Genomic DNA, 144,179 nt, shown 5'->3' on the forward strand with positions numbered 1-144,179 from the left:
GATTGATCTCAGTCTCTCCTTAAGTAAAGCCATTAAACTTTGCTACATGCTATTATGATTCATGTTCTTGTTTGTGTTGAATGTCACACAGTGTAAGAGAGCGTTGTCTGGAAGAACAAAGGAGACGGAGGCAACGAGCAACAAAGAAAATAAGTACCTTTATTGGCACTTTTATACTTTGCTTTGCACCTTATGTAATTACAAGGTAAGTGTGAACCTCCCTACTGAAACAAACTCTAACTTGGAAAAGTAGGGCACTGCGAATCAGAAACAGATCGCTAAGCCTCGAGTCCCCTGTAAAACTTCTGTCCGACATTTCCTTCCACTCCTATAACAAAGAGTGCATTTACTGAACTAACAGAACTATACATATTTCATGGTACTTATTCAATACAGTTCTGATGTAGTCTGTGGGCAAAATTTTGGTCCGCAGAGGCTAGGGAATCAGATTTTTAGTCCTTTTTCAGGCCAGATAGTCAGCTGCTCCTCAGACTGCCTCCCCAAATCAGGGGGATGATCTCTAGAGTAAGACAGTAGTTGGAACAAATCAGACGATAATAATCTGGTCAAACAAGATCAGACTGAGGTGAGTATATGACCCACAGGCTTAAAGGGGAATTTTGTCTAACTGGATAGACTTCTTAGTCATAAACAGAATATCAAAGCTGTTCTGGCTTATAGCTAAAAAATTCTTGTGATTTATGGTCAGATGTCCTCATCTATCTTAAGCTTATCTCTAGCTTATCTTTGAAAATGGTTCCTGTGGGAAACACAAAATTACCCCTATGAGAAAAAAGTATTAAAAAGTGAGTATATCTAGATAAGAGCTATCAAGTTATTGTAAGGAAATTTACAGCTAGCATTCATTATTAAAAGATTTTGGAAAAAAATGAAATGCTGCTGTTTTATGCAGAGCAGAGAGGAAAACGAAGGATTTTTAAAGTACCATCTACTCCAGTTTTATCAAACAGAAATTATTGGGGCTGACTTCAGTCAAACTCAGATCCACCATAAAAATAAATAATTGGAGAGATAATTAGCTGAATTAAGTCTCAGTATAAGTGGTCACATAGCAAAAAACAGGTTTTTCCAATGTGGTATAATATTCTGAATTTCCATTTCTAACAAAATAACTTATAAGAGTGTCTTGTAGTCTCTTGTTACAAAGGGAAACCTACATGCAACATTAATTTTATGTTCATGATAACAATAACTAATTAATTCATGCTGTTTATTTGTAAAAGAATGTTGCAAATACATTTGTAACAGTGTTACCATATTTATCTTCACTTCAACTTAATAGCTGCAATAAGACACTCCACGCCACACACTCTAACCAGGTGTGACACATTATGTAAGCATGGTCATTTAGTCCTCAGTCTCAGGCTATAAAATATCAGAGTATTTGTCTGACTGCAAATGGTTAAATTTCACTTTGTCTTGGGTCGCTGAACTTAATAAAAATCATCGCAGTCGTAGTCATAATAGCTTGAGGCTCAGTCCTGATCACCACTGACTGTGCTAACCAGACTGCTAGACTATTTTTGTGCTTCTCTATAGGCATCTCAGGCCAACATGTAGGCACTACCTCCACAATTGCCCTTTGTCTGTAGCACTCTCATTTGCGTCTGGACAGCATATACAAAGCTTTGATATCATCCCCAGCTAATGAGCTGTTTAAGCCCTCATTTAATCCCCTGCTTCGGGGCCAAAGCAGATTTCTCAGCCAGCCATTCCTCTGCCATGAGCAGACCCTAATCCTCTGGGAATGTGTTTAGCCCTCACTGGGCTCTTTACTTTTCATACTACTCTTTGAGGTAGCATTTGGAAGTCCTAAGATACAGAAGAGCGGTTAGAAAAACCTGGTCCTTCTCAATTTAGTTTGCGTGAGAATCACTTAAATATTCATCCAATATGGAATAGCTCTAATAGGAGAGAGATTCCCCACAGAAAATCTGCTCTGATCCTGATCCGAGCAGGGCATTCCCTTTGGATATGAGAAACCGAGATTAAAGCTCAGATAAAGCAGATCTGGGCTTTGAACATCTGTCTTCAGTCTGTCGAGGACTAATGGCTTTTCCACAGAGAGTGGCTATAAGTAGAGTCAAAATTTAGAGTCCTAAATTCGCAAGATACTTGCCCAAGCAGGGGTGGGGTGGTGCGCTAGCCAGGCATGCCAGCCTGGCAATAAAGGCTGCCTCTTTCCCAGCATTTTCTGACACGTCTGAAGGGATCTATGCACAACAGGCTGAAGGGAATTCCTCTTTTGGCTTCTTTAATCCCCCCTCGAGACTTTGCTGGGCATGACAACGCATGGAGGAGAATCCCAGGATGGGTATCATATACCCAGGAGACTATGCTTCCCTGTGCCTGAATCGGAAAGGGCTTACCCGTATGAGCAAGTGTTGAAGTGAAGGGGATTATCAGGGTTTTGAGATCAAGTATATAAATAAGTATGATTTTCTGGACTAGGTCTAGGGTGCTATGCACAGGATAGAGGCATCCCTCCTCAAGGCAGTGAATAGCAGATAACCAGTGAAGTGTACCTCTCATTTGGACAGCCAGCTCGAACCAGAAATACTCTTAAATTAAACACGGTCCTAAGTACTTTGGGAACTGAGGCCTCAGAATGGGAAATTGCAAGGCTTATTTAATAACATGTTTCTGCTTCCACACTAAAAACAAATAGTTTCCCCCAGCAACTCTGTGAGTCAGTAAAAGGGTTGTGCTTATAATCCCGGTCAGATAAATTCTCTGGTAAACCAAAGTTTCTTTCAGATTACATTAAAGCAAGATTAGATTAGTTACCCCTTTTATCAGGAAAATGCCCTTTTAATTAGTTCATTGGCTGGCCTTATGTAATATATAGTAGTATGCTCTGATTCTGCTTGATTTAGCTTTCCTACAGTATGACAGAAGTATTACATTATATTTTCCTAGACATAGCTAGTTTCTTGGTTTGTAATAGTGCTGTTAGTACACATCTCTCTCCTTTTGCTGTGTTTATTATTATGTGACTAAATAACATTATTCAAAACCTATTTTCTCCAAGGAACTTTTTCATAAAATAGATTAAAATACACCATACCAATTTCTAATATTTATTTCCAACTGCAGGCCTTTCGCACCAAAATGCAGAATTTTGTTTATGTAAGTTAATAATTGCTGTCAATATGAGAGGAAATTTGCCTTTAATTAAAAAACCTGAAGTTATATCAGAAAGAAGTTCACAGTCCCAGGCCCTCAGGGAAAAGGGGAGGATGGTGGAACAGGCAGAAGAAGATTTAAATTCTCTTATATCATCCCTGGAGGACACTGGATAAACAAACCATGTTTTTAAACAGATTGACTGCCTTCTGCACACAGATCCTGCTTCGATCTGGACACGCAGGTTCAGAATTCCTGTCTGAGTTTTGCTCTTGCCTGTCTGTGCATATAAATGCCTGATTTCCCTGTGCAATTTTAGTTTGTCAGATTGGAAGAATGTGGCTTTCTAGTCTCCATCAAAAGCCTCAGCTGATGTGAGATCGAGATACTTTCCTCCTGCATGGAAAGTCTCGTAGTACAAGCTGGCCAGTGCTGCTCTCTGTCATCACACCTTTGTGCCGACAGGTAGTTCCTGCAGCTCGGGGGAACAGCAATGGTTAACAGCAAAGGTCTGCAAGACTTGCGGGTCCTGTTATAGGAGTTCACAAGTCACGCTGCTTCCTTACAGAATCTGGCCAGTTGTAATATAGGCATCACTTACGAAGCAAAACTGACTAACAATAAATCAGCTAACAATCACCGAGATGTCTTTAATTAGTGAAGTAATTATTAAAAAAAGGGCTCTGTCACAAGCAAGATATCATACAAAAGATACACTTTACCAAGTAATAAAGTGAAATATAGTAAAATTAACATAAAAACCAACATAAAACCCATGGATAACTTACTGGTATCGTTAATACAACAGAAAGCACTAAGGTCAAACTCTGATAAAATCAGAATTAGGCACAAATGGAAACACCAGGAATTTAAGTTAAAAATTGGATCCAAATTCTTGGAGAAAGGACTGAATTTCTTCTTGTGAGAATAACATCATCTACCATCTCCAAAATGCAATGCCTGTTTTGCTTCACTGCTGAATCTTAAGACATTTTAGCCTGCTTGAGACTCTTGGGTCTACTCAGAATTTTCTCCATAACTCAGTAAAGTTCTCAAGTTTAAGCAGTGCACAACAAATATGTTGCCATTATACTAGCCTTTGAGCTGCTCCTATACATTTTCAGTAAAATATTTTGCTAAAATTATTAACTATATATGTATATGTAAAGAATTTTCAGTGTCTATTATATACAAAAAAAGATCAAGGCAACATTCTCACTTGTTTACTGAAAATGCAGGGAAGTAATTGGAGAGCCACTTGACACCATTGCTCTAGAAAATTATAAGTTTCTAAAATATTAAGAAAGTATCACAGCGGAACATTTTATAGCTTTGAAGTAAAAAGGTATTTGAAGATCAGATGGTAGAAGAGTGACTTATGAAAGCAAGCAACAGAATTATGTAGCTTAGCCAGAGAATTTAATTTACAGGTAGCACTGAAATATTAATGCTCCTTCCCTGAAAATGTCTTCTTTTTGGCTGAAATGTTTTATGAAAATTGAAGCTATGCATATAATTTCCCTCATCAACGAGAGAAAAAAACCCTCTTTCAACGGCAATAAGGTATATTATATGCCTTGAATGACTGAGATCAAATTCTTTGTACATTAAGTGGAATTGCATGGCTTGGTGTTTGTGCACATTTCTGTACTTTTTGCTTGATAACTAGAAGTGTAATTTGCTATCAAAAACAACACACAAGAATCATAAAACATGTAAGGATTTTTAAGGCAACATGATTAAACAAAATATTAAAAATTCTCTTGGTAAAAATGTAGGTTTTTAAATTGATCAGTCACTGAAAGCAAAATTAGCCAGTCTAGGCTTCCAGCCTCCCAGTGTCTATTCAACGTGCTTTTAAAGAAGATTGTTATCAGTACATGGAGCTGACTGACAGAGACCGAGACACAAGTTTGTCATACCTTGGTCATTAAAAGCATCCACTGATGTTAATCAAGCTTAATCAAATTCATATCTGTAAAGTGTTCTGCAAAAGTAAGTCAACGAGATGAAATTCAACAAGATGAAATTTCAAAATGCAAAGAAGGTGACATCAAATATGTGAACTAGAGAATAACAAGTTAGGAAGAAGCATGGCTGATGGTAGATTACAAAGTAAATACGAGTCAGAAGATGATTAGTTTCTATATAGTCAGCTCTCATTTTAGAGCATATTAACGTGGGTGTTATAAGCTGCCTTTTATTAAACAAGAGAGAACATTCCAGCTGGGACCCCCACAGCTTGAGTAGAAGACAATTATGTCTGAATTTGGTTCCTACTTTGTAAGAAAGATGCCGAACATGCCCTGCAAGGAAAGGTTGAAGGAACAGCATTTGTTTAGTCAAGAAGAAAGAGAAGAGCGACAGATGGCCATTCTCTGGTATCTAAACGCTGCGTGCAAGGGCATGGTGATCAGCTGGCTCACACGGCACCAGTGGAGCAACATGAGTGATTCTCTTCAGTACTTTCATAAAATGAAACCTGTTCACCTCAAGATACTGAGGTACACTTCTTTGAGATTTTTTAAGAGAAGCTGGAAGCTCTGGCAGACCTGCCAGTTCACAGGTGTGCTTGAGCCTGCTTCAGCTCAGGGAGCTGAGCTAGGTAGCCTCTCCCAGCCTGACGCACCTGGGAGCCCGCAGCTCAGTACTCACCGGAGATCTTCTCCTTTCACGTGCAATCCTTTCCGCTCTTGTCCCCGCCGGGTGCACCTGCCCTCCCTGGAGGCAGCACGTGCTCAGCCACAGAATACTCCTGGAGTGGCCATCCAGCCCAATAAAAGAAACAAAGAGCCCAAAATTAGTTTGTTCATTGGTAATAGGGCGGATTCACATAAAGCGAGTATTCGTGACAGAAAGATACTCCTGTCTGAAATATGACCGTTATCAATGACTGATATTTAATTATTTGAAAGTGAAGTTAAGAAGGCATAAAATGAATTGCCAGACCTTGATTTCAGTCAGTTCCCTTGTGTAACGATTCCACTGAATTGCTCGTTTAACATAGCTTAGCTTACACTGCGTGGTGTTGAAGTGCATGCAAACAGATACCAAGAGGTGCTCAGACACCATTTCAAAATGAATCAGAAGAGCTCCTTGCTGGTAAGAATTTGCAAGAGCAGAGGTTTTTACAGCAATGCCAAACTAAATGTCCCTATGTACTGGCATGTTTTGAGTACTACTGACATCCTGAAATGAAAGGTTTGCTTTGCGGAGTTCATTTAGCCTAGAAATTACATTGCTTGACTTTCTGCCTCAGAGTGTGCCACTTAATGCAACATGTAAGAGCACTTTGGTTTATATTACCACCCCTAAAAACATCACTGGACAAATGTACCAAACTTCTAGTGGAAATGATAACAAAAATGACATAATTACTAGGCCAAAGTGCGCAAAACTATTCTCAGTTTTAGTATCACTGGCACTGTGATGGTGGACAAAGTCCAAACAGTGACTGCAGACCCAATGTGCTAAGCACAATGCAAAAACTGAAGAAACAACATTTTGCCAAGGAGTCTGCAGTCTAGAAAAGACAGAATGATGGAGAAAGGGAAGCTCAGAAACACCGAAGCTTGTAGTCAGTGCTATAACCAATTAAGGCTCCTTAGTCCCAAACTCATGCTCTAATGATTGGACCATGCCATCTGCCAGCACTATTTTAAACAACAAGATGTAGTGAAAGTTTATGGAATGTGAATAAAACAACCAAGGAAAGAAAAGTCTTCATCCCTTAGCTGCTTGAAATACTAACACCGTCATCATTGCTGCTGCAGAAACCATGCTTCGAAATGCTCTTTGAAAATGGTTCCTTTGCCTGGAGAAACATTAGCAATTAAACTACTTTCCAGGCAGATTTATGAACACCTGCTGCTGAAGACAGTTTTCAGCAAAGATTTTATTTGCCGTTGCGTATCAGGGCTCTCTAGCAGCACACACATCCTCTGAAATCGTCCTGCTCTAGAAAAATCAATAGTTTTTCAACAGCTGTAGAGACATATTGAACAGAACTGTCCTTCAGTGCTTCTCAAAGACATGTGAGAAGAAAACCTTGTGGAGTTAGCAACGCTGTGCTATCAGACATGCTGGAAGTCTCAGAACAAAGTGAACTATCTGTGTAGCGTAGGTTTGAGGAGCGTGTAATGCTCTTCCCTTCCCCCACCTGATGACTTAAAATTTTGCCTTGTTGATTTTATTGCAAATGTATACCATTGGCCTTTAAAATAACCATTTTTTAAATTTAAAATACATACTTGCCTTCAGACATGCAAATAGGGTGATTTTAGCTCACTTCAGTTATCTGTGTCTCAAAGATCTAGGCTTCTGCCATAGGTGAAGGGCAGAGAAAGGTAGAGAGCAATTTTTTCCAGCCTCAGACAGCTGGAGACTTGCGCTGGAAGTACTTGTCTCTTTCCACGGACCTTTGATGGGACCTAGACAATGAATTCAGACTAGATGCTAGATTAGTGGATAACTAACGTAACAGTAGGGATATGATTCCTGTTAGACCAAGTAATGACAGTGTGTGTCTCAGTCTCAAACTTTAATATACAAAATATGGCTTCGTGAAAATATTTAGAAAAAAAGACACTTGGCTATGTAGATTTTTTTTTTTTTTTTTTTTTTTTTTTTTTTTTGCAATACCTGTGGAGGAATTTATTGTGTGTGATGATGCAAAGCTGGTGGTAAGCATGAAAGTCAGCAGGAAATGTACTTGGGGACGTTCTATTCCCTTCACTCCCCTTAGGGTAATATAAAGTCTGTGTTGAACTTCAGCTGTCAGAAACATGATCTTGTAACATGCACTGTTATACAAATGCACACAACATCGTTAAATGAAGAAAGCTGAATATAAACTGAGCAGCTTTGCTCTCTAATAAAAGATATTACCGGGATTGAAAACCCAGAGTAATCAGAGAAAGTAACACATACTGTCCATATGGATACGGTTTGGCATGGAGACTAGAAGTGTAATGGCTGAGGGTGTGTTATGTAGAAAATGATCATGTAAGTGGATGCTGCATGATGTTTTTCATGAAGAGTAAATTTTCTGGAAAGTGTGGCCCTGCTTACCTCAGAGTATTTATGATCCCATACATAGTATCCACTAGAGAGGAAAAATAATCAGGGCTAGGTTACAGTACTCTAGAGACGGTGGTGCCCCTTTATCAAATATCTCCATGACCTGAGTGAGCCAGATGAGTTCAGACCTGACTCTCCATCAAAGATATTTCAACTTTGAGCTTTTAGACTCCCAAAGGTGTATTCTAGTAACAAATAAATAGGTTTTTTGAAGTAAGACTGCCTCATATCCTGCTGGAACTGTTCCGTTTTGCACACAATTCTTCCGCAGTTACTGAGGCAAAGATCAAGAGAGTGTTTTAGGAGACACACACCCAGAGCCTGCTCCCAGCCTCAGTAAATGCACAGCTAAATATACTAAGTCAAGGATATCTTGAAGTTTGGAGGTTATGACACTTCAATAGGAGATGTGTAATCCCATCCTTGGGAAGCACACCTCAGACTTACATATGCAGTCACAAACAGGCATAAGGGGAGCACTGCATTCACATTTTCATGTTTTTTTTTCCTTATGTTTTCTTGCAAGTGCAAGAATAAGTTGGGGGGTTTTGCTTTGTTTGGAGGGGAGAAGCTGTGAGAGGACGTGGGGTTCATTCCAAGGAGAAAAGCCAGGAACGGTTACATCGGTTCATCCGCTTACAATTGTGCTGTTGCTCCAAGTCTTTCTCACTAACCTTCACTCTTTCCACCTCCTCTCTTCACAGACTGATTGAATTATCCTCTGTGGTCCCCATTAGTTCCCACTGGGGAATCGTTTGCAAGTGCTTGGCTTACAGCAAGGTTGTTTCAGACCCTTTTGTGTACTCTTTGCTCCGACACCAGTACAAGAAGACATGGAAAGACATCATAAACAGGATTCTCAAACGAAGCTCCATCAATTCCTCCGCCCTGACGAGCGAGCCCCAAAATCGCAATATTCTGCAGCTGAATGAATGACGAGGCCGGTATGGGATCGTCCGGAAATGTAAAACAATATATGGTAAAACAAAAGTACCTGGCCTATCCCCAGCAGCTCTGCTCAGCTGACGGGGCTTCGGACGCAGGCTCCAAGGCGGATTGAAGCCCAGCCTGCCTCTCTGCGGCAGCCCACGTGACAACCAGCGAGGCAGGCTGCCCCGCGCGTCCTTCCTCCAGCAAAAGCGTGCTCTTGCTGTGTGCTCCTGCAGGCTTCACGAGTACACATCTCCCACTGATACCCAGCAGCAGCCACACTTACACAGAGGGTGAAAGCTGCTCCTCGGCAGGACTCAGAAAAGTCCTGGGAGCAGAAAGGTGCCACCATAAGGTTGCTCTGGAAAGCCGCACGGGGCACTTGGTGCTGTGCTTTTCACTGGCTCCCACCAGCGGGGCTTCCACCTGGCTTTACAAAAATAACCCCAATCTGTCTGCTGGAGAAAAACCTCCAAAGAAATTAGTAGCAAAATCTTTACCTGGATATCCATACAGTGTCCAGCACAGTGTTCAACCTCTTCTGACAGATGATTTTTTGAACCATTCTGTAGAGCTGAAAGTAGAGATAATCCTTTCTCTAGTATGCTACAGACTGGATTCAGCCCAACCTACTATACATTTTCTAAGTAATTTCCATGCAATCCTATTAGTTTTCTCCCTGTTAAATTCCAGAGGGTCTTTCATCTAAAAATGGTAGAGAGGATGGAAAGGTCAGGATGCCTATTGCATTCAAACCCCTTTCCTGTAAGTCTGAGCTATAAGGAAATGCATTTTGCCCAAGGGCTGCAGAGCAAGGTCTTGAGCCCAGAAGACAAAACAAAACATATAATATATGTTCCTTTTACTGAGATTTCATTAATCATGATTTTTATGCCTATAGACATACTATTTAAAGGAAAGATGAGAGCCCAAAGCTGTTTAAAGGTACTATTTCCAAAGCATTTGGGGCAAAAATAATGGACCCCAACCCTCCTCACCACAGAAGTGTGGCCAGTAATCTGGACCCACATCTGACCACCCCGACACTTCAGGAGGTTTGGATTTGGATCCTTACAGCACTTGATTGTAGCTGCAGACTCCAGTGACTATGCTGGTTCACGGGTGTCTCTAGCTCTACTCAGTGAGGTTATTAACATTTACCACGCATTCAGTTCAGCCTGCAGCTAACACAGGCCTACATACCTGTAAAATATCCAGAGTCTGGACAATCTTACATGTGACACTTCCTGAGAGACCTATATAGTATATATATATTTTTAACATTATTTAGTTCATCGTATTCCTCTAAGTACAACAACAATTGGTAGATGGCTTTGTAATTAAGTGTCATGTAGACATCAGATGCTAAAGCCATCATTCAGTGATTCACGAAAAATTACTTCCTGTTTTCAGTGACTTCTCTCTCAATTCAGTGAAAATGCACTATGAAGTGAGACAGTTTTTTCAGTGTTTTCTTATTAACTAAGATGTAGAATATCAAGAGCAATAATTAATCAGCTGTCATTTCTGTTGCTATGATTTTTTAGGAATAATCAGTTTCTGAAACAGATTATGTCAGAAAGAGTCCTCCTCATAATCTCTTAAAATTAATTTCAGGTAAAGAGCTATTGGATTTGAATGTTCAATTTATATGTTAATTGGCAAAAGACTTGCTACCAGCTCCGACCTTAATTCTGTGCACATTTATCTCCAGAAGGTGACTTCAAGTCCATACCACAAAGGCCAATTAACATCAGGAGTGAAATTAACTTTTGCCAAGTAGATCTAGAAAGCTTCTGTCCAGTGGCCATGAAGAACATAACTATTTTGGTGAGGATAAAATAGTAGATACATGCCCAGACTACAAATAGTCTCGGACAATTAGGCTTCACGCATGCAATGGCAGCTTAAATAACAGCTGATCTAGTTGGCTCTGTTGACACCTATCCTTACTCGTATTCTGCTTGCAGATACAGAAGCCAGGATCATTACATTTTTTTAGGAAATGCTTATGAGTTGCCGCCCCCTCGGTCCCCCAAGCAAGGGGTGCTGTATTGGGGGTGTGGAGAGCAGCCGCCACGGCTGTCGTGATACCGTGGCTGCAAGGGTAGACGTTAACGTACAAACTCACATTGTCACGTGCTTCAGGAATGGGACAGGTACCATAAGAGAGATCAACAGCTACCATATGAGTAAAACCCCTCAGCTTAACCACTCATTTTAGTTATAAAACTGTAGCATAACTACATTAAAATACACACACATGGTTAGTCACAGAATTTAACTAAGTTTTTTCCAACACTGCATTCAAAATTAGCCCTGAACCAGCTTAAATTGTCTACCTCATCTTAATCATTTGACTTACTAGGTGTAACATAATCTTCTCAGGTGCAATAGATAAAAACAGCCGGTTCAGTATTTGTTTCTTGAGAAATCCAAGTCATTTTGATGACTTGATTGTATTCTGAATGGAAATAAGGTTGATTATTACTAAGTTTAAAAAGATAAAATGCTCTGTTATCAGATTGTTACATGTTTCACTAAGATCACTTTTACTTAAGTAACTTGAAACGGGCTGATTGCTAAAGTTCACAACTGTTGTCAATTTATATGTGGGGCTGCTGCCAAAGTCAATGGGAGGTTTGCATGCTGATAAACCTAGCCCCAGCGAGATTTCAAATTTTCAGTCCATCCTTCAAGTATAGTAAGACAATTTCCAGAAAAATTTTATGATACTGTTAGGATGACTAGTAAAAGATGGAGAAGGATATAGCATTGGACTTGTCTCATTACACGTGTGTATCACAATCAGTCATTGGTCGATTTACGTGTCACCATGAGCAATAAATCTCTCCCCTTGTATGTGTTTAAAAATTTGTCTTTCTTTCATGGTGCCTTTTTTCTAGAATTAATCTTACAACAGAGAATAAATATAATTTCCCCTTACTTACATCAGCTCTCTGACACATTGTCATATTTCTACTGTCTGAAGCAAGCGATAGTTGTAAATGCTGGTGCTTGATAAACTGACTCAATATACAGAATAAAAGTAATACCCTAACATTTCCTGGCGATATTTTATAAGACACTAGAAATATGATACTGTGGCTCGTTAAGTGCTAGATATTCAGCTGACTTCTTATAGACAACCGGCAAAATTTTCTAAAATGTATGTCTAAGTGATGAATGTAAATATGAGTAATTATGTGTCTGCTGAGTATTATATATATAGTATGTAACACTTTCACTCCAGTGCGTTAGAATAATGATGGCAAATGTAATGCAACAATACTTTATTATCTCTGACCACGAAGCGGAACTGTTCTCTTGTCAAACACAAATGTGTGTGTGTGTGTGTGTGTGTGCGTGTGTGTCGGGGTGGGGGATTTTTACAGCTGTTATTTAAATGTTTTTGAAAAAGTTTGTAAAGTACGGCTACAATGTGTGCCCAAAATATCGAACTGCATGTGCAAAAATTGTGCAGCTGCTTAGGCAATATGCAGTTTTCTATTTGTTGGTATCTGCAATCCATATGCAATATCTATTCCTCACATGCATGCTCAATTAACGTTTGCTTCATATTTTGTAAATTTGGCAGGCAGAACATTGGCAGACAATTAAGAAAATTTAGTCCACTAGGCCATTTTGTAGATGCTGATTTTTTTTTTCCTCTGTTCATTTTACGGTTCCATATTATTTGTTTACTCTCACAGCCCTAACTGTCAACTGGGATCCCAGTTTATGTTATGTTTTTGAGCCAGTTTGAATGTGAAGACTTGGGTAACTTCATCGTGCAAAAGCTATGAGAGACTGATACGAATTTATTGAGCAAATAATTAGCACCAGACCCTCTCCTGACACAAACCAGCATAATAGTTGGTTGTCTCACCTGAGGATCCAGTCCCTTTAGATAAATATATCCACAGGTTTTATTGAACTATGTTTTAAATATGCAGGGCCATGTTTTCAAAGGTATTTGCACATGAAAGAGTGTAAAGAGATCTTCATCTGTGTAAGTGCCTCTTTGCATCTCCAGGCCTGTCCTATTGCCTGTAAGACCTCAACAACCTGTTTTCAGGTTCTGAATCGGACTTCTTAGACCCTCTCAAGTTTTTTCTCAGAAATGACCAAGTCTAGCTGCTCGAAGTCCCAGACAGCCCCTTCGGGAGGCTCTGGGCTCTGCAGCGGTGGCCGCTCACGGCAGTGCCCCTTGCTGCGGTTACCAGCTGTTTTGCCAATGCATCTGTTTGCTCTGGGACAGTGCTGGGAAATGATCCTACTTCACGTCAGATCAACAACAAAATCTTCCTGGAAATGATTTTTTTTTTCCTTTTGACTAGCCTGGCTTAGACTTGACTGCAAAAACAGCTGCATCAGCATGACTTGAGAGGCCACTGAACTGGGGCAGAAACGGATGGGAATGAGAGACTGAGGGCCAGGAAGGCTCCTACTGCTAAGTGAAGGAGGCTCCCAAGGCTCTGAACAAGGTTCTGTATATTTTTACATGTGCCTGAATGCCTTTGAAACAACCCTTTGGAAACTGCTTGCTTTCCACTACCATTAGAACCATCTTCTCCCCAAATAAATGCAGATCATTTGTTCTTGTGATCAAACATTGCAAAACCTCACATGTATGTCAGCTCACTGCTAATCCACCCTAGCAATCACTAAATATTACAGCACATCCTGTCTAGCAGAGAAAGCGCAGCTAGGTCCTGATCCTATGATCACTATGCATTTGCTTTAAGAGGAGGCCCTAGGTCAGTGATGCGAAGCAGAGGCTTAAGTGTTTGCAGAATCAGGGACTGTGTCTTTGTAACCTACTCAAGCCTGAAGAGGGGAGACAATGATAACATTTTAGCCTTAAATCTATTTTTTTATTTGCTTTCTATGCTTTAATTCAGAGCACTAAGTATATCTTGAAATCTTTCATGCATGAACTTTCTGTATGAAAAGCATCCTGCTCAAAAAGACAGCTGTCCCTGTTGGGGGTACAAAAGTTTACATGGGGAAAAGAGCTGCTGCAGTCTTTATCAGATGTCTACTTCTTACCTGTAGTCCTGCTGTGTATCATGTAAATATATATTTAGGATTATTGCTTTTTAAACAAATGCTGATCTAAGGAATTAGAAAGGTTGTTATGGTTTATCATATATATGTCTATATTTATAACAGAGATGGTTAGCCCTGTAGTCTGTAAGTGCACTTCAGAAATGTGTGTGTTGAGAAGCAAATGTTTCAAGTGTATGACAGCATGCATGTGCAGTAATTTGTGTAGAACAAATATTAATTTTTGTTGAAGAAATATTATTGCACATGGTTTCAATGTACCCAAAGGCACGAGTACACATGATTGATTAATAATCTACAAATGTGTAGCTGGAAGTCGAATCTCCATTTGGCATCATTACTGAATACTGGGAAACTGTTGAAACTGTTTTCTAGTCACTTGTAGTTATATAAATACATCTTTAAAACAACCAATTTTTAAAAAAAATATGCAAAAAAAATAGTTAAAAGAAAATTGTGAGCCCCCTCCTTCTTGGGATTGAATGAGCGAGAGTTCCCAAGGAAAAAGAAAAGCAGCACTTCAGAGGGCGAACACCAATGCGTGCTCGTGGGGTACTAGTGGGAATGCCGCACGGCCCAGTTGCAAACTTGGGTATATCCTTCCTGCCGGTCCCATCACAGACAGACCCATTCAGTAATTTTGCATTTATGCTATCCAGAGTTCTTGAACACAAGCAAAAAACCATGCTGGATTTCTGACCGTGAAATCCTTATGTAAAGATAAGGTAATTTCTACTCCTCCTGCTTTGTTAATGTGCTCAATGAGCTACAGAGAAAAAAGAAAAACCCTTGAAATGAATGACCATTATTAAAACAAAAAGCCAGTAAAAAATTGCAGTGTCCTCAGGGTCACACAGCACCTGTGTGTCGAGGCTGGGGACAAGCTCTCCGTACCCTGCCGTCCGGCTCAAACGCATGCCAGTAAAAGAGAGCTACCTGCATCTAGCCGCAGTGTACAACGAGTCTTTAATAACAGATACTATTGGGCTTCCCAGACGAGATGTTTGAAAAATCACTATCACAGATTGCCTTGGAAAATAGAAATAGATAACTAAAAGGTGCCTTGATTTACCTTTGTTTATACGCGGGGCAGTTTTCTAAGTCTTGGAATTTTTCGCAATGATTTTATTTTCTTACAATCATTTTATGATTAAAAAGTCCCATGTACTTGGCAATCACAAATCAGTCCCGTCTGAATTCTTATAGGAATGTAACATATTACTAGTCTTTCCAGACAGAGTTAGATAAAAACCTTTTCCTCCAGATTAGATGGTTAGATGATTATTTGTTTAAAAAGAAAAAGGGGACTGGTTTTACAAACACTTACTGTTAGTACAGTGTGTCTGCTTGAGTGAGGAAGGACCATCCATATGACACGACTTTTAAAAGGTCCAGCCTGTGTATTTTAACCTTTCTTTTTGCAAATAATAAAAAATGAGTTTCTGATTTCTAAAAACACCTAGCCAGTCTGAAGAAATGTAGTTCTGAAATACCATTAATAATAGCTGCTGTAGATAGGGCATGTTTTGATTATTTTGGTGTAAGTACACCATTAGAATTTATTGCATTTTACTTTCGTGTTTAACAATAGAATGCAATTGCAGGGGCTATTTATTTAGGGAGAGGAAAAAAAAAAAGGCAATCCACAAAACCTCTCTCAATCCCATGGAGACAGAGATGCACAAACCAGTTTCTAATGAAAAAATGCCCAAGAGTGCCATGAGTTAGTATGGACTATGGGACTGTAGGGTCCCACACAACCTAAATTGTTTAGGTACACTAGATTGTAATAGACTCCCAATATATGTTTCAGAGTTTCAGGTTCATTCATGTAAAGACAGATACATAAAATTCTGCTACATTAGTACCTTCATTTTAAAGAAATACAACAAAACTGATAAATTTTAACCTGAGTACAGATTTTTGAATAAGAGGCCTGTGCTACCTGTTCTGTTTACAATGGCTTGTGCTTTGTGAATACATATCAAATGTTGTAATATATTTTTATGATATAGAGTTAATGGTTAATACAAAGTAACATATATAAAGAAATACTATATATGTATGTTGTGATTTTGTTAAATTTACTGTTCCTGAAATGTGATTATGATTAAATGACTTTGTGTGAGCTATTTTTTAATATAAAAGTTTACATTTTAAAAAGTCTGTTTCACTTCCTTGTTGCAAAAGTCAAGCTTGTAATGTCGCTGCAAAGAGGGGCACCAAGCAGTTCTGCTTCACTTTTGGGAAACAGCCACAAAGCAAACCACAATAGAATATTATTTAACAGCAGTTATGAGCATCGCAAGTGAAATATCTAGAGGACCTTAATGCATAATTTATGTCTAGTCTTAATACGTATAGTCCTACTTAAGGGGGAATAGCTGGTCGTCCTCACTCAGAAGCCATCTTTTATTCTCTGTGTGAAGTCCAGACTGTTGATCCCCAAATCTATTCATCTGATGACCTGCAGGGTTTCATCACTACCTGTACTTTATCAACAGCACCAGAACTTCAACGCTTATACTTAGGTAAGCATTTATTGAAATCAGCACAAATTTATCCAGTCTCCCTGCTGTGAACTCTAGGCAGCAAATTGAGCTGAAGATTAAATTCCACTCTGATGGACAGATGAGGCCTCCGAAGGGCTCTTTTGCTTCCCTTAAATCTCCATGTGTTAAATCTCCATTGTAGAAAAGCAGAAGAGACCCCAAAATAGCTGACAGTTCTCAGACATCTATTAATTTTTGATTTAACCAACATAAATTTATGTCACTGGCTCCCATACCACCCCTCTATTTTAAACAGCTTAGCAGAAGAGTTTCTGTCTTTCACCCTTCCGTGTGCATGTCCCTTCTCCACCCACCCGTTTTGGGCTCCAGACTCCAACAAATTCCCGCGGAAACCTGCCGACAGAGTGAGCGGTCCTGGGAGGCTCTTTCTGAGTCCGTGGGAGGGTTTATTTTGCTCTGGTCTCCATTATGTGATGCTTTTCATCCCTTAAGAAGGACCTAAATATTGCCTTTCATATTACAAAGGCTCATGCAAAGGAATATTAATTCCTGGAAAGTTTTGCCTGGAGATTTAGCAGAGATGGAATAATTATCCCAGAAAAGCGCCTCTCATGCCAAAGGGCCTGCCATCCAGATGGTTATAAAACTTCAGTCCTTTGCCAGTGTCCTGCTAGAACACAGTTAAAAGCTCAGTGCCAGCTTCTGCTACCTGGGACTTTGGATAAAACTGTCTGTAATGCCAGCAGCACTGTGTACATATTTCCAGTGTTGGACCACAATGCCAGCAAAAACAGTCCTTATTCACTCTTTTGTATTTAGTGGCACGTACAATGTAGAAAAAATGGCCACAGTTGTAGGAGCCCTAGTGCAAAATAAACAGACCATTCACCCCTACAGACTAACCCATGCCCTGAGCGGGTCCAGTCCCTGCCACGCACCCCCTCCGGAGCAGGGCACTTCGTAGGTAAATCCCAGCCCATGCCCAGCGAGGCTGGCGCTCCAGCCTTGAGGCCTTGCTCCTGCAAGGTGGCTCGGGATCAGCCGTGGTCCATTAGATGCCCCTCTCCGAAGGATCAAGGTTGAGAGCCATTCAGTGCTTCATGGGCCATTAGGCAACAACAGGCTGTCCTAAACCAATATATGGCTGGTCCTACACGTGGACCATTTGCCAAGAGGTGCATTCAGCTGTGGCGTGGAGATACTGTAGAAACATCTGTATCAGTGCTGGGCACTCTGCTCTTTTACGTTAGCGTCTCTCCCAATGTAGTCACAATTTGCTTGACAGAAAGACTCTAATGAAAGGTAAAATTAGATAGCAAATCAAAGGGGATTATCTGGCAGTAAATAAATGGTTTTTCATGTTTAGCTTTGTGTCAACAGAAAGAAAAAGCTTTCCAGAGGAAGAGAAGACTAAACTATTGCCTTTCAACATAGGATAAGCACTTTTGGAAGGAAGTCTACCTCAGGAGATGCTTCTCCAATTAAGCAAGAGAGAAGAACAAGCAGCAGTGGCTCCAGCCATCCCTGTACTGCAAATTTTGGGGCCAGCGGATACCCGGCAGCCAGCGCCCACAGGGGTGCACAGCCCCTTGCCGACAGCAGCTGCCTCGCTGGGAGCTGACCTTGCTCCTGCAGTAGGGAACCACACTTTTGCACCATACTCTACCAGCTCAGATCATTGGGAGCACGGCATTTTCCAGGCAATTACTCGTACTAATCCTTAAGCCCTGTATTTAAATATACATATGCTAAATCATTAACTTTGATAATTAGGTTCTGTTATCTTGGATGGTAATTTCAAGCAAGTGCAGAGGCTTCAGCAGGCTCCAGGAGGAAACGCTGCATATCAGTCTAAGCTTAAACAGTCCAAATAATTGTGTTTTCTGGACACTGCTGGCGCTGTTTGTCTTTGGGTTTTGGTAGGGAGTATTGTCTCTTTAAACCGAAAATATTTCTCCCCAGATTTTTGAGGACCTTCCTGAAAGCGCTTTAGTGAATGCATTTCCAAGATGACAAGAGATATTCTGACAGGTTTCCTAATGATTTCATCATTACATCCGACTTAATCATTTAAAAATTAATGCTGTACCCTCTCTGTACAGGTAATATGTTTAATTCATATTTCATTAACTGAAGTTACATAGCATTTTCCTATATCTGCCTATACTTGATGTCACTATTGCTTTCATTACTTCTGTAAGCTTCTTAAACTGTAAAATAAATGATGATATCCTTTTTTCTATGCAGTAGTAATTTCTGGTGCTATGTATTAAACATCCTGACTTCCACGTCATATGGGAAGAAATAATGCTGGCTTGATGTATTTTGTATGAATTCTGTTTCCGAAATAGTTTGCTTCGACCTAATACTCCCAAAATCTTACATTTACCTTCTGTCCAAATTGACCATCACAGGATTTCACTGACATCTTCAGATAAATCTTTCATTCTGCTGTTGCCTGAGAAAAGAATACACTGGGGCAGGATCCAGCCAAAAATGCTTGCATTAGTATCTTATGGTTCTTGCTTCTTTTTACTTTAAAGCCTCTACTCTTCACGGGCAAACTGTCAAATTCATATTGTTTCACTTAAAAGCAGGTTTCATTGGAATTTGTATAACTTGATATTGCTCATAATAAATGTGTTGTGAACAGCCATTCCAATGCAGTAATAGCTTACCAGCTCCCAACCTTTTAGATAAACCACACTTAAATTACTTCATTTTAGAAAGGGAATCTGTATTTCCTCCCTTCAGGCTCTCAACTGCCCTCAGTGCTCACTCGTTCTCCAGCCTCTCTCTGGGACCCATCTTGTTATGGCCACAGTCACAGGCTCTCTCTAGAGCAAAATCACTGTGTCTAAGCAAGGACCCGGCATTTGGGATGCCTGTGGAAATCTGTGCTCCAGGTTAGAAGTCTCCCCTGACCTCTTGGTTTCCATAGGGAAGCTTTCTCTGCATTATCACATATGGCATTCAGTCCTTGAGCCACCACTCTGAAGTTTTCCTTCCTCACGTCCATTTGGATTATGGCAAATCTATTAAATGCATTTTCATTTTCTTGTTCTGTGTAAGAGTTGTGATTAATCATAAACTTATTGCAGATACTTTTAGGAAATCCAGTACCTTGATAATCAAGGAAGATGGTTTTCTTCCTACCTTCAGGAAATCCAATACTTATTAATAACTTAATGCAACCTGTTCTGCTGAGCATGCACTTGCATGAGAGCCTTCACTGCTGTTTGGAGGAGTCATTAAGATAAAGTCTGGCTTTCCGCAGCGAGCTCGGCTTCCCTGGTTCATTGCTGGGTACGTATTCAGGCAGCCAGGCAATATGCCTGCATGCCTAGGCATCCTTCCCCGGTCCATGGAGAGAGGCATTGCCGGAGGGCAGCTCAGAAACCCCAGGCTGGACACAGCGAGGCACCTGCTTTACATGATATGACTTGACCTTCAGTGTCTCATCTTCCACTACATTTGCTGAAAACCTTTCCTCTGAAATTTGTGTACCAGCACTAAAACCCTACTATATGGATCCAGCACACAGTTCGCTTTTACTTCTATTATAAATGCTACTAATACTGAACAGCTGAAATTGTTATAGGTCCATTACAACGTATTTAAAATAAAGCGTGACAGCAAATGATAGCAGGAAGTCCTTAAGAAGTAGCCTGAAAGACCCTCACTGAAAGACCATCGCTGAGAATTTCCCCTGAGTCCAGTGAGCCTTTGAGTAAAGTCCCAAATCTGAAAGAGCTGGTCTATTGAATTCCCTGTTTGCAATCCAGACAGCATAAACATCAGATTTACAATCACAGCCAATCTGCCATGTGCACAGCAACAAAATCACTTCCAGCTGCAATGCTTTGGAGTGGAGCAGAAGAAAGTAATTGGTAAAGAAAAGGCTGTGGAGAATCAGGCATTTAGGGCTGCCTGCCCTCAGGTTGGATCAGTTATGACTAATGCAGCTCCAGCCTATGATAACATCACCTGTTTTTTTAAAACTCCCAGTGATGATTGTTCCATGAACCCTCTACCCTGTCTAGATATTTCAGTGTTTTATTGATTCAGGAGTTAGAATATAGTCTGTGATATCTAAATGATTGCTGCAAAGCTTGATGCAAACCATATAGCCCTTAAAAAGAGATATCTTATGCACGTGCAGAGGAAACGTTTCAGTACCTGAGGTGAGAACTTGAAGAGTTAAACCTCTATTTACAAGGAACTAAAAATATTAAGGAAAATTTCAGAAAAAACAAAAAGTTCCACAGTCCTTTTTTCCTGCAAAGCCCCTTTGAAGTGGATAAACACTCATGCAATAAGACACTCCATGTAGCTGGATGGGATGTTGGCACAGCTCTGTTCCACTGATTCCAAGCTGCTGACAAATCACCAGTATTAGCGTCACACAGAATTGTTTTGGAGAGACTTTAGGAGATTCTGAAAATGAAAAAAAAGCAAACCACGTTTTCAAAATTTGGTTACCAAGAACTTAGCTAAAATCTGAGATTTCCCCCACTCAACCACCTACAGTTGTAAGCTTAGGGTGACATTTTATGTATAAAATATATGTAGCATACAACACGCATGTTATTCTGTTACGCTCTCTCAGACGGGCGGTAGCGGAATGCTTAATCTGTTTTGCCGACCCGAGGGGAGCTAGGGAGGGTCCCCGGCTCCTGCGGCGGGGGGTCAAGCCAAAGGCCCTCCATCGCGGCTCCCAGGGAAGCCTGGCTCTGAAGCGGCCTTTGCGTGTCGGGCACCAGCCTCATAGCATTTATTTGCAGGTACTGAAAATTCCAAAATATTCTGGAGATCAAAATAGTAATTAAGAAAAGCAGGTGCTTCAAATGCTGACAGTTACCACACCCATGATCACAAGGTGTTTTGCTAGAAAAAGGTCCTGCTACACACCATGGATTCAGAGATACTGGACTCCACAAGAGGCAACAGTCAACCTTATAAAAAATACCAAAACCAGTTTAAATCAGAAGCTAGCAACAAAACCGACAGTAGTCTGGGGCTGATGGCTTGATCCGAGTCTTTTCTAAGTCAGACAAAAGGGCAAGAGACAGGACTGCACTTCGTCTGGGCTGATGATTTGTACAGGTGCACACCTCCTCGCTATTGCAAATTATTGTTTTATCACTGTAACAGAAAAAACATAAAAATAGTCCATTTAAAGTTTTTAATCCATACAAAGTGAAGACACATCCATTTTTACAAGACTGCCCTTTCTTTCTATTTTTCTGACACAAAGATTGCTTTCAGCACTTCCATTTGTCATCTGTCCTCGTTTAATCCATTTCGAAAATAGCTGCACAGCACGAAACATTGCTGTTGATCTCATTAAGTGTCTTCTAATAATTGCAGGTTCTAACAAAGCTAAAGACAGCAACTTGCCGAAATTAAGCTTGTAGTGAAAAGGAACGAGAAAAAAAAATATGAGTAGGAGTATGGTAATTACATGCTTGCTACTGCGACAGTAGGCAAAAGAAAACAGAACAGCAGATGGTATCTAAATCTAAAGGAAAATGTAAATGATGCTGAGCTCAGACAGTTCTCTAAATAATGGTATATTTAGCAGCAGGTAGATGCTCCACGTCAGGGGGCATTGCTTGGTAATGCTGGGCACGTGTCCTGTCCGGGGGCACAGGATAGCCCCCGCCGTTTGCCTGATCCCTCACGTTACCAGTCGCTACGTGGTCCAGGGCCTCTAGCTCACTTTTCTGCCCCTCTCTCTCACACATTATTGCCATCGACAGAGTTACATTAGACATGATATTTGTCACCAGTAGTCACATAAAACATCACCTCCTTCTTTGACCTTGTTGGACTTAATATGTCTATTTGCGGCGTAGCCTGAGTAAGTATGCTATACTCACTGGCCTCTAGTACAGAGGGGAAAATAAACAGGACTAAAATCCAACAAAATTGTCATCAGCGTTTCAGGGCATGCTCCCAGGAAAGCTGGTCAGCACCACAAAAAAACAAAAAAAAACAAAACAAAAAAAAAAGGAGAAGGTGTCATTTGAACGAGTGTTTTCTGCAACGCAAAAATCAAGGCTTATAGATCCCCTGGTCTGCACCTGCAATAAATACGCAGGAGCAAGAGGGCCTGGACAGGAAATCTAGCCAACAAAATGCCTACTTATGAAAGTGTATTTTTTTAAAGAAGGGTAGAAAGCAGGGCATGTGTATAGTTCAAATGTTTTCTCAGTGGAGGCTTATATGTCAGGTCTTATAATCTGCTGGCTGAAGCACCAACCAGCTGCCTAAAATCCTGTTTCCAGTTATGAATTGTTGCGTGTGTATAAACACAGTTAATAAGTTTCTTGGGCCTTGTATTGTTCACATTGTTCTAATTCTGGAATCAGCAAAGTATGACTGTTGTGCAGAGCCAGGCAGTCTTTGTCTAAAGATATTTTTAGTCATACTTTGTTTATACTGTGCAAAGCAAAAGAAAGAAGAAGGGGACATATACCTATGCATCTTTCATACTTATATACTTACATATTTATATTGCATATAAATATACATGCAGGTTAAAATGTATTCCTCCAGAGCGTAATACAAAAACAAAAACGTTATCTGTTAAAATCTATTAAATTATTTCTATTAAAAACATTAAAATATAAAGAGTGTAATTATATTTACTTCTCCTTAGGTCAAGAAGGCCCAAAGAATATTGCTACCTACCAGCAAATGTTAAATACAATAAAGTGAGATCATCATCCCAGAAGAACTTCCGATTAGTTTAGATTGCTTGCTTCTCCATTTTTTGGCTAAGATGTCCAGACTTCTTTCATGGACTGAGGCATATTCTTGTCCACAGTAAATTGAGCAGACTGGACTGAGTAGGTCAGATTTTAAACTGAGTAAATTAGAGATAGGAGATACTGCTCGTGGCCAGAAGAGCTTTCTGATTTTATTTTTTCTTCTTATACACCCCAAATTCAACATGTATTCCAAAATCTCCATCAATTTCAGAGCAGTTCCCTGGTGGCAGGTGGGCACTCAGCGTGTCCTGCACAACTTCCCAAGTTCACGTGTCTTCCCTCTTCGAGACTTTGTCCTCTCCTGCCAGCAGCTCCTGGTGCTGCCAAACCATCCTTCCCTTATCTCCACTATCTGTTCTCTTTTTTCCGAATTCTAGCAACTCTTCCTCTTTCCAGATTTTCCTGTCTTATTTCTTTTCTTCTGGATTAGGAGATAGAGCCATTCAACATCTCCGACTTAAACTCCCCTGGGCATTTACTGATCAGCCCCCTTTACCAATGAGGCTGAGGAAAGCAGTGCTATTTCCGTACGGCAATGCTCATCGATACCATCAGCCACCACCAGAGCGGGAAAGGGCGAGATGCAGGTGCTTACCAGCTGGCTCGGCTCCATGGGCTCCTTTTCCCCTGCCCGTTTGCTATTTTTGCCCAGACTGATTTAGTTCTCTACAACAGATATTTTTGAGCTGACTAGATGCGTCATCCAAAAACTGCCACACTGTGGCAATATCAGGTTAGCTGAAAGGCCTCCTTCCTGAACCAGCAATGTCCTTTCAAACTTTGCAACACTTTAGTTATATAGTCCAGGTTGCCTTGCAGTGTTTTTTCTCTTTCTCTGTTCCATTTCAGTTCTAAATGGCCTGTGCCATGACCCCAGATAAGCTGATGAGATATTGCTTGTTAGCCTGAGTATTTTGCTTCTTTTAATAGATGCAGGTGCATGCATTGCTGAAACGCTTTCCCCAGGAGCCTGCAGTTCTTAATCATCCTATTAGGGCGACTGTGTGTTTGCCATAATTTTCACGTTAGAATAATCTGCTTTCATTGCATACAGAGAGCTGTTCAAATTATTTGTTGTGAAAAGTTGATTGAATTTAGCTCTGTTTTCTGTTTGCAGATTGTCCCCCATTTGCTCACAGTTTTACAGAGCTGTTGAGTCACTGAAGTTGATCAAGATATTTTGGGCTCAGGGGCCATACGCACTGCTGCTCACAGCAAGCCAGCTAACCTGAGCACACAGCTTCTGACATGCCACAGGGACACCTTCTATTTGCGTGTGTCTAGCATCTAACCTGGTGGCAACTCTGGTCTTCAGGAGGGGCATCTGGGTTTTACCGTGCTACAGTGACTAACAGTGCCTGGCAAACAGCAGCCCCTGGGACCAAGTCCGTCCATGATCACGAGCACAGGTGTGGGAAAGAGGGTGAGCAAATTACTCCTAAAGCTGCAGCACAACAGAAGATAGCCCCAGTGTGGCCTTGACTTTCCAGAGGTATCAGGTAGCAACAGCAGCAGTGTCTATATGTGCTTGTTTATGTTTATGCCTGTACGTTTTCTTCCTTCTGTACTGGGAAAATGTTCCTTGGTCTTCTGTTCTGGATAGCTGATGTACATAAAATAAGGGAGCTTCTTAGTGTCACTTGGATGCGCTCTTACCACCTGCTTTAAACATCCTGCTTGCCTGAACACAGTGGGTAGGGACATGTGCATTGCTCCTGCCTCAGAGGAAAGGGATAAAGATGACAACCTCCCATGTCTTCTGGTACTTCTTAAGAACCAGTGCTGAGAAAAAGATATTGGCTACCACACTGAACATGAAGATCTCACCTGCTCTCATTTGTTTTTTAAATTGTTTAACAACTGTATTATACTGGGGTTTCAGGAACCCTGTTTTTTGCCCAGAAGAAAGAAATGTGCTTCCCATATGCAGTATTTCAAAAGCTCTATAACTTTATGAACACTTATCCTATTTAGGAATGGTTCTGGTGCCCTTCTAACAAAGAAACAAGATATTGTTTTAAAATTAGTCTTACAGCTTTCCCTCTAAAAAGCATTTCTTTGTAACATGCAGATACGTGCATCGTTAAAGCTACTTCAGCTCATGGTCTGAAGCAGTCCGAAAACTGTGTCTTTGCCTTCGAATCAGTGACCTGAAAAGTTACCAAACGCTGATGCACATCCTGCTGCCCCCACCCCCGCCGTTCCATTTTGTGCTCACAAGGATGAGCGGGAGAGAGACCAGCACTGGCGATGCCACGCAGCTCATTCGTACAGCAAGTACTGCTTGCCTGAACGCACGAGGAACGAAACACAAGAAAACTACTTCCTTGCTCCCAAATTTCTTCTCTCGCACTTTCCCTCCCTCTGGTACTTTTGCATGGGCATACAGCCAGCGCTTGCCTTTCATGCTTTCTCTTGCCCTGTACGCCATTTCCCTCACAGTCATCTACACCACCATAAATCAGTGACCAGCTTTTGAGAGATGCCCACTGCCTGCATTTGGTTGGAGGAATTTCAGAGTTTTCTGTACAATCCATAATAATTTACATACTAGATGTGCAGATTATCCACATCAGTCCCAGCATGTCCTTACTGGGATGCCCATCTCTATAGGGACCACAGCTGTTCTCCACATCTTCCTCTTGCCAGCAGCACAACACTACAAAACCTTCTTTCTCCAAAATAGGATGATTTTCAGCAGTGACTTGGACTGTGGGTCTGTAACTGGAAGGCTAATCTTTATTGCTTAAGTTATTGAGCATACAACTTAGAGAGAGAGGAACAGGGCAAGGGTAACAGATGGGGTACCACAATTAAAGTGGTCTCCTAAGCCCAGAAAATGTGCTAATAAGCTCAATATTAATGATAAATACACAATTTCTACAAGAAAAGCAGTCTTAGCAATAAATGAAAACCAAAATAGTCTCATAACAGTACCAATTTAATGTTTTCTATTTTTTATCCTGGTTCGTACAAAGTCATGAGTTTATCTTAAAATAATGAAACTTAGGGAAAAATATATTTGAGGGCATTGGTGCCTGACTGTGGCTTCTTGTAAGTGTCTGACTTTGGGCTTTCCTTTACAACTCTGAAGGCTAGGAATTTATTTCTTTTAAAAAAACAAAAGCTGAGATTCTCCTAGGGAGCTCTGCAGTATAACTGGAAGTGTTGGCAGCATTTTACCAGAGCTCAGATGACACATTATTTATTGGTAGTTTGTTTACAGCAGCACTCAATGCACTGGACCTTTTTCAAACATTCAAGTGGGGATGGGTCACACATTTTGATGTAGAAAATCATCATACTTTTGCAGTAGGAACTGGATAAAAATGAACTCTTGTTGAGCCATGACTACAGTCCTTGAATTACTGATAAGAAGTCTATCAAATATGGTGTCTGGGCAATTTTGTCTTGATATCGATAGGTTTGGTGTGGCTTCAACAAATGGGTAGCTGTTCTTGTTTCCTCCCTAAAGCCTTACTCTTTATAACCTCATTCAAACAACAGGGCCAAGACAAAAAAATATTTCAGGATAGCATTTTCAGATGCCTAAGTCACAGGAGACTTTGGGTTTTTTTCAGCAGTTTGGAGAGGACTTAGGGAGAGAGGGAAGAGGGATATTAAAACCACAATTTTACATCTAGAGTTCTTAGGCTGGAGCTTCATCTCAGGGAAACAAACTCAAAGAGACAGAATCAGGAAAGCTGATAAATACTACAGACTCCTACACTCCGCTCTGATTGCGACTGTAATAAGGCTACATTTGTATAGTTTGTTTTTGCTAATGTCAAACAATTGGCAGCTATGCAGTGCTGATGCCCCCTGAGGGCTGCCCGTCCTCGTAATCGCTTCTGTCTACTGCAAGTAAACATATGAAGTGTATACAACATGCCCACACAAACGCACACACACCAGGATTATTGTGGGTCATAAACACTCAGTATTACTTTGTCTTTTCTTCTTTTCAACATCCTTATTTTCTCCTTCCTCTCCCTCTAGAATTGTTTTCCTTCCCAATAATGGAGCTTTTATTTTATTTTTTTTTAGTTGAGAATAGACTATTTCAAAACCCACAGCAGTTCATGTGACTTCTACAGTAACTTTCCAGAAACTCAACACCTCTCTCCAGATGCTCTGCTCTGGGACAACGATAATTCAGAGCTGTGCCTGTGCCTTGCATGGACCAAACACTCCGCACAGCAGTAGGCAAGCGGAGCCCTGGCTTGGCTTATTTCATGCTTGCTCTACTCAGTGACAATTTTCCAGAGGAATGTCCAGAGATCTTAGGCCTCTTTTCACACCTGTATGTTTGTCCAAATCAAAACCTCACTGAAGGAATGCTGCTTTGATTAACCCTTCCCCTAGCCCAGCTCTCTTCAGTGCCCTTGGCGCAAAACATGCACCTTCTGCCCCCTCCTACCAGCTCCCAAAATTCAGAACCATTTTCTGTTACTTAAGAAGTGACTGTTAGCAACATTTGGGAAAAAAGTCATGCCAACATCTGCTTCTCCACTCTGGTTTGGACTGGAAATCTTGAAATGCCACCACAAAGACTGTTCTTTCTTTGTGATCTCACTGAAAGCTTCAAAAGCAAACACCATCTGAAAAATTCAGGAGCAGGCAAGTTTGGAGAAGATTTTTCCAGGACAAACAGGCTTTCAACCAGCGTCCTCTTTTCCATGCTTCAGTTTTTCTGTTTCAAGTCACCTCTGTTCCCATTTCTCCTCCACTAGACCTAAGAAGATAACACGTTCCCCACAGATCACGAGTTCCAGTGAAGCTCTGTTGATTTGCACTGTGTGCAGATCGGTGTTCTAGTATTTCTTCTCAACCAGCATCAATGGTGCATTTTCAGAAAAGGGGAGAGCTTACTCTTCATCATTGTCCCCAGAGATAGTACTAATAAGCCACCAAGCAAGTGGCCAGGTAGAACTCCATACATTCTCAAGTGCTTATTACATTTGATTATCAGTCTTTTAAGAGCAAATCATCCAGCAGTCAAGGAATTAATAATACATCTGAAGAATGTGCTAATCTGAAAAGCACTCTGTGGAGACTCATACAGCTTTAAGAATGATAGATTGTTCCTGAAGCCAAGGCAGAAATTCATCAATTAATTTGTAAGAACATTTTTATTAGCTAGAAACTGGTTTTATACTGTGGGATTTTCCACCAGATCATGTATGTTCTGCACATCACTTAATGCTGAAGATAGCATGGTTATTGACAATATAGTACCACTAGTACTTGAATTTAGAGCAACCCAGACTCATTAAACTGATCACTGACAACCTTTTCAGGGCAGAAGTAGCAAGCAGTAAGCATAAAGCATGCAATGAAACATTACTGCAACATTTCAGTCAGAGCAGATACCAAATACCTCCCACAGTCCTGTGACTCCAGTAACATATTTTAGCATTTTAAAATGACAATAAAAGCAATAAACAGTAGCATTTTCTATTCAGTTTCTACTCACTTCAGGCTACAGACTATACTGTAAATCTGCCAGCTTTGCTTCTGAGGGCCTGACCCAACCACAGAGCCCACAGGCATTGGTCAGCGACTTGGGTTAGAGTTGTGTCGTGCCTTTAGCAGACAGCCAAATTAATGACTCCATTCACCTGTGAATTAGAGTGCTCACAAAACTGCAACAGAAAGGAATATGATTTTAAAGCCTTTTACATTAAAAGAACACCTGAAGCCATATAATCAGATCCAGGTCCTTGCGGTAAGAAATAGATCTTGAATTTAAATCCCTTTGGTCTATTCAAGTGAGATTATGCTGTCATTGATCCTTATTAACCTAGCTATTGAATTTCTGTCACATCTAAAACATGGAAACTAATTCCATTTTTCATATTTCTACTTGCTGACAATAAAGCTGGTGGAATTTTGTTAGATCTTTAAATGATGGTTTGCCCTGAAAGCTCTTTTCTGTTGCTCTCAGGATAGTATTGAGTGAACAAGAATGATTGTGATGTTGACATAACTGGTGTATTGAATTCTAAAAAACAGCTTCTACAAATTAAGTGACATTTAATGATTAGAATTAATTAAAATATCAGGTGGTTGATATTACCGAATGTAATGATAGGAGGGAATCATTACTAACTGCTTCCTCTAAAAAACAACATTTGTATTTCAGAAAATACAATACAGATTTGAATGGAAAAGAATTCCAAAGAAAAGAGAAAGCTTTATTTTAATAGTCATGAATTGGTATTGCTGTTCATAAATATTATTTCAAATGTGCAGAGGACATTTTTGCTTGTTTGTTTTGCTTGCAGAAAGTGAAGTGATTTGATTTTTCACGCTCATTCTCATGGAACAGTCCACTCTGTATACGTATTTTTAAACTGACATGTTAACACAAGCCTGGTCGTGCCCCCACCCGGGCACTTACCAAGCTGCCATGCTTGAAGCTACATCCTGGCTCCCTATATTTCTTTAGATCTGGATAGGTCCTACCCTATATCCCTTTTGCTGGCCTTGAGATTCACTTTGTGCACATTGATCCTTTCCCCTATGGGATGGTATGATTCAGCCGCTTTCGGTCCCCTTTTACACTGAACATCACACCTTCTCAGCACAGAGCCGAGTGCAGACTGATTTACTATTTAACCCGCAGGGGAGAAGCGGCTTTTGGCAGGAGATTCACTGGTGTTGCAAGATAACAATCTTTAAATATCCCTATAACTTCTTTATAAAGTCTCAAAGAAATTATAAAACCTGAATATAAAATACTACTTCTGGAACTATCATTTAACTTTTTTTTTTAAACGTGTTGTTTGTCAGTCTTTCAGATTTTTTTTCATCTATGTCCTGACCAGGAAAACACATCTCTCTAACTTGTCCACACTTTCTCACGGAATAGTACAAAGCTAAAAGAGTGGGTGTTTGCAGGGCGGTGCAGTGTTCCTTTGTAATATTTTGCTGCAGAGCAGTAACAGTTTCAGAAGCACTGATGCACGCCAAGAGCCCAGGTGCCATACCCAAGCGTGGCTCCAGCACTTCAGCCGTGCTCAGACGGCCCAGATCCCACCTTCATCTCTAAGTCTGAGTAATGGAGAGAGAGGAGTGCTTGAAGGGTCTCTGAAGACCAGTTTGGTAAAGACAGTGGAGCAAAGTAACGTGAGCCGAAAACTGTGTGAGATGCTGTTTAAACCCGGCCATGCAAAATGCCAAGCACGGGGAGGGGAAGGCGGATTTAACCTCTAGGAGTCTGGCCACTGTATCAAATTATTAAAGGTACTCATATAACTGAAAAGGCAAATAAGTACGAAAACGTGCAGCTATAAAGTACCTTTAAGCTCACTGCCTAAATATTTTTAACAGGCTTTTCGAAATGCCACTCTTGTCCTTTTCTATTGATGTAAATAGGATTTAGAAACCTTCCCACTTTCGCGTGTTTTTAAGTACAAAAACCCACAACCTTTTAGGATCCTTAAACGTGAGCAGCTCCTGAATCATTTCTGAACATCGGAGATGCCATTCTTCACCTGATGCTTTGACAGATTTTATCCCCAAACATTTAAGAGTGTCTAAAGAAAAACTGCTGAAATTAAATTATAGTACGCATCATCACTCATACTCAGTAATATGCAGTTATGTTGCTTTCATGTTGGTTCAGAAGGAATGAAGGTATACCAGCCTGTAGAAAATGACTGGCAAATGTATTCATTTCAGAAATTAATGAACTGAAATGTTTTCCCCAAAACAGTCTAGAAAATACAGCTTCTCTAGAATTGATGAAAGCTGTAAAAAGTTCCTTTTGCTGCCGAATGAGCAAGAAACTTATAATGAGCATGAGAGTGCTGTTTTGAGAATTACATGTGAAGCTGTAATCCAAATCTCCATCAAATAAATTGGGTAACCTGGCAGACAAAGACAGGAGAGCTACCACATGTAACTTAAAGCTCACAAAGTGCCCTGAAAATCTGACTGTGGACTTGGTGGGTTTGTAAGACACCTAAGACTCAAACTGGCAGTGCAGGAGGTAAAATGAGGGCTGTATCAGTGGAAGATGGTAGAGAATGGTTAGTTAGTGACTTCTCATTCCAGGCACGAGATTACATTCACGGTGATGGCTTCACTGAACTCAGATTTCACTGCTCAGAAAAATATGACAGTGTCAAAGTGAGATTAAAAAAAAAAGTAATCTCAAGTTAAATGACCTTTGAAAAGAAATTTAGGTCTGGTAAGCATATTATAGTAAGGGTACAGGTGTGACTTAAGCTTGGAAAATTAAGGAAATACTAGATTAAAGATCTAAAAATCTTTAAGTTAACCACCTGAAGCCTAAAAGCACTTATAATCTTTTGGTAAGGATTGTAGAAATATGCAGAAGCAGGAGGTGACACTACCACACTTCCTTAGCTCGGGCTTGTGTCTGTAATCTCACTGACTTCATACTGAGACTGATTACAAAGATAAACAGTAAATAGGCACTTTTGATTCCACATATAGGCATTATCAGCTAGTGCAGACCTATAGCAAATGTATTAGATGCCAATTTTTAAAGGTTAACTAATGAAAGTCTTTGGTGTGAAACCACTTGTTTCAACTCATCTTCACCCAGGTGTTTCTCAAAAAGGTCAAGCACCTGCTCTAGAATGATAAAAGAGGCAAGTAAATCTGGCTACATAACTCCATCATTGACTGCTAAAACACACAGACTTCAGAAAGATATCCCTGATTCACTGAAAAGAACGAGCTAAAGAAAACAAATATACATAGACAGAGAAAGAGAGATTAGTTTGTGAAAGAAGCTGAAAAGATGCAGAACATTACATTTCTTCACCATAACAGAATTGCTAACTTCATTTATATTCACTTTTATTGGTGCGTCTTACTCACACAGAGCTCAACGTCCTAATAGAATGGATACTCAAATACAGGTAACAGAGTCTTCTGCAGACAGCAGATTGAATTTGGTTTAGATATTATGAAGATTCAGTACACTCGCATCAATGCTTGTAAGGAGATATTGTTTCATTGGCTTCAGCATTCCCATACTGATTTGCATATACTGAGATCTGTCTTCAAGAATTTCGTATACTTGTAAATGTGTATTTACTACCATGGGTGAAAAAAACTGACATACACAGTGATAAAGATTATGGTAATTAAGCAGATGAAAAATGAATAACTGGATAGCAAGACATGGATACTCAACAAGAAGCTATCCAGTTCACACTGTGTTTTATGATTGTCAGGGCTTTGCAAGCAAACAGGTGATTGATGGCTGGTATTATCAAGGAAGGGGAAATACATCCTGGTTTAGTCTTTTATTTATTTAACCTTTACTGTGTGGGTGAGATTGTATAGCTGGATCTCTTATTACTTGGAAAAGATTGTATTTTTTTCTTTTGTATTGGGAAAGATCAAAGCTTAGGGAAGTGCTCGTCTATGTAGCCGTTAAAATGGATCTGTGATTATAAAAGGAGTGTATACATCCTCAAGTTTTATTTCCTGTCTTTTCTGCAGGGTTGCCCTCTTTTCCTATAACATTAACAGGAGAAGAGATAAAAACCATAGAATTTAGAAAAATTACCTGTTCTAAAGACATAGAAAAGGTAGATAAATAGAAAATGTCGGTATCTGGTTTTATTAGCTTGTGGTTTGGCTCTCTCTGGAGATTAAATAGCACTGCCATGTATTTCAAAGAAAGCAAATATTTTTACTCCTAAATGCATGACTACAGCAATAAACAGGGAACTTCTCAGTTCATTATTATTATATTCAGAGCACACACAAGCACAAGAATAAGTGCACGGGTCTGCAAATATCTTAGCAAAAGATGTGCTTAGCACAAGGGTATCTTGGGCTAAGATATTCACAGAGTTGAATTAGTAGTAAAAATGCATTAAACCTGAGTGTTTTCCAATCTAAAAGCCCTGAATCATCACAAAATAGTAACAAACTGCACCAACAGACATCAAGCCTGCCAGTGTGTATTAGCTTTTAGCAATGCCTGGACTAAAATGGAATAAGGTCACCTGCATTAGCCATAGTTCTGCCGTGCTCTAGCACTAATCATGACCTTAGGCCTCTGATGTTCCTGAGGTTTTCAGCAAGCAGAATACACTTAATTTTAGCTAATAGACTTCACAGAATTTCCCACCGAATCCACTTACTATCGAACAAAACACATCTTCTCCAGATAACCTCATACCTCAGAACAGAGCGTAGGGACTTTTAGGACTGTAAAGGAAATCTGAAGATAGCCCAAAACACGATTTCCAGAGGGTAAGAATTGACCTGTTTGGACTAAAATTGTCCAACTAGTGGTTTCCAGCTTCAATCTGATTAGCAGAGAGATTTTAATTTGGCTGATTGTTTCCCTGTTTGCCTGTGCACGCAAACTACTGGCAGCAAGATGACAGGGGAGCATTCATGGGTCTCCAGAAACCACCTAAGAAACTGCACCAGTTCATAGCACGCAAAATCTGTACGGCCCCGATCTGTCGTGGTGATAAGTAAAGCTACACATGCCAATGAATAAGCCAAAGTAATTAAACCTCTGACAAAATAGCAGGAGTACTTGTTTACTGTCATTCCCCCGTATTCCAAAACTATTTCTCATCACTACCTGGGCAAAGAATGACACCACTATTACCTTCTCAGATGCTAAAAAACCTTCTTCATAACTTTGCTGCTATGTTTTCAGTACAAAAATAGATGGCACATAGAATGTTGTAAGGGTGGTGAACAGGGTGAAGTAAGTAAAATATAATTCAAAATACTAATGTAATGATTGGATTATTTGTTTACCTCTATTATTTAATTTAAATGACGCAGGGAGCTGGAGCTCCATAATTTCAGTTATACAAAATTATGTGTGAACCCTGCTACTTTATTTGTGCCCTTGCTGTCAAATGCATTGCTGTTATTTAATGGTGTCTGCAGAACAAGTATAGGCTGGAATTGTCTAAAAATAGAGGAGAAAAGGACTACTTAGTATGCAAGGGTTCATGCTTATATTATTCACTCTGCAAACTTTTGCCTTTTATGTGTTTACAAGATTCTTTGTTGATAAGAAAAAAAGAAATTAAATACAGATGACACATTGTATTTTCACAGTAAGTTTTCTACTTGCAGTTTATTTTTTCCTCAGTTTTGAATGATACTTTGGTGAATGTCTTTTCCAAGAATCATATCAAGTTAGGCAAGAACTGTAATAGCAATCAAAATGTTTTAAACAGAACCGTACTTGCAAATGTATACTGCAGTCTTGCTACCATGCACATTAGAGATGTTTATTTATCCATAGAATTTTGACTGGCTAAAAACGTACAGCTGGACCTTCATTTCGTATAACTTACGGTCATAACATTGAAACCAACAGAAGAAAGTTGATTTTCACCAGCTGATGATCTGACCAGTGTTTACTTAGTTCATTCTCTCCAAAAGTTGATCTGCATCTTTCCTGAACCTCAGTCCTATCCTGCTGTACAAGTTTGTTACATAAAAGCCAAGAAAGCTCAAATCCAGCTCTCAGAGTAGTGAGGCCTGAAAAGCAGCAGCTGTAGTGGCAATATGACAAGACAGGGGAGCAGACCACAGAGAGGACCACAAAATCCCTTACGTGTTGGGGCAGACAGTGGCACAAGGTGTGCAGGAGCACAGAAGGTAGGCCAGAATCAACAAAAAGATGTCAGTGGATCTGTGAACCATGCACATTCCAGTGACCAAACCTCTCATCTCGCACAGATTATATGACTGGCTTTATTCACAAGAAAAACATCATTTCAAGTCCTTCTCCTGGATTACAGAGGAGATGCCATTCCACAGGGCTACAGTGGCCCTTATCCAATGCCCTTTTAGTTAGATGTAGTTCACAGAATAAAAGTATAGTCTTAAAAATCCAGAGAAGAGAACACTCTGGGCACTAAGTTCTGGAATCACAAGATATCCTTAAATACAAACAACCAAACCCAAAAAGCTGAGATGGACTATTTGCTTCAGTTTTTTGTTCTCCAAAGACCACAATGCTTGTCAAAAGGTGGACTTTCAGGGAAAGGGGAATGGAAATTTTGACACAAATTTCAAAACTATTCAAAAGAATTATCCCTTCTCAGCTTTCTTCGCACATGAGAATAAAAAGTAAAGAGCATAAAAACTTTTTTGAATTGCAAGATATATCTGGTTTTTACTTTTGAAACAGTATTTTTCAGCTTTTCATTCAAAATATTTCTCCTTAATAATTTGGGGATTTTTTTGCTTGTTTTTGTTTAAGAAAATAGATTTAGAAAGGATTAAATAACCCACAGGCAAAGTATCTCATTTCGGGTTAACTCAAAACATCTTTCTCCATTCCTCCTGCCTCTTCTCCCAACCTGAGGCTTATTCTGGTTCAACTTGAATTGAATTTTGTTTCTGATTTTTCACCAAACTGAAAAATCTATTCATCCAGCTCTACTAACAGAAAGACCTCGTACAGAAAAATATGTATTAAAAGATTGGCTATGAAACTCTTACTACTACTATAGTCAGGCTGATAGAAGCAGAGCTCGTGAAAGCCTCGTGATATCGGGCAGGAGTCTATCTTTGCTGGCGCCATTGCCTAGCCCTCTGCCTGAGCCGTCGAACTGACAGACTAACTGGCTGCTTCCCAAATTTCCTCATGATTTCCTTGATTCTTGCAAGATTGGTTTTGGAGATTGTGAAGTCGCATTGAGTAGCTCCCATGTCATAGCCAACTTCACAGGTCTTGGTGGCTGCAGTATAGCCCTCTGCCTTCACGCCAACCACATAGTCCCCAGGGTTCAGAAGACGCCAGTAATCCCCATCGCTTCCTGTTAGAAAAATCAGAAGAGACAGTTTTCAGAACAGTGCTTTTGGTGCCTGCAGTGTAAACTGTTACCTAACGTAGTCCTGACCTGGGTAGTTATGTACGTACACGCTGCTCGGCTAGCTCAACAGGACTTCCTACGCTTTCCAGACAACGCAAGCTGGGGTGCCGTGCCAGACTCCACATTCTGCATCCCTTGTGTCCCTCCTTCACCGCAGCCTAGAGATCACCCCATGGGCAACCAGACTTATGGCACCCCTGAGGCAGTCACAGAAACGCAGCAAGCAGGGGGACATAAAAAGTTCAGGATAATCTAGTGAAGCCCACTCTCCAGCCACGGAGGATGGGATGCATCACGGGATGCACGTCAAGCTGTGTGTTACCTCTCTCTCTTCTGAAGCTCTGATAGCTTTCCGGCGGCTGTGAGGAGACTTAAGAGTTGGAAGAGAGCAAAGTCCCAAAGTCTTTGGTTTATAGTGCCCCATTTTTCATTAAAAAAATGGGAAAAGCATTCTCCTCATTCTGTATTTGTTTTTATGACTTAAAAAGGAATGTTCCTGGTTCAAAGGCAAGACATAATGTGGACCGGCACCATGGACCTGTCTGCAAATGTAACTAGCTCTTTCGAAATACAAATGCAGCTCCCACTTGCTAAGGAATGGAAAGAAAAATGCCATCTTGAAAAGCTATTATTACTTTTATTACCTGTCTCACCATTCTGTAACTTTAAATAATAATCCTACTTCCCCCAGATAATTGTCTGGACAGGTAAAATACATATGGGGCAATATGAAGTAGTGGAGCAAAATCGAGCAAAAAATAAACTCTGTATGTGTGTGTGCGCAACCATGGGGAGGAAAAGCAAAAAAGGGTTAAAAGAATGGCCTACAACGATAGTGAAGGACACTGTTCACAGGACACTATTCCCAGGGTAAAGTTGAGGAAAGTGTTGGTGTGTGAGTACAAAAACGCCTACACTCTGATAAGATCACAGCACCGATAACAACCTCGGATCCTCTTAGCAGGAGGGTGGCAACAAGGTTGCCACGTATCACATATACCCTTACTTTTCCTGTTAACCCAGCAGAAAAACATACCATGAATATGTATTTCAAACTTATAGTCAAAATGACCAAAAATGGACAAGGGACTTGAATCTGGCCTAAGATTTCTGTGGGCTGAAGTCAGCAAAGTCCTGAGGCAAGGGGCCACCCTATAACAGTCAGTAATTCGTGAAGGGTATAAAAGATCTGCCCAAAAACTAATTTGTCATTGCCATTCAAGAGGAACCCAGAAACACAGTGAGGACCTGTTTTATGCAAGTGATCCTGGCCAGACCACTTGGACACACATGTTTTGGTGCTTTTGAGTATGCCAGTATGAGTAAACACATAACATCAATGCAAAGATCTTTGTAAGTAAACATCCTCTTCTTCTTCAATAAGATCTTGCAGAGTTTTAATACACTGATTTTCCTACAAACCATAATTCCTCAGGGTACTTAGCCACTTACCTGCCTGCAAATGCGTGAACAGTGCTACTGTAACCAGCTAAACTACTCATGTGCATAAAGCAAAGTGTATTTTAACATCTCATTGAATCACGACTTACTTTCTTCTGTAGATGATGTCAGGTTATACAGATTATTCACATACATTTAGGATGTTTTTAGAATTTAGGATGTTTTTAGAATTCTTCTGTAATATTATTTTAACTAGCAAGTATGTTTAGCTGTGGACAGAGAAAGGTGAGGAAAAACTAATAGGTAAAATTTATTTTATACTCTATCCTGGGGAAACCCTCTGTGTATTGAAAATGCACTTTCCAATATGCAATTCTATATATAAAATGGAAATGCAATATCTCTGGTAGGAAAAGGTGTTTTTTAACAGTAATGGGAACAGACAACCTTACTATTACTAGCTTTGGGTCACTTGCAATGCACTGTGTTGCTAAAACTAGTTTGGATAAAAATATTAAACATGGAAAAGATCACACTAGCCATAACGGAACAGGACTATCTAGCCTCTGCTTAAAGAAATATGATTTTAACTTAGGACTTGGTAAGATAGGCAGCATGTTTTAAAATAGCAAGTATTAGCAAAACAGGAATATCAACGATAGCCTGATATTGCAGTTTCTGACTGCAAGTGCGAAATCACAGAATCACAGAATGGTTGAGGTTGGAGGGAACCTCTTGAGCTCCTCTAGTCCAACTTCCTGCTCAAGAGAGTGTCACCTAGAGCAGGTTGCCCAGGACCGAGCAAGTTGTCTGCAAGAAGCACACCTGGCCAAGCTAATTCTTGCACAGTAGACTGCTTGGGTTTTCCTTTCATCTAGTTTGATGTTACTTGAGGTGATGGTAATGGTCCAGATTTTCTGTTTCTCAGTTCTCAGGCTTTTTTAGGAAGGAGTCCCATCCAGCTTAAAAACGGCTTTCTGAGGAGCTATTTAGTTCTTTGCCCTTACTATTGGGTCCATCAGGGACCTTAGCCAAAAGACAGAACTTCAAGCTGCCCGAGTTTCTTGAACTTAGCCCTAGGAGTTCATTCTTAGCTCTGAAAGTTCATGCTCTGGCTGTGCCTGTGTTTTATATGTGGCCACCTCAGGAGAGGACTTAGAGCCAAAGCAGCTTTCATTCCATAATCCCTGTCAGGTGCTTGGAGCCAGCTCAGAGGCCACCTTGTCGGTATGCCCCAGGGCTGGGCAGCCTCAGCTACGGCTGCTGCATTAGCACGATGGCCAGGGCCAGTGGGGTCAGCTGCGCGGGACTGCCAACACCGCACAGTCACGCTTCTCCGCTGAAACAGCACCTCGTTACCTTCACACAAGGGAAAAAAGGAGGGAAGTCTGGTTCACAAATATTTTTCCAAGACCAGGGTCTCCTGGGACACTGCAGGGCTGGCAAAGGCTGTGCATTGCCCAGTACGTGGCTATGAACACGGCTGTGGCTCAGAGGCTTCCTCTAGCCCCGGGGTCCAAAACTGACCCACATTTTTCTGACACATATTTAACAGGCAGCTCATCACAACTCTGCACAACACCATAAAAAATCTACACATTCAGGCACTGCCAGGAAACTAGAACAGAGCTAGATATTAAATTCTTAGCAGGATGCACTTTGTTTACCTTCTTTCGGTTTACACATAACTAGACATCAGTCCCTCTGTCAGCTGTCATTACCAAGCATTTAATACCAGACTAAAAGGGTTTTTTTGAAAATCATGTTAAATGGAGTAGGTAAAAAAATTCAGAGCAGATGGCAAGAGAAACAAAATTAAAGATACAGATGAATTCAGTAAATCATATGTTTACAAAAACAATAGGCTCCAGTTGGAGCAGGCTGGAGGCAGACAACATCTATCTCCACCTATTGGGTCTGGAAAAGAATTGCCATGTCCACTCAGATAAAATGACAATGTATAATAATAAAAAGATAGTATTATTATAAATTAAATACAAGTGTCAGTACACTCCATAAAACACTTCAATTAAGAGGAATGCTCCCTTAGCCTGATAGGCTAGATCCTAAGTTAGAATGAAGAGACATATTTAAGCTTAAACAAACCAACTGTCGTGAATTTAAATACAAAAAAAAAATCTGTCTTAATGTCCTATTACCTGCAAAAAGCTCTCCAGGAAAGTTTGCCATAGTGCTGCATGCCAAATGTATGTAAGAACATTTACTTAAATTTTCTCTACAGAACAAGCAGCTAGCAATAAGACCAAATAGTTATAACATTAGAAATCTGTTTAGGCGAGACTAATGTTATGAAATGTTTTTACATGCTACTGAGCTACAGCACTGCAAAAATGAGCAGCTGCTAGATGGCAAATATTACCCTCTGCCAAGGATTCAAATAGCTTGCATGAAAAGAAACTGTGCTCACAAAGATGCCACTAGAGCTCAGTCTCCCTGGTAAATCTGAGGATGGCACCCCATCTTGCTCAAGGCTTTCCCGAGCTCAAGATTATGGTGCGCCTCTGCACAAAACTCTGGCATAAACGTGCTGTCTCAGGAACAAAGAGGGGACCTATTTGATATAGGGAGGCCGTCATACCAACAGCCTCAATCAGGAATATTTACTAACTCCTTTCCGTCTCGGTAATGGAAAGTCCACCGACCACTGCTAGGGGGAGCGAGAAGGCAACCCAGATAACTGTCTTTGCAAAATGTGAAAAATGGGTGTCCAGGTGCATTTGTTCATCCAATTGATTAACTTTTTTCCAAAGGTTATCTTACAGAATATAGTTCACATCTAACCATAATACCATGTAATCACTCTAACTAAATCAATAGTTACATCTGCATCAAGAGAAAATGGAATAATCTTCCACAGAGCCCTTACTCTCAACAGAATCAATGATTTCAATTAGCCTATTAATATTATCAGCTTAGCGTCAAGAGTCTCCTATTCCCATAAGAAATATTGTAGTACTTCCAAGAGAAAGTAACGAAAGCACCTCTTTTGTGCACAGACAGAAGCAGAAAAATTTCCAGAAAGAAATAAATGTTAGAAGAAGGCTTTTATAAACAATTTTTGTCTGCTTTACAGGGTAGTTGACCACATTAACCACTGACCATAAAGAAACAGTAGTTATCTTATAGACCAACTCACTTTAAACAAAAGGTGTAGGAATAAAGATAATGGTGATAATTCTTATCCCACTTAAACTATTTTTTATCGGGGAACTCAGATGGTTTTATATGGCTGCATTTTTTATTTTAGAAGGTATAAATGAAAGGAGAATGCTGACAATTTGCCTTCCTCCTGTGGAGTTATATACACCATTTCAGCTTTTTGGCTCCAACATAAATTTTCCGATCTGAAAGACTAACGACATATAGGTCGTTATCTATATAAAACAAGATAAAACTTTTACGTTCCCATCTATAAAGTGATTCCCAAGCATAGTTTCAGCCTTAGCATTTCTTATTTAAAGAAACAAACAAAAAACAGGTGCTTTTATTTTTACTAACAATTGCAGATGGCCTTGAGCCATGAAAGCTCAGTTCTAAATCTAGATTTGAATAATTCCAAGTTTCCTGAGTGTTACAAGGTGGATTCTAGGATTTTGAACAGTCAGTTATTATATGTGCCACCAGGACCCCTTTCCATATGCATGTAAATGTGCTGTCATTTAAAGAGATTTTTCTTTCATGTGGCAATCCTGTATAATGAGAGTTGGGGATTAATCACCTAATGCATTTATTTGGTCTCAACCAGAGTAATACAGTAATTCCGTCACCAGAGTAATACAACCTACAGTTTATGGCAGCCTTCCAAAATAGGGAAAAACGACTGATTACTTTTATTCCTGTTATCTTTTCCCAGTGGTCATCATTTCGAAATGTTTAAGGAAGAATCATTATTGCCTTGTTAAGTATCTGTCATTCAATGTTTTCTTTTACAATAGACACAGTAGCACTGAAATAAAATTAATTGTAAACTAAGTTAGATATTTCAAGATTTATTATCAGCTCAAATAATCAACTGTAGCAAACATTAATGGTTTGGAAGTCTCTTATCTAAAGATCTATGCTATTCCATAAATCAAAATCAGCTAAGATGTTAAAGCATGCCCTACTGTACCTCCCCTGCTATGCAGCTAATGAAAGACCCAGAATGCAAGCTAGGGTATAAACAAACATAAAATCGGTGTCCTTGTTTCTAATATTAAACCAACCCTGGCATATACAGCAATATGATTTGCTTGATTATTTGCCATGCTGCTACCTTTCCATAAACATCCAACAGACATCTTATTATCTTCGTGCCACCTTGACTTTGAGTGTCAGGCAGTTACATGACACTCGTCGTTATAGCCCATTTGCTGTTTCCCAAGTGACAGCACTCACAAGCACATGATGACTGTGTGTGTCTCAAGTTCATACAGTACCTACACAAACCCGATGGGTGCTGGCCGATACCCAGGCCTCCACGCACAACAGTTACACTGGTACTACTATTAATCTTACAGTTACTAGTACCTATTCAAAACAGTACTTTAAACTCGGCACTAAAGTGCCATAACTACATTCCAGGCCTTTAAATAGGCCTGGAGTTTACACTGAATATACTTTATCCATATCTAGGTAGAGATCAAGACTGTACAAACATGATAAATATCCATTCGTGCATTTTTTAAAACTATAAGTATTGAAAAGTAATTCTCTGGGCTGAAAACTTTCATAACATTGTGATGCTTTGCAGAAGACTCGTAAGAGTGTTAAACTCCCCCTTTCCTGTAACAGCTGTTCCTCTTCTGGACAAATCTCTAAATCGAATCTCTAACACATTCAAATTCCGCTAACTGTTAACAGCCACAGAAGCACTCTTCATATGGCAAGGTATTGCTCCGGTTTTGTTAATCATGTGCCATTCCTTCTGTAATGTGTTCTTTGGATTGTATACCGCCTGCTGACTTTTCCTTAGAGAAGACTTTAAAGTTGCAATGTAGTTCTCTTTTTTCTTGAAAAAAAAAAAAAGAAAAAGAAAAGTAAATCTGCTCATTTGCAGTGACATTTTATTTTTTACCTGTGCGAATATCATGGTTAACACCTTCTACTGAAATAATGGCATTTGGAATTCCCTTTCCATGTACATCTTTTACGATGCCTTTGATGCCCCGGTGGACCTATTGAAAGAATAAACAAACATTTTACAACAATAACCAGTAATATCATTAGTAGGATACAGCAAATCATTAATTCTGTGTGGGAATTAAGCTAATTCTACTCCTACTTCATGGTTCATACAATTTTGAAACATGAACATACTCTTAACCTCCTAGGCATTAGCTAGGTTTGCATTAGCTTACAAATTCTTTTAGGATTCCCAGAACATCAAGTTCAAAAGACAGACAGAGAAAACAAATGGATAAAGCAGCAGATATAAGGGTTTTTCAGTTAGTCATTTCCAGAAAGCTCGGCATGCATGTAAAATTTTAACAAGCTTCATTATTTTGTCCTCTTACGATAAAACAGTCTGATAGAATTGATATGCCGTTATTTCTTATAGGTAAGGCTTCTACCACAAATACCAAAAATCACGTAATTTCTATTATTTAAACCACAAATCATAGTGAAACCTCTCTTTGTAAAGCTTTTCAAGCTGAAGGGAACGTTAGCCCTGTGAAACCACAAGGATTATAGGGCAGACTTTGCACCATAGAGACCATTTCTGATTTTCATATAAGTGATGATAGCAGTTGAAATCTTTGCAAAAAGCAGCCTAGCTTCTAATCCATATGGATACATTGTAGAAAATGAAGCATAAAAGCTATGCTTGGCTTTTAGAAGCCATCAAGGCTGTTTTCACAGAAATTTCTACCAGACCAAAGGAAGAAAAATAATTACAGTCATGAAAGAAATATATCAGAAACCCTTAGACTGCTTTGAAAACCTCAGTGACAGTGTTTGTACAGCATGAAAGGCACAGGCTAAATCTTCTCTAAGACAATAAGGGGCGACTCGGCTACGTGATGCTAAACTCATTTCTGCCCTGCGGAAACAGCCTGCAGGACGTCAGCAGTGTCTAGGGGATGCCTCCGCAAGCAGCGCGGCTCCTCCAGGTTAGAGCCCTACCAAAAGCAAAACAGGGATGGTCACAGCAAACTCAGGGAAAGCCAGAGCTGCTGCTTCAACTCCATCACAATCGGAAAGGATTCAGTAAGTTATTCAGAAGCTATTCCTCTGTCGCATACCTGTTCCATAAAGACTATCAGAGATTCACGGTTGTTTTCCCATTCTTCAGGTAACTCACTCTCGTGGGGATACTTGTCACAGCCTACGTAGATGGAGAGCTCAAAGCAGTTTGTGTGCAGGTAGCTAAAGTCGTTTATGCCTGCCAACAGGGGAAGAAATGAAACAATTATATGTCCTTGTTTAATCTATTGATCAGATCATTTCATGCAAAGTAAATAACAGAAATTGAATATTTATCTAGCTGACTCAGTCTGCAGATCTAATGGGGAAACACTTTTTAAAGAATGCCACGTCTCCTGTAACAAAACACCGTGAGTAACATCAGAGCCATGCATTTAACAAAACAAGAGTTTTTAAAGACCGAGTCCTGCCAATGCTTTTAAAACAGAGCACACAAGACTGCAGTGTGACAGCACTGGCCGCTATGTCACCTTTCCAGTAGTCGCTCCAGCATCACATCTCCGATTTCCTTCCGTGCAAAAGCAGTGCCATTCTGCCACCACAAAATTTAAAGGAATTAGAGCTCTGGCAGAAAAAAAGAAAAAAAAGCTCATTCTGGATGAGTCTCTGTGATATTGATGGGAAATACAGAGGCACGTCAGGATGACATTAGGTAAGAAGGTCTCTCCTCACAGCGAAAAGCTTATGCTTCGCCTTTAAAGGAAGTGCTGAGCCTTGTTAAGCCTGGACACATTCCCAGGGAGCAGCTATTCCCGTGGAGGTCCAGCTTTCGCTTCCAGCTGACCTGAGGACTCTGCTGCAGCGTCGGGCACAGCAAGGCCGGCGGGTGCTGCCGGTGGGCGGAAAGGCTCCACACCGCAGCCCCAGGCAGGCAGCAGCCACGAGACAGAGGTGCTTTGGCACGCGACGTCTCGTCTCCCCAGCGGAGACTACTGACGGGAGGAAATAACGCTAGCACCCACACGGCAGATTGACTGCCAATTCAGTCGTAAGTGCAGTTCAAGGTCCAGCTTCCAAATTCTACTCTTATTTTTACTGGAATAACGCTGGCTTCACTGGTACTGCAGTTTATGCCCACACAACTCTAAGGCAGAATTCTTCCTTTGCATTAACAGCTAAAGAGGCAATGACTGAACTCCCTTCGCTTTTTCTGCATATAGCTCTGCACATTCTCAGTTTCACAGAAACAAACTACTGACCTGGCTTCCAACTGAGAGAAGGAAACCTCAGCACATTTTCCTAGAGCAGTACCCTTATTATGCCTGCCCTGGGTAGAAAGGGGATGGTGCACGGTAGCTTGCATGGGTGTAGAGCAATCCCAACACGAAATGCCAGGGTGCAAAGTAACGTGCACACAGTGATTGCTGCGTAAAAAGAGTTATCAGAACAGCTGACGGAATAAATAGTTTTCTCAGTCCAAATTATTTTTCCATTCCAGTAATAAAAGTGATAGGAGATGCAGAAAAATCAAGATAGTAAAAATTCTTGTAAGCGTATGGTGTCTGTCAGTTTGTAAGCAGTGAAAGGACCTATTCTGTTTCTCCCTATTACAGCTTTGCAGAAGATTGGAATCAACACTATTGTTCTATTTTAGGGATTTCTGTTAGAAATACGCTGTAATCAAAAAATAGGAGCTTCAATGCCTCTGACCTTTGATGAACTGCAGTTTAAGTCTACATTACAGAGATAGCTGTGTTCTTTACAAAGTCCAGGCCCTGACACTTCTGAGCACTAGGGAAGATTGTATTTAGATACAGATCTGTGAAACATTTCTATTTTTCATGTTTCTCTCCTGATTCTCAAAACTATTTTCCTTTGGGGAACTCCATTTATCAGTTCTCCACAACCACACAGATAACATGATTTAGCAGATGAATGCTGGAGGAATAAATGATAGGAGTTTCTTTCTTATCATCCACCTACACTTATAATAAAAAAATAAACTTGAAAAATTGCTTATTAATAATCATTAATTATTGCATTTTACAATGGCAAAATTAGCAGGAAATGCATCCACTAAGTATTTCTGATTGAAAGGAGTTAAAAAAAAAATCTAGCCCTGTCCAATTACCATACAGCAGTAGTTGAGGATTTAATGAGCCCTCAGTGCCTTCTGGATGCAGAGCAGGAGGATTATATAATACAGATGTTCAGCTTTTCACATTTGTTGATGGGAAAAGACTAAAATATCAGACTATGGCATATGCTGCTCTGCATAAATGTGCTTCCCTTTCATTTGAGAAACAGTCACAAACATTTTCCCCTCACATACTGTATTGCATCCTGATTAATCTATTGTGAAATGTTTTGTGATATGCAGTAATTGCTCCATTTTAATACATGCATTTAAGAAAATGGTTTAACGTTGCCAAGAGCAACTCTCTCCATAGTGTCTGAACAGGCAAATCCAGCCTTGAAAACACTGGGAATAAAAAGAAAAAATTCATAGATTGTTTGCCTGTGTGCAGTTCACGCAGTGCAGCAATGTTATATTTAAAATTAATGCAGAATTTGCACTCACTGCAGTCCAGAATATGTGCAGGGAACAGTACGGCTGGATTTCAAAGGGATACAGAGGTGTTTGATATCTGTGAAAGATATCTGTGGAGCACATACTTCTCCAGGAACACTCCGGTGCTGAAAAGGGATCAAAACACTCCCTTATAAATATTCTCAAGCATGAGCAGTGCAAGGTTTATACAGATTATCACTGCAAGGAAATGCAGCAAGTGGGTGAGGATAGAGAAGATGGACAACTTCAAGCTTTTCTTTGTCGAGCGGGTACCCAAACTGAGGGAAAGCTTTCTACAAACAATATATTGGTATCACCTTGAGAGCAGACATTAAGCAGCTGTTAGGAGAAAAAAGACTCTTACATATCAAGCTAAAGGTTAAATAAACAGAAAAGAAAAAGATTAATGACCTATATAATTAGATAGAAATAGTTAAGGCTTTATAGAGGGAAAGCAATAGAAGTAATATCAGAGCAATTCTTTGTCAACAAATCTGAAGATACTGCGATCATGTTTTGACAACCCTTTACAATGTAATGTGCCAATGGTTAACTTGCTATCAGTTGTTAAAAAAATTACGTATTTTTATATATGCATATATACATATATATATATATATTTTTTTCTCCTTACCACACAAATCATTCCCTTCCATTTCTCTATGTAGATGAGCAGGGGTTTCTTGTTTTCCAAGAAACCATACCCAAGCTCTCCTTGTTTTCACTGTTACAGACACTCTAGTACAACATTTCTGACATGATCTGAAACCCATTAAAATTGTAAGAAAATTCCCAGCAATTTTAATGACTTTTGGTACAAATTGTGCCTCTCACAGAGGAAATAAATACCAAACACACAGAAAGCACAGGTTAAAAAAAGGTGTGATTTCACAGAAGTCAGAGGAGAATGTCCTGGTGAGGGGCCTGGAAGGATTTGTCTGAAACCATCCTGCAGGTCTGAAACCATATCCTTTCAGGTTTAGTACAGAATCCAAGATGTAAAGAATGAAGGTAAAAACAGTATTCTAGTGATTCTCAAAGACAATTTTGGTAGTTTTATTATAATGGCAGAAAGCAGGATGTAAAATGTAATGAGAAACATCACAAAGCAATAAAACAAATCAGATGAACCAAATCCAATATATAACTGTTACTAAGAAACCAAGTTACTACTCAGCGTCTATATTGTAGAGCATTACTTAATGTAACTTAATGTGTATCTGTTAGTGACATGGCCAGTGTCATCTTTTTTGGATTGATTCATAATCATGTTTCTATAGCACTTAGGAAAACTAAACTCATAAATTAAATAATTAAGCAGTCAAGTTGGCATTCTGAGTTTTTCAGAACTTGCAGAATGCATAGAAATGTATTGTCAGGCATTGGCTTGTGATCCAAGCTGTTCAGTTTTGTTTCCCTTGGATTAAACCCAGCACTTTTTTAACCTAGTGAAAAAATATTTGAAAAGAAAATTTAATTCCTGGCTCTAGCCTTTAAAAGCTGGCCATCATTTACTTTACACAGGCCAATGTAAAAGCTGTGTCCAAAACTTGGAAATGTTTATGCAGTGAAATGACCTGCAAATTACAAACGAGAGCTAGCTCTAATAAAAAATTGGTCTGCACAGTCACTTACTTGCATCTATTTACCATGACTGCTGCAGTTGTTCCTATCGTCACTCAGCCGATGGCAGACACACAGCTCGTTTCTTCATTTCACAGAATATGCTGTCTAACTGATGAACTTACAAGAAACAGCTTTTGGGAACTATGATGAATCAGCCGAGTCCCCATTCCAAGTCTGCTTAATTGCTTAAGTATAGGCACATAGAGATGATGGGGCCTATTGCTGATGAAAGTGTGCTTCTAATTGGGCTTCCCTGGAAACTGATGCTCCGTCTGCGCTACAGGACATAGCTTCCCTTTCGCTCTGTTTGACAAGGTGACAGACTTGGGCACACGGTGAAAGATGCAGCCAGTAATTTATTCTGGCAGCAGAAATGCCTACGGAGCCAATTCAAAATTTAAGTGTAAGCATGTTCAGGGCTTTTAAAAGTAGGACAGCAGCAGGCAAGCAGCAGCATTCTGTGGCATGTTTTTATGACTTGAAGGGAATGCGAATGGGGGCTGATCTGCTACTGAATTCAGCGAGCAGGATCCGAAATCAGGATTTCCTTATCTGAGGGCCACTGAAGTCCCTCCCTAGCCTCCTTGGCCAGTTTAGCAGTCACCACTCAAATGCTGGCACTGGTTTCTTCTGCTGTTTGTCTGCAGTATTTTCTGGTGGTACCTTCTGAGATGGCTACAGCTGGCAGATTCCCTTCTCCTAGTGGTTTTGGACTGGCTTGTTCTTTTGAATCAGTCTGGATGCTGGCTAGGATTATCTGGCACAGGGTATGCTTTACTTGTGACAGTCTTAAACATATGGAACAACTAATGCATTGCATGTGCACTTTTGGAAACACCAGTAGTAAATGAAAGCTACTGGGCACTTCTGACAAGTTCTGTCAGCCTGCTGATACCTGATGCAATGCAACAAAGCAGACTTTCAGATGGGTGAATATTCTTCTCAGTGCATGTGTTTACTACCATTACCTCTGCGATGCACACCAGGCAGGTACGGCATTATCGTATTTAACAGGGTAACGCTAGAGTCAACCACAGGGAAAGCTCCTACAGACACCTACTTCCAGCCACTGTGTGCCACGAGGCCCCATTAACAGTGCCATCCTCCTTCTGGAAATCCTCGGTGTGACATGCCCTCCTTCTAGCATCTGTCATCAGCCGGTGAGTGGAGGCATAGGAATACGCAAGCCAGCGAAAGACGTGGTCGTCTGGGGTAGGTGTATAATCCTGGGTTTTCCACATAGAACGCACCATGTCATAGGGGTACGCGACCACCAATTCTCCTCCCTGTAAATTGCCACCCAGCACAAAAGGAATTTTTTCCATCCATGCTATGATTGCTCGTGTCTCAACCGCCACCTAGGAAGAAAGGAAACAACGGCTTTGTTTGGAGCAGCGAAATCTGATGATCTTCCTTCACAGTTGGATGAGACAATGTCCCACTGGGAGTTGTTTAACTGAGAGTGTGCAGCCAGCATAAGAAATGTTGTCAAGGAGAAAGGCTTCTTTAAATCATGGTGGCTGCTAACAGTGTTTTGGAGGCCACCAACAACCCGTAGAAAGTAACACAACCTTGATGTTTGTGATTTATGCAGGAATGTGATTTCAATATAAGAACATCAAGAGAAAACCCATGAGAAATCTGTATGGCGACTGGGTTTGCAAGGAGCTCACCTATGTTACAAACCTAGGGAGAAGTCTGATTAATAGCACTGAACCCTGCAGTGGGTTTCTCTTTGTCTAACTGTTGCTTCCCAAAACTTGGGTATCAAGTCCTCTAGGCTCTCTCAGCACACCAGGGAGAAGAGGATGCTTCAGGAAGCTGTTCATTCCACTTAAGGGAAGCCTTTTAAATAAGTAGATGAATTGTACTTTTGTAGTGCCATTTTTATACAAGGAAGCCTAGACAATTAGATTAGATATCTAACTTCACCTACAAGTTACTTATTTCTCAAGAAATTGAAATTTTACTTACTGTGGCATTTTCAGACAGGTACCAGTCTGGAATTGGAATGTGATGATTTGGAACTTTCTTTTTACTCTTCTTCTGATCTTCAGACTCCCAGAGCAAAGAGTTTAAATCAGGGAAATTATTGTTGATATCAATGCCATCCTGCGTCCACCGTCCTAAAGACCAGCCCCCTAATTCTGAACCCTTAGAACAAAGAAAATAAAACGAATGGCCATTCAGAACATGATAACCTGTGAGCCCTGAGCAAAGTGTTTTGAGGGGCTGATACAGGATAATTCTATACAAAGGAAAGAAAAAAAAAAAGAGGAAGGGTGAGCTGTTTCACTAACTGAAATGAAAAACTGACTTGTTCATTTTGTATGAAATCTTGAACAAGGTGAAGCAAAACAAATGAAAAATTACCTGGGGTTAGCTGAAATACTCTGTTGTTTTCCAGGTTTCTATTTAAGACTGGTTTTCCCCTCATTTGTAGTGGAGACGGTATGTATTCCTTTCATGGCTGAGAGTGCAGCTGTTGTATTCTAGACTGCTACTAGAGACTGCCCTGGAAGATTTTCCAGTGCATCTGACCACAGCCCCTGCAATTTTTCCTCCTGCACTTTTTTTTTTTCCAGTCTGAATTTCTACAATGCCCAACATGTTGTATTATCCTTAAAGATGCACTATTAAATTTCAGCTGCAGAGGAATACAAATATTCATGTTCATAGCTTGGTTTCCTCAGACAAAACAGACTGCATGATTTTGCATTTCACATAACGGTGCTCACATGGATCTGCACACCTCAGCATGGTTTGCTCTGGCAGTCTTAGGGACCCTCCTTTCTGTACACATCGTCCTATCAGTCAATATCACAAAGAATATGGTTTTTACAGCTTTTTCTGAGTAAGATGCTTTAGTGGCTTATGCTTGCTTCTGTGTGTTTATTTTTTACTTTATTCTGATTGCTTAAAAATATGATCTTCGAAAAAGTAATGACAACAGAAGCATAGTTCATTAATCTAATAGCACTAAACTAATTCCTTGATATGTTGATAACCATATTACCGCTTTATATGCCTTGTCATATCCATCTGGGTTGACTGAAGGAAGGAGGTGAATTCTAGTATCCTGAATGAGATGTACAATGCGTGGGTTCCCAGCCAGATATTCTTGACACATGAACTGCATTAACAAAAGGATTAGCTCACGTCCAAGCACTTCATTCCCATGGGCTCCTGCAATGTACCGAAATTCTGGTTCACCTGTTGAAAACATATCGGACAGAAATGTAATCAGAGCAGCAAATCAAGGATGTAATCAAAACCCACTGCTGTCAACAGGAAGTGTTTCACTTAAACTAACATGGGTTGGAAAAACACCTTAAATGCACAAACAATAGCTGAAATTGTAACTTTACAAAACCAATCATTCTTTTCTGTTGCTAATATATAAGAACTGGCTTATATACCAGTAATATTTGAAATTGCTGTACAAAGCCTCTGAGATACATTTTCCATTAACACTTTTTTAAATTACACTCTAAATTTCATCATAAAACAGATAGGTTTTAAGAGTTCTGTTAGTCTAAAAATAACATGGCAAAACCCTTACAGGTAATCTGTTAGGACAGACGTTAAGACTCTTAGAAGATAACAGTCAATGACTTTATATAATTGATCTCTGGCCTCACACACTCCTTTCCCTTCACTAATCAAAATCCAGGTCCATATTTACTTGTCAAGATTACACTGAATGCCATACTATTTGCATTCAACTACTAAATACTTCAGAGCTGATCAGGAATGATGCTAGCTATTCAGAGAAGAGCATTCTGTAGGAGAGACAACTGAATAATAACACGCTCAAACACCTGCTATAGCAGGCCAAAACTGTCTGGTGCATGGCTTGTGGCTGGATCCCACCTAGCCAAGCAGTTTGCCTAGCCCAGAGCACATTCCTTGCAATTTCTCACTGCCGGATTCTCAGATGCTGGTAAGGTAGGGCAAGGCAGGACAGCTGAATTATTCTGGTGGTGCAGCTTGTTTCCTGCCACTCTCTTCCTCAGTGAAGCCCAAGCAATCCCCTGGCACACGAATGGAAAGCCATTATCGCATGACTGCCAGCAGACAATGTGCAGCCATCCGTGTGGAAGATGCCTGGCCCACTCCCAGCCACGTGATGGGAGGTGAGAGATTCAGAGAACGCAGTCTTCCAGGGCCCCCAGAAGAGGTTATGAAGCCTGTTCCAGTTAAAGGCTGGGTAAATACTGCTGTTGAGCTAGTGCATACAGCAACCAAACACTTTTTTTCATTTGAACATGTGCCTGGTCTTACTTGCAATTCTCTGTTATTATCCAGATTAACCCATCTTTAAGGATATATTTTGGGAAATAGGGAACTAAAATACCACTTGATGAATAAAGGAGTATACTAACTCACATAGGAAGACTCCAAGCTTCAGTATGCCTAAAAATCTGTGTGTTGTCATTTTCTCTCAAAATCCCAAGCTCTTTATACGTATTGACAAGCAGTCCCAGAAAATGAAGGCTGACCTAACAGGCTGCGGTAAACTCAAATAACGATCATTGATCTGACTCTATATTGCCGGTCTAAGATCAGCCTCAAATCTACTGACAGAGGAATCTAAACCACAAGTAAAAATAGTCATGTAGCCCTCCATCACCTAGAGCAAAGAGATGGCTTTGGAGTGCATCCCAGCTCATCCTTTGGTGGGATGAACAAGAATTGGGGCATCCCTTTGGTCCAGCAAAATGTAAACTTCTTTTATTCCCACAGCTGTGCTTGACAGTATTATAATGACATCTTTATTTGTCTCCATGGAAGAGACAAAGACTGAATGGGTTTCTATGCTAAGTATTATATCACCATAGAAAATTGTAGTGCTCCCCAGGGAAAGAATCCTGGGAGATTTCGTCTGTCTTTGGTTGCAATGCATATACCTCACGAAAAAAATCAAACATCCATCCAACTCTCTACAAATCCCTGCACTAAAATCCATTCCCCAGAAACAAAATCCACTTTCTATTTTTTTATTGTAAAGAATAAAGGTCATTATCACTAAAGAATTTTATCCTGCATTCAAAATACCTTCTATTTGTGTTCACCCTCCTCTTCCCAATTTAGAAACATAGCATTAAAGTTCCTCCCACATACTTTATAAATCATTGCTGCCATGAATATAATTTCATCAGTGATAATTGCTGCAGATATACAGAATGAGGAGAAAAAAAGTCAAAGCCCAACACCCTCCAACAGATTTAGTTACACTAAATCCTAACCAACTTCGTGTTCTCCTGGGTTGTCAGAAATCTCGACAGCATACAGCTTTAGTCCTTGGTTGCTTTTTCCAATATTGTAAATTCTTGTGATATTCGGGCACATTTTATTCACAGTTTTCATCAACTGCCAAAGAAGAAATGATATATAGTTAGACAATGTATCATCAGAATATATCCAGTAATGATTATTTCATTCCAAATTGGTTGTAGCGAAAGCTGATCATTTTCTCTTCTGTTTACATTTTAGCTGTAAAAGCTTTATGTTTAAGTTAGGTGTTATGGCTATGCTACCGCACAGCATAACGTTTGTTCAGCTAAAACAAGCTGAATAGTGCCTGCCGAAGCACCACAGTGTTGGTGAGGTTCAAATCATTCTTACATATGAGATATTCTTGTAATAACACAAAATCAGGACATGAGGGAAAAAGTCAAACAGGAATAATAATAATTAAAACAACAATCAGTTACATTTACGCCTATGCTACCAAGAGGTAGCAAAACAGAGGTTTTGAAAACATTGTGCAATAGAGGGTAATTTGCCACCTTTACACTTCTTTCAGTGTACTCTGTGATTCAATGTACGATAGTCGCTTGAGATGACTTAGTGAGTCACTGGCACAGCAATGTACCCCCAGACACGCACTGCCCAGTGAAGGAGATTTCTCTCTCCTCCACCTTCTGTGGGGACTAGCCAAGGGATAAGGATATCATCCATTTGAACACTGCTGTGCTGGAGAACTCTGATTACACCTGCCATCTTTATTTAGGTAGAAACCAAGCCCAGCCTTCCTGTATTACAGCATGAAATCTCATAAAGCAAAATCATTACTTTCGGCAGTATTGCTATGGTCAAAATGGCAAGCTGGATGTCATCTGAAAGACTCCCATGAACACAGCAGGATACTCTCCTTCAGTAAACAGCTAGTAAACCAGATTCCTCAGAATTTGCTTACCTGCTTTTAGCAGAAGTAAAATCTATAATGGAAATGCCAACAACCTTAACTAATTCAGTCTGAGAACATACCTTTTGTCAAAATCTATTCTATTCATCATGTCTACAGACACGGCATGACATACCAAAATATAATTAAACAGCTCAATAAAGTGCATAATGAAGGTCACGGTATGGGGTACAGCTCTGTTTAAATCCATGTAGTTTTGGAGATGTCATTCTGATAAAGATATCTGGAACCTAAACTGTCCTGCAAATGAACAAAAAAATCTTCAAATGTCAAATGTTAAAATTTACAAACATGACTGGCCAGAATTAAGATAATTTGCTCTATTTTCTCATGGTATGAAATGCAGACAACTGAATCAGGCTCCCTGAACATGAACAAAATGTGTTAGCTGTCTGCAAACAGTCCTGAACCTTTCTGAAGTTTATGCTCTGTACTCCAACCTCTCTCCAACACATTTCAAACTAGAGTCAAGAACGACTAAAAAAATTCTCTTAGAGGTCTTTGAAGTACTCTCTCCTGGGCTGATGCTTCCAATATCTACACCACATTTATGCTGAAGGAAAAGGAATAGCTGAAGTAGACAAGCATTTATTTCATTTCCAGCATAATATTGATAACACTATGTAAGCCATTAATATTTATTAGGTCTGTCTGTACAACATTTTGGGTATAGAGTACTGATGTGCTTAAGTAACCCATCTGAGAACAAAGGAAAGATGACTTTGGTATTCTAAGATTTGTTTGCTGCAAATAAACCCTATGTTAAAGTCCCGTATGGCCATTTGAAACACTGATTTTAGCTTGGGTATTTGCGTAGATTAAAGGAAACATACATCTGAAAAATTATGTGGTCTTAATAAGAAGCTATTAAAAATAGTTTCAAATAATAAGTAATAGTTAATCTGTCTTGTTTTTTTTTTCATTTGAAGGGATTAAAAAAGAAATAAGGATTTTACTGGAAATTGGAACCCTGGGGAATATTAATTAGACAGTCTTTTGATAAACAACGGTGCATACATTATTAAAGTAGTATTGTAGCATAACATAACTCTTTGCTCACACAGTGTTAATTTAGAAACAATATTGGATGATAACAAAGCTGATGATTTTAAAAAAATGCAATAATTAGATGTGTCCAACTCCCATGCTACCATTTAGCAAATCTAAGTGGAAACGCAATTCACATGGGGAAGAACATCATTAAAATTCCACTCCTAAAAGACTTCACTTCTATTTATAATCATGTTGCAAAGAGACAAAAGGATGTTATTTTTGTACATTTGCTCATCTCACAGATTGGTTTACATATATATATATATACACACACATATATGAAAATTTCTTTTGTAAATCTAAACTCAGTACTGAAAAATGCAATTAGATATGCTCTTTCAGTGTATTGGCTAGTTTCTTCTCTACTTTTTTCACCAGCAGCATCATAATCAATGTACTAGTATTACGGGTACATGGGTATTTCTGTAGGATCTCATTGTGCTCAGCAACATAGAAACACATAGTAAAAGAATAATTGCCTCAAAACTTTTACAATCTCAAAATATAACAGTTGTGAAACAAATGGAGGTAGGAAGGAAGGGAAGAGAAATTAATATTAATAAAAATACAGTATTGCCTAGCTTAGCTCTAGTGACAATTGCAGGTGCAATAGGTTGTCAACAAAATGAATGGCTAACCTGCCTACCCTTGAATGTGTATAAATTTTCATTGTAGGATTTTTAAGTATTATCACCTGAGTATCTTTTCAAGTGCACATTACAGTTCAAGGGTGAGTTAGGAATACTAAAATGAAAAACATTTAATTTTGAGTGTGGTTACTTCTTGAGCTGAATAAAGAACCTTCTTCGAATTAGGGTCTCTGTAACGGACTTCACAGTGGCTCTTTTGATAAAAGTGTGGGTATAGTAAGGTAGTTAAGTGTTTATATAAGAATACAATACTGGAAATGAACATATTTCATATTTTGTTTTCTCCCATACCCATTTGCTACAAATGGCACAACAGGTCATCTGAAATGTCACAGTGTTTTCCATGCACTTGTACAAACTGTCCAACACAACTGATGATAATAGTCAGTCATTGCTTTATTAACAACCAGTAGGACTGTAAAACATTTCCACAATTACACTCACTAACAATTCATATTTGACAGTTCTTATTTGTTTGTCACTACCAGTTTTTTATCCTATTAGCACCTGGAAAAATTGCGTGCAGTCTTTGAAGAAGCCCCACAAGTCTGGTCTCTGAAGGTTCAATTCCTCCATTTTGCAGCAAGCAAAATGGTTTTAACCATTTAACCCAACCACGTGTTTTAAATGTAGGTCTAACTGCCATCTAAACTTAGAGGAGGCAGAAGGACTGTCAGTCAATCAGAGCTATTCTTTACCTCTGTAGAGAGCTTTCAGACGTCTGAATCCTACAACAAACCTGGTACAGAGGTCTCTATATTCCTTGTTCTGCTGAAGGTCAGACCAGAAATTGCCTCCTTCTTGAGCTTTGACAGTCTGTGATAGTGCTGTATGTTACACGTGGCATTTTATGGGACCTAGGATGTTTGCTGAGTATTGCTCTAGTCTTCCAGACTTGGTTGTTTCACCATCAAATAAACCTGTTCTACTGATCCTGAATTCAGAAGAATGTCCTTTAGCATTGCATCACTTCCATAGACAAAGATGGACATGAAGAGCAACTCAAGACTTCAGGAGTGCTTAGAGTCTGCCTCTTCCCAAGGGTACAAGTAACAGCTGTTTAAATACTCTGCTATTTCCTAAGCAAAATATGATCCAGGTTAGTTATTTCAGTTGATTACAAAGACAAGGTTGAAGCTTCAGTCTCAATTCAGATTTGACTTTCCGTGTAGTGAAGTGTAGCTGACTGAACTCTTATGTTAGGAGAGGTCATCATAACACAGAAAAAATATCATTTTCAGACAATTTGGCAGGATTTTCTCCTGCTTTCAATTTAATAAGATATTTCATTTTGTAAAGAGGGAGGAGGTTCCATTCTTTCATCATGACTGTACTGTACACAAGCAACATCTATGCTCAAATGCCCACCTCCTTAACTATTTTGGAGGATATTTTAACAGCTTCCTATACAAGCATGAACACATCATGTAAATACTTTTTGGACTGTAAGACAATCCCCTACTTCTGAGTATGAGATACAGCAAGTGTTCCCACTGACTGAAATAAGAATCTTAAATGCTCTTTTGAGAGAAAAAAATGGTGCTATAAATTTGATCTTCCAAAACAGAGAGGCTATTAAAATAACCTGACTCTAAGGAAATCCCTCCCTCTATAAAGACTTGACATATTGCAATGTAATATAATGCTTCTAAAACATGACCCAGGGAACACTCTCTCCCGCCCTTTCTTAGCATTTATGATAAACAACTTGAGTGAAGAGTGATTCTCTTCTAAAGATGGTTGGCAGTGAAGTAGCTAACAAAACTGACAATAATACCCTGCATTACAAAAAACCTAAAGTTCACTCAGGAAATTGATGGTTATTGTTCCATTTTTGACTCAGGAAAGAAACTACTAAGTTCAATGGTATCACCAAAGAATTGGTTTGGGGATATAACACTTACTGCAATCCAGCACACAGTCTTCTGCCTGCTAGCCCAATGAGCTCTAAATAAACGTGCTATGTTAACACACACAACTTGAGAGAGCCCAGCAGAAGACAGGGTACACAACTAACCAGTTCACAGCCCCAACAGTCACAATCTTTCACCTTCTATGAGAAGTGGAAAAAGCATCCTTTTTGAAAGCTGTGTTTTTTCCAAAGATATTTCTAACCTGACCAACCTGTCTCTCTGCAATTAGAATCTAAAACACATTTTATTTTATTGTTCTTGACACTAATTATGCCAATTGAGTTTCTACTTGTCTAATCTTTGAGGTAAGGAGTATAGGCCATGAAATATCTACTGAACTAACTGGGTGACTCAGTACACAATTGCTCAATAAAATCAAATGGTGATTCATGCAGTATAAATACCCTGAAAATTCAGCACACAGCAAATGATTCACACACTTCAAGTCTAAACATATTATCTTTTTATTGGAAAAGAAAGCAGGAAGAAATATTTCTTTAGCACAACCCACACCTATGTCTGTGGTGATATAAAGCTAGATTAAAACAACAACAACAAGATTGCCTGTTTAAAGCTAAAGGAACAAGATTAAGGCTGGTAGGTTTGAAATTACACCAATGGAATTGCCTTTTTTTTTAAATAAAGGCTCCTGGTCATTTATATGCTATGAGCCTCTGGGTCAGATGTTATTTGCATCCACATCAGTCTAAATCCCAAATAATTCCAGTAGTTTCTGGTGAGTTACTGAAGATTTTCATTAGTGCGAGTACAGAATTTGACTCTGTATAGTTTATTCTGATTATCCAAACCCACTGAAATATGTGAAAATTGTGATGGCTAAGTCAGGGTCAAATCTTAAAGGGAAAAAACATTAATATTCACCACTCAAATATCTATAGCAACAAAACAATGGCACTTCATGAATAAGTACTCCCATGGTAATGGATTCATCTGTTTTAGGGTAGATGATATACAGATTAAGAAATTGGGATTTTAACACATTGCAGCTTTCAAACCAATGACCTGACAGAATTTTCATCATCAAAAAGTTAATTCTAAAACCCTTTTGGATGCCCACTTTTTAGGGAGCATCCCATTAAACATCAAAACTTAAATGCCAAGTTTTGAAGTTGCAATCATTGTGTTTTAATAAAACTTAAAATGCGACACAGTATGATTGTTCCTACCATACTAGTAGTGAAGCAAACACATAGTTTAGCACGATATGAGATGCAGAGTTTCTATTACTGTGGCATCGCTACAAGAATGCTAAAGTCTGACAACTAATAAACAAGTCCAGACAATATGCTCAGCGTATTGTAAAACAAATACCTTCTATATTTTTGCTCATCTCTTTACTTATATATTCCATTCAAGGGTCACAACCTGCAGCATATAAATTCTCTTCCTTCACATCTTGCCATCTTAAACTTGTAGCTAATGTTCCCCAGTATTTTTGAAAGAGAAAACATTTATCTGTGCCTGCAGAATTGCACACCCCTGTTATAACATCACCTATTCCTCACCTATTTTATTATAAAAGCAATGTAAAAACATAATAGAGCATGGAAACATTAGAAGTTGCCTTTTGAAATCAGCTAAAAGACTCTGATTGGTTTCCAGAGCCTTAGATGAGCTATCATGGGGGAATATGCACTGTTTACAAGAGTCTTGGTACTTAGTTAATCCTGATTTCTGAGGCCCATAGTTTGCTTCCTTTCATGATTTGTGGCACACACACCAATTGTTTTACACATAATTAACAGACAAAAAAAATATTAAGGCTTTCTGATGGACATTAAATTGCCTTCCAAACATTTGTTAAGGAACATGGAAGAGATGTAACTAGAAAACCTCATCTCTCATGGAGAAGGAAAATGAAGTTGGCTCAGGCACCAGCAGATTATACTTCAGAAATGCACTAAGGAAGGCACCATTTAAAAATATTCTTTAATCGGTAGAAATCACTTTTCTTAAGGGTTCAGCCCAAGCCTGCACCCGTCCACCCTCCATCCACAAGGTTGCATACTAGACTCTTTGCCTACCTGCCTCATTTCTTTGTAGTTGTGATGTTTAAAATCAAGATTATCTGTGGTTGTCATCTCATTTCTTCTGTGGTAATAATTATTTGGGTCTGAGAAAAGAAATAAAAGAGCTTTCATGTATTTATTAGCCATTTCAAATATAAAGACGGTTAACCACAATGCATGCAAGAAACATGCAGTAATCTGAATTCCACTGTCCTATACAAATTCAATGCAGATTTTCACAAACAAAACACAAAGAAACAAAAATTTTGAAATATTACTAATTACCAAACAAATCAAGCCACGTTAAACCAGACAGAAGCAAGGAGGTGGCAAGTATCAGCTTGCTAGACAACTACACTGCACTAACATCTAAACTTTAACAGAAAAGCAAAAGGGCATCTTAAGGCTACAGAAAAGGGCAAAAGACACCAGAAAATGATGACTTGGATGCAAGAAAAAAAGGAGTGGAAAAAAATCACATCAGAGGAAAAAAGCCCCAGTGCCTGCCTTGTGTCTACTTGATAAATTTGCTACTATAAGGAATAGGATGTTATCCTATAGCATTATTGATGAGCATTTTCAGAGTCTATGCACTGCCTGCAAAATACAGAAAGGAAGCACTGTGGATATTGAATATTTCTAATTATTTTCCTAAACATTTTTGTGGAAGTCTGACGTCTTTAGTTTAAAATTAGCAGACTCGTTTCTACAGGGATATAACTGATACAATTTGTGTGTTCTGTGCGAACACTTGTTGGCAGAATGCAAAGCATAAAATACCTAAATAAAGAAACACAATGCCAATTAATAAAGCAGTATCAAAGCAGAAGATGTGGGTGGAACAAAAACCTGTTTCCTTGACTTTCCAGGCGAGTGCTTTGGCCACTCACCTGAAAAAAAAAAAAAACAGGCCAAGACTGTAAGGGCTCAGGTTTATACTTCCTGACAGCAGGTTCCTAGCCTAACCTGTTATGACTTGTCTTACAGATAAACAGGCCTATTATAAAAACACTGCAGACATTCCTTATCTGCTGTATCTGGGATGTTTGGAAGTTTGAGCAACAGTCTGTCGGACCAGTGGTTCTCAGGCTGTTATGATAAACCGCCCCCCTTCCCATAAAATCATCCTGATTTAGTTCAAAATTCTATTGGATCCCCTCCAAAAATTAAAGAAATATTATCAAAGCATCATTCTGTCTTATTGTAACATAGCCATAGGATGCTGTCTCTGGAGAAGAAAGTATGTTTAAAAAAAAAAAAAAAATAGTACCACATACCAGTTGATTACTTTGAAAATGAAATGCATACATATTAGTAGCAGGAATACATCAATAATACCCTACAGCAGCAAACACTTCATGAAATTAGGTAAAACTCTTGACACATAAAAAAGACCCCATAAGTTTATACATGTAAGTTTCAAACTTCTGACAATAAAATCTCTAAGTATTTCCCCTTCCCGTGAATTTTTAAAAGTATTTGTTTTCTTTCTTATGTGGCAGGAAGGCAAAACTTGAACTATTTATGTTATTTATAAAATGAAATGTGCAAGTTCCATTAAGCTTTCCTGCAATATTATCTATGCTTTCTACCACTTTTATTTACTTTCCATTCTCATACTTCTTTCCTCCACTTCTGTTCACTAATCTACAACAGCAATGCTAAAAGGTCAGTCCAGCAGTGCTCTTCAAATATGACTAAAAATGTCAAAAGACATCTTGTCCTGCAAAATCTGGTTGTTCAATGCCTTCTGTCCCTTTCAGTGAGAATGTATACAGCAAAACCACCTGGAAATCGATTTGAATTAGAGCCTAACCAGGTGAGAAAATGCAATTTATTTGTTCTGAAGAATCAAGAGGATTAAGTTTCAAATAATGCATCTACGTTTTTAGGTGTTCAGGCCAACCTAACTGCAGGCTAAAGTCATGCAAGCACATTGACAGCAGCGATGCTGCAGTAACAGTGCAGATGACTCTGGAATGCTAAACGCTTAAAGGTCAACCCATGCTAATTTACAGAAATAATTTGCTAATGCATAAATGCATAAGAAATGCAAATCATAAAAACACCTCTGCTAGAAAGTCACAACGTGTTTATAATGCTGAAGTGATATATTTACCCCTGCAAAAATATTTCTGTTGTAAAAATTAATATCAACACCATAAAATTGCCAGGATGTTGAAGGCTTTCTCTATCACCAGAAGCCAAAATATACAGTAACTGATTTTTTCCTAACACTTTAAACCCCTTCCTTTCAAATCCTGGCATTCTTTCCATACAAACATTAATATCATGGGAATGATGGTGAGTACAGTGGATTTGGTAGGCAATCAAGAAACTAAAAGAAAATCCTCTTACAGTGAAGAAAATTGTATCTCTGGTCCATCCTCAAAAGTATGCACAATTTGACAGATCTCTAGAGAATTAACACTCCTGTTTTGCCAGGGTCTACCATGAGTCTGCCTGGATCACTGAATATCTATTGCAGCAGAAATACAGATTGGGAAATAACAGGGTAAAATGTAGAAAGGCACAAAAATCCTGCGCACAGCTGCCTAGGTCTACCTTGGCAAAAACTATTTGCTTTCATAAAAGAGAGAATAAGAGACCAAAAGAGTAAAACCACAGAAGAATTTAGTTTGAAATGTATTCATTTATTCATGGCACCACTGCAAGACAGTCTCTCTCTCTTCCAAGGAGAAAAGATCCCGCAGAAGTGTGGCACTCCCATGGATACAGAGGAATATATTAACTTTTTCTACTAACCTATCTTTAAGTTACCAACTGTGTTAATTATAAGCTTGCAGATAAAGGTATCTCATTTCCTTCATCTTTCTATTTATATTCTTTGTAAAGATGGACAAATGACTAGAAAGCCTTTTCTATCTGCATTTCCATGAAAGAAAGAGATCGGCTCTAGGATGTCCAACCACTTTCCAGCATCACAACTCCATGTTTTCCTGTAAATTTAATCTACTATCAGAGAAGACTGACGGCTCAGCACTTTGACATATAGACAGGGTATTCAGGTTTATTACACCCCTACACAGCACCTAAAGCAGTGGAAAGCTGTTGCTTCCAATGGGTTTCCAGTCACTACGCTAACAACAAGAGAGCGTGCTGGTTCCCTCCACAGACACTTTAGTTTCCAGTGCTCTTTTAACTTGCATGGGGAAGGTATGAAATGAGCTTTGCAATGCTTAGGAGATGAAATCAACACTCACAAAACAATATGACCAAAACTCTCTCATTTAATAAAATCCTAACATGATTTGTTCATCTTGCATGCTCACAGAACTCCTACACTGAGCTGCAAATTCAGAAGTGGTGTTTATGTGGTACTACAAACGGCTGAGATAACAAAGTCATTCAAAGAGACTTAGATAAATTTTAACTAAAAATATGGAATAGTCTAAGTCCTTTAGACTGCCTTAAAATATCATCATATCTTCTTGCAAATGAGTGACTTTTTTGATTTTAATGCAATATAAATAAAGGTGACTTGTCATCTTGTCTTCACAAAATTGAACATGTCACAGACACCGTACACATAATCTTGAAAAAAATCCTGACAGTCATATCAGATGATCATAAGTTTATTTTCACATGATCTATTTCATGGCAGTGAGGAAGGGTATTCCATTGCTGATTTAACAGGTGATGTTATTCTTCTACTATATGTTAATTCTTTTCTATGCATTTTGATGCATAGTCAAATGCCTCACAACTAACTCTAGGCACACTCAATGATAATAATATGCAAGAGCAGCATTAAACTCTTAATCTGTGGTAGTTTTTTTTTCCCCCTAAACGTTTTCTACTAACATATGATCTTTCAAATGGCTTCGTAAAGTCTTATCCTAATAATAAGGGTACTTCTGAACGTTGGCAATACTTCTCCAGAACAAAAAATATGAAAGAAAACCTTTTGAAGACAACCACTGCACTGCTGCGTGATGTGACACATCTGTCTTGATGACTATGGAGAAACATAATACATTGGCCGTTTCCCAATAAGCCTTTTTGAATTTGGACTCATTTTTATTCAGTCTTTGCTCAAACTTCTAAAAAAAAGTTTTAAATTGCCTAAGATTAAGTTTTAACTTCTCAGTGGTAAAAATGGAACCCAAGGACAGACTGGCACTCCAAGCAAAAATTTACTCTCCTGAGTAATTCACTGAATTTAACAGTGCTGCAGGAACAATCGCTAATAACCAAAGATATAGGTAGGCAGTCACCACATTGTACAAAATGAGCACACTCCTAACGGTTAGCCAAACAGTCTGGCAAGCTGATGCAAACAATAAAAATAACACTGGATGATGCATCCACTGCGAAAGACAGTACCCCATCATGAAGTAGTTTAAAGCAGTCCTTTATCTTGGGTTGAAAGTGATGACATAATTCTTATTTAGAAAGCTGTATCATTGTTTAAAAACTAAATAATTTTATCCCAAACATATTCCATTAAAATAATTCCCTATTGCTTTGAATGCTCTACAGTATAAATAAATGCATGAAAGGCTCAGCTAATTTTGTCTCTCCTTTCACTGGGTGTTTTTAATCATATGCAGTTTCTTTTAGGTTTTTGCTAGGATTGAGAAAGAACAGTCAAGGAAAGTACATCTAACTGTCTGAGGCAATTGCAAAAGGCTGTGTGTGTCATTCTACATCTATGTAAATAGCAATGTTTTTGGAAACTGGAGAGAGAGTTAAATGCTGGTGCTTTCTTCCTCTTTCTCCCCAGCTAGTAATGGCAGTAGTGATCCTCTGCTATAAGTAGGATTTTTTGGCATCTTTCCTCTACAGTTAAATGCTTTTACCTTGGTGAAACAACAAATCATTTCTGCTATCTGAAAGATGGTACTGACATAATTGAGTAACACAGCTTTTTTGTAGAAATACTGTAATGGTAAAATCTTCCTGTGGAAAGGGTAGTTTGTCAAAACCATCCTACAATGCCCCCAAAATGTTTGTTGTGAACAAATACAAATGTTTCACTGAAAAAGATGACAAGCATCTTAATATATAATCAGTAACTCCTCTGATACAATCATTTAGTGTTTTCCCACAATGCTTCCAATGTTTTGTGCATGTAACCTATGTAGCAGGGTTTATTAACATGTCTCACCACAGGAATGGGCCTTTACTGCTTCCAAGTCCTAGCTGGCTCTAGACATTTTCACAGTGTTCTGCCAATGCTAAAAAGCTTTCCTAGAATACTAATATCTTACTCAGGTTTTTTCTTTATCTGGTATTCCTTTCTTCCCCTCCCCTGTGAGCCTACACGATGGAAAGCTGATATACACTACGGACTCAATGCAAGCCCACTTAATGCATTCATGGATTAATAAAGACATGAAACCTAACCTTACAAGTTTAAGACATGGAATGAAATTCACAGTCATGAGAAACTTTCAGAACTATCTTGTTTTTTTCGCCCACTTTTATTCTTCCAGTATCTCCCTACGTCCAGTCTGCCCCACGTTGTTATTGCTATAGCTGTGTGAACTGACAGAGTTCCACTTACTGATTTTGATGGATTTATGAGACTTGCCCAATGTTATGCAGAAAACCTCTTGTCAGAAGAGAACCCTTGATTTCTAATCCCACAGTCAATACAGTGTATTAGATCAGTGCTTTCAAAGAGGCTGGGTCCCATGGCCCAACCAGGCACTTATCCAACTCACAATGAGTAAGATGATACCTACAGAAGGTGAGGAAATTCAGTTACAGACAACTGAAGAGAAGTCATTGTCGTGTCCTACAGCAGGGGAGGAAATCATAACTGGAAAAGCCTCTGTAAGCTGGGGAATAGCTTTGTTTAGAGAGTTTTGCATGCAATGAAAAAAATGAGTTACGAGAGAGAAATGTCAGTTCTTTCTGAGCTAAAAAACAGGTTAGCAGCTTATCAAAACCTATTAGTTCTTTCAGTCCTACTACATTTTGAATGAATACATCCCCTTCCCATTGTGTTTTTCAATGGATGATTAAGGTATTTTCTTTCAAGAATAAACTGAATCAGCCACGGCAGAGAACTAACTCAATAAATGACTACCAGCAGAAATTACATTAGTAGCAGCTAGATATCATTTCCATTCTAAGCCAAGATATGCAGTAAGTCCTAACAGCACTCACTTCACTGGTGGAAGTGCACTTGTACTTAGCACAGATATATTTTGATCTCAGTAACACCTTCACCCATTGATACAGCCCGATGAAGTCAAAGGGAGACAAATGTCCACAGCCCAAAGTAGAATTCAGCCCAGTATGTGTGTATATCCAATAAGAATATAATATAAATAAAACCTGCATTTAACAAAAAACACCTTTCAAAATATCCACATTTTCACTCTTTCCTCTTTGACTTAAGTACAGAATTTGGAATTGAGAATAATTATGAGAATTTCCCTGTAAGTTGCTATCAGAAATGGTTAGTGTGTCATTTAAGCATTCCCTGGAGACCTCTGTGTGTGTCCTGCATGCCAGGAGAGTCACGGTACCAAAGAAAGCTCCACTTTCTCTTCAGTCTGACAGCATGTATTCTAAATAGTGGAGCTGATTTATTCCCTGTAAACCTACATAGGAATTTGGGATAAATTACTGCTTTCTGACAGTCCACCAGTTTCAGCTGTCCTTTTGAGAGCTGAGAGGAAATGCTGTATCTGGAATTGCCCCTCCAGAGTAAAAGGTACAGTAGGAAACAAGGTTGGAGTTTTCTAAACCCACGGTTGAAATAGATCAGAATCCTCCTGAAAACATGAATATTCACATACACAGGACATTCCTAGTCAATGCCATTCAGGTCCACTATGTATATTTTGACCCACAGAAAAGTATTTTTCTAAATGCTTTAAATTTTCATTACTTACTGGTAATATACCTATTGATTTAGTTTTATGACAATACTTGTTCAGAGAATTATCCCTTCAATGCCCCGGATTCTTTTTTTTTTTTTTTTTTTTTTTTTTTCTTTTCCTCTCCCCATGAGTATTTAAACTTCTAAAGGACAAAAATCAGGCTACCTCTGCTTGGCATGTGAAGACCCTACATCAACAGTGGAATTGGAGGCAGCAAGTCTCTGACCAGCAGCAGGAACAGCTAAAGCAGTAATGATAGGCTCTGGAAAGGCAGTTCTCTTTCTGGTTCTAGTATTTCTGAAAATACTATTCATAGCCCCCTGCAAAAAAAAGAGAGAGCTATCCCCAAGGTGTTTGAATTTAGATCAAAGAAAAAAAATGCAGATGAAAGATCTGGAATGACTAGTGAACAGTTTAGAACAGGTTTGAACAAACAGGTCTTCAAATATATATACAAATACACACACACACGTGAATCCATCATGCGACTACTTATGATATGCTTAACAGAAATATGGGTTTGCCAAAATCTGAAATCTTGAATGTCCTTTTCCTGAAGCAACCTTGAATAAGTTTATACTTTGCATACAGTATATAGCAAAACCTAATTGTATTTTACATTCATATGATAAAAAAAACACGTAACATGAATTTTGTGCTAAGTATCAGGATGTGTGGTTTCCACAGTCTTTACAAAACATGAGATCTTTTGCCGTCATCTGAGACTTACCAGAGATCATGCCGGATTCAATAACACTTGAGATTTGTTTTGTTTTTCTTACAATCCCCTCCCGCCCCGCCCCACCCCCCCCCAAGGATAAGCACTCCTGCAGTCACAGCATTCGGCTTCGAATTAATTCAGAGAAGTCCTATGGCCTATGCTATGGAAAAAGTTCAGACTGCACAATTAGAATGGTTCTTTCTTGCCTTAAAAGCTTGACAGCTGCAAGTGACTGTCTCAAGACAAATTCTATTGCCTATCTAGTATATTTGCACTCAATAAGATTAATTGCACTACACTCCAGCCCACACAACAGAAAAGTCTTGTTAGATCATCCATGCAATCTTGTTTTATTCATAAAACTACTTATAGCTACTACACTGTTGTATTTGAACAGAACTATCCTGACACCATCTGTGTACCCGGACAAGTATTTTTGTGTCTTTTTGAATAGCTCTGCTATTAAAGAGAGGTATTATATCATGAGCAAAGATATATAAGGAAATAAAGTTTCTATGTGTTGGTACAGGCAGCCACATCAACATCAATTGAGAAAGACTCTTACCTGGCAGAGGACACCCTAAGATTTCCAATCTCATACAGATGCTACCTTCTTCAAACCATGATCGAGGGTTTATACGGATATAGCGTGCAACCAGTGGTACCGGCAACATATTGAGAACTGGGATCTCTTTCTCACTGTTTCCTTCAAAAATCTACATAGGCCAAACATGAAAATGGCAAGATCAGTTCTTCTACTGGTAACAGATTCAGATAAAACCACCTGGTACAGCCCCAGGTTGATGGTGGTTGAGTCCAGAACTGCTCTTCAAAGAGCACAGTCCTTCAGTACCACTGAGAGAGGGGCAAAGGAGCCAGAGCTCCACATCCTCCCTCAGCCCATGTGCACCTGGACATGGCCGTGAGATGTTCACAGGGAGCAGCAGACTGACTCTAACCCTTGCACAGGCCATACAATGAGAAACATTTCTCATTGTAGAACGAGAAGACCCCTGCCAAGGTGGCATTTACGATAGAGTATATTCTGAGTACCTCTCTGTATTTTATAATTTGCTCTTAAAGTTACGCCAGGCCAGTAGGACCACTGGGAGATGCTGCCTTTCAGTCTTATACTGATAAAACAGCCTGGCAAATCAAACTCCATGTGGACAGCCCCCCCTTTCCCTCCTCTGCTCTTCTTAAAATGTCTGTTTTGTGATACTCACCATATCTCCAGATTCATTTTTGACAACAGTCCATGCATGGCTGTCATTGCTGACCAATACTCTGTAAGAGGTCACCCAGTTACTCCTTGAAAAAGACAAAGAGTATCTAAGTTATTTTTTCATAACTTAGAATGACTGCAAATTGTGTTCAATGTGATAAAGCTTGTAAGATTGCTAGTAATGGAAATCCCACTTGGCAAAGTCATGTCAGCACTTGGCTGAAAAAGTGACATGCAAATCTAGGTTTAACAGATGATTAGAAAAACCCTAGCACGTGGAAGCAAGAAAACATGCCAACAAGATAACATGCCATGTTCCCAGCAGGTGAGGGACTACTGCTCTCCTTTCCTTTTATATACAAACAGTCTTGAGGTCAATGGCTTATCTAGAGCAGATTTAATGCCCCAGTTCTCCCCTCAAATTCATTGGTCTGAAAGGGCAACGGTAGTTTATTTTTTTCCTAACACCTTCCTGGTCTCAAAGGGCAGTGCTGTTGGAGGACAATCATGCTTCAGAGGTATTTCTGTACCTTTCAGTCAACTCAGGATGCTATAACTTGTATTTTCATGTATGTAAACTGATCACATGTAACAGACAGTCCTCATTTTTGAAAATGGACATATCTAAGAAAAACTTCCTGTTATATTGCACCCAAACAAGTGCAACTTTGTTTTTTTTAATAACCCAAAAAAAACCCCATTAACAAATTACCACCAACATGCAGGAATTGATTTTGCTGTGCTTATGTTAAAAGGGACACTAATACCTGAAAAAAAGTCTATAAAATTTAGATGTTTAGTGTGATTTTGAAAAAAATGACTAAGTGAACCCAGCTCTATTGCACATTAAATCCATCCTCTGCAAATCACTAACCAGACTTCTTAGGTGAATGGATTTTATCATTCATAGTATTTTAAATCGCATAATTTTGACTTCTGCCAGGCTGACTGAATTTCTTGTTATGGTATTGAAAAGATGAATATCTGACTATCACCCACAACGCACAAACTCGTGCAGCACTTCTTAAACAACTTCAAAGAGCTAGCAGCCCTCTGCAGATACTCATTTTCTGCCCATCAGTGGCAGATCTCCTGGGGTAGAGGACTTGCTGGAGATCTGGGAAGTGCCATGCTGGCATCTCAACACTCTGTTGCTGTAAAATGATATGCAACAATACAGCCAGTGTCTTCAGTACACTATAAGTTTCTATTAACTCATATAAAGTACTTTCCTTTCTTGTTTCAGCTTCTGCAATAACTTGGCATTTATACTAAAAGATTTCACTGTGATCATTAATTGTAGGCAGGCAGATTTACATCCAGCAAAGATAGAAATGAAGAATTTAGAGAATGGTCTATATCAAAATTCCAGGAAAAGGAAAAATAACTTTTTAGATTGAACAAGAAAGCACACTTGAGGAAAACTCACAGGTTTGACTGAGGGATGTACCTACTCCGTGCACATTAAATGAGAAGGTTTCCTAAAAAAATAAAACTATTCTTCTTGGTCATTTTTAAGATCAGGGTGAATGACTGAAAAAGGCAATGTTATAAACCAAAAGACATAATTGCTTCTGAAGTATTTCAGAGCTTTCTAAACTGAACTACACAAAATTAAGAGGACAAACAATACATCCACATTCATTAGTCTAACAATGAAAAAAAGATGATGTAAAAATCAACAAGATCACAACTGACATTCTGCATAACTGAGAATTTTGTAAGAAAAACATGACGCAGAAAATGTTTTAAAAGACAACTCATTTTACTGACATAAGAAAATATGTGATTGTTACACTAATACTTGCAAGCTAGGAGTTTTATTTTCTGTATTTCAATTTTCTCACTCCATACACTTGTAAAGGTTTATACTTCTCCCAAAAGAGAACCTACACAGATCAGAGCTGCACACACAATCCATCTTGAGTGATAACAAGTAACACACTTTTCGAAGGTGGTCTGCCGGTTAAAATGCAAATGGGACTACATCCAGTCTTGCACATTTGCAGTGTAAGAGGACTACAGAGGAGCATGGGAGGAGGTAAATCAGGGGAATATATTAGTTCACATACAACATCCTATTAGCTGTGCTTTCCTGTAAGGAATAAACATACACTTTGCTTTTGTTTAGATGCGGGAAAAATACCAGAGCACTTCTTCCACCAGCATTGAAAACAAAACTGCCTCTAGAAGCTTAAATTCTTTCTCCTTTTTTTCCCCACGTTATAAGAAAAACTAGCTCTACCAGTATTAAGGAGCCTGGTATAAATTCAGATTTTCCTCAGAAATGACATCTTCTTGCCTTGAAATTACATTCTGTGTGATGGGGAAGGGGAATGTCTTCATGTTTTTAGAATGGAAACCTAGCAAGAGCACAGTGCTTCTGACCAGGCAGCTGAATATCTTTAAATCATCGACATTGCTACAGCTACACACCAGCAGAACAGCATTTACATGCTAAATCTTCTTGAAAGCTGCAGATTTTCTACACATGTGCAGCCTAGGAGGTCTGATACTTCCAGAAAGCAGATGGATGTGTTGCACATGCTTGAATCAACAACCGGTCTGTTTACAGTAAGCACAACGCTTCCTGGAATTGAAGAATTTAATATGTACACGCTGCCCAGTTTATTCATGTATATACAGAAATCCAAAGCTTTCTGGGAAATCCATCACAGAAACATGGCAGCTACAGCAAAGTCTTGTTCTAGATCAGGGAATTTCACCTACTCTGTTCTGGTACCTGATGACAGGAAGATTCATCTTATTGGATTTAGGATTTGCAGAGAAGATCAATTTCCACAGCACTTCATGTCGAATCTTTTCAGGGCATATTGACATTGAATGATAACTTCTAAGGAAGCTTGAAGGAAAACTATAAAGCTTAACATTATTTAGGATGTCCCTACTGTTGTCATGCAGAAGCTCTTCTGAATTCTGAATTACACTTTACCAAAACCTACCTGGACCTACCATAATATTCCTCAGACAAAACCACAGATATTTGTTGGTTTTATGGTTTTGTTAAGTCATAACTCCACGAATAGTTCTATACCAGCATTAAGAAAATAGTGCATTAAATATCAAGTTCTTTTCTTAGCAAGAAGAAAGCAGATTGATTGACAGTCTGTCTTTAAAAGCCTTAGAAGTTACCTCTAGTCCATTACATTCTAGCACAAAGATGGGCTTAAGTGCTACTTACATAACCGCCTCACAAATTTCTTTGATGCCAGAAATGGATGACAAGATATAGATTTGCGAGGAATCATTTTGATTCACGTGCTTCCCATTAGAATCCTTTTCACAGTGTATGCCAGACTATTCTGTCTCTACGGGAGAAGCCTATCTGAAAAGGCTCAGTATCTATTGCAAAGATCAATCAACTTGAATCAAAGAAAGTAAATGCAAAAGTCAAAATACAATTCAAAGTTACTTCACACGGTGCTTTTTTTTGTTAATTAGTTGGTTTTCATCCATGATGGATTAGCTTTAGATAAGGTGTATTTGAATGTCATCTAATTTTAAATCCAGGAAACGTCCAGCTTGCCCAATTCCATAAGGAAAAGGCAAGCTGAGGGAAGCTCAATTAAGCAACTTGCCCAGGGACAGGCAGAGAAACTGAATCAAAGAAGAGAATTAAATGCAGACATCTTACAACCTAGGCCAGTTCCCTTTCTGGGGGATTAGCTTTCCATTATCTAAATATGAACTATTTGTATATCTATACTATAAGGCTACTGAGCATAAAGAAAGCGTGATAACACTAAAACAACATCTTTCTGCCTTGCCTAGTATAATTACTGTGCTTTTCTTATATGTTGCACAGATAGACACAAGCAGCACAAAATACAGCAAGTGCCAAATGAGAAGTAGCAGACAGGGACATCCCAGACTGTTAGTTTGCTGCCTTCTAATGGGCAAGTACATCATCAGAGAGTTCTGACCGCTTGCATATGGTTTTATTTTGTTTCAACAGGATCTGCTATGCCTAGTATTTTAATGCAAAGCTTTTTACTTATGGAAAGCTAAATAAGCAAAAAGTAAAATAAATCTCAGTGTCATTCCCTTCTCTAAGCATGCTTGTCCACATCACCAAAGCACTTCACAGTTTAAGAAAATCCAGGCAGACTGGCAGGTTCTGGTCAGCAGAGTCTCAAGCCCACGGTGACGGAGATGCTGGAGATTAGACTAGCAAACACTGGCAGAACTGGGTTAGCACTGTCTACAATGGACCTGGCCCCAGCTAACCATATTGCTCTTTTACCATCATGATAATCTGATTTATCCACACTACAAACCCCCCCAAATTAATAAAAATGGACGTGTACACAGGTTTGTATCCTCTGGTAATGTATAAATTGACAAGCCAAAATATTTGAAATAGAGGAATCTCTTAACAAAGCGTATGTTAGGCAAACCTTACATTAATCTGTAATCATACGATAGAAAAAGTATGCTGGAAGTAAAACGACTTTCTGCTTGAGAAATTAATTTGAAGTCTCACACAACTAAATATAAAATGTATAATATTAACATTATACAATATTTATGCTGATAACACTTGAAAGCAACCACTGCCCAACAGTTTCAAAAATAAGCCAAGTTAAAAATGCTCAGGCTAGCCACAGGTGGCAATGCAAGTTTTAGAAATTAATTAAAATAAATATGATTTAAAACACAGAGCTTGCATAACAAAAGGGTATTTTTTAAAAATAATTGAAAAATCTGAATGTTTAATTTTTAAAATAGCTCCTAGCTGACCTAAATGAATATACTGCTGTGAAATCTGGTTCTTCAGAGGCCCTACGAATTCTGGCTCAGGACCAGAATTTCACATGCTCAAAGTGAATTAAGGACAGATTTCTCAAAGCTCTACTCAGTAAGGAGGAGTCAGACCGGCAAATGTGTTCCGCACCCAGCAGCTCTCACTTCCAGCAAGATCTTTACAAGATTTTAATCTCTGATTTTTTGGCATTTCTTGAAAATCTGGTCCTAACAGTTGGTGTTTTCTGTCACTGTGGTTGTTACATATTAAGATAGTAACAGCACCTGAAAACCAGAAGCCTGTTGCGTGGGTCAAAGACAGTCTCTGCCCCAAAGATTTTACAGTGTAACACATACCATTCACAGGCTGCTCTTCACAAAAAATATCTACATGCGTTTGAAATCCATCCCATACCAGCCTTTCCCCTTTCAGATCTCTTACACCTGTTAAACCCAAGCAAATTGCAACTCCTTTTCTTCCAAGTTTCTTTTCTTTGGTGAAATTTTTAATTTTCCTTTTCTTGTTTGTGTCCATCACACCTTTGCATATTGGTTACATACACACGAGAAGATATATGTGCTTGGTCCCTTAACATATCCAGCTGAACTAGCTAGGTGCTGCCTCACCATGCCTTCTTGTCTCCTGCCTGTAAATACTAAAGCACTGGAGAATAAAAAACTCTGAGTGAGCAGCAAATACCACCATTTATGTACACAGCTGTGAGTATATTTAAGGTAATGCCGAAAGGGATCACATCTACCAAGCGCACACAGATATACGGCCAAGTTCAGGTTTTCCAAGTCAGCGTTCCTCTAGCACGTAAAAGCTGTTCTTCAGCGTAGGGAGGGAGTGGAAGGGAGTATAAGGGAATATATATCTACATTCAGGGCTGTGATTACTAAATGTGAATAATCTGTGGTCACAGATGCCTGTATTCATTTGATACACTCTTTTCCTAAATGATTCAGTTCATTAATTTAAATCTTAGCCCCTTCCATGGAGGTTAAGTCAGAAGTGATAGAGGCCTGGGCTGGCAGTGTTTTGTTTTATCATCTTAATATCTCCATTCAGCCTCACTGCATAAAATCAGTTCTTTCCATGTAAAGCCACACTTTCCAGGGTGCAAAGTGGTGATTAACCCTTTGGAAGCACTGCTTGTGGGCACGCCAGTGACCTATTCCCTGGCAGCTCTTGCATGATGAGTCATTTAATCTCTGGCAAAACAGTCATAATTTGAGTGAGAGTGCTATGACAACTCATACTCACAACACAATGTGATCAGTTTTGACATTTTTGTCAAGAAAACTTGTGAAAGTATAAATACATTTCTGGGTGTGCTGTCATGGAATTCCACCTACGCAGGATCATCTAAGCAGGTCACAAAATTAGCTTTCTAAAGTCAGGAGCAAATGTCAAGTATTCATTAAAAGTGCCTGCTGGGCTATATGGTATACCAAAATTCCTCACAGGACAAGAACCACGGTAGAAGATGAATTAGTGGTGATACTGAAGTTAAATAAACGGAGAGTACTTTAGGCTGAAGCTGACAAAGGCTGACTCTCGATACTGCAACAACTAAAAACCCATGAGAGGACTCCACTAAGCCAGAGTTAACAGAAAACATAACTGATAAAGAAAAGCACTCAGAAACATTAGTATAATATGTAATTGCATTAACATTGAGGGTTGTGTCCCCCACCCCTGCACATTGAATTCAAACTATTTAATGAATCCCATCAACATACCCTGTATGATTTCAGTGGATTTGGAACAGTTCACTTAGGGAGACTCAGTGACTTCAGGGAAGCCATAATAATCTCAGTAATCCTGCCACTGACCAAGTCAGGACAAATAAGTTTGCACTGATTCGATGCACTGTAACAGTTCTTCATGTCAGTGCACAGCAGCTGCTAATTTTATTAGAGGACTTGGATAAAACATTCAGACATTTTCATTGAATTTGCTGAAGTTTTATCAGGGTATGTTTCTGAAGCCTCTGCATGGATATAAGAGGTATTGCTTTGAAATTCAATGCCAAGTGTATCTACTGCTCTTGCGAGCAAGACAGTATTTGCAGTTTATTCTAAGCTTTCAAAAGCAATATCGTGCTGTTGTTGCATTTTACCCTTTCTTTCCACATATATTGGAAAACTGGTTTAGAAACAGCTCATAAATACTGACCAGTAAACCACTGTACCATTTCTGAATGCCAGCGCAGTTAGACTGAATGGATTATCATTGCTTTTTATAACGTGATTAGTGGGATACTGAAGATGCTAATGTGATTATCTTTTCATGAAGGTGATCCTAAGAGTAAAGACCTTGGTCTTAATGCTACAAATGGCTGCTAAACTGGGGAGGAAGCAAGAAATTTTGCTCTCTTGCAAGCAAGAAGTTTATCCTCTTGCAATCCTCATGTATGGACTATCCATAAGAGCAGTCTCAATACTTGAGGAATTGCCAGTGAATACTACAGTAAATTAGAAAGTGGGACAACACATCTATTTTGTGACCAAATAAAGAGGGTCATGCCATACCACCCAAACCGCACTGACCTGAATTTATCCTCAAGTGTAAACATAGCAAGCTGGGTAGTTTCCAGAGATGTATTATTCTCCAAGAATGGTTTGTCAAAAGGGATGTTAGGAGTCATGAAAGGCCGTGTTACACACAACAGAGCAAGCTGAAGATGAGGATGTACTATAAAAAATTGCAAAGTTTGCTGGGTGTTTATCCATTATTGTCCTTTTAGAGTAGCACATGGAAATCAAACAGGTGAAGCAGCAGGGATGATAGATGGGGTCTACACTATTTCTTCCCATCTGTGCTTTCCAGTTCAAAATGTAGTCAGGAACAAAAGAATTCCAGTTTAAAAGCAGGCCAGAGCTACGACCCCATTTCCCCCCTGCAGTTGACTTGGGCTGTGTTAGTCCCTGGGCAGCTCTAGAAAGCGGCAGCTTCAGTCATGGTGGCTAAACAGGAATTACACTATTGAGCAAGTGCACTTCTGAATACGTAGTCTTGGTAAGTCTCTGTTTAACTGAGTTCCTTATTCTCTTGAAAAAATTGTACATCAAGATATGAAACTAATAAGGCCGATGCTATGCTCTGAATAAGTGAGTACAGAAGGCCTGGGATGGGCTTCCTGGTGCATGGGACATCATGTTCTCCTGGAGCAGTGGGATAGCATGTCAGGTCCTGAGGAGGGGTGTCAGGCAAGATATCTGGGCTTGGAATCATACTGCAGTCTCACAGCAAGGCATTCAGACTAACCTCTACCCAATTCAGAATTAGAGAATTTTTACTTCCTTAAAATTTGTTTTCTTAAATCAAAAACAAAAAAGTATAAAAGTAGAAGAACTAACTTTTTTAACATTTTAAAGTTTTCCTGCAGCTTAAAGTTCCAGAAATAAATGTATATTTAGAAATAAATCTATTTTGGATTTATGAAAATTTTAGACTGGCTTTGGAACTTGAGCATTTTGTAAAGAATATTTCATTCACTATTTTCCAAATTATGTTGTCATTTTATTATTTCATGACATGCAGCAATAGTGCATAATTTGACATGGTTGAAAGACTGCATTGTATTAGAACTATCAAGGATAACAAATACACGTTACTAACAAACATTACATCTTCTTTTCTATATTAAAACATCCTGTATGTGGAAACAGTCTGAAGCTTTGTATTAATACCCAGTACATTTTGTGTCTGTTTAGACATGTGGTTTTTTTCTTGATACAAAAGATAATGCTGAATTATCAAAAGATTGTTTGGGTTGTGGGAAACATGCTTCCTATGTTTTTTAGATTCTTGCCAAACTGCTAACAGTGATTAATATTTTCTTTCCTTCTGTCAAAAGAGTGCATATTTTAAACTATCACATCATTGCTTTAAATATATGGCACAATTCCACAGTGATGCTTCCAGTGTCCCACTCAGAACAGCCTTGAATAGTTGTTTAAGTATATGTAGTTCATGAAAACTCATAAAGACCTCTTGGCAGCAATATAAAGAATTACATACCATATTTCTCCCCCAAATATTCAGCCATAAACCCCTTTGTAGCCCAGCTATATCCCAGCTGCCAGCATCAACCCTCTCTAAGAATAGGATGTAACATGCCTTTCTAAAAGGTCACATCCCTCACACAATTTTTCTTGCCTGAAAAGAGAAACAAAACAGCTCTGCAAAGAGATGCCGCTACTGTCCTTCTATGAACTTGCTGTTCCTACCGAAACAGTGTCATAACTGCCCAGAAACACCAGTCCCAAAGTGTTCTCATCTATACGCCAGCATCCTAGGAAGGAACTGACATTCTGCCCACTCAAGTTGTTAACTCTTATTCATATCAACCCACATTTGTGTCACTTCTGAGTTTCAGATATCTTCAGCACAAAAGTCAAAGCAGCCCTGGTTCTTGCAGCTGGCCCCCATTTTACTTGGGGAATTTCAGAACATCTGCACAACTCCTGGAACATCTAAGCAGAATTTGCCATTTTTGATAATGAAAAAGTATTTTGGCATGGTTTCAGATTTCCTAAAAATGCCTCAGGTATCTGAAAAGCTACAGTCATTGAGTCCTTGTGCTTATTTTGACTGGTAGGAGGAAGAACTCCTCAAAATTCAGGAATTTTCCTTCAAGGCCCAATTGTGCTTGCTACAAAAGGGAAAAAGAACAGCAGAAAAATCTGATTCCAAGTGACTGTTATTGAATTCATAGCTGTGCAGTTTGAGCACAGAATCTGATGTAGAATAGAAGCATTTTTTCCTTGTGAAGGAAATGATTAAACAAATCAAGTACTCAGTACTAGCCAAGCATGGATTCCTCCTTTCTCTGGTTGGGTTACCTGCACTTTCAAGAGTTGTTTCTGCACCTTGGCCCCTTTGCCCACAATGCTCTCAGGTCTAGAGCTCAGGCACGAGAGCCCTGGGAAAGGCAAGCAGAGCCTTTCCGGCTCTTGGAGCCGGAGCCGGGCAGCAGCGGACATTTAAGAAGGAAAGAAAAAAAAAAAAACCATACACACAACACCACGCAACTTGCTTGAGCAGCAGTGGGAAAAGAAGAACTGAAGTTGAAGAGTTCCCATCATCATACCTGCAGCTGCAATTTTGTTTTTCTTTTCTTTTTTTTTTTTTTTTTTTTTAAAATACCTAACCCCTAGCAGCCTCTCCTGGTCTATATCAACTCTGTTCTGTTCCCCCCTTCTTTCTCCCTTTCCTCACTCTTTAATACCTTCCTGACTCCTTCCTTTCTTCTTACTTTTGCCCATTTGTCTGCTGATTCATCTCCCTTCCCTTATTCGTCACATTTAGTTTTTCTTTCCATATCATCTCTTGCTCAGCAACTCGTGCGAGTCATTCTATCTCCTCCTTCACTTACTAGTTTTCATGGGCAAGTTATTTCTTGGCTGCTGACACAGATTAGGCCAGCTTCAGAACACACCCATGACTAGTGCTTCCTCGTGGCTGGTTCTAGGACTTCGAGATGGTTGCTCAACAGGAAACGGGGACTTTGGTTTAGGCCACTGAAACCTGGTCACGTCTCCTTATTGATACGCTTCTAATTCTCAAGGCCACACAAAGATATCCAAAGAAACACTGGAAGACTGAGTTTGCATGTAAGAAGCAGTAGCAGACTAGCTGGTGTTTCACCTACAGAGGTGAGCTGTGATGACCATGGTCTCCCTACATAGTGTTCTGCAGGGCAAGAGCACTCTTGCTTCTAGAACAGTATTTAACCTTATCCATCTGCCACAGATGAACACTGGTTCTTGTTATCCTAATAGCTTTTCATTTTTTCCTCTACCTTCATTCTGGTGCTATTATCATTTTCAGGTCCTTTCTCAGTGGCTCAAGACCAGCTATATCTTCTCTGTACTCCACATACTGCTGCACCCACTTCCCTAGGACTGTATCTCCAAGTTAATCATTAATGGGGGGGGGGGGGGGGGGGCGAGGTGAAGTAGGATGAGACCTTGGAAAAGAGCAACATGCAAGCGTTCCGTGGGACAAGTAGAAATAGTGACTTAGAATAGAAAAATATATTCATATAAAAAATCATGGTGCCAATAACACAAATGCATGGCACTAAGTACTAACTGTGATCTTCAATTCTTCCATTGTCCTAAAATTTGTAAAGCCAATGAAAAAAGCCAGTGTTAAGAGACTACCTGTAGAAACTGTCTAAGTGAGTGGACCATCAGCAGATCGAGGCTACAATTGCCAGTGCTGGCAGAAAGGGGTAAAAAGTTGCTTTTACCATCAGTACACTAGCTTTGGCTAGGGCATCACTAAAACAAAGAGACTTGAAGGCCAGACTGCTATCTCAAATGTTGCAGCTCTGCAACAAGAAGCAGAGTAATTTGCTGCAGCATTCTGTGGGTGTCCTCACCTGCCTTCCCTTGTCATTTTATGTGTACTTTTCAAGTTAGTAGCAAGAAGCCAAAGCCACAGAGACAGGTCTGATCTAGGCAGAAGCTCAGAGTGGATGTTAAGTTAATTTTCCCCACTTAATATTAAATTTCTTGTTCAATGCAAAGGAAAAAAGATTCCTTTTTTGATTTTTTTTTTTTTTTTAATCGGTGTCACATAATAGCATTGGCAAACCTACCATATATCCTAGTGTCTTGATTCCTTATTCATGCTGGGAAAGTCTCCAAGGCTTAAATAAAATCTTACCTTGGCTCTCACGCTTGGCAAGCTTTTGCTTCTAATACAAAACAAATCAGCAGAGGGGTGTTGGGCTCTGCTACCCAAAATAAGTTTATTTTCCAGCATACGTTTCTATTGCCTATGAATGCACTATATTCTTGTCACATATCTTCATGAAGTTGTGAAGGTCCTTTAGGTAACAGAATAGTGCATTTTGCACAAACTCTCATACCATAAATAGTGGTTTTTGATGCCTTCACACTGTGGCCACTAAGACTAAGAGGAGGGAGCCAAAGAATCTCCTTTTTTTCTAGTGCCTGTTTATCAAAACTATTAGAAAAGATCCTGCCCACACCAGTAAAAGTCCTGTCAGCCTGTTTCTTCTGGCTTGGCTTATAAAAGGCAATTCACTGCATGAAACTCCCATAGCTAATGTCATAAACTCCTCTCCCCATGTTGTCAAAAGTACCAAAGCTTCCACCAAATGTCTTCAAGCTCCACCCTAATGCAACCTCTGTTCCATGCTTATCATCTCTATTATCATCCAGATTGAATTTCTCTTTGTGTGGCTCTTCTCCACAGCATAATTTCACAGGCTTTTTACTTCCTTCTCACTTCCTTGACTGCAGGAGGAATTCAGGAGGAAAGTCACACTGAAGATACCATCATTCAGATGCAACAAAATAATCCAAAAGGCAGCATCTGTCATCACCATGTCCTAGAGTGCTCAGAAACTGGCAAATCCCAGAACAATACTTAGTTCAGATGAGGTTTGCATAAGTCAGGCAAAACTCTTTTGAAGATGCAGACACCTACTTTGGTACTTCAAGGAATATTAAATTATTTTTAAAATTCAAGGCCTTACATATGCAGAACTAGACCATACAAACCTCAGGTAAACAGGTTTTATCTATACAATGTGAGGGAAGGGAAAAGGAACGAGGTGGACTCCAGGGAAGCCAGTCCCATTGCCAAAGCTGCATCAGCAGCAACTCAAATTTCTAACATTAGGGATTCTGACACAACCCCAGAAAGCCTGGCAGTTAGCAGAAGTGCAAAACACCATTCCGTGGAAGCTTAACCCACGCCTATTGCAGTAAGGATTATGCACTACAGGATTGATCATCTTGGATATGCCAAAAATGTAGAGGTGTGTACATCTACATATATATAAGTATATATACATGCACTTCATGAGACAGTAACATCATATCTTCCTAATCATGCACTGCAGAAAGTCTACCAACCTGCCACTTCAGCCAGCTGTCAGGATTTGATGTCACTGCTGTTGTTCAGTATAAAGGAGATCCTACATCTGATTTGAACAACTGAGTCAGACAGAGGCTACCGCATCCTAATCAGAGGAAAGCCACCTCCATGACGGGCCCTCGGGTATGATCTGCAGGTGGTGTAGGACATTATCCCTGACAGGGGCCTTACTCTGTTTTTCCCCGCACTGCAGAGCCCAGTCTTGCAGGACGTCCTTTCTGGCAGACATTAGCCTGCCCCACACTGCAGGTGCCTATTGCTAGCCCCTTCAAACCTGCCTTTGCTCCCTTGAGGCAGAAACATGCATATTTCTCTGCAAAGATGAATAACAACCTAGGAGGAACCTGGATCTGTTCTCCCAGCACTGACCCTGCTCCTCCCGCAGACCTTTGCAGTTCTGCCAGTTGACTTTGCACAGGGAGGAGGGTGAAACAAGACTCAGTCACTCCCCCCCACCCCCCCAAAAAAAAGACAGTGAGTACCAAATATACAGCATCAAGTCCTGATGTAAACTCACAATATAGCTAAACTAAAAATAGCAACACAAGATAAAGCAATGCAGCATTGGTGTTGAAGGGAACAATGATGTCAAGAGTACAAATACAGAAAGGAATAAGCCTTTGCTAGAATAATTATCTACCTAACACAGAACAATGTGGAATAAATATAGAAACCTTGCCAAAAGGGCTCCTGCTCCCACACCAATGCATAAAAGAAAAGAAACACCAGAAATTATAGTGTAGAAAGTAAAAAGGTTCTTTTTCTTTTTGCTTAACTATGGTGGTATTTTTCTGGTGTGCCTTTTATTGTAGAGCATGCAGATTTTCTTAGTTGAGGGATCTGGCCAGAAAGAATCTAAGGCTGTGCATCTCCAACTGAGATGGCCAAGGATGTCTAGCAATATGAGTGGGATTATTCACTCACGTAGTGCAGCAAGACCCAACAAGAAATTAAAAGAGATTGTGAATGAACACTGTAAAGATCAGGAAGAAGATAAACCATGACTTCCAGCTCCTGTTTAGGCCAGCTGATTACTCTATTCCTGGCACATGATTTTCACCTCGCTCATACGGGCTGTGTCATAGAGTAATTCCACTGATGTCAGCAGGGTACTTTTGGTATCTTCCATAGCAATGCTAGCTAGGGTCAGAGCTAGCAAAAAGCAGCATAAAAACAAAATAAAACAACAACAACAACCACCACCACCACCACCACCACACACACACCCTCCTTTTTCACATCCCCATTGCATCAAACTACAACCTCAGTGTGGAAAGGGATTCAGATATCTGGGGGTAGAGGGTGAATTCTTGCATTTCAGGAGCCTCACACTTGGATGAATTAAATATCCAGCATGAGCAACTGGTCTTTTGCTAATATGTCTATGGAGGAGTGGTTTGAATGGAAGGACTGATTTCTAAAACACAGTGAGAGCCTAATCTGGGCACCTACTCTGAGAAGCAGGTCACAACCAGGTAACTGCACACAAATACACACAACTCCATGCAAAACAGTTATTTCATAGTGCAATATTCTAATTCTGTAAGATAAGCAGTAGCCAAAAAGCTCGAGTGCTTTCAGCATTTGAAAGGGACAGCACCACAGGACCAGAAGCCAAGCTCCTGGGCTTTACAGTACTATATTGCTTCTCTTTTCAGCAAAAGAAGAGAACTGCCTCTAATGAAAAGCAGTCCTTCCTTAAAGCCATGCAGCAACCAGGCTATAACTCCATGGAGTCTTCCTACCATCCATAAATACAGCACAGCATACCTAGTAGCAAACACTCAAGTTCTGATCAAAACATACTGCATGTTTTTCAATTATGTTATAAACTCTTCTTTTAAAAAATAATACAGAAATAAATATTAACTGTTGATTTAAAAATCATGTTTTGGAACTTTAGCAGTTATCTAGTGATTGCCTATGTATTAGTAAGTGTCACAGATCACTCATTGTTCATTAGTATGATAAACTAACCTAGTTAAATATTGCCAAAAATTAAGAAACTTAATACAATCAAGTTCAACAAAGTGAGGATAAAGGCATGTAAACTATGTTGCTTCCTTTAACTCTATTTTATATGTAGATAATGATTATAGAAGTTTGCTGTCTTCAAGTTTGTATTGTATGACACACATAAACACTTTGCTTTTTGTTTTTCCTCTGTTCAATTACTTGATATAACATTGTATTTCCATTATTCCCCTTTCTTGAAAAAAGAAAACACAATACAATGTAAATTCCTTGGCTTGAAAGCCTCGAGTCACAGGGAGAAAAGTAAGCATGTACTTACGACCAGAGAGAGTTTCTTCCTTGTGTGATAACTCCAGTGAATGTTGTTAGCCTTCGAGCATCTACTTCAATCCACTGATACAGGTCATTTCTTCCTGCACACCAAGCACCATCATAAAAATCATTTTCGTTAACACCTGCCTGAAAAGAAGGCAAAGCTGTCTTCATAAATCAGAACCACAAAACCAAAGGTCTTTCATAGGAAAAAGTAAAGAAAACAGGAAGTCATCATTCATTCCACTTTCTCTTTTTGCTCAAGCACATGTTCCAAGACCCCCGAGACTGTCATTCTCAACAACTATATGGAGCTACCAAAATATTTTTCTTACTCAAAGCAAAAAAACCTACTGCTAAGTCTCTTTAAAAAACTAAGAACCTGAAATATATATTTAATATATAATTAAAGGGCATAAACAGAACTTTAGTTCTGTTTAGTTCAGCTTTGTCTGCTGGTGGCCTAATGGAGTCTTTATCCAGAAGAAGTTATCTGCATGGTCCTCCGAGTTATGCAAGTCCTAAAAAGCCAACTCCAATCCAATGACAGAAAGGTTAGAGGTGGAATAACCTCCTTTCCCACTGAAAGTAGCAAAGGAGAGTGTAGGGCATATGGAAACATTTTCCACCAATTCTTATTCCCAGAATTATAAAATTTTCATCACTATGGACTTACAGCAAATTAATGTCAGAGGATAAGAATTCAGGAATGTCCAGCTCCCAACTGTACTCCAACTTATATCCACCTACATCCCAATTTACACTGGCAATAAACAACAGCCTTCTCAACTTTTTCAAAAAAGAAATAACTGCAAGATCTTTTCAGCAAGATGTATTCTAAACACACACAAAATAGCATTTAAAGAAATGTAGCATCTGATGTCTATGGATATTCATCCCACTACTAAAACCCAGGAAGTGTTTTGCACCAAGCTGGTTGGAAACTCATAGAACGAATGCACAGAAGCTTTTCCATATGGCCCTCAAAAGCTACATGTATTATTATGGCATTTCTTCTGTATTTAATGTGGGTTTATCATTGCCATCCAGGCAATTCTAAGAATAGGTGTTCTTAAATGTTTCCCAATTATAAATGAAGAGTACAGAAAACTTTGTAAACCTACATAAAAGACAAAGATCTTAAACTTTGGCATAGAGTTATTGTTTCTTCACTGATATAACCTCAATTGCTGTATATACAACAAAATAAATACCCAAGAGCACAGTTGTTAATTAGATTGTCTGAATCATCCCTTAGCATCCCACTGAGCAGTATTAGCAGAGAGTACACAGTCACAGCAGTGTTAGAATGGCAGATGTTGGCGGGTTTGTCTACATCCATTTTTATGGAGTTTCTACTAAAATGCACTTTGAGGCAGACTGAAGCCGCAATAGAAGATGCAGCTGTCAACCCCATTCCCCAGTCCAAATCTATTTGCATCTGAAAGAAGTCCTGCAAAATGCAGACATATATTCAAATTCTAAAATTTCTCATTTTAAAAAGGTATCAAAACCTAACAAAATTTCAGGTGTGCTGTCTCAGTTTTACTGCATCTGCCAAACTTACATAAAGTCACCTAGTTCTCTGTACTAACTCTGATATCTAGAAAGTGAAGTTTGTGTATAAATTGAAGTACAAGATACAAAAGAAAATTCTGTTAACACTGGAATACAATTTTTTCAAGGAGAACTCAACAATGGGAAAATGAGAGAGAATATAAATATGATCACTGACCTGAGTTATAACCTTTTTCAAGAAAAGGTTTCAAAGTATTTTAAAATAAGATGGAATTTGAAGTAGCCTTAGGGTTTAAAACTAGTGCTTGCCAGGAAGCATTAAGATCCACAGAGCACCTTGAACCAGCGCTGTACTAATCCCACTTGCACTGATGAAACATCACCAATTTCAGTGGACCAAATACATCACTGACAGTGCTTCAAGTGGAATTTTTGTTTTAGGGTTCTTCCTCCTTCAGAATGAGGGCATTACACATAAGTGTGATACTCATCAGGGTGTCAACCTGTCCTCTACATTACAATGAGAGGAGAAAATAGAGGAGAGAAAGAAGGGCTTATAGGCAAAAAAACCTCTAAATTACATATTAAAGTTTCCATGGTTTCAGCTGGACTTGATTAAAAGCTTGGCATGTATTTAAGTCATACAGTGAATATGGGGAGTCTAAAGGGTATGATTACAGTTACGCAGATCTTAAAATAACAGGGCCAAAGAAAGAGCATAAAAGCCCTGTGTTACTACTTCTTCCTGATCCCTTTTTTCCTTACTTCAACTTTTCTTAAGCTAAAATAATATTTTTCACTAGGAATTTAGCAAGTAGCTGTGCATAGCTATCACAGAATACTGCTTGAAAAATTCTTAATAAAAATATCTCCCAAGGAAAAGAATCTCAATAGATTTCTGTGTTCTGTACCTCTTAGAGCCAGGACACTGTTCCCCACACACTCCCTTTTTTTTTTTTTCTTCCCTTCTTCTTCAAAAAAGAAGCTTTAAACTTGAAATTTCCTTGATGGACTCTTCAAAATATTATTTCTATAAAAAGCTTACAGCTTTTATCAAATATTTAATAATTTGTCATTAAAGTCTTTGGAAAATTATAATCTTCCTTCCTGAATGATGAGAACAGCTATTTGCAACGAATGTAGGTCAAAATACCCTATCCCAGTAAATTGTTTACTTTAATTAAAAAACCCCTGTATTTAATTAATGGAGTTAATGGATTCAAATTATGAGATACAGAAGACAATTTTTTTTTTTTATACAGCACATTTTAAATGCTGACATTATCTTCATCAGTAGAAGAGTGCAGGAGCTAACAGAAACTGGAAGCAAGGACTGGGCCTTAAGCAAACCTTTCTTCCTTTCACTGAATTTTCAAGAGCACCTCTAAGTCTAACCTAGCTTCTATAATGAAAAGAAAGACATTACAGCCCAAATGTATTCAAACGAAGAACAAAATTTCAGTCTTCTGCTGTAAGTCAGCTGCAGCAGCAGCAAAAAAATCTACCAACATCAAACCACTTATGCTTAAATTCTTCTCAGTTTCTAGCAGGATGATGACAAACATTATTCTACTGTAGGTAGGGGAGAGAAAGGAAAAAAAAAATATATAACTATTCAGGGTCAGAGAGTCAAGCGAGATTCGTGGTAAGAGTCAAGCGAGAAGCTGTGCGTGTCATCAAAAGCCCAGCTAGACCTGCCCAGGCCTCCCGTCCCACCCGGAGCGGCTCCTCCACGGCCTGGCCGGCGGAGCTCACGCCATCGCCGGCAGCAGAGGAGCCACTGGTACACCCTCGACACACTGCCACACACGTCTCCACAGCCTTCGCGCTACTGTAATGCAAGTTAATCTCCATTTCAAGCTCCCAAGCTCCCACAAGCTCCCCTGTGGTACCTACATATGGTTGTAAGCATATATTTTTCAAATAATACTGAAATTCAGAAGTCCTAAATGCAAAATAAGACTAAACACTGAAAAAATCAAGTGGCAGGGAAGAGATCTGCAAGTGTAAATGGCTTCAAAAATATTGAAAAGTTATCAATTTTAAGCCAATCCCAAAAGTAGAGGAAAAGAAAAACAAATGCAAGACTGCACTTTTAACAGTCAGTCACAGTGGTAACTCTAAGTCATCAAGGGGTTTAGGAAATTACTTTATAGTACAGAAACAAGCTTTCAGTAACGTGGAAAGTTTTGATTTGAGGATTACTAGAAATGTCTGTTAGAGATAAAGGTGTAGGAGAGAAAAATGCTGCATTCAAACAGGAAAAGCAAAACAGAAAAAAAAAATCACTGAAATCAAACATTGCATAGATTAGGCACTTCTGGGTTATTCATATATGAGCCTCTGAGAGTCATGGGATGAAGTAACTCCATACACCAGAAAAGAATCAAAACATAACTTTCATGCAGTAAGGAGAATTTATGCAGAATTAATACATTTCAAGAGGATAACAACAAAATGAAAATCTGTACCAGGCACAAGTACAACATCATGAAAGCTTTTGTTCATAGGAAAAAGAATGATTTTTCTAAACAAAGATCTGAAACTAGAGAACAAAGAAGAAAGTAAACACACTATTTTTATTGGCACTGGGACTAACGGTCTTTTCATCCGAGACTTCTGTGCAGGACTCCAGAGCTGACATGGGACCTGCAGTGCTGTACAGGCAGAGACTTCATGCCCACAGTAAACAGAAATGAAAGCTTTGCCAAAGACGTGGCAGAAGCATTATGGTTATAATCAGCAGCGCCTGGACACTGCTGCTAACCAGCAGCTGGGTTGGTGGCAGACGAACGTGGGGCGAGATAAACGCAGGCCCCTGAGATCCTAACTGGCAACAGGATACCACAAGAAACAAATGCACACATGGAAACTCGGTCTAATCCTAGCCCCAAGCGCTTTTTGGAAGTACAAGCTGCTTGGCACCTCTCTTCCGTTAGTTTCCCAGCAAAAGACCTTTTTCTTTGCTTCCACTAGAGGCCCTGGATATCCCTGTTTATTTTCAGGCTACAACAGGACAGTGGGCCAGATGGACGCCTGGTCTGAACCCGTATGGTCGTTCTTGTGTTTAACTAAGTGAACCTTAACAATGCCATGAAAAATGAAAGACCACAACAAATGGAACTGACATAAATAATTCAGAGAACTTACATCACATATTTTATGGTTTTTATGCAAGCATACAAGCAAAACTATAATAAAATAAACATTCCTATAGAACACACCTGAATATCACCAACTTACTCTTCTTAGGGTCACCAGCAAAGAATGGTCTTTTTATGGTCTTTCCTAGCAAAGAATATGAAATAAAGAAGCAAAGTACCTTGCCCAGATCTCCAAAGAAATTAAACATGAAGGCTGCAAGCAAAGTCTCACATCAAACCCAGACTGGTGTAATAGCACACGCAGTCTGAAAGGAAAGTGCCCATTCCCATCTCCATGCTGTCAGCATGCTCCTACCATTCACCTAGAGTTAATTCTGGTGCTTACATAGCAACACAGTGAACTGGTTTACTGAGCTTTTCTGATAAAAACCGACCCATTAAAACAAAACAAAAAAAACAGAGCAGTTCTCCTCTGGATAAACTCACAGAACTGTTTCAGCAAAGGCACTATCACTAGATCGAGCTCAAGAAAAAAGCAGGACTGCACCATGGGTGCCTCCTTCCAGCAGCTGCCTACCATTACCCTGAATTGGGCATCATGTGAAATTGCGCTGCTGATTGGATTTGTGGTTCCTAGTCCCTGTTTTAGTCTATTAACTAGCAATTCTCTTCAGCTAGAGAAAAAACATCTAATGGAGGGTTAATAAAAGCTAGCTAGCAAGTTAAACAAACTTTATGCATTTTTCACTCTTCACTTGGTGACCAGTGTCTGGTATATGAACTTGGGTTTTAGATGTTCTACTTTCTTATGCAAAAGGAATATTTTTTCACTGGAAACAACCGTAATTCAGCAAGTAGCATGAATAAAGTAAAAAAAAAGAAACACTAGACATAGGAAATAGAAATTGTTCCTGCAATGCACAACTCTTCATGATAAAATAAAAGCAGCTAAACCAGACAAGAGGTTGTATGCCAGTGGCTTCTAACTAGCATTTTTTGTAGCATTATCATTGCATTTGAAAAGCTGCCTTAGGGTAAGTGCTTCATTTAAAACCACAATTTCAATTAACTACTGTCATCAACTACAAGCAAACAACAAAAAAGAGGCAACTTGTTCATAAGCTTCCTTTCAGTCTCACTGTTAACAGAGCTGGGATGATTTCCTACAGCTGAGAAAGATTTCTGTGCGGCCTCACCTCCACCTTTACTTACGCAGAGAGTTCTGTAAGGATTCGAATCCTCAGCACAGTAAGTTTGGAGCATTTTCTAAACTGGGAAATGACCCCCACAACTTTAAGAGTAATCCATCAACCTTATTCACTGTTGTAATTCCAATGTTTCCCCTTCATTTGCATTACATAAGCTGACAAAGTAGTCAGAAGCAATAACCATCCATTGGTTCTCTTTATGCGACGATACAACCTTAAGCCATTCTACCACTTAGGAGAAAAATGGATGTTACCTGAATATTAAGCCTTCCTCTGTGGGCCCCAAGGCCATATCGCTTTGCTGTGGAAGCATGAAGCTGGAAGTCAGTAATTTTTAATGTCTCTAGACCAAGTGGAGGACAATCTACAAAACAAAAGATTAGAATTTAATAAAAAAATAAGCAAACCATAAACAAGTATTCAACATTTCCTTCTTTCACTTGTGCCAAACTGGCCAGGGTCCTTGCTGGTATAAATGAGTATAGCACCAGTGAAGTCAATGCAAAGTGGCAGCAGCCATAAAATCAATGAAGCAATGCTGATTTACACCAGTTGAGGATCTGGTTCTCTGGGGTCCTCATAATATAGTTATTACTGCTTGCTATATGCTTTCGTTTTTTACAGATATGCACAGTATTTCCTGTCAAGTGCTTTTCAGTACAAAATGCCAATAAAATGGCCTTTTATTTGTCTCTCTTCTGGCATTTTCTTTTTCATCTCTTGTTTTGATGTTTTCCCCTGTACTCATTCCAAGCTACTGTATGAAGTTATGTTTCTAATTAAAATCTATTCTGGAAACTTCAATCACAGTCGCTCACGTTGCACAATAGCATCTGTTACAAAGGTCCGGGAGGCCGGACTACTGAGCTCCACGGAGGTAATGACTAAGCACAAACAGGGCAATTTTGAAACAAGGGGCCATCTCTCTAAGCTCCAAATTGTGCAAAGCCTTGAACAAAGAAAAGCAGATGCCATTGCCTTTGCAGCGAGCCAGTAACGCAGCAAACTCCAGCCTGGAGCTCTGGCTTTGGAAGATAAGACTTCAGAGAGAGTCTATTTCTTTATTATCAGAAAAACATTCTGGTCTAAGACGACCCAGTCACCACAGTATTTGAGGCCCCCACAGTCCTTTGCATATTTATCCTTAAAATACCAGGGCGATAGTGGGAAGATCAACTATCAGTGTTTCACAGAACATGAACAAAAAGTACAGAGAGATGTTTTGGGAGCGTCTAAATTGTACAATAAAGCCAGCACCAGCTGGAATTGGAAAGTCTGCATAGGACAGAAGTGGAAAGCAATGTAATACTTGCATAGCTCTGGTACTTTTTAGGTTAGACTTGGTTTTGCAGTGCCATGACCATAACGCTTCTGGTTTTGGGGACAGGCCAGAATTTTTTTGCAACACAACTCTATCGTGTTTAGGAGGTTTGCTGTTATTTGCACAGTGGGCTGTGACAGAAACAGGAACTGAACATCAGTCATGAATCCTTGAGTGCATTTCTAATCCCTAGACCACCCTTAGTTACAATCCCTAAGCCATCCTAATTTACCGCCTTGCTTCAAAGTTGTGATTGAAATCTCACTTGTGCCACAGCTGCTGGAGAGCTGTCAAAGAACTTATCCCCATGCTCTATAACTGTATCCCACTTACATATATTTTTAATTGCTCGTCCAAACTTCATGACAGTACGTACCCAAGAGTCTCATCCTGGCCATGTCTCACAACACACTCTCTCACATACAGTTTTGTGTTACCATGCACTAATGGTAACATTCTGGCAGAACATGTATGTGATTTCATAAGCTCCTCCTTAGATCATGGACAAAATCCCTCAGGAAAAATACTGCATACTGCCAATTCATGCTGGTATTTCTTTGTTCATCCCTAGAAAAATTCCTGCAGAAAATCTATAGCCAAAATTCTATGTTTTCATCAAAGACAGTAAAGACAAATGCTAAATATTAATGTATTTTTTGAAGTACCACGCATGATCTTCGTGTTACACAAGAGACAAAATGTAGACAGCTCCTCATTTAGAAGAGCTTTCAATCTAATTATCCAAAACAGAGAAGAGACAGGATGCGCAAGGAAAAACAGAGATAGGAGTAGCTCAGAGGATTTTTGTTTCATTGGCTGATTGTTTTAATCGTATTTCCTTATATATGAGTGTTTCATTTTAGATTGTACTCTGAGTAAAACAAGTCTTAGGCTCTGACAGAGCTCTACTGGGAGCAAATTATATAGCTGTGAACTTCCTGCCTTTCTTTAACAAGCTCAGTCCTCAAGATATACTTGGAAATAACTCTAAGGGTGTAATCCTGCAAACTCTTTTGCACTTTAGTATATTTTCTTGTGTGTGTAGTCTCACAGTTCTCAGGTACTCAAAGGCTACTTGGAAGTACCGGCAAGATCAGACAGCAGGTTTGAGCTTAAAATAAAAGCAAATTGCTTTTACGTACTCAGGACCAGGACTTCATAAAACTTCATTTAACTCTATGTTCATACGCTGCACCTGGCTAGAAGGGCAATCTACAGGCACTACTGTAACTTAATAAAAAGGTAGACAATTTTCCTCAAAGTGAGTAGCCAGCTCCACCAGCAACAGATCTAATGAAGCTTAGTCTCTTCCAGATTGCATTTCAGAGTCAGGTTTTCTGTTATTTAATAGGGAGCAGCAAATGCTTACAGAGCTGTCCCAGCCCTGGTGTTCCTCCCACCACTCCTCTGCATGACTAACTGACACAATTTGTGGTCACATCTTCCTCAACAGAGATATGAGGAGAATTTCTCTCTTCCATACAGAGATCTGTTTTCATGAAACCCGTCGGAGCGCGCTCGTTGTGAGGCTGCTAGCTGCTTGTCAAACTTGGCTGAAATTATCCAACGGGTTCGAATGTTGCTGGAGTGAGAGACATACCCAGACACTACTGGCATGCATGCAAACCACCTCCACACAACGCAGCCAAACAGGCCTCATTCTTTAGAAAATCAAGCAAAAAATACTTATCAGGACGCATACAAGAAGCAGGTTTGGTTTTATTCAGACTGAAATGTTACTAATGAATTACAAAGCTGTAACATTCTTGGGTTGCCTGTGGATTTCAGGCAGAGTTTCTTAAACTGCAGCACGGGCTATTTACAGACTGAAAAAATTGCTTGCAAATATTTATGTCTATCATCTCTGTTTCTACAGAAACTGAAGCCTAATAATATCTCAAAAATGTTCATATGCATCTCAGTTAAACATGTCTGACTGATCTTTATTTTATTTTAAGTATGAATTATTTGTCTTGTTTGTGAATGCATTAGATTAACAGGTCCATATTACGAAATGCTCAACTTAATAGGAGCTTTCAATGAAAGCAAGATTAGGCTCTAAGGACAGGCAGAAGGTATCTATGATACGCAGTATAGAGACCTCTGATGAAAACTATGCAATACACTGTTAACAGTATGTTGTCCTCTCTTGATGACCTCAACCCTTACAATATTTTAGGTGAAATCATTTGGATCTTTACCATCAATTTAATAGGATTTTATTTGCACTGTTATTTACGTAAATTAGAATGAGAGCACCTAACTTGCTTTCTCTGGAAATAAGAACTAGAATTTAAGCTATCATTTCTAGCCATGAAGTTGTAGCACCAACTTACCAATTTACCAAATCACTTCAAGACTTTTTTTTTTAATTTCATAAGAAAAATCAATATTTTGCTCCAGCACCTGACTGAAAATTTATAAGACATTCCCTTCATAGTCAGCCTCTTTCTCCAGAGACCCTCCCAAATGGAGAATGGAACAGCAGGATTCTCCACAAAAGACTCTTGACCTTTAGACGTTTCCGTCCATGTAGGTCTTCATAGGGCTAATAATCTGGAACTCATCAAGTCTACCATGTGCAGTAGCAACAAAATATGGAATTTGTGCTGTTTTCTACAAGAGAAGGTCTTTGATTTTGCTTTTAAATGTAATTATGTCTTCTATAAATAGCCATAATATTTTATTGCTAACTCTTTAGGAATATTAATTTTTTCCACGTGCATATGAATTTCATCATCAATAATAGAATAAGAAGAGAAATATATTATACCAAAATATCAAATAATAACTTTGATCTGTAATGTGTAGAGAAGGTGAAGGCAAAGTTTCCAGCACAGCCCAGTCTGATTAACTCCAAGTTATTCACTGTAATATAATACAATCCACCTAAAGTTGCCAGTTCACTACAGGACAAATACATATATATATATATCCTGAGTCATACTTCAAATTTAGTTTTAGAGAAATTATTTAGTTGGTTTTTCTTTTTTTTACTCTTTCCTTAACCTGCTAGAGACATCCAGGACAATCTAATTATTTTTAACAAATACAAAGGAAAAGGAACTGATTTATGGCATTCATAAAAACTTTACTTTTTAAAGCATCATTTTAATATATTTTATGTAATTTTAGAAAAACCTCTATATAATAATGGAAATTGCTGCACAGTCTATCAGACTGCCTTAGTGATTTTGTGCTCTCCATACTAGTTTGGAAAATAAATACACAAGCTATAGGAACTGGGTAACACAAATAATCAGACCAGTTCAAACCTTATAAATTTAACTGGAAATGATCTAACTCTTTGGTCATTTCTTTAACGGGTTAAAAGAAAAATCATACAAATACAGGAAATTTAGTTTTGGCTTTGAATGACATTTAAATCCATGCACTATGTACATAATAACTTACTAACAAAACCTATCAGTATCTAACCACAGCACTTATGTTTTACAGCAAAAGAGAAACAAACATCAAACTTGTAGGTTCAGAGAAGAGGCTGAGGTATGGAAATCTCTCTCTTTCTGGCCCATATCTAGCCATGATTCCACACATGATTTTCAACCAGGAATAGGTATTTATTTTAGAAACAAGTCACTAGGAAGATGTCTGGATCAAATTAATTAATTCCAAGGCCTAAAAAGGGCTTGGAATCAGATTTAATAAAATTTGTATCTTGAACACTGTTCTTGTGAGGTTTTCATTTCAAATTAACTTTCCTATTAGCTATATTAAATGGCTATATCTCAATGTCCAATATTTTCAATTATCCTTCTTCCAGCCGGATGGACGATTTTATCACAGCTAAGGCCAGCAAGGCATTTCTAATGCTTCAATACTGTCAGCCATCACTTGTCCCTTGACCTAGGGAGCGGGGGAAACACTTCAGAATTGCTTCAGTCACAGCCTCATCTCTTGAAATCAAACATTACAGCAAGGTGCACTATATTTTAGGGCTGGCCGATACCATGGGACTACCTGAAGGAGGTACTGAGATCCCTTCTCAGGCCAGCAGCAACTCGAGCTGCTGTCTCCGCAGGGCTCTGCACTGTGCAGGACACTAGCCCAGGTCTGAGCGCAGTTACAGCTACATGACGGCTGTGCCGTACTGATGCACCACCTTCCACTAAAGCTCTGGTTAAAAAAACAGCTTGTGCAGAGCCAGCTTGGTCATCTTTATACCTGCAGTATAAATGTGCCCTTACAGTTGCTCTGCTGCAACATTATCTGTTCTTTATCGTACAATGTTATTAGCAGGCATTCTTAGAAATGCAGAATAATTTCATCAGCAGAAGATACGGCAGGGAAAACACTCATGTTCATCTTTACTGCCTAAATTATTCACTTATTTTATTTTCTTCTGCTGTAAATAAAGATCGTCAGACAAGCACTGATTGTCTTTATAGCTCTTTTATCTAATAAGGATGCATTTAGAGAATCATCCTTTACTGTTCTTTTGGGGGGGCACAGCAGCCAAATGATTGTCTTATTTAAAGAATATTTTCCATCCGTTTAGGAATATGTTCTGTTTTTCATACAGAAAAAAAGCAGCATGTTTCCTTTCTATTTATATTTGTAAGGGCCATACCTGTATTCCTTTTCAATTCCCACAAGTCTGTGCTTGTCTAACTCCTCACACACAGCGATACTCAGATCTGTAAATGGAGAAATATCAGCCTTTTGCAGCCTGACAGTCTCCCTGACATTTGGAAGCTGAATGTACTCTGACTGACTATTTCTTTTTTATGATATGTGTTTTAGCTCCAGGAGCTTTGTCATTTTAAACAGATGATAAGGATCCACTTGCACTTCAAAACGTTCATTTGGGCAAAAGGGTTGTTATATTACAGAGCTATAACAGTCCAGAGGAGACAAGTGGAAGCCCAGACAGCATTGACAGTAAATTGACAGAGCATCTGCTCTACACAAATGATGGTTTAATGCCTGGTATTTTTCCTCGTTGGTACCTGTAGCTACGCATCTGGGGCTTAAGCCTGCACCACCAAAGTCAAAAGCAGAACTCCCACTGACTTTAGTCAAAGCTGGATGAGATTTTCACTGTGATAAACGTGATTCCCTCATGATCCTTCCACTGTAACTGATTTCTGTAACTGTGCATTTTCTGTCAAAATATACACTGCAAGTATGTTTTTCAGTAATGCAGCCCAGCCAAAATCCTCACTGGCAACAAGGCACTAAAGCTCCTTTAAAAATCAGGCCCTCTCACGCTGGCCACTTTACAGTGCCGGAAAACCCACGTTGCACATCTCGGCCTTTGTTCGGCCAGCGTTTGCCCGAACAGGGAGAGGGACAAGGACTAGGATGTGCCGACTGCCGAGAGATGGCCCGTCGATGCTGGGAAGGGAATCAGGTATGGTGCCACTTTGATGTGCTCTAGGGTGCTGTTTCTATTTCTAGTAGTAACCTGTTACTTTAATCAACATCAGTTTCTTCTTTCTATAAATGGCTACACATCTGCTTATCAAACCTGGACATAGTCTCATCCCCTCTCCTGAAACCTTGTTCTCCGCAGATTCAACCCCTGTCTTGCCAACCCGGAGAGGTCAGGCATCTCACGGCAAAACCACGTGTCCCAGGGCAGATGTAGTCTTGATTTCTGAGTCTCTGTTTCCTCTTCTGGACCATCTCAGGGTAGATGCAGAATGTAGGCCTCATTTAAGCAAAATACTTAAACATAGTTAACTAAGAGGCTGCAAAGTAAGTGAAGCTACTGACATATGAAAGCTAAGCATACAATTAAGCATATATTTTTAGGGACAAAATCCTCAATGTTTATTATTTTGTTCATACTATTTTGATCCAATTCTTAGATCATTATAGTCTAGTACAAATATTTTTAATGAGGTCAGTATAATAAGTTTGACCCTAACAGCTAACTTTAGAGGCTTTCCTGTGAAAAGTATAGTTGATAATTCATCTTCTAATAGTGGAAAATTTTAATGGAAACTCTGGCAGTCCAATTCCTGTGTCTCAAATACTACTTAGGTAACAGACATGCAAAGTATTTTAATACTGCAGTGTACCTGAGTGGTGCAATAACAGTAAATGCACTTTCTGCTGAGCAGTTACTTGCTGACTATGTTTGGATTGCTTTGCTGTTACGCAGCTTTTGTGGGGGCTGAATTAAACAGAACAAGGCTCTCCATTTTCTAAATATTTCTTATATTTACAGTCTTAAACCACCTGTGGGGGGAACATGGTCTAGCTAAATTTTGCTGTTTTGAAGATGTGATCATGGAAGTGTGAAATCTTCACAGCTGTTCATGAGTCACATTCTATACTTGGTCTGCCCCAGCTTTTCCCTGGAAACAGGTTTATCGATTTCCGTCTGAGCGGTTTTCCCCGCCTTCTGACTTTGTTCGTGCACAAAGGATTGCTAGTAATACAAACTAGTTTCTCCCCTAGTCTGAATTCAGGCCACCCGCCCCTGTGCACTCCAGATTAATTGAAGCACTGCAGGCAGATGAAGGCTCTTCAAGCACACAGTTTGCTTTCATTTGTTTTTTCTTATAAACCCATTCCCAGGGCAGCAAAGGAACAAAGCAAACAACATACACTTATAAACAAATCCCCGATATAGAACTTAAAATACCAAATTATAGTCCCAGGTTGAACTTCAAATAAAGGATTAAATAGATTCCAAAACTTTCTCTATCCTAAGACAACATTAATTGTGCTCTAATGTTGTATCAAAGCCATGCATTTTTCTAGCACGAGCAGCAAATACTGCATGGGCTTTAAGACATTGGAGACTTTTCTTGGGAGGAAAGGGTAATATTATCACAAGACCGTAACACACATTTGTCTTCATGGTTGCTGCTGAAGATTAAAAAAGATAACAAAAAATGCTTTAGATATGAAACCACAAAAAGCAACTCTGGTATGAGGTTCCTGATCCAAAGCCTCCTTAAATCAGGAAAAATATTTTCATGGGCTTTAGGTGAAGCCAAAAAACAAGTGAGACTCTGCTCTTCACACTAAGCGCACATCCACAGGCAGAGGCAGCTCCAGGTAGAAGTGCCCTGCATGCAAAGCCAAAGGTACGAGCTGATACAGCTGCACCAGCACTGCATCCTGCTCGGTGCAAAGGGTCCGAGGAGCCTTCGACCACTGCGATGTTCACTGCCGTTGTTATCCAAACAAAACAGCCCTCTTCTTATCTACATCACACAGCAGAAATGTAGATGAGCACACTATGAGGAAGAACCAGGGATCTGCCCACTCCCTGTTCAAAGGCAAGGCCAAAAAAGTTGAGTCCCTGCCATACTTCTTACCAGCAATACGCAGAGCTCTGTGGTGCAAACACACTTAACGCTTCCATATTCTCCTACCTCAGCTCTTGACTGGCCCTTAAAATTCAAAGTTCTTTAGGAAATCAAATGTTGCTGTTCAAGAATATCAGAAACGGTGCCTTAATCAGAGCTAAGAACACTTTCTGAACTCTTACAAAACTAACACCACCACTTTTGTTTTTTGCATTGTGTTGCAGAAACAAAAGGGTCTGCCAAAGCTATGCTGGCATATGGATGTATACTGATTATGCCTCATATATATCACACCATATTCTCTCTCTCTCACTCTCCATTTCTATGCACTATTTATTAATTCAGCCTACGCTCTGCTTCATTTTTAACTTTCTTTCTTTCCTCTGCTTCTGAAGAGGATAGAGATATCTGTAACGTAACTGGACACAACTGAACCACTTTGCTGTGTGACCACATTAAAAAAGCCAGGAAATCTGCACCAGATGAATATATTTCACATGTTCCTACTCTGGTTGTGATGGGGAACACGGTCAGTTACATTTCTATTATAGACATTTATGCTTTTTCGAAAGGTCACACTGTAACTCGCTCCCTTTATGTTACCTAAACACTGTGCACCAGATGGCAGGATTGGGCACATAATTTATTTTAAAGGTTGCAGGGTACAAACTCACTGCAAGGGTAATAGTTTCCCCTTCTCACTTCCAAGGCTGAGGAAAATTCAACAATCCAAGGCAAGTAAAGAATAAATTATCTTGACCCTTTAGGTCACATTAGACATCAAACAAAATATTTTTGAGATTTAGAAAGTACACTTTTTTTTTACTATTTTTTCACATTTTTGCTCCCTCAGACATCCAGGGTTGTGGCTGGTTCTAGATATGACAAAATAGCACCTTCAGCAGGATGAGCTTCTATTATTCCTGGCACAGCTGGAAGCAGGAATTTCCAGAAAGCCTGTTCGCTGGAGGCTTTCTGGCCAAGTTTTCAGACTCAGGAGGCTCAGTCAAACTTCAGATACCATATAACCTTCTCTGAGCAGCATGCTGCTGCCACCATCATACAGTTTGCCTAGAAGGTGATGTGATTTATGATGTGGACAATGCAGAAGCTCTGTCCAACATGCATAAAATCAACATGCTTGGGCACAAGCAGCATTTCACTTTTCCTCCCAGGTCTGAATCTTGCTAACTGTAGCCCTTCTGTTCATGGGAAAGAAGCAACCATATGTGCCCACAGCCAGCAGCCTCCTCAAAGAGGAAAGGTGGGTACGTATAGAAATACGACTCGGAGCTGCAGCTCACGCTGAACAAGCCAATACTCTCAGTCTCTGCAGCTGGCTATGTATACGTGCATATGGCCATCAGAGCCAAGCTGGGGTCCCTAGTACTGCGAGAGGGGCACAGCTCACCAGTAAATGTATCTGCATTGATATTCAGGAAGCTCGCCCTCCAGCTTGAACTGCCTTTCCCCGTTTCATTGCTTCTCTGCTCACTTATAAAGCAGGACATGTCTTAAACTGCCCTTGTCTCTCCTTCCCTGTGTCTCTCTACCTAAAGAGAAAGGAAAAGGAAAAAGGGGCGGGGGGTGCAGACAGGACAGTCAGAAACTGGGAGCTGCGAAACTCCTGCCTTGCTGCGCGCCTATGTAAAGGACCAGGGTGGGAGTTCAACGGCGCCTTATATTTCAGGCTTGGTCAAGGCTTCCAGCCCTAGTGAAAAAACCGATGAGAGAGCTAGCCGAATTACAGAACTGACCATCACCATATGCAGTCTTTAAGTGCCACTGCAGGCAAGGTCCCAGGAAAGGTTTCCAGATGCTCGTAATAAAAGGTATCCACTCATTTGTATTCAGACCTGACGAGTCCTCCACATTCCCTACAAAGCAGTATGTGCATTTAGTCACTTTGAAAAAGGCATATTATTCCCTTTAATGGCTAAAAAATACAGCTATAAAAGTAAGATCAGTTCTTAACTTTTTATTATGAGTTCTGAGTGAGTCTGACTTACGTGCAAGTAATTTTAAAATGTCTCCTCTGATGTTTGTCTGAGGCACAGGACAAAGTCTTTATGCAATTCCAGCTAAAGCCACAAAACTGAGTACAGCCATCAAAAATAAGAACCATTCTTTTTTTTCCAGAGCCAAACAAATAGACTTAGCCAAACAATGGAGACAAAAAACTGACTCAGACCGCTTTCAGAAAGGCTGAACATAGGACTAAAATTACTATTTTAGATGGGTATTTGTCCAATGTGCTCATGCCAGAAATATCTTAAAATATCTAATTGCTGAGATATACTGCAAGACCAAAGATTCTACAATAAGAACATTAATCACATCTATTAAAAATAAACATCTAAACTTGGAATACCATTAGCAAGTACAAAATCAGTAAAGAAAACAACTACTATCTTAAGATAGTACTCTGGCCCAATAAACAAGACACCTTTAAAGTACTTAAGTTTAACCACTTTTACATTTCCACTTGAGCATAGTTTACCAAAACAATACAACTGCGTGAAAACCGTTGTACACGTATAAAATTGATTTATCATGATACATTTTCCCACCTCTCATATGAAAGGTGTAGTAGCAATTTCATACACAAGCAAGTACCCCCGAAGTTAGTGAGGTATAGCACATTCACTGCACAGTTGTCCAGAGTGACAGCCCAGTCAGGAAATCCCTTAAACACCACCACATATATGCAAATGTCTTTCCTTAATTTGATCAAGAATTAAATAGAATTTAGGGCATATATCTGTTATAGGATCAGGATCCTGGCTGATATCACAATATTTTACCAAAATGAGGGAAAAAGGAAAAAAAAAATGCATCCACCCAGATCAATATCAATGTCTAGTATAAGAAGTTTGTGTGTAAGAAGACTGTATTATGACACCAAAACCTGACATGGTATAGAAACAATAATTTGATTCCTAATTATGTAAGAAATTTCCAAATTAGCAGAAATATGAAAACTTCTTCCTTCATCCAAAACTTTTCCATTTGATTAGCTCCAAAACAGCCTTGGATTCTTTCCTAGACTGTTCCTATTAATCTTCCGTCATGCCAGTTAGGTGAATTTAATTCAAGACCCCTGTCGCATATTCCTGAATAACAAAATGCTGCTTCTCCAGTTGACTAAATGAGACATACATAACCCGGAAATTTTCCAAAATTTTGGGTCCTGGAAATATAAATCTGTCAGGAATTCTGCCTACTTTAAGGATTTTGTTGCAGAGCCCTCGTTTTAGAGCATATCAGGAATCCCAGGCAGCACAAGAGAAGTATCCAAGTGGGAGGACGTAGGAAAGGGACCATATATCCTCTGTCACAAGGATCAGAACTACACACCTGAGACTGTAGTAGACCTGGTGGGGAAATACACATGAACAACTGCACCAGCTCTCTAAAAATGCACAATTCCACCGAAATGAATGGCACTACACAGGTATCACCCAGTTTTCTCCTTTTTTCTCTCTCCCACACACACATTAAGCCCGCATACACAGAGCAGGAAAAACTTCAAAGACTGTAAAAGAGTTCTCATTAGTGCTGATGCACGATTAACTTTTAATCACTTCTACTGTAGTCACCTCCATTGCTAAGTAGTAAGTCTGTCACACTTGAGAAGACAGAAATCGTTGTTTCCTGGTCCATGCTACTTACTGCCATTCAACTTTTAATCAACTTTAAGCTCTAGCATTGACAGAACTGTCCTAAAAAGTGGAAAGTGTGCTGGATATGATATTGAAACAGATGCATTATCTTCCTTTATGAAGTAGTCCAAAGCTTAACACAAAACAATCAGGGCAGAAGATAAGATCACTTTGCTACTCAGTTCTTGGGTTTTGGATTAGACTGGGTTTTCTATTGGCTTTCTGACTTAGCTCTTGGTGGAAGCAAGTGAGCACCAGAGTATGGTGACGAAGTAGTGTGAGCCATCTTTCTAGGCAGCAGACAGTCATTAATGATCTTAGCTGTAAGTTGAAATGTCATCTTTAGCCACCTTGCTTTCGCTTTTTCATGATTAAAATTAAAAATGTGCATTTACTAACAAAACATAGACTAGAAATAGTCTGTATCTGCAGTGAGACCTGGGCACATACTTCAGGACAATCTTTCTTAGAGTCATTTCTTCCCTGCTGATTTGTGAAAAACTAATCCTCACCAATTTTAAATCTTCCCTAAGAATACACTGCTAATCAGAAGTGACATTAACTTTTGCTTCCCCTGCATGTAGACAAACACATAATTACACACACACACCTTGATGTATAAAGCAGGAGGGAGGGCTGAACACTTTGGCAGAGATTGCCAAGAAAACAATCATACAAAAATGAGGAGAGGAGAGAGACCAAAATTTGCTTAAACTGCCTCTTCCAGTTAACATCCCTGTTCTTGTAACAGTAGTCATTTGTTGCCTAATATAAGGAAGAATCACTGAGGTGGTATGAATGAATATTCAATGTTAAGAGAGTTTGTTTGTGTGTTCCACCCTCAGCTGTCACCATGCACACACTGGCCTCAGTTCCTGTCTATCCCTTCTCCAGGTTGCACATCTGGGCTAAATACTTGACCTATATAGGGAGCCTGTGACAGGAAATACCTCAAATCAATCCAACTTCGTTTTAAAACCTTTTATAAAGTGTAAGTCTCCATTTTATAAAGACCTCATGTGTCTGATCTAGTGGTAAGTTTAGACATTTGTACTTTTTTTTTTAAACACATCTGTTGTTATTCTTTCATATGAAATAATAATAAGAATGATTAAAAATAAACACTCCTCATAAAGCATAGAAGTCATCATAGTGCCTGGAGCTATTGCTCATACAATGATTTCAGAAGAAAGTTGTGTGGTTACAATTAACCTGATCTCAAACTTTGTGCTCCTTCCCAGCCCTTAAAAAGGAATCAGTTTGCATTTTCTTGACCACAGTAAAAGAAAGAATAAGTTTGGGTGGTTTGTTTTGCTTTTTACTTAATTATTGTTTTTGACAGACTTTTACTGGTTTGTTGATTCAGGCTCAGCTCTAATACAGTACTAAAATTTAGAAGCAGCTGATACATTTTAGCTGTGTGGAAAACTGTTCAAGTGAGGGGATGAAAACAATGGCCAAGTGCGCACAGAAAATAACCAGAGATCCTTTCAATATACCCAGAAGTCTTGAAAAGCAAAACATTTGGAAACTCATGTAACAGAGCTTTCTCCTTTCCCTTAAAGCACCCTAAGTCCAAGCTGATGCACCCATGAAAATCACACTGAAAGCTAATAAAGTATTTAAAAGTTTAAAGCAACAGGAAGTAAAGCTTCAAGAAACAATTACATCTCTAAGATTTAAGGAAATAAAATCCAGGTAGGGACTGAAATGTGACCAGGAGCAAAAAAATAAAAATAAATAAAGAGCAGAAGAGTAAGCTGCTGGGGCATAAGCAATGGGTGTGGGAGGGAAGGTCTCCTGGGAGCAGGTCCATGACCCGGTGTTTGGGCCCACTGCGGGGAAAACAAAACCCAGCACAGCAGAAGAATCACACCGGAAAATACACCAATGATGAAGAAATCTAAGCACAGAGCCCAGTTTGCACAGTCAGTTAATTACTCCTTAAAGTCATTTCTGCAAAGGGCGTGATTTTTAAGGAGCCCAGAAGACACACAAGCACACTGTAGTCAAGCTCCGTCTTTCCCACGTTTCACCAGCTGGGTTCCTCATGGCTGCCATTGCTAATCTTCCAGAAGGATTTTCACTTTCTCAGTTCAGGTGCCCACTGTGAAGATGGCACTTCCCGCATGCCCTTGTCCTTCCATTTTACCTCCTCCTCTATACCTGCCTTCAAGCTAGTGATGGGGGAGCCAATTTAGAGAACTAAAAAAAAAAAAAGGAAAAAGAAAAAATTGCCTCAAGCCCAAGCAAGCACCAGGATCCTGTGGTTTTAAAAGCTCAGTTAATGTCTCTTAAATTGTGAGTGCTCAGCATTTTCACAAGCCTCTACGCTTCCTGTCTGCCGAAAGAGAATTGCTAAAAATATCATGAGAAAGGCCTGGCTCCCAACATTTCAGAGGAAAGAACTGGAGATTCAGCAGGGAAGCTCTTATGAAGCTTCCAGTGCCACGCCATCGAGCAAAGGAGCCGACACAGTTCAAACAAGGTTTAGGCAAGTACCTCAAAGGGTGGGCAACTCTCCAAGCCAAATGACTGAGTGTTCAGAGGTCCTTCCTCCTCATTCCAGCTTCCTGTGAGCTTGCTGCTTTGTGCAGTCCACAAAAGATTCCCAAAACTCATTCTGTCTAAACATCTTTTCTGCTTTGTTTAACAATCAACCCTGGTCCAGCAAAGGCTTATAACCACAGGCTAAACATTCAGCACACAGGAGGTGTCAATGAAGCAAAGCTAAGTCTGTCAGAAGCTTCAAAAGATATCATGTGAGTTATCAGTGAGTTCAAAACTGCAAGCATGCTAAAAAGTATGCTTGCTCAAGGATGAAAGCCCAAAGATTCATAATGAAGTGATATACTTACCTGCAGACCCAATGAAGGCTGCTTGGGAACTCATTCAAATAAATCCAAACATATACTACTTGCCCACTGAGGTTTGACATCCTTCACCAGAAGAATACTGTTGTGCTATCAACAGCATATGTTGTCACCAGCAGAGTCTTCATCTCTGCTGCAAACATGAATGGGCTGATGTGAAGGATGCAGGCCATGCTTTGAGATTTATCGCTAACTCGGGTGCTGCCTTGGAGAGCCCATCCTCCTTCCAACCCGCAACAGAAGGAAGTATGTAGCAATGTGGGCATTCTTCCGCTTGGAAAGCACTGTATGTTTGAGGTGGAGTGGAAAAAACTTTGAGGCAAGCTTCCCTGAGTGCAAAGAAATGCTTTTCAGCTTGCTAACAGGTGAGAAACAGAATCTGATTCAGGATTATGGAATAAAAATATGGAATGCATTTCTGAAGGAATATTTTGGGCTATTTTCTCTCCATGTTTTCAAAAAACTGTATGGCATTTTAGCTGCATAACTCCTATACTAGCATTTTTTACCATATTTTGAAGTTTCCCATGCTATCACTTCTGTAGAAGCATAAGGGGTTCTCTCAAAATGTCAGTATGATTGGTATTTGACTGGTGTTCAAGCATCAAAAACCCCAAATAACCGGTTTTAACTTGCTTATTTTTAGCAATACCAAATAATTCAAACTTGTCTGCAGCATTTTGCATTCCATATGTTACTAGCCTTGATCACGGCTTGGATTATTTGTGTTAAAGTCAAAATTGGTGATGGGGTGGTAGTATTGCTGGTGGTAGAAGGAAGAGCTTACATGCAGATCTGAAATCAACTCTTTTAAGATATGCTGAACTTTTCCCTTCACTTGACAGATGTTTTAGGAGGACCTGACAGAAGAGCAGAGCTGTAAACCTGTCACTATAAAATATAGTATCTCTGAAGACGTGAACATAAAAATACTCTAATTTCTGTGAAAGACGGAGATGGTTTCAGTCGCTCCCCTTGCAGACAACATCGTCTCCCCACACGCTGCAAGCAGTGCGGAAACACGCGCGAAACGGACAGTCCGAGGGGAGCGGATGGGAAGGCGGTCGGGACGAGCCGGGACGGGTCCTGCTCCAAGCCCATGCGTGCGGCCCCGCAGCCCTGGCCGTCGCCCCGTGCAGGATGCGGACAGCAGCCCGGGCGCTGCAGGCCTCGGGAAATGGGAGCACTCCTCTCCACAGCGTGGCCACCCAAAGGTCTTTCACTCAGAGTGAAATTCAAGAAATACGGGACACCTACAGCCGCCGGCACAGGGAGGTGCCCCTGCAGTGCCAACGGCAGTGCTGGGAAACCAGGGCTGCTGGGATACAGGTGACGGCTCACGAGAGCATTGCTCTGGGGATTTTGGTGCCCAAGCCACCTGTAAATGCTGTGCAAGACAGGAGGGCTTTGGGACCAGCTGATGGAGGGATATGTGGAGCAACGGCCTGAGCCTACTATTCCCACAAAGGAGGTACCCTGTGGAGGGACAGAGTGTGGAGTTGGTAATGGATGAATATTCAAACGGCTATAATGATCTTGGCTGTGCGTTTTGCAAGGACGAGGCCTGTAGTTTGTCATAAGAGTTAAAATTATGAGGTTAAACCAAACAATCAAGTCTATAGAGACAAGGGGCAGAGACCGTAGCAGATAGGTGTTCAGATTGTTGTAACCTTCTTGGTTTTGTGTTTTACAAGGGCAAGAGGGTGAAGTTCATAATCAATATGGGTTCAGTTTGTTGCCCTGTTAGCCCTGGTAGTCTGATCACAGGGACCAGGGCTGGAGTTTTACTTGAGTGTATGTATGCATTGTTAGAATGTCACTCCCTATTGTCTGGGAGAAGGGATAAAGTCTATAATGCATATATATTAAGTTTGTGATGATAATGGAAGTATATTCAAACAGTTCTTTAATATGTGTTTCCCAGAGACGAGAGGTGAAACGTATTGAGCATAAAGGACAGTGGTATTAGGTACTAAATGTGTCTAGCATGCCAGGCTCTGTTCAAAACATGGCCACCAGTCAAAATAATGGCACAGGATGTTTTCCTTTAACTCACTTCAAACTATTGCCCAGATGGCTAAACCACTCTCATTGCTGACAAAAACACACATCTCACAAGGAATGTTGCTGAACATCAAGCTGCTAAGGCATAGATGCTCTCAGCCCAGACTCTTGGAGGTATTCCACTTTTCATAAGGTCAGGAAGAGCTGAATGAGGGCTGGAGAACAAAGATGAGCATGATTCTAAAACTTAAGGATTAAGGGAAGAGAAGTCCTGATCTGATTATTATTTTAGTATTTTTTATTAACTCCCAAGGGATGAAGTACTGAAAGATCAACTGCACTACTAACCACCACTACCAAAATCACTCCTACATGTGGCCACATTTCTGAGGTCACATGTCTCTCCTCAATCCTATAAGTGAAGAAAGTCAACAAGACATATAGCCCTCCTTGCTGTTCTCCACATTCTCTATACTGGCTGGACCCCTTCTCCGGCATGTAACTATCCACAGGCATTGCATACAGAAAGTCTCCGTGGCTTTGGGTGCCGCCTTGGTTAGTCACCAGAGTCTATACAGTGGAAAAGCCAGAAGCTTCTCTCTTAGATTGCAGTCTGCTGTCTTGAACACCAGACCACCCTTCTTTCAAAACTCTTTTATCTGTAGAAGAGTGTAAGTAAAAAAAAATGAACAGAATATCAACGTCATGAACATTTAATTTGCATTGCTTGTTGAGCTGGGTCCTTAAGAACCATGTTGAGCATAGCAGAACAATCCTGTTGCCAGTTACACGTCCCAGCTAATTCACAAGCAGTCTAAAGCTGACATATGCTCACACAAGAAGTCTGTTAGACAATTCACATTAATGGAAAAAAGAAGTTAAACCCAGAATAGGTCTGCAAGCGATTAACCAAAAAAAAAAAAAAAAAAAAAGGCCGTTAAATTAATCAGCTACACTATTCACTTTGAATGTAATATTTTCCATGTCAGTAGCTAGAAACTACAGAGTAGATAAACTCGGAAAAAACTGTTTCCAGTACATGAGCTATGTTTAATTTATGTATTCATGTAATTCCATTCATTTCATTCATTATGTAATTCATTACATGTCTTGTGTGGACTCTTGGATGCAGCAGCACATTTTCAGATTCATCATCGTGCTAATGCTTGTGTGAAAGCAGTAGCAGAACTATATATTTATCGTGTAATAGCACTGTGTGCTTACAGTATTCTCATACTGTAAATGACCAGAAGCAAATAGAAGATTAATACTGTATCCAGGTACTTTCACTATTAAATCGACGGTTCAGCTTCACCCATGATCAACAGTTACTGCAAGCCATTATAGTCTGCTGCAGTTCGTTGGCTTTTGTGCGATCTTCTGGAATATCAAGTCAAACCACAGTGGACACGAATCCACAGCACAGGAGCCACAATTATGATTGTCCTATTGTCCTTCAACTGACCTGGCCACACAAAGACCACGCAGTGCAAGGGTAAGGCTCACTGCTCTGTCAGAATAGGAAATTATTCACTCTTGCTAATCCAGGAGTAAAATATATTTCTCCAGCTCTCACATATTACTGATATCTCATATAACTTTTTTACAAGACATTCTTGCAAAATATATTGTACAGTGTATTGGGCCTGACTCCCTTTTATAAGACAGCTCCTTTAAACACCACTCCAGAACCAAAAAGTCACTTAAAAACCATTGTGGAAATCAGGGATAAAATGTTTTTCTGGCATGGTCTCCACCTTAGCTCTGATAACACAGTGCAAATCCTTGCTTGTCAATGTTAGTATGTTTCTTCAGCAGAAGGGAACTACTTTATGTCAAGAAAAGGACTTAGATATCTATCAATGAACTCTCCAGAAAATTCTTTGTAATTTAATTCAAACAGGACTAGAGGATTATCAGATAAAACCAAGTATTCTAAAGATGCTGTAAATGACCTTCATGTACTTTCTCTGGTGTCTGCATAGGCACTTTGACTCTGTGAGTCACCATCTGGCATCTTTTCACTCTTCCTCTTGTTTTTCTCACCTTTCTTGGTGCCATTTTTAGCTATGGGTAGAAAAGAGAAACAGCTTTACTTCTGCACCTGGCAAGTTGATTTAGCATTGGCTAGTGATGAAGAATAAAGTGACTTGCTTCTTTCTGATTGTGCTCTAACCCTTCCAAAACACACAGCAGATGTTTAGAATATCCTGTTATTCCACGTACCAGAACTAAAAAACCTTAGGTGAGCGGAATCATAAATGCTCCTTTTGCCATACTACAAGCAAATTAGAAATGTATTTGCCTCAGCAGTAATGAATTCAGAGCATACTGCCTTTTACTAAAGGCTTGCTAGTTTTTTCCATTACTTGGTCAGACATGTTAAAAAAAAAAACAAACCTAACACCTCTTGAACTCAACAGGAAGACTCCCCAGAGAAAGACTTTCAAAGGAGCTAGACAGACCCCTGAGAGAGAGAGCTCTGTTGCTTAGCGAGCAGCATCTGCACGGACTCTTGCCAGTATCATGGCTCGGGGAAGGAACGCCCAAAAGTTAATCAGAAAGCTGCGTTGTTAGGCGCCCCTGCTCTGACTAGCCACGATGTTCTCTGAACACCCTCATTCTCATGTCCCCGTGCTGTATTCTGTCAGGGCATGGAAAGTATGTTCAGGCATGTTACAGAGAACTAACTTACAAACTAGGGGCGTAACCATGTAGATAAGATGGCCAAAACCATTCTTCAATGAAAACCCATCAAAACATGAAGAAATTCTTTAATTCATGGCCCGTTAATCAGTATACCAAACCTTCTCTTAAGGTAGCTCCCAGGGACAGGATTAAAGTTGGTTATCTATTGCTAACATTGATGATTAGTATTACAAACCACTGTTTTCTCTCTGTGAGTGTTTATTTGATCTGAATAAAGGCCATGAATTATTTTGCATGTATAATCACTTGAATTTAAATAGGAGATGATTTCAGCTACATTAGAGCTTTTCTTGTTTCTGTTTTCCGTGAGTATCCAAAAAATGAGTGTAAAAGGCACGTATTCATATATGTTTATTTCAGAAAACCCTGCTTTCTAAGACAGGCCCTGCCACACAATGGAGCAAGTGAACAGTGCTTCCTTAACTGCACCGAAGGCCTGACAAAAAAGCCAGATCTGATGCTTCTTTACATATAGAATAAGCACAAGCAACTACTATGTGTGAATGTGACAAACAAATTTCGACTGTACTCAAACAAGACTACCCTTCTGGTAGCCTGCTTTTTATAAAGACAGTGAATTGGGCTCATAAATCCCAGGAAGAAATCGGATACTGAAAACTAAAGAAATTGCTGCTTCTCCACCATACCTTCAACTTCAAATACTTCATCTTTTTGATAGAGTCTAATTCATGCAGCTGACACAAAGCTTCCTTCCAAAACCAAAAGAAGCAAGTGCAATTTGAATGTGGACCGTTGGGCTAACCAGCTCCCTGAACAGAGAATAACATTAAAGGATAAGAACAAATTCAAATAATGAGTGATTTGTAAAATGTTGGCATTTCTGAAACAGATCTAGACTCAGGTTCATACTATTAAAATATGTTCAGCGGAACTTTTATTCTTTTGAAAAGCTATTTTTCTCACCTCAGAAATTAATACGAATCCAGAGAAGACTGCTGGGAAAGTTATAGTGGAAAATGATTTTCTCAGGCATAATCAATTTCTTTATTCTAAAGGTTTGCCTAATGTTACATCATTCACTGAAGCCATGGGTAGGGGAAAATGTTAATGAGAAAGGTTTTTGGCAAGAGGCGTTGCTGTTTATTCATTTTTAGTCATCCTTTGGCCTCTTTCAGTGTGACATCCTTTAATAGATGGGCTCTTAAAAGGAATAGTTGTGTTATATTTTATTATTCTATTTGTAGATATGCTGAGGAGACGACAGAAGCTGGTAGATAAAAGAAAGCTCATTAAAAGCCACATGTTTTCATGTTTGCTTGTTAAACATCTGGCAAAAAGGACATGATCGAGGTCATATTAAAATTTGTGGGAGATCTTCCAAGGAGCATCTAGGGCCAATGAGTTGGTTATTAAAAGGTACTGGTATAAAAAGTTTATGCAAAAGTTTTAAAACTATACTCCACATTCTAGGTCAAAGGAATATTCCTCTTCCTCCGGACTTCTCAGAGATGGGAATCATCTGAAGGTTTAATAGGGAGGATACTAATAGATTAGATAACAAAAACACTAGTAATATCTGTAAATCCTTGCTTATTTCTTCTTAGTAGCTATAAGAGTTTATTACTAATAGCTTTCACTTAAATATCCTATGCACATTTATCCCCAACCTTTATTTTACCCTCTGATTCTTGATTCAGTTCCCTAACCTAAAAGCTTATTTCTTGATTTCTCTGAATTGCTTTTCTATTTCCAGCTCTTGCCCCATTTCCTTTCACACCTTTCTCTCTAGGCTCACTGAATACATGGTCTGAAACACTCCTGGCATTGGTCTCTTCCAGACCCCTGCTAGCCTCTGGCTTTTGGCCCTTGCATTCCACTAAAATGCATCTTGCCAAAGTTTCTGATGACTTCTTCCTAGCCAGAGCTCTGAGACATTACTCCATCTTCAACTTGCCAACAAAGTTCAACACTCCTAACTTCAAAAGTTTTCTGAAAACTTTTACTACTATGACTCTCTTCCATCCTAGATTTCCTCCTAACTCTCTAGGACCTCCTTCAGTGTATAATTGGAGAACCCCCCTCCTGCCACTTCAGTTCCCTGGGAGAGTTTCACAGGGCTCGGTTTTGAATCCCACCCTTTCTGTCTTTTCTCTAGGTAATCCCAACCAAAACCACAATGGTGTCATAGCTGATTTACAGGCTACGTCTCCATCCTACATGTCTGTCAATTCTAAGTGGAAACCTGGTATATTTCTGTGGCTTCTTCTTATGTATGTTCAGCCATCAGCTAAATCTCAGCCTTTCATACTGTCTCATGTCTTGTTAACAGTGAACAAAATCATTATGCAACTGCCAGTGAGCTCATAAACTGTTTCTTGCTTCATGCTCTCTTCAGGTCTTCATTACTGTTTTGTACCAAAATCTTCCCATTTTTTCCTCAGTAATGTCTCTCTTCATTCACTCAGAGAACTCTGTCCAAGCCTTGATTATCTCCTATCTTGATAAATGCCTCACTGAATACAACTGACTCCATTTTTATACATACAAATTCTTTCTGCAAGATAATTTTCATGTTTGCTTGCACCGACCCCTCCATCCTCTCTTTGCCTTCCCTCACTGACTCCTTGTCAGACACTGAACGCAAATCTCTCTCCCCATCCCGACATCTTCCTGTGCTATACGGCCACGTTGCAAGCCTTTCAGTAGGCAAGATATGAGGACATGAGGTACTACTAACAGCACTCACACCAAGCTACGTGAGGAAGCCAGGAACAAGGAGAGGCAAATGGCAGGCATCTGGAAACTAAGGTGGGGTGCTGGTTTTTAAGACTGTGTGTAGCGCCTTGCCAAAAAGTGTGAGCAGGAACAGTACCATAATCCATCTCTTGCTGCTAATTTGCCAGCAAAGGCAACTTTCACCACCCTTTTGTTCAAAAACTGCCTTTGGGCTTCCTTCATGCTTGGGAGGAAGTCCTGATAAGCACCCACTGCTTGACCTATTTTCAGACCTGATTAAAACTTCTTTTTGCCCTGGTGTCTCTTGAAATTTGGCAGAAGGCGGAGATCTGGTAGGCTCATCCTGCTGATTTTCACACTGATGAATGTAATCTCCTTGTTTTCTTGCGATTACACACGAGCAAGCTCTGTCCACTGTGATCATTGACTGTGTCCTATCTCATATGCTCAAAAGTAACACCTGTTCCAATGAGAGTCCTGACCCACCTGTGAGATTCCTATGTGCTTCATAAATCAAAAAAAGGAAAAGAAATTGCAGAAACATTATTGAACATTCAGTCACAGTGCACAAGTACAAGCAAATGTAAGGCAAGTAAACAGTGGCACATCTGAAGACTCAAGAATTTCAACAAGCTTGGGGAAAGCCTCAGATAAAGGGCATAGTAGATGATAACTAGTACACACACGCTTTGGATTGGCCTAGAGTTCAAGCAGTGAAAGATCTGTGAAATATGAAATAGATGTGCACTAAAAACCATTTTGAGCACTGGCATATAAATGAACATGGCTCCTTAAATTTCACAGACAGAATGAATTTATGGCTAGAAAAAGAACCGCTATAGCAAGCATAAATTTCGTCAGGGCCTGATTCCCTCAGTATGGAGCTCCCACCACCCCTACTGAAGCTAGAAGATTTGGATGCACAGAGCCTCTCAGGATCAGACACTGCAGGTGTACTATCATCACACCTTAGGACAAATGACGAGTAATGAAGCAAAACCACAGAAAACGTAGGGATGTTAAAAACAGGTAACTGCTACATACTTTCACTTTTCGTGTTGATACTCATTCATTTGATCACCCGTATTGGGTTGGTATCATTAAAGTCAATAGCAACTTCATCCATTCTTCACAAGGATGATAGATAGTCTCAGATTAAGGAAAGCTGGGTAGATGATACTTTGGAATGCATGGTATAATGTTAGATATAAAAGGAGATATGGAATAGAATTGTGCCACCTCAATGTTTTTAACATTGTCTTTCTGAAGTCATTTCAAAGCTTTACTGAAAAGCAATAGAAGTATGCAACAGTATGTAATCAGGGATTTTAATTGTGGCAGATTCAGCAGCAGTAGGAATGGTAGTGCGAGCTGTTCACCCATGGCACACGACCTAGAGCAAATATGCAACATTAAGCAGCACTGATGGAGACCACAGCCCCATAAACCCCTCACCAGTAAATTTTTGCCTGTATGCAGGCAATGTCCCAAAACCATCTCTAGGGATCTGCCCTACAGATGGTCACTGAGAAGGCATATATTAACCTCTATTAAAGGCCTCATAAAAGAAAAACATTGAAGTTAATGAAACTCTTTCCACTGATCTGAGCAGGCTTTGGATCAAGGCCTAAATAAGCAAGGATGGAATTAGAAAATGGAAGTACAGATGTAAAGAGATCTGTTAATGCAGCTGCTTACCTTCCAAGGGTGACCTAGTACTGTTTCATTTAAGGGGCAAGAAGGCAGGTTGATACATTTTACTACTACCTGATTCAAGTATTTGCAAATATTGATTTTAACAATATGTTAAAAAAGTCACTGCAACCCCACTAACATCCACAGGATCTGTTCCTACATTAATATTTCACAGTTTGAAAATATCCCTATTCTCACATCTACAGTAATTAGCTTGAATAAATCAAGTCAATGTCATCTGTAATGTGCTGTATCCTTCAGACTCTTATGTTTGATTTCAACTTTGATACAAAGCTGATCAGTACCAGCTGCTCAGCCAAAGGGCAGATCACACATTCCTCTTCCTCCGCTTTCTTCATTCCAGTTCTGAGCCAGCCTATTGTTTGTTAGAACAGCTAATTAATCCAGCATGCCCCAGCTTCCAGGGAGCCTCACAAAAAAACAGATTCTTGTATTTACTACATGTCCATTAAATTAATCCCAATTCTGGGTATGTGTATAAACACACAAATATATACATATATATACGAGCCACATATATATTTACACAGCTAGATTCATAGTTACTATTTATGGTCATCTGTTTAGTAGCCACTCTTACTATTTCTAGCCATCCTCTTAACAGGCCAAATGTGAGAAATTATAGGTATCTATTACTATTTAGGCACGTCTGCATGGGGCCAGATTTTCAGGTATTCAGTTTAAACTGATTCCAGACAACATGGCACTAAACCATTAGTGTTACTGCACTGGCTGGAATTTTACATGCAATCTGCACAGTGGCTGGACTGCTGCATGGTGCCCTGGACTGCTTTTGGGAGGGTGAAGAGGAGAGATTTTGTATATTATAGCTGGAACTTCTAACACTGTCTGCAGTTAAAATTGCTTGACACTTCCTGTTAAGACTCCTGTTTTCAGTTACTTACATCTTAAAGGGTAACCATTCTCTTTGCTGGGAGTCTGCCTTGTGCTTTATTATGGCTATTTTAGTTAAAATAGTTCAGCTGCTCCCAAGGAAATACATTGCTTTTTTGCACATAAAAATAAGTCTAACATCCATTTTGTTGAGTAGGTATCAAGCTTCCATTCTCTGGACCAAGGATCAAAAGTTTAGTGGAGGGGATCTGTTGCTGCTTGTACCTCTGGCTATTTTTGCAAAAAATTATGGGCTTGATGACATTGTAACCTTTAAAAGCTCTTATTGCACTTGCTGGTGAAAGCTTGCGGGTTGGTTGCTCAGCTGTCTCAAAAGAGTTGTGGAAGCAGGAACTGAGCTGCTTTTCGTGGTACATCATAAGCTTCTCCATAGACCATGTGCATGGTCCTGTCCAGGGGGGGAAAGTGAGGAGAAGGAATATACCTGACTGAATGCAGAAGAAAAAGGACTCTCTGGACTCAGTGATTGAAGGTGGGATTGAAGATAAAAAGTAGTAAATTAGAAGATGAATCTTGCATGTGTCAATCAGCTGGCACATGATGGAGGGTTTTGGGGGGGAGGTTTGAGGAGTTTTTGTCTTTTTAAATTCCATAAACCCCTATATAGATAAAGGCATGTGATTCCATTTGTAAAACCAAAGATTCTTAGTTAGGAAATTACCAAATTCAGACTGCCTATAAGACCTCATTTTGCTCCCCCAGTGGGCCAGAATTATAATATAGTTTGAATTTTGTGCTACTTTATCCACAGTGCCTAAAAAAAAGAAAAAACAGTTTTGGAAGGAATCAGTGTTGCATAAGGAAGGAGGTCGTTATTGGCAGCATCGTTCCTTATCTGCTCCAGAACCTGTAACGTGTTAGTGTATTGGGTAGGGAACTGGGAAAAAGCCTGTCTCACAGTAAAGATAAACAAACATTGCCCTCGCAGATGAGGTGATATCCTCATCTCTGCCACAGTGCTCCTGTGTTTACTGGAGTATCTGTGAAGCCACAATGACAGGGAAATTGGGAAGGAGCCAGCGGGGAACCTAAAAGCAGAGCTGAATTGCAGAACAGCTGTTGGACAAGCGACGAATCTTAGCAGTTTTCAGGAGTTCCAACAATTTAGTCCTCTGGTCATCCTGCCCTTTCCTCGGCAGGGAATTCTCCCCGGAGAAGACTGCATGGGAAATGCTGCCAGTGAAAATGTGTTTTGTTCAACTGGCCTTCACGGCTCGAAGGCAGCAATATGGCCCATTGTGCTGCACCTACGTGTAACCGCGGCGGGAGACGAGGTGCACGGGGGTACAAACCAAATCCTGCATACAGACAAGGAGCCTCATGGGAACATCCCGCTATCAGTGGGCATTCAGTGTTGCCTCTGCCACACAGCAGAGGAAAAAGCCTGGCTCCTGCCGAGGTAGCTTTAAAAGCCATGTGCTACCCGTGGTTGGATAATAAACACTGTGAGGCCATACTTCAGATGGCCCTGGCAGTGCCATCTGCTTTGGAAGCTGCTGCCTAGCTGCTGGCCCCTGACAGAGCCAAGGTTACAGATGTCTCGTGTCTCTGTGCCCCTCAGACAAGGTGTATCTTTTGTCGTCTGTGTTTTCTGCCTTGAGTTAAACCGGCAATCCAAACTGGCTGCCCCACAAACAATTTTCAAGATTTCAGAAATGGTGATTTCTTATACCCATTTCTCACTATGAAAGTTCAGATCTTTGCTAATCAAATGATAATTTATTTCTATTGGTGTTAACCTTGCAGTGACAATTCTACATGTACTACATTTCTTCATGTAACTGGGGAAAGTTAATGTCACCACACAACCTCTGATTCTCTGTTTTGCTCTACTCCATTTATTAGTGACTTATTTGCAAGGTTTGTGCCATATGCTACAGCTGTTAATATTAAAAGATTCCTTCTGAAGTAAATTGGAATTCAGCCTTAAGGGAATGGGATTTGGCCCCTAACTTTACAACTCTAAAGTTTATTACATGGGCTAAATTTCCTTCTAAATGTCCCCAAACAGTAAAGCACTTACCACACGTTCAGAGAACGCAGGAAGAACAGACTCTTATTTCAGGGTGGTGCAACTAGCTCTTAATGGGAGCAACTGTACTGTAATAACTGGTCAAATCTTTGCAGATTTTAACAATCGCATGTTTCCGTACAGTCAAATGCAAACAATAGAAAGATGGAATTAAGGGCTGTCATGTTTTAAATGCATTTTTATTGCTGATTCATTCCTTTATTTAACAGGTCACTAATTAAATTGAGTCTGCTATGGTTTAGTCTTTTACAGGCAAGGTCTTTGTCTACATATCTTCCTCTGGGGGGCTTTAAAGTGAAATATCAAAGTAATTCACAAGTTCATAAGCTAAATTAATTCAGAAGCCTTTCCTAGATTAAAATGATAAGAAATAAAACAAGGTGTCACCATACACAACCAGCTCTTACTACAGAATCTGCCTTTCTTCATCAGCTTATAGAACTGTAACTTTAACGGCAGGTCAGTGGTCAGGTGTAGTTAAGAAGGAAAAGTCCATACACTAGCTAGACTGCAGCATAATTAGTACATTAGCTCTCTCGAATCTCTTTACTTGGCGAGGAAGGGGTTAAAAATGCCTGTACAGCTGCCGAGGATCTGATCTGTGGGATATTAAAAATTAATGTGTTGTCATCATCATCACTACAAGCACATTGATTGTTACTATTACCAGGACTATCACTAACTGGATATTCATTAATGTTAACAGTCACAGTCAGCATGAGATTCAGCAGATTCCAAGTTCTGGAGGAGGAGGTGGAAAGTTACCTGGTGGAGTTTCAAGAACAGCTTTTCCTTTTTTGCTGTTTTTCTTCGGTTTTAACTCTTTCCTGCTTGGTTTGAACCTTGGGTGCTCCTCCTCTGTCTCTGCAGCACGGCTAGTTCCTTCCTCTCCAGGTTGCTCCGTGAAAGGGAAATACTCTTCACCGGGGTACGGAAAGGAATAATAATGATCCCTGTTGCTAATCTCCTGCAGGTAATAATCCTGATCCTCCATGGGTAGCGCCTGGGACAGATCCTGCAGCAGCACCAGCCCAAAGGCACAGAGAGCAAGGCAGAGCGGAGAACGTGAGCCTTTCTTGCTAAGGGCAATCATTATCGTTTGTTTTTGCATGAATCTCCTTTGCAAGTCCCAGAACTTTATTTGGAAACACGGAAAACAGCCCTGGCAGCTGGCAAATCCCCAGGACATGAAGAAGGGTAAAGAAGCCTGTCTGCGCTAAGTGCTTCTGCTTTGGGCTAGTTCGCAGAAGTTGCGAGGAGCGCAGTGGGACGGAGGGCTGGGGAGGGAGGGGGCCGGAGCGGGGATGCATGTGACCGCAGGGCTCACCAGCCAGACACACAGACACACACAGGCAGCGACGGCAGCGCGCTCCGCTCCGCGGGCGCTTGGCAGGTGTGGCTCCCCAGGGCAGCTAGCTCGCTGCTTTGGTTTGCCTGCCTGGCTTTTTCCTGTGCTTCCTTCCAAAATCACAGAGTTACAGGACAGTTTCAGCTAAATCCCCCAAGACTGTCTCCGGTCTTCCTACACACCGTCGATCCAAGACAGCATTTATTCAAAGGAGAATAAAGCGGGCAGCAAGCCCTTGCCTCCCTGCCTGTGTACAAGCGGTTCCCCCCGCGGAGGGCGGCTGTACGGGCGGGTGGGTGCACACGCAGCCCCCAGCGAGACCTGCCTGCTCCTGCCTTGTGCCTTGACGCTGGACACATGGGTAGATAAACGCTGTGCATCTGCATCAACTAACCCTCATCTTGTACTTACCGCACTATATTCCCTGTAAGTCTCCCTCTCCCTATATATATGTATGTATGTATTTTTTACCTTTCACAAATGTAGTAGCACTTTCTAGCACTGAAACAATCTCAGCCTTCCTTGTTTCCCTAACCAGTCTGACTAATACACGGCGTGTGCCAGCTCTTGAGGCGCCTCTCCTAGGGGTAACTGTACCCAGCCCAGCTGCAAACCAGCACGGACACATTTCATCAGCAGCTCTTTTCCTCACTCTTTTTTGGAGTGATCCTGAGTTTTGCTCTCTCTCTGAAACATCTTCTAAACAAATTAGGATGTATTGTGCTAACAGCTGCACACATGCACCCCCATGTAGTTAATGGAACCGATTTGTCTGAGAATAAAAACTTCTCTTTCATATTTTGCATACCTCTAAAATAACCTATAGTGCTGAAGGAAATACCTGACGATTGGCTTAAATGAAATATGAATTTTTATCCCTCCTACTGTGCTGAAAGTACCAGGTTATATTTTCATCATGTGTATAGTATTCCTTGCCATTCTCCAGTCATCTAAGAGACAGTACTGCAGCTGTTACCCTCCACTCTTTATTCTGACCTTGCAATCACAGTTTGTGCATGTTTCTCATAACCTTAATACTGTAATAAGCATAATTTCCTATCTCAGCAACTATACCCTTGGTATATTTGGGCTCCAGATTATGGGTAATCCGGTTCCATATATTTGATTATCATTGCTGCTTTCTTAATCACTATCTCAAAAGCTTAGTGATTATGTTTTGTCTGTGATCCTCCCTTTTACTGATACACCAATGAATTAAAAAGTGTTTTAATCGGGGGTTTGGTTTTCATTTTTCAGGGTTACAGTTTTAAAAATGTGAAAACTATAACTTTTTTTAAGTGGGAATTTTTATATTCATTTTCTAAAACCAGAATGAAATAATCTTGGTTTTTCACTGCTGTATTGAATTACATAATTTTTGAAAAATTTTTATTTCATGAAAAATCACTTTCTATCAAGCATTTCAAATAGCTTTGTACAGAATAGGTGGTTTTGTCACGTTGTGTTCAGAGAGGACAGTGGCTGGGTAAAGTGTGGGAGCTAAGACCCACTGAATATGATGTCTAAAATAGTTGGTTGCTCTCTGTATTCAGTTGCTCTCTGAATATCCTGGATATTCTGTCTTAGTGATTTCACAGATGTTCTTAGCTTTTTTTTCCCTTTCCAAAGTATCCAGTCCTGTCTTCCCTTGCTCCTAACTTTTGAGCACAGAACCTGAGCTACAGAAATTGTGCATAATTTTGTTACTATTTTCAGCACAGCCCTCCTTTGCCAATACTGTGGGCATTCATAAATCTACAAAAGCAACAGAAAAACAGACTTTTTCATGTCAACGTTAATGACCTATTTTTTTCAGTAAACAAAAGCTTTAGCTGCAAATGATTATTTAACTCCTTCCAGTTGTCTATTAGTGTATATAGAAACAGAACAGGATTTACATTGCCAAGCGTAACAAGAAGTATTTCCATAAAATACAGTCAATTGTACATTAGTGAAATACCTGAGTAACGTGATTTGGGAGAATTTTACATTATTTATTTTTAGCAGCTTTACACGTGACTGTTTCAAGAATATATGTATGTAAACATATTTTCTTTCATATACAACAGTTGTTTTATAAAATACTGTCTTTTCTATAAAGAGTTAACTTCTTAAAATTCATCATATGTATTCTAACAATGTGTAATCTTGGAATTGGACTTCTTTAAAAGGTGAGTGTATGTAATAGCTGTATATACATAGGTGCATGAGTATAGCTGCATATAGTATGGCTGCAAAAACCTTCTACTGTCAATAGGAGGCCTGTGCTTATTTAATAAAAATATAAATATATATTTAAAGGTCCCAGAAATATCCACCCAAATGTTAGCCAGACCATCCATCACAATATCTTAGTATTCATGTAACCAACAGCTTCTTAATGTATGTTCACTTTTTTTTTTGTGAGATGATCATGGTACTTGCCTGTGCAAATAGATGGTGCACCTGGGCTGGAGGAGGTGGTCCCTATGTCTGCCCCTCTGAGATGTGGTTACCACTATGTATCTCCCTCAACCCAGGTCACTTCTGAAATGCAAAGGTGTGAAGTGTTCCCCAATTCTTCCGGTTCTAACCTAGCTTTCTAAGAAACAGCGCTCATGTCACAAAAGTGTCTATGTGCTTTTATCTCACCCCTAATAATTTCTGAACCTGCTGACAGGCTGCAACCAAATTCAACAAAGTGATGAGGATCTTTAGTGCCCCTTACAAAGTGATCTGAGGAACAAGGTCCCAGCGTGAGCCTGCACATTACCAGAAGCAGGAGAAGCCACGCTTGACCATGCCTCTGGGGGCATGTGAGCCCCGAGAAAAGCTTCACTAGGAATTAATTCACAATCAGCTACGAGACGTGTATCCAGCAGGCTATGTTAGTTAAGATCCTCAAGGAGCTACTGGTTTTCTCGCACACCTCCACTTCTGCAGTTAACAGGATGTCACAGAACCGCAGACAGCACAACCACCACTCATTCGCCTGCCTCAATAACATCAAATAACTATATCTTTTCCCTCTGCGTGTGCATACCTAGCTCCTCTTGACAACAATCCCTGACTCTTATCTGCCCAGAGAGACTTACTCACGCAAACATATCTCTGCCTTCAGTACCTACTCATATATCCATACCTGTATCTATATCTAGCTTTCCTATACCTTCTCTTGTAGTTTAGTACTTTCTGCTAATTCCTATATGCCACCTACATGGTCACACTACACAGAGGGAGTTGTCCCTTGAGCTTAGTGTTCTAAGAAATGCCTGCTATTCCTGTGCATGTAAATATGCCCACACTGCTGGTTCCTACTAGGTCCAGGTGTGCTTTCAGGGCACACATGCATGGCCCAACAAGCAGGAACCATGCAAAAGCCCATCTCTAGGCAGAACTGTCTCTCTCTCAGTACAAGATGTTTGCACCTTTCTTTTCAATAGTCGAAGTCCTAGCAGCGTACAATTTACAAGAAAAGAGACTTTCTCTTCTCGGTGTGGCATGGGAGTATTAAGATCACTGAAGTCTTGTGAATTTAACCAAGAGATGTTTTTGCTCTAAGAAGGGCTGGTTCTCATTTTTGCCTGTAGAATATCACAATAGCTTTTAAAAACTTGCAATTGATGTAGAAGGAGATAAAGGAAACTAATATTTTTTTAGAACAACTATAACAAGCATTATCCTCCCCTGCTGGAATCATGCCAGTGATAACATACAAGTCATCTACACATTGCTTTAAATCTTTGTTCTGCTGAAGCTAAATACAAAATGCTTGTTATCTGAAAATGAGCAAGGGTTTCCCCTTCTGTTCCTAACAAGTATTTATGTGAAAGATTATGTCTTACTCTCTGAGCTGAGTTAAAGCTTCTCAAGGCTGTACTTGCACATGTTTTTTGAGCCAGCTTAAACAACACTCCTGAAGCTCACACTCTATTCTGGGACCTCCAGCAGCTACCTATTTCCATCCATCCCTTCTCTCCCATGAAGCAGCACCCTTTCCCACCTTTCCTATGACTTGGGCTGTTTTCTCACAACTCCAATTTCGCCTGTGCTACTGTTAAATTATCTGGTTTTAATGGAACTACATCTGACCGATGTTTGGGAGAACTGGACTCTTTGCATTGCACTCTTCCCCTCTTGCCCCAGGCAGCCTTGTTTCTCTGTATCTGCTTGTCACTAAACATAACCTGAAGAAGTTCTGATTCAAGAATGCATTTTTGCTAAAGAAAGGTATAGTTGTATGTGTAAGAACTGTCCTGGTTCAAGATCTTCATTTATATTTATATTACACAGTGAACAATCACACATTTATTGCTTAATTCTACTTAAAACTGCGTGGTGACTCCTGCAACTTTTCTTTCTGAATATATGTATTTTTAGTTGGAGAAAAACTCTGTGGTTGGAAAGAAAAGGTGAAATAGGCAGCCTTCTTTCACTGCCATTTCATGGTAACTTTCTGAGGGAGTACGTAAGGTTTCTATATGCCTTGGCCACAAAACAACACTAAAAATAACTTTTCTTCCAAACACCAGTAAAGTTTCTGTCCCTCTGCGCTTCACATGTCTAGTAAATCATGGACGAAAAAATGGAGCAAGAAAATGGAATTACACTTTTTAAACACCCAATTCTTTTTCACATAAAGCTTTAACTCCTGCTTTCAGTGAGGTCAAAACATCTCAGAGGAAATCGAAACCTGAAACTGATTCTGGAGAACACAAAGTAAAGTGCATTTAACATTTATATGTTTTAAATGCCTGTTTCTCAGGTGTGTAAACAGAGACGGGTACTTGCTAGAAGGCCTTCTGCTTACTTCTCTATGTATATTGCCTCCATCCCTATGGTGCGTGGGCACTTCAAAGCCTATTTGCACTTGTTTGGTAAGACAGAGCCTTGAAAAAATGGCTCTTACTCAAAAGCTGGCTGGATACAGAAAAACAAATCTCATATGGACACATTTTATTCATTTTTAAGAGGTGTTTGAGTTTAAAGGAATGCCATTATTTTACCAAGTTAGGGATGCCAAAAATACACAGGAACTTTTTCATTTGTCTTCTGAGTATATCAGATATTGCTATAAAATATGAGTGACTCTAAAGAACAGTCAGAAACTCAGCAGAGCAGGCGGCTATTTCCTTTAGAAAAATAGAATTTAAAATAAACAGATGACATTAATTGAGGCAATTATTTCCATTAGAAATTACTTATTTTAATTATTTAGAAATGCAGCATGCATCCTGACTGGGGAAATCAGCCCAGCATATTCTCTTTAACTTCTCTGGTAAGAAAAACATGACCTTCAGATAATCGTTCGTCATGCTGCCTTTTCACTTGTGTCTGAAAAAAGAGCCTGAATTGCCATGGAAACAAAAGTTCCTTGTTCTTTTACACTTCCCTGTGTTGTGATATCATTTTCACTGTATGAACCTTTTTCTTAGCTAGAAAAGGAATTGTGGAGTTTTCATGTGTTGAGCATCACAAAGTCATCTTAGGTGAGGGCTCAGCTCATGGCAGAAATGCTTTGAGTGTGGACCACAGACTGGACGCCAGCATCCCTATTATTGAGGGATATTTAGATCAGATATATTTGCATCAGTCCATTTCTGTTGGAGAGGTGAAAAATTTCTATGTGCTTTTTTCTAGGGCTTTTTTCACTTTTCCCTTGCATGCTGAACAGATGAGGAGAAACAGCATTAACCAGTGTGCTTATGACATAAATAAAGTCCAAAAAATTTCTGGCATTTTTCAAAGAACGCAATAGTTCTTTTTTATGATGGGAACTACATTTCTTCATACCCCAGAACGCCTGTAGATCTAATGTTGACAGCACATTGCCCTGGCATTTGGCAGCCACTGCTGGATCAATGCCAGCAGGAATATCAGTAGAAAAGGGACCGATTCAAAAATTTGTAATACTAGCAATACAGAAAGAGGAACTGACTACTAGTATTATTTTTCTTTGACTGATTTATCAGCATTTGAAAGACCCTAGGTCTGCATTAGTTAGTGATTTTAAATAGTTATTTGCATCAGTCAAAGAACAGGCAAATGTACTATGCATTTTATTTTAAGTCTAAGATGGAGGTAGTAACGGGACAACAAAGATGACTGGATAGCATTAGTTCTATGCAGCACTTAGAGAAAATGGGACAAAATGCTCTTGCTGTACCCACACCCAGGCTGAGGGTGATGTGTGCTGGAACCTCCTTTTAATTCTATTTGTATGAAAACAGTCACTTCCAACTGGTTCCTGTGGACATCACCTACCTGCCAACATTTGAATTTCAAAAAATAATGGTTCTCACATTTCTGTCTGGTATTTCCTGGACCAGAATTGCTGTACATGTGCCATGCAAAATGTGAGCAGTATGTTTAACACATCCCAGGCAGCAGCAGGGAAATGCAATGTGGTGTTTGTCTGAAACTCACTCAACGGCCAGGATTTCTTTCAGCCTAAGCAGCCTGAGAAGCCATGGACAAAAGTCAGGTGGAACTGCAGATGACTAAAGTAGCGGTCTTTGTCCTGCCAAATGCAGTAATAGAGCTAGCAACTGTGACATCACCAGGGAGTAGTCCTTAACGTTTCTGTATTTAAGGATTGATTTTTAAAGATGGAAAAGCAAGGAATGATTCCTTTCAGATGCAAGTAGTATTCATGGCTGTGATTCATTTGGATTAATAAATACGTAATGTGATACTTCCATATGATAACTATGTTCCTGCATAGCTTATGTCCACATCTGAACAGATTTGATGTAATTTATTGAAGTTTCATTATTTATAGCTAGTATATTTGAAAGTGGGAAGAGCTGATTTTGTTAATCTTCATAATCATGTTTCTGAGAATATGCTCTAAGTACCTTCTATAATGCATTCACTTACTAAAACACTGAAAATGCAAGGATTTATGGGAAAGACAAGCTCTGAAATGAGTTTTCACTTGTCGTATAGCAGGCATCAAAGATTAATGTCAGACTTACATTAACGGATATGACAATATAATTTTACAGCTATGTAATAAACTTGTTCGAACCTGACTTACAGCCATTAAAAAAGGACTTGTGCTAGCATGTTGGATAAGGCTCTTTGAAAGGTGCAGTGATAGGCTCTAAAGAGGCAATGAAGCTTTAAGGTTATGCAGATGTTTACTAGTAGATGGTATGACATGAATTAAAAAGTTCAAGAGAATTTTTTGCCAACTTATATCAAAAGTACCTACCAATGAGAAATGCGTTAGCATATTTCTCCACGTCCTTCACACTAATTCTTCTGTGAAGCATCATGGTGAAAAGGATAGGGCCCTGGAGAGTAATCAGGAAACCTATATTCTGCCGTGTCAGGTAGGCCAGGTTGCCTCATCTGCATTTCCTTGCAGTTTTTAATGTCTTGAGTATTTAGCTTCCTAAAATCATAGCATAGCATAAGTTGGAAGGGACCTCAGAGCTCCCAGCTCCCCCCTTTTTCCTCCTCTCCTTGTATTTAGGCTCTAAGACCTCCAAGACAGGATTTAGTTCTTATGGTGTGGTTGTATAGCACCATGCATTACTGGTACTAACACTATTAGAGATCATATTGACTTTAATAGAATTGTATCGTTAAGAGCACATTTGGGTTACCGAGTCTGAGTTTTGGAAATACTGAAACTTGGACAAACACACCCAGCAGTGCCGTTCAGATTGGTTGTGCTCGTTTCGTGTTGTTTACTGCAAACACAGCCCAAGTAAAATATCACAGCTTCATACGAGGCCAGATAAGCTTGTCAGCTGAACAGAGAGTCGTTTCCAGAAGTATTCATCAGGATTTAAACAGCTTATCTCAGCCTCAGAAATAATGATAATAATAATATTTTTAAAGGAAATCACTCATGACTAGTAATAGGAACTGCTGGCTTCTTTGGAATATTATCGCGACAAGGGAGTTTTTTATTTACTTTTTTACTGCTGTCACTGGCACTGCTGTTATGTGCTGTTATTGCCTGCGACCTTCTCCTCTTCTCCTAGCAGCGTTCCTTACACGTGTGCCCCAGAGTCAGCGTCCTCTCCCTGGGCCGGGACGTGTTTCCACATTCATCGCCAGAGCGCCGGAGCAAGGGCAGACGCCCACAGCGCTGCCATGGCAGATGCAATGCTGCTTCTCCGGATGCCTGTGTGATACCTAGTCAAGCAGGCTGCCCTGATCTTCACTGTCACCTGCACAGATTTTAGTACACCTATGCTGCTGAGACTTGCATTCACACCTGGGACTGTGTTACGCTTCGTTGCTCATTTCTTCAGCTCAGTGGACTCAGTCTCGTGGCTCCATTTCATGGGAAATCTCGTAAGGTTTGCCGCAGTTTTTGAATGAGGTCATTAGACTTCCTGCCTGAATTGGCAGCAAGACTGGTAACCCTGGGAATGGGACATCAGCAGGAATGGAAACTTCCTAAGCCTTGAGGTTAGCCTCGTACTTATGAAAGCAAAACACTGCAGCGTAATTATTTTCCTGTTTTAGCTTCACAGGTGGTTTGAAGCAATATTAAATATGATTCTTTTTCTGAATATAAATAAGCATTTTCAAAACCATTCACTGTTCCTATTTCATCCACTTTGGTCAAAATCCCATCAGAATCTCAAAAAAGGCTCAAGATCATTTACAGGGAACATTACTAAAGGCTTCTTCGCCAATGATTGGGGAAAAATGAAAACCTAGCTTCTCTCTCTCCAGAGAACTCCATCATGCACTTAGACATTTTGATTATTTATTAAGGCTGAGAGATTGCTTTAGGTTTTAAGGGTACTCTTTATGTATTTTAACTGAGATTTCAGTCATATCAGGTCATGATATTTTATCTCCAGTAGAAGTCACTTGTAAACACCCTTCTTTAAATTGTGATTATGTAAAAAAAGTCACATCCTTCAAAAACATCTGGATTATCTCTGACAAATCCAGACTGCCAAGGGTGTCACAAGCATGATTTTTCCATCTTCACTCAAGTCCCATGGAAGGTAATTTATACAGTAGGGTCTTTGGAAACTCCTGTCCCATTGTGTTGCACTGTCACCACGCTGTCTTCCTCTTCTGTTTCCACGATGTCTGTCCATCTGCGGTGCCCTCTTCTCTATCAGTGTATGAATCCCTGACTCAGTTCATTTGAACTGAATGGGAAAGTTGAGATGGCAAATAAATTTCCTTCACATAGTACAAAAATCCATGGCTGAATAGTGAAAAGACAGCCAAAGTAGTAACCACTAATGGAAAACTGCACCATTTTTTGAATGATTTTCTGTTGTGTTTAGCTAGCTAGCTGATTTATCAATGTACAGATCCTTCAGACCAACCAAAGCACATGAATTCTCTTGCCAAAATGGCAATTAGGTGGTGTGGAAGAGAGCCAAGGGCACTTACTCAGGAGTGGGGAGGAGGAGGCATGAAGAAAAGCTGAGCTCACTGTGATGAGGAATCACAGGCATCCAGCGAGGAAGTGTTGCTGTTGCCTTCATGCATAAGCCAGCAATGGTCCAAAGCTGCTATTTCTGCACCAATGTTTCTGATGTTATTTTTACATGCCTTACAAGGTTAACAGGTAAAAGAGCAGAGCAGACTGCTGAAACTTTCCTGAGTGAGGTTCCAGATATGTAGGCATCACACCACCAAACTGTAGGGAGTTTTATAGACATATTTGATTTAAGTCACATATATTCATCTTAAATACAGAGGAAGAAAGAAACTGCACTAACAATATTTGTCTTCCCAATGAAGTTGCCATATGTGGAATTTAGGTTGCAGCTAAGAATTTCTGGGCTTTCTAACATCTGTGAATATCTGCAGTGATTAGTTTCAAAAACTGATATGGATACAATCTGTGGCAGCTGACCATCTTTCCTAAATTTTCATGATGAGCTGAGCTACTGTCAGCCACTTCTTTAATACCACAGTTACAATAATTTTGGTTCTCGATTCAGCAGGCCCTCTTCCTCGAGCTCTCGGTGAGTGCAATTGGAGCAGGGCAGGAAAGTTTTCCCCTGTCTTGAGTGACTTTGCCACCTGTAAATGCAAGTGAAGGGCTGTGAGCCATGTGAGCAAGAAGAGCGACTGGTTGTGCAAGGCTAGCAGGCTTCGTGAGTGGTCACGGATCTTATTTGCCTGTGCGTCTCCTCATATGTCCCAGTGATTCACTACAAGTCGGTGTTAGTTATTCAAGATACTCAGGAATCTACTCAGACTAACTACGCATCTTCCAATATCATATTTTCCAGCACGCTGAACTTAGCAGATGGCTGTCCCATTTCTCCTGTCACAGGCCAGGCCTACTCTGCCTTTGCGGTAAGCCAGGGCGCGCTGGATTCCCTGAAAACGTGTGCGCAGTCTAATGACGGTGGATCGAATGCCGCGGTGCCGTAACAGGGAAGGAGCCGAACGGCCCCCGACAGCGAGGGCCACGAGCCGCGGAAGAGGATGGGCTGCCCGCTGGCTTTGCCTACGGCCCGCCCCAGCGGGACTGGCGTGCCCTGCCGCAGCGCTGCGGGAATGCTTTCTGAGAGCCTTCCCATGCACAAAAAGCATGTACTGTGTCCTGGCCTGCGCGGTAAACAGCATTTAATCAAGGTGAGGGGGCGCACAGCAGGAAAGATGGATGTGATGTGCCTAGAAAGCTTTTTGCTGCTGTAACGGCTGTATCTTCACCTTGATGGTGGAAAATTAGCTTCAAAAGTTAGGGTCAGCTGGAGGATCGCTTACAGCTGTTTTCTGTGTGGTTCACTTAATTGTAATCCATCATACATACCAGACTAATGGATTACAGTGCAGCAGCTTTAGCATTCATCTTCCTTTATCTTGGAAAATCTGGGTAATGGTATTAAACATAATTTTCCATGAATGATTTACATGAGGAGGCCAACCTCACAGTTGCAATGGAAAATATTTGTTTCCTTTTATTTCACCCAATCATGTGTAAATTCCTCCTGCCTACTTGTCTAGGGCATAAGAGAAAAAATACTTATAAGGCAACGTTGAAAATGGCCTGGAAAATACTAGAACCTTAAAACAAAACAGTAGGATAGAGAAAGGCAAAGCAAGACACACTAAATTCCAGACAGACAGCCAAATTCCACAGATAATCATTAATCTGGAAAAAAATCCTTGCAATTGCTAAGATTATTGGGAGGGGTTTGTGGTTGTTTTTGATTTAACCTTGCTAGTATTTAAACACTTACCTCTGCATAAATAGCATCTCCGTTGCTCATCCACCACAGTGACAGCAAGAGAGGTGAACCACATGCAAGGCTTCAAATTCAAACCTCAGTCTAATTCAGTTTATGACCTGCCTGGAATGTGAAGTCCACTTGCTGTAAATCTTGTGCAAACATAATTCCCAGCTCTAATTTACAAAAATTTCCCTTTAAAAAGCCCTAAGGAAATGGTGTTTATACAGCACCACTTCTCAGTGTCAGCAGCTCTTGGGAGCCTCGAGCCTGGTCTCGCAGCCGTGCCCAGCGGCCGAGCGCAGCTGGGGGATGTCGCAGGGAGCCCAGCGTTTCCAGGGCCTGGAGCCAGCCCGGTGCTTGATCAGTCCAAACATCTGTTCTTCAGGCCACAGATCGCAGGCCACCACACCAAGGCAGGGATGTGCAGCGTACAGATTTGTGTTTTCCAAAGGCAGGAGCAACCACTGCAGTCAGCGGGCCACACCTCCTGAGTGACCTTCCCCCAGGATGTCCGGAGAGATTGCCTTTCGGGGGGGGGGGGGGGAAAAGCCGCTCTTGGTTTCATGAATTCTCAGTTACGGATCGTCCACTCCTGTCCTCCAGCTGGTGCTCCAATCTTCCCATTTCTGCTTCTGCTGTCGGTTAGTGATTGCCTAGTTCTAAGCTCCCTCTTAGGCACCTGAGGTATTTTGTCACTTGGTCCTTAATTCTTGTGCCATCGTTTCCCATGGCTTCATATTCTGTTATAATGTTGAAGTTTTCAGTTCCTGGAATTTTTCAAATAGCTGTTTTTGCTAAGAAAATGGCCACAGTATGATATCAGAAAATTTTATTATCAGTCTAATAACACTCTATTGAGGTAACACTGTCTTTACAGACAGACCTTTATGGCTTGGTTTGTCATCCCTTTCATTTCCTTGTCTGAAACAAAATGTCTGTGCTATAAAGAAAGATTTAAAACGGAATACTTGTGATTTTAGTCTCTTCAGAATGGACTGTAATTGTGCTTCTATAAATAAAATATCAAATGCTATTAATCCTGGAGAATCAGAAGTTCATGTTCACCTTTCAGCATATAAGTGATGATACCGCACTCTTACAAGATCAGATTTAGTACCTGAGAGACAGAAAATCTTTTTTTGCCCTAAGTTTCTCCCTTTCCCCCAGACACCGAAGTTCTCCTTGCACACTTGCTGGCTGTCCAGTCTCTTCACACTAGCAACAACACATAGTCCAGCCACCAGCTCGGAAAGCTAAGGAATAGCAGACCTCAGTTTTACTTTTACCTCTATCACTGACTTACGGCGTGAACTTGATCATGTTGCTTAAACTTCCCGTGACTCACTTTCTCCATTTTTTCTCCTTTGAAAAAAATGCATATTTATGCACCTGTTAGACACTAATAGCAGAAGTGATCTGTGCTTACACATGCAGGAGTTGCATATTTCTCACGTGTTCAATATTACTAGATAACTTTGTTCTGAATATTCGTATTAGGAAGATTCATTAATAGGTCAACTATTAACGATGCTCCAGCATCCTAACAGGAGCAGGCAGGATGATGGAAACATCTTGGCAACTGTTGAAATAGTGGCACCTGGTTGCAGTCTGCTCTCCACATTATTTTTAAAAAACCTGCAACTTCCAATTACCAACCAGTTTTACAAACATCCTGCTCATAAAAGGGATTGTAAGAGTCTCCCCCCCACCGCTAATATCATTTTTCAAGTCTCATTTCAGAGCAAATTTCCTGGTTAAAATGTGATAATGCATAATCCTGCTTTTTTTTTACTTTATCACAAAAAAAAAGACAATTAATTAATAGATGATTCCTATAAATGTTACTTTGCAAAACAAATAAGGCAGCACTGAATTTTTATGCTTTTCATTGAAGCTGGGATATTTCCCTAATGGAGAAAAATTTAACATGCAAATTTTCAATTGCACTTAACATATAACTTTCAGTATAACTTAATTATGTGTTTATATTTTTAATAGAAAGGTATAGGAGGATTAATCAGTGCTTTTATAGAGTTGCTGTAAAGTTGTAAACGTGTAGCGTTCTTAAATGTTTAATTATAAAATGTGGCTCTATTTTACATATATACATGAATATTTATAATGTATATTATATATAATTATGTATAATTACATAATATCAGCTAGGGGGAAACACATCATGTACTAAATAGTTTGCCTGAAGCTGGGAGCATGCAGGTGGGGTGTTTGTCAGAAGATCACGTTGTAAAGGCCGCTGTTGTGAGCCAGGTCTTTGATCAACTCCAGAGGAGGAAAGGCAGTGGATATAAGAAAGAAAGAGAAGGGAAAGGGAGAGTTAGGGGTCTTCTGAAAGCTTCATAGCTCCGGAAGTTAGGGTTAATATGAGGAGAGGACTGTGTCTGTATAAACTGGATCCTCACAGGTAAAATGTAGCTGGCTCACTCGGTGCTGATTTCTCTGGGGTTCTGGCAGCGAATCACTGTCATTTCAGCCACAAGATAGACCGCTAACCCCCTGCCCAGCACCGGGAAGGCGTCGGATTTAGAGCGGCTGTGGCTTCCTGAGCCTGGCGGACAGTTTGCCGTGGCAGAGCAATGCCCTCGTTTGCTGGGACAGGCTCTCTGGCTGCACGCGGGACATCCTTCACAAGTGCTGCTAATGAGGGTTTAAAAAACGGGGTCAGGGATTTGTTTTTGTCCTGAAAACCAGGCAGCTGATAATGATGTGTAACTTCTCCTTTTTCCACACTTATCATTAATTTGGGCTAATTCTGAAGAATAGGCTCACGATCTGGATGGTAAAAATTGTTATAATTGGATATTTAACTCTCCTTACAGAAACTCAGGGGAACTGCATGCTTTTGGACAGAAACAGCAGAAACTCTTAAAAATGCCTGATGACAATCTCAAAGGCTGATGTCATCACAAGGGCGATATGTGTGGGTGCTACCGTGTTAATTAACTCCTCTTTCTCTATGGCTCTAGGTAGCTAATGATCAACATACAATTGTGGTCAGAATGGACTAGCTCAGATTGCTGCTACTGCATCTCTACATAAATGCAAATCACAATACCAAATCAACAACAACAGGCAAGCCGACCTTTAAGCATAGCACGCAAGCAAGCTCAAGACAAGTAGTGATCCCAGCTGATTAATACGAGGGAGTGCAGGTCTCTCTCTCTGCACCAGGAGCCACTCTTTCAGGGTTCTTGCTTTCTGATCATTTTGCTACTTGTTCTAAAAAAAATCCCTCCTGTCTAGGCCTGTTTGATTTTCTGGATCTATACCAGCCTGTATTCCGTGACAGTTAATAAAGTCCAAGACTGATAGATTAATTTAAACTGTAAATGGAAATCTAAAAAGTTGCCTAGAAAATGCTACTGTATCGCCCAGACTGATAGCAAATCGGCCCGGTGAATAGCTTAGAAGTGGTTTTCATGTGAGAATAGCAGGAGGAGTGTGAAATCGTCTTTGCTTTTGATTGCCTCCGCGGGAGCGCTGTCTCTCCATCAGCACACCAAGTTTGCCCAAGAATCACATTATGCACTTTGGGTTGGATTGTGCCATAGAGAGTCACTGTCAGTTGTTTCACTTCACCTCACTATACCTGACCCTTTCAAGAGCAATAAACATGGCAATTTAGGGTTTGTGTTGCTAAACACCAGGTGCGCGTGATACACTTTTCCCCACCTATCCTGTGATTCTTTTTTCTTCTCTTGGTATGTTATGATTTTTGTGGGGTTCAGCATGTGCGCAGAGGTGGCTTGGAGCTTCCCACGTGCACTGGCCTGGCTGATTTCCTCCTGAAGTCCATGGGGCCACGCTGAGTAGGGCTGCATGAAGTCAGGTACCATAACAAAAGCCAAGAAATAGGTGTCTTGCAAGATAAGGCCTAAAATCTGTTTCAAAGCAAGAACGTAAACTATGACTCTTTACATTAGATGATAACCCGTTGCAATAAAAATTGAGATAAATAACATCTTCTTGTGACTGAGATACTTACAACGTGTCTCCCCCCTTAAATTCTCCGTCGACTATTAACAAATCAGTTCAAGCTATGGCCTGCTCCTCATCCAGAGCATCGGTAATACATATTTCATGAAAAAAAGAAGTTAGGAAAGAAAATTAACAGGAACTTTGAATCTCTGCATCACCCAGGTTCTCTGCCAAATTCCAATGAGCCTGACCAACTAGAACACAAATTATTTGAGAAAACATTCTCACAGTGTGGGTATATAAGCCTAATTAATTAACAAAACAGGCTAATTAAAGAATCAAACTGAGATTTGGTAACAACATCCAGAAGAAGAATAAAACCAATCTCCTGTGCACAATTAGCTTGCTGTGAAGATTTGGGCCAATAATTTGTAACTTTGGCATCTTCGTTGTCAGAAATGTCAGAAAAAGGTGAGGAAGACCTCATGACCAGGAAAAGGGCCATTCTACAGATCAACCGTTGGACAAAAATTAATGCAGGTCACACTACTAAGTAAGATCCCCAGGGAGTTCTGCAGTGGCACTAATGGGAGTGAGCGAGCCAAGGTTAACTTGTCTGGCTTCCGAGAGCCTCTTCAGCTTCAGCTTCTTGAACATTTCCTTGAAATCATCTCAGATGTGCAGGATCAATTTAAATGAAATTGTACATAAATGCCAATTATAATTAATAACAAAAGCAGCTGAAAGAAACGTACGTGTTCGTTTAGCCAGCCTCCAGGGCAGTTCATGCTGAGGCCCACCAGCACTGCGACAGCGAAGTACACAGGGCATGCTGTTCTCAGCTGAGCAGTCAAGAAGGTGAGGCACATGCAGCGAGTAACTGATGCAAATCTGCTGCAGAGAAAATTAGTATTTTATTCTGGCTGCCTTGGTTTTCTGGAACAGATGACCCTGCCCTGACTCTCTTGGCTCTGTCTTCCACCGAGTGCATTTACCCTCTCTGCTGTCAGAGGGAGAAAAGACTGTTCTTAATGATGTGTCTGCAGCGCCCGCTGTGACAGCCAGCTTGCCCTCTTCACTCCTTGCTCTTTCTTAACATGCCCCTTACATTTGTGGCGGGCAGAGGGATGTAACATGCCACCGTCTTGACAGTGGTGTTCCTTGTCAGAAAGAGTCCTCACTTCTTCCTTTCAAGCTGCCGTGCACGATTTAGCCCACGCAAAGCACCCCGGGCTGGACGGCAAATTCAGCCTGGTGACTCAAGGGAAAGTCCAGACGTCACCGCGCCCTCCTGTCAGAGGGAGGCTGGCAGCAGCTAGAATATAAATATCCCTCGTAACAAACTTTCAAAGGAGGAAAACCAGGGGTTTCAGCAAGCAAATGTCTTTCACTCTGCAGAAGCAGAGGGTTTTTTTGTCAAAGGTACTTAGTTTTTAGGAGCCATAGTTTTAAAGACAGCCGTGAAAATAAATTGTGCTTTTAGAAAGCTTCAGCCTTTGGACTGTTGGACACCTCGATTATGTTTGCAAGCATTGTCATCTTACTTTTGTAAAACTTCGATTCCTTTCTTTCTTGTGCTCTGGATGGAGCGGTTATGCTGTGACATACAGTCCAAAACAATACTGTAGACAGGTGTCTTCTCTATGAGAAGGAATAGTGTCGCACACATGTCTTTACTTGCGATTGCTTCATTCACACCAAAGAAAATATCTAACTTAAGCCCTTTTTAACTGTGATATTTTGAAGAATAACTGTTTCAAGGTGAAATCTGAGACTTAAAAATTTCAAAATGGGAGGGACAGGGGAGAAAGTATTTTGAATTTCACCACAATTGAAATGCCAGTGTTTGCAATGACAACGCACGCAACTGTTGGCAATTCAGAAAGGTTTCAGAACAGAGCTACAAGAATGATGCCAGCGTAAGCAATGCTGATTTCCAAAAACTAAAACAAACTGTTTTTCTACGCTCATGCAACACCACACTTGACTGTAGACTAGAAGTTCCCTCCATGAAAATAGGTTTCTAACAGTAGAGGGCTCTTCTGGCTCAACAAATGAAAGAATAATCAGCCCTAGTAGCTGAAACCTAGTTATAACACAAATAAAATGCAGAACAGGAATTAGCTACAAATTTTTAATGGCAAGGCTAAACTTTATTGGAACAACTTCATTGGTGACAGATGTGACAGATGTGAACCGAGAATGCCTTTAAAAGTTACAAATTTTGGTGTAGAAATAACCTAATAAAACTCTGTTTCTAATCTGTATTGTGTAGCAAGTCCAAACTGGATAACCGTAAAAAACCCTTCCAGCCTTGTAACTTCTCATTCCAGCTATGGAAAATGTCATGAGTTCAGTATGTGGGAATAACATGATTCTAATTTTTAAGTTTTATATCTTGATATTCTAGAAACTTGTTTTCATGCAAATGTTGTCCACAGTATTTTCACATTTGGTTGGGTTTTAGATTGGAGCTATGCAAATTGACCAGCTTGATATGTTTGCAGAGTCTGGAAATCCCACATGAGGCTTGAATTTAGAATTTGGAGAGAAATCTGGTTCAAGTATTGACCGTGAGATCTTAATATGGAAATCTTGCATTAGTCAAAATCAGGTACCTTAAGATTCTTGATCACTGTAAAACCGTACTAATTTTCCAAAGGGGCATGGAGCTGACATTACAGATCTGTAATTTAGTAACTACAAAGTTATCTACTCATGTATCTTTTATTCCTAAAGCCCCTTTGTGCACTCAGGATCTTAGAAGATAGGAGAGGAAATGAACAGATATGCATTTAGATACAGAAGGTTAATACTTTTGTGGTCTTGAGTTCATCATGATCTCAATCAAATGACTGGCATAGATATGATTTCTACATTACTAGGCATGCTTGATCTTCTGTCATCAAGAAAGGCATGAGGAAATGTTTTGAGATACGTTCCATCTAAACAATAAAAGGTGAACCTACTTAATGGGAGATTCCACACCACTCCTGGATCAGAACATCCTATTCATCTTTGATACTTAATGTTATGTCAAGATGCTTCTTACAATAAATTATACAGTATGTATCTAGTGCATAACCCTTTTCTAACAATTCAGTAAATTTTTCTCACGGCTGAATATGTTAGTAATATTTATTGTCAAAAACATTGACATATCTCTTTGTATGATATGGAAATTGTGATTAATCTCTGCTTAATCTGAGTCTGACAATTGGAGGTTTCCTTAGCTATGGTCATGTCATCCCTAAATACACCAACATTGTCTGGTAGTCAACACAGCCCATACATGAGGTCTCTTCAGGGGACATACAGAACATGTGAATGAAAACTAAATACAGGCACCTCTTTGAAATTCATAAATAAAAACCACATGTCAAGCTTTCTCACATGGCCTTGCATAAATTGTTGTTTTGCTTGCACTGTGTTGCCAGATGTTGTTATATAAAATATCTCCCATGCTGAGAGCTGTTGCTAGAGGCTGCAAAGAGCATATGCAGTTAGCAGTAAATAGTGTTCCTGTTTTTTTTCCTTCTATGCCCACCAGTTTATGCCATATTAGAGCTGACTTAGAATGAATTTGATCCTGATTTACTCTGTTGTGAAAGAATCCAGCTATATTTATGTAATGCCCAGTGTGAAAATTTCCATTAGCCCTGAGACTCCTAATTCATCTCTTTCTTCTAGGCAACGTGGGAGCTTTCTGCTCCCACCTATTGAGCTGAGGTCTGTGTGGAAGCCTGTTGCCTTTCAAGAACAAGTGCAAGTGAGTGGCTGTCCTTCCCACCTGAACAACCATTCATAGGCAGCAAATTGAGACTGCCTGTCTCAAAAGATGAACACTGTTGATCTTAAGTTGGGACGTAAGCTGCACTTTTATTGCTGATTCTTTCAGTATATGTTCTTGGGCTCACTTACTCTACCTTTTGGATAGTCAGCAGCCAAGGAAAGTTTGAGACTCCTTAGCTTACCTAAAAGTATTGTGAGTTTGAAGTCCATCTGGTATTGCTAAACCTTCATTTTCATAAGTAAAAAAATAACAGAAAACTTCAGAAGTTAAACAGGGTCTGATCAGGGAATTTCCTATCAATGCTTTTTTGCTAGAAAACATGGCTTCAAAAAAAAACAACAAGCCACAATCTTCTATGGAAAAAGATGTGTCCCCTCCCTCCCAATTATACAGAGCAAAAGAGTGAATATCAGGAAAACTGAGAAGTGTCCACTTCCAGGCATTTCATTACAGACCCCCTCTCTGCTCTGCTGCAGAGCTGCTGTTTGTGTGCCACAGCCTGCTCCCCCTCCACGGCCTGGGCTTCTGGCACGGTGGCACCTGAAATACAACCCACATTTTCATCTACCCCGGACAAACCCCCGCAGTTATGGAACTGAGGTGGAGACTTTTTTAATTGACTTGCAAGATGCTTCCTTTGCATCCATTTTCTAGGGCTTCCTTTATAAACAAATAAAAGGCTGAAAAAAAGAGAACTTTTGTGATTATTTCTCTCTGAAAACAACCTTGGCCATTTCAATGCCAGCAGCTTTTCAGAGCTATCTGCTCATTTGGGAAGCATGCAGTTTTTCACATGCAAAGGGATCTGACATAGGACCTGTACATATGGTCTCTTTCAAACTGTTAGTTTTACAGGACAAACCTTACAGAATTTGAATTTACAGATTAAATGTAAAGTGAGGGGGGAACTCAGTATAACTTTGGTGAATGCACAGAGGGTTGAGAACCCGGCCGAGAAAGGACCACTGATCCCTCCGAGAATGAAAGACAGGGCAAGCTACACATTTGACTCTGAGTCTATATGGCAAAAAACTTTCTTCAGATAAAGAAATCAGTATCTCACAACAATCTTCTGCTTGATCTGACCAGCTACCTTTACCGCTGCTTTCTGCAAAACCTTTGTGCTGCCATTCACATATTGAGATGAAGCACTTAGAAGAAAGCGAGACAAGAGCTGTTCTGCCTCTTTATTTTGGTGCTCGTTGAAGTGGTCCTTGTCATACAATGTAACAGGCCACCTGCTGCTAGGAAATTCAATCAGAATACAGCTTTACAGTGAAAAATTAACCTCCCAAGGAGCAAATTCAGTTCTCCTAGCCTGAACAATGTGTTAAGAGTACCTTTGAGCATATGGTTCCCCTATGATCCCCATTTAAAAACAATCCAAACTGATTGATGAGAGAAATTAAAGGGTACAGCTAAGCTTACTACAGCTGTTGACATAGAAAATTATTTATTTAAATTTCCCCTATAGGAACAGAGGACTTACATTTCTATAAGGCTTCCAGCTATACCAGCATGCTTGCCAACACTATCAACAATAAGGGCGTAAAGCCTGGGTTATACTTATCCTGCAAATGCTGCTTTTAACCCCCCACCAGCTTCCCTCCAGCTTAGCCCTATTGCCATCGGATGGCAGGGTCTGTCTTTGCAAATGAAATCACAGTGTATTTCAAATTGGCAACACGTTACTATTTTTACTATTACTAGAGATATCCCTAACTCCATAGCAAGTTTTGAAGTCTTGGGTCTGCATGCAGAAGTGCATCAAATCACAGCTGCTGGTTCAGTAGTTGGAAGTTCTCATCTTCTTTGGATCTCACCAGTTTATGCTGGAGAACACTCAAATCCCTTTTTTGCTAGTGGTGTCTCCACAGTCACCTGGGTGTTGGGGACCAAAATAGGATGGCACTGTGTAAGACAGCAGAGAATCTCCAAGGCAGAAAGTGATGATGTGGTAACTATGATCTGTGGCCAGAATGTGTGCACGTGGGTTGCCAGTGATCATGATGTGCCTTCCTGCCTACGTGCCAGCAGCCTCGGTGGGCCTGTCCTGCCTGCCTGCCAGGGATCAGGATACGTCTTCCTACCTATCACAAGATGCCACAATGCTCAGGAGACACTCGGAAGGAGGAGTGGCTGGGCTCGGTTGCTATATAACTGGCCATTGTGTTTTTTCAATAAAGGATCTTTGCACCACCATATCTGAGGTCCGTGTCGTCATATGCCACACCTGGGTACCCGTGATGACAGGGATTCTCAGCGTCTGCCACCCCACAGGCTCTGCAGGGGCTAAGATGTGCTGCTCCTCGGCCACTACCGACCACTGTCATCATAGCAGAGCTGACAAAAGCTGTGTGATGTACGATGAAAAAATCCTATAGCAAAGGGGGCATCGGGCAGACCAATAAAGAAATAACCTTTTAGATCACCTTGACATAAATTTTCAGAGATCATCTGTAGGTATTTGGAGTAGTATCTTCTATTAGTGTCCTGCTAATGTTCTCATTGGAAAAGCAGAAAACAGAAGAGACATGCAGAGGTGGAGACTCTTTGGCTTTATGTTAGTTTATTTCATGTATAGGATGATGGAATATCTTTGCATGGTGTCAAAATTAAGGTAAATGTTTCTTTTCAGCTCCAGATATTGGGATCAAAATTAATCTAGAAATAATGATGATATAGTCTGCAAAATACTTTCTTGTTGTTTCTTCAGGCTAAAATGATATTTAAGAAAACAACAAAGGATTTCTTGTAAAATCAGCTGGTAATATGAAGTGTACAATCTTTTTCTGAAAGATTCATTTGATTCTCGATCCATGGTCCAAGCAGAATTGTGTAGTATGTTCCCTTTGGTCTTAGATTGATCCTGGAATAAAAGACATCAAATGAGTTCAGGTCTAAGGATCTGCTGTGTGTGGAAGGTGATATAACTGTTGTTGCTGAACTGACCTCAATCACAGTATTTTGATGTGCTGTCTACTCAGGTTGCAGATGGAGCCCTGCCTATCTCCTGTTTCTTAAAACCCATATTCATCATTAGTGCAATATTAATGCAATAGTTTGTATGTGTGAAGCTCACAGTGATTGGAAAAGGTTAGTGCTGCCCTTTTTTGGCCTTCTCACATCTGTATTCTACTGAGTATTTGCTTCTCTGATAATGAACAATCACACTAAGATCTTTATAAAGATCTAAGATCTACAATTTTGTAAATATGGGGAATCTAACTTAGTCTTTTTTGGAAACTTACTTGAACACTTCAGAACAAAAGGCTGCAGCAATTTTACGTTACTGACAATGAAGAAGGCTCTTTGCCCTACAGAGATTACCCTTCATGGTGTATTTAGTAAGAAACAAAACTGCTAACAGAACAGGGCAGTAGAACACGAAACCCATAGCAGTTTGTTGTTGAACAGTAGCCATAACAATTAGTATCTCTCACAGCTTTTAATAAGGTAAAGAGCTATAAATCAGTGAATCTCAGACCACCTTGCTGAGGTAGCTGGATATTATCACTCTTTTACAAATAAGAAATCAGAAGAGAAAGATGGGTCAGCCAAAGCAGCACAATAGTCGCTGGTAAAAACTGGGAGCTCTTAAACTGGGATCTTCAAAAGTAGTGCAAACTCCTAATTTTAATGGGGTTTGGGAGTTGCATGCTCTCTGGTTTTAATTTCAGTTCGTGGGCCAAAATGGAAGCTCAACAAAGAAAATGAAAAAAACCAAAACTTTTTAAAAAGAAAATCAAATGCGGACAAGCAATATATAAGTAATTCAAGGCCTAGAGGAGACGCCTTGTAATGAGAAACTTTGGGTATGTTCTGCTTACAAAACGAAGATTTAGAGTCACTTGTTTGCAGTGACACCATCTTTGCAAATTTTACAGGGTAATCAAGTTATTTCTGATTCATTCCATGTTTAGAAGGGAGATCTTATTGTCCTCTTTGGCTGGCCAGTCTATGAAAAAACATACAAAGCTTTTCTTCGAGTCTGGTGGCTATTAGTAACAGAGAGAAATGCACAGCTACATATAAAATCTCCATAGAGTACGGATAGCACACGTATTCAATAAAACACTTCTACTAATGTCTTTCATCTTCTTTTTCCTTTTCTATTTCCATCCTAACTGCAATTTCTCCCTCCAATGCCTCTCCTGTACATCTCATCTCCTTCTTTACCTTTCTCGTCTGACTGTTTTTCTGTCCAAAAAGGATCAAAAAGCAATGCTTCTGTGTAATTTAGAGCCTGAAGGATGCCAAGATCTATCTTACATGACAGATGACCCTAGAATACCTTTATTCTAGCTCTTTCGGAGGAAACCTCAAGGAATGCGTTTGCCTCCTTTGCAAGGTGCTCCAGTCAGCACCGGCTCCTTTGGGTTCTTTTGGGTTTTATGGCCTGTCTCAAGTAACACGATGATTTCACTAAAGATGCTGAAGAGGTTTACAGGATTGCTCTGCTGCATAAAAAAGCACAGCTTATTGCACAAAATGTTTTGAAAATCAGTCAATAGAAGTCAGTGTTATTAGACTGGAAAATATATTACACTGTTTCTGTCTCAGCTTGTGCTGAAGTTGTCCCTGCTGGTATATATTGTCAGGATTGGTATCCTGATTTCCTGATGAATATCAGGAAAAACAGAAATCTTAATACGCATTATACTATACACTGTGAGCAGCACCGTTTCTATCAAGGTGCCTTTTTTGCTGGCCTGTGCTGATGATAAAACTGCTTACACGTCTCAATTGATTGTAAGCCGAGCTGACGTGAATCATTCATGCTGTCTGAGTGATTAAAATTCTCCAGATGGATCCTCAAAATACAAAGGTTATATAATTGGTCTCCCTTTAAGTGAGAAATTCTTTCTTCAGGGTCTATCTGCTAAATATAGTATAATATGTAATATACACATCTTTGCATAGTTCAGTTTGGAGAATCTTTACGCTGTAGTTTTTGTTAGGTTAGAAGAATGGTCCCATCTCAGAAGACACGCACTTTGTACTTACTGCTTCACAGAGCTGTTGCATTTTCCTGTCATGCTTATGAACCCCCATCAGAGCAGCAAAGACCTCTGCTATGAAGTTGTTAAGTGAGAAGCTTAATGCTTTATGCCATGTTTTTAATTCCATTTGTCTGCTCCTCTAAATCTACCTTGGATTGACACAAAGAATTTGCTGGGGGGGGGGGGGTTATATTAATTACAGATGTACCTACAGCAAAGAAAATAGGCCTTTAAAAAGATGCCAAATTATTTTTCTAATAGTAAATGATGGAAATGAATACTTTTAATAATACTAAAACAATGTAGAATAACCTAGCAAAGCCAGTGGCCCTTTTACTTCAAATGTTCTGTTTTTCCAAAAGTTTTTATTTACATTGTTTTATCAGATGTTGAATCTAAGTTCAAGTTCAAACCATTACTTTTATGTTTTCTCCTCTTATTTCCTGTAACGTAGAGAGGGTTGCAATTTTTCTCCTACATAGGACAGGTACAAGCCCTCAAAATACAGCTTATGTGCAACTTCTCCAGTAAAGCTTTGGTCCTTTAAGCAGCAGTAGATTTCCCCTACAAACCAAGAAGCCAGTTTGAGATGGTGCTTTCTGAGTTGCAGAAAGGCTGACAACTATATAAGGTACAAAGTTTAACAGAGAACTTTGTGCTGATATGGGCAGTAGTGGAGAGATCTAGGTGATATGATCACAAATAAAAGCTTTGTCTTTAGTGGAGGTCTCACAAAAGGCACAAGGTAAGATGCTCTGCTCAGCTCTGTCCAACCTCAGCATCACCCACCTCATTTTCCTTTATTACCATATTACTTTTCAAGAACATACAGTATTTATTCTTCTCCTGACGTCATCTACTATTTCTTTCTTGCATTGCTAATTGACATGAGACTCTTGTACACTGAATCACTGTGTTGCCAAGTTCGGCCCCAATCTTTTAAATTCTTTCTAAATTTTAATCATAATCTTAATTTTTTTCATTCTAATTTTAATTCAATTCTAGATTTAATGGCTTTCGAACATTAAAAATACAGTTTACTGTGGTTTGCGGGTTTTGTTGCCTTTATTTTTTTGATTCTGAGGAATATCAATGCAAGACCTACAGATTTGGTGACACCCTAGATTGGGAATCCTTCAAGCAATTCTCTCTGCATGTGCCAGGGCTCAGAAGATTCCGTCAGAAACAGAATTCCTTTGAGTTATGATCTCTTTTTATTGCTCTCCAGTTTTATACCATGACTACTTCAATCTTACTTAAATGCAATAGTCATCTCATTCTAAATGGTGTCAAGATTCCGTTCTTGAAAACCTCCTTATGGTTTCAAAGGACCATGTCATTTTTTTCCATGGTTGTTCCCTCATTAATTTATTTCTACAGAGTGTCTCTCTCTTCTTTGAAGAGTTATATATGTTCTCTTCAGTAGCTTCCATCTTTTGTTTCTCCTTTTTCCCTCCTGTTATCCTGATGAAGGTTGAAGAATTCTGATGCTATTATTAAATCCCATTTAGATTTGTCTGTCCCAGATAGGCTCAGATATCAAGGTCACCTTTCTAAATTTTGTCCAGTATGAATTATATAAAAAGCTGAGCTTAAGACATCTGAACTTTTAGTCATCCTATTTAACAAAGTACAGATCTTGGTACATTTTTTAAACATATATAATGCTTTTCATGTTTAAAAACTATCATAAGGTTATATATCTTCATTAAAAATGCAAATCAGAGAATGAAAAAAAATTGTTCAGATTAATTCTTGAGAGAACTTAACTCCAGTATTTTATCATGGTTAAATCTGTATGTGATCTAATGGAGAGAAATAAGGCACATCTAGAAAGCCAAAGAGTTTGGAGAAAGCAACAGCTGAAGGTCATAAAAAGTAGAAGAGAAGGTTCTAATTTTTAAAGAAAATCTAAAATATTTCTCTTAAGCTTTGAAAAAGTATATAAGGAGGTACAAGCTTCAAGCAGCATTTAAGTCTAGGATTCATTCCCATAAAATACATAATGTTTGTCTTAAAACAGAAATAAGAAGTCTAAGATAGTCAATGAATATTAAAAAAAAAAAAAAAAACTAGGGGAGCTGAACTGGTGGTTTTGCCTAGTCTTGTTTCTTGCCACGTTAACCTGTGAGATAAT

The 144,179-nt window shown here is 39.7% G+C and overlaps 2 protein-coding genes across 2 annotated transcripts in view; one reads left to right on the forward strand and one right to left on the reverse strand.

The window, feature by feature from the left end:
• GPR26 (G protein-coupled receptor 26) overlaps nucleotides 1-16,389 on the forward strand; it is a 23,138-nt gene extending 6,749 nt beyond the window's left edge. Inside the window, exons 2-3 of the mRNA XM_026115834.2 lie at nucleotides 92-205; nucleotides 8,931-16,389. Coding sequence (XP_025971619.1) covers nucleotides 92-205; nucleotides 8,931-9,162 — 346 coding nt within the window. The 3' untranslated portion in view covers nucleotides 9,163-16,389. The remainder of the gene's footprint in view (nucleotides 1-91; nucleotides 206-8,930) is intronic.
• An 18,208-nt stretch (nucleotides 16,390-34,597) lies between these two features.
• Nucleotides 34,598-118,085, reverse strand: CPXM2 (carboxypeptidase X, M14 family member 2). The gene is made up of 13 exons (XM_026115895.2): nucleotides 117,569-118,085; nucleotides 89,840-89,949; nucleotides 83,763-83,902; nucleotides 68,780-68,864; nucleotides 68,119-68,269; nucleotides 59,988-60,076; nucleotides 53,365-53,488; nucleotides 51,132-51,328; nucleotides 50,090-50,269; nucleotides 49,176-49,473; nucleotides 44,016-44,155; nucleotides 42,848-42,947; nucleotides 34,598-36,312 (listed from the first exon to the last, which is right to left on the reverse strand). The coding sequence occupies exons 1-13, from the start codon at nucleotides 117,990-117,992 to the stop codon at nucleotides 36,059-36,061; spliced, it is 2,292 nt and encodes a 763-aa protein (XP_025971680.2). The 5' UTR covers nucleotides 117,993-118,085; the 3' UTR covers nucleotides 34,598-36,058.
• Between the last annotated feature and the right edge of the window lie 26,094 nt (nucleotides 118,086-144,179).

The sequence above is a fragment of the Dromaius novaehollandiae genome, chromosome 6, assembly GCF_036370855.1.
Source record: "Dromaius novaehollandiae isolate bDroNov1 chromosome 6, bDroNov1.hap1, whole genome shotgun sequence".
In the NCBI taxonomy this organism is placed as follows: Eukaryota; Metazoa; Chordata; class Aves; order Casuariiformes; family Dromaiidae; genus Dromaius; species Dromaius novaehollandiae.

Coding starts and splice junctions, on each gene's coding strand:
- CPXM2 (XM_026115895.2), bottom strand. CDS start 117,992: ATGTCCTGGGGATTTGCCAGCTGCCAGGGCTGTTTTCCGTGTTTCCAA. Junction 50,270..51,131: donor ATGACAAGGCATATAAAGCG/GTAATATGGTTA, acceptor CTTTGTTCTAAG/GGTTCAGAATTAGGGGGCTG. Junction 42,948..44,015: donor TGATAGTCTTTATGGAACAG/GTATGCGACAGA, acceptor TTCTTTCAATAG/GTCCACCGGGGCATCAAAGG.